General features: G+C 51.1%; 1 protein-coding gene across 1 annotated transcript; it reads left to right on the plus strand.

The window, feature by feature from the left end:
- Window positions 1-6,393: 6,393 nt before the first annotated feature.
- LOC102445239 (corticotropin-releasing factor receptor 1) lies at window positions 6,394-114,541 on the plus strand. The gene is made up of 13 exons (XM_075911382.1): window positions 6,394-6,833; window positions 29,775-29,859; window positions 54,410-54,529; window positions 76,903-76,988; window positions 78,044-78,150; window positions 81,341-81,461; window positions 83,913-84,066; window positions 85,550-85,610; window positions 87,509-87,581; window positions 95,640-95,725; window positions 100,552-100,687; window positions 101,396-101,437; window positions 106,257-114,541. The coding sequence occupies exons 1-13, from the start codon at window positions 6,798-6,800 to the stop codon at window positions 106,395-106,397; spliced, it is 1,248 nt and encodes a 415-aa protein (XP_075767497.1). The 5' UTR covers window positions 6,394-6,797; the 3' UTR covers window positions 106,398-114,541.
- Window positions 114,542-142,936: the final 28,395 nt, after the last annotated feature.

Consider the following 142,936-nt stretch of genomic DNA (forward strand, 5'->3'; position numbering starts at 1 on the left):
TAGGGATTATATCTGTACACACACACATACACACACACACACACACTAGCACACACACTAGCATAGCAAAGGGGAGGAGTTACTTATCAAGCGTAGGACCAGCGTTGAAAAGGCCAATTCAGTCAGGGAGATGTGGCTCACTCCCAGCAGTTGATGGGCAGGTGGGAATTCCGAAAGGGAGAAAGGTGGCAACTATGTAGCATTCTCAGACCTCAACCCTAAGGAAGGGGATGATGCTGAGTGGCCCGAAGGAGGCTACTGTGAAGGGAAAGGCAATGGGTGTGGTGAAGAGATATCCCTCTCCAGGAGCCTCAGCCATGAGCAGTGACAATAGATCAAGGAACTGCGCCCCAGCTTTGCACCGATGTTTTCAGCCACCCCTGCATAGACTGAACAGGCTCACCACTGCATTGACGCAAGTGATGCTCACCCAGTCACAGCCCAACCCTACTGGATGGCTTCTTCGGCCAAAACCATCATAGAGAAGGAGGTCAAGGATATATTAGAGATGGGTGTAATCTGCCCCCTAAGAGTGACTGGGCCTCTCCAGGGGTCCTAGTTCCCAAAGCGGATGGAAAAATCTGACTTTGTGACTATCATAAGTTAAATGCTGTAACGTAGCCAGAAAACTATCCAATACCACACAGATGAGCTATTGAAGAAATTGGGATGCATCCTGTTCATCTTCACTTTAGACCAAAGGATACTGGCAAGTATGGCTGGATGAATCAGCCAAGGAAAGGTCAGCCTTCATTAGACAGGTAGGGCTCTATGAATTTAATGTTCTCCCTTTGGGGCTGTGCAATGCACCCACTAGTTTCGAAAGACTTGTAGATAATCTGCTAGCTGGATCTGGAGAATTTGCACTAGGCTATATGGACACTGTGGCTGTATTCTCTGATTCATGGGCAGAACACCTCGCAGTCTTTGTGTGACCAGACGACATGAACTGAGCCAGGGAGCAAGGCATGGACTATTCAGCGACATCCATGCCTTAGGAAGGACTAAACCTGGGAACAACTGATATGTGAGTAGAACAGGCAGTGCTTTTTTTGTGATGGTATTGCCTGGTATGTAGTACCAACACCTCCAGACACAGTACCGGCATCTCTAGTCAAAGCTTACCTGGAAAGAACGGAACATACCAGCACCTCTGTACGCAAATGTCCAACAGTCAGCTGGGGTACCAGCACCTTTTTTTTTTTTTTTTTTTTTTACAAAAAGGGCTCTGAGAACAGGTAATGTTTAGTAAGTCTAGATTGGGTTATTTTCTTTATCTTTGAGTTTCTTGGACTTTTCTGTGAGGGTACGTCTACACTACAGCGTTAATTCGAGTTAACTTAATTCGAAATAGTTAATTCGAATTAAGCTAATTGAATTAACACATCTACACACAAAACTTAATTTGAAATAGTTAATTCAAATTAAGCTAATCAAATTAACACATCTACACACAAAATCTATTTCGAAATAGTGTTTTGCTATTTCGAAATAGTGCGTCCACACTGAGTGGACCCTGAACCGAAGTTAAGGCTGGCCAGAACCAGTGCCAGCAGGGCATCAGGTTAGGACTTAGTGTGTGGGGCTGATGCCTGAGATTAACTGAACTCTGTGCTTAAAAGGACCCTACCCCCACACCGGACAGACAGTTCTCAGGGTTCCTCGCTTGCTTGTCTACCTCGATGAGGGACAGCTAAGCAGTCCTGTCTCGGAGTGCCCTAAGTGCCCGCACTCAGGACACCACAGCACTCGGCCACATGGAGCCCTGGGCATGTCGGTGTGTCTTGTGGGGTCATTGCCATCAGCCCAGCTGCACTTGCTGCAGGCTGCCATCCGGGGAGTCCATCGGGGGGCTGTCAGGATCCAGGAGGCCCTGCGGGAGCCCTCAGAGCCACACTGAGGAGCCCTCAGAGCCACTCCAGTCCTCCCCACTGTGGGGCTCGTGCCCCATTCCTCCCTCACATCCTTCCATTTACCCCTTTCTAGCCCCCCTTCCTGATGTCAAACAAAAGACACGTATGTTCAAAAATAGAAACTGGGTTTATTAAACAAAACTTGGGGGGATGAACCTCTGGGGAGACTGGGAAAAGGAGGTGGGAGGGGGAAGAGAGAGGGTGGGAGAGGGGAGGAGGAAACCTGGGAGGAGGGAGCTGGAAGGGGGAAGCCAGGGGAAGAAGGGGGAGGGGAAGCTCAGGGCTCAGGGTTGGGGGATCTCGCCGGACCAACTTGATTTTTGTGCAAACCTGCTCCTGGGTTCGCATGTGGCCTTTGGAGGCCAGGCTGGCAGCTATCCTCCATCTAGTGCAGAGATCATGGACATTGGGGGCATCCCCCCCAAACCTGAATAAGGTCCATGATCTCCACCCTGGACCAGGAAGGTGCCTGCCTTCTCCAGCCCCTGGCAGGCTCCTGGGAGCTGGCAGACTGGTCCTGGGGAGCGGTGGAGGGCTGGCTGCCAGTGGCTTGCTGGCTTATATTTTGGGGCCACTGGATCAGGGGCCCCAGTCGCCACTGCTGGCTCTGGGCTGGCAGGCTTGGAGTTGGCACAGGCAGCTACCCATTTAATGGCTCCGGGGCTCGGGGAGAGGAGAGTAAGTTTTCCTGGTTGTGCCCAGAGTGGTCACCAGGGCTCCCTGGGAAGGGCTGGAGGCCCCCTATTTCGAATTAAGTGTCTACACAGCACCTAATTCGAAATAGCTATTTCGAATTTGGCGTTATTCCTCATAGAATAAGGTTTACTAAATTCGAATTAAGCGCTCCGCTATTTCGAATGAATTTCGAAATAGCAGTTTGCATGTATAGACGCTATTAAAGTTAATTCGAAATAACAGCTGTTATTTTGATTTAACTTTGCAATGTAGACATACCCTGAGAGCACATGTAACCTCCTTACACCGTTATTCTCCAAACTGAATCCCAGGGAAGCAATTCTCTGTGGGGTTTTTTCAGTTACTTTTACTGTTACTTCAGTTACTCTTACTGTTCTCTTACTTTTTCTCAGTTACGCTGTAACATCTAGCAACCAAGTAAACTGATGAAGTGGGTTGTGCCCATGAAAGCTCATGCTACAATATACTTGTTAGTCTCTAAGGTGCCATAGGACCGCTTGTTGTTTTTAGAGTTATGTACTAACACGGCTACCCCCTGAGACTTTCAACCAAGTAATGTTCACCAAGTAAAAACTTACTTGTTTTGTTGATAAAAATCACTTGAAGATTGTGATCTGATTGTGTCTAAAAGGCAAGAGGTTCTGTGTGCACATGCCTAAGACTGCATAGAAAAATCACAGGGTTGGTTGTTTTTTTTTCAAGCTCTCACCAGAGGGAAAGTTAAAGAGCTTGAGGGTACTTCACAGGAAGAAATTCCCAAATGCATCTTCCTGGGTTCTCAAATTTGTTTATTTTTTTTTTTGTATTTGGGTGGTGGCAGCGATACCCATCCAAGGCCAGGGATTCTGTGACCTTGGAGAGTTTTTAAACAGAAGTCTTTACTGGCATTTGGCGAGGTATTTTAAAGTCTCTTGCGGGGCCCACCTTCTGCATTCAAGTGCCAGAATGGGGAACAGCTTTCACAGAGCCTACGCTAAGGGACTTAGTCAAAAATCTAAACCTAGTCGGCATTTCTACCTAGTGACCAAGGATAAGGGTCACGGTCTCTTGTGGCTGTGTAATTTAATTCTGAAATCCTACATGGTTATATTGACCAATTTTCTAGTTGGCATTAGCCATGTCTTAGTCCAAAACATAAAAATATAAAAACAGCCAGACTGCATCAGACCACAGCTCCATCTAGCCCAGTGGCCTGTCTTCCTACAGTAGCCGATGCCAGGTGCCCCAAAGGCAATGAACAGAACAGGGAACCATGGAGGAATCCATGTTTGCCTTCTTATCTCCTGTACTGTTCATTAACTGTTGTTATGGGTATTTTACAAAACGCTATAAAACTAAATTCAACTCTTGAGCCCTTTTCTTTAGTTAAGCAGCTGAAATCAAAAGAGCCTTAAGAATGGGGATAGGAGGAATCAGGCAAGCAGTTGCTTTACTAAGGCTTGGTTTCTATCCTATCATTCTTGCAGTATTACATGAGAACATAAGAATGGCCGTACTGAGTCAGACCAAAGGTCCTTCTAGCCCAGTATCCTGTCTGCTGACAGTGGCCAGCACCAGGTGCCCCAGAGAGGGTGGACTGAAGACAATGATCAAGCGATTTGTCTCCTGCCATCCTTCTCCAGCCTCTGACAAACAGAGACCAAGGACACCATTTTATCCCCTGGCTAATAGCCTTTTATGGACCTAACCTCCATGAAATTATCTAGCTTCTCTTTAAACTCTATTATAGTCCTAGCCTTCACAGCCTCCTCTGGCAAGGAGTTCCACAGGTTGACTACGCGCTGTGTGAAGAAGAACTTTCTTTTATTAGTTTTAAACCTGCTACCCATTGACCTCCTGTTTATCTGTCCAGGATACCCAGGGCTACTCCTGCCACAGTAATTGGCAGGAGCAGTGTTTGACTGAGGGGGAACTGCTGTTGGAACTGACAGGGAATCTGCCCTTTCTGCTGAGGACAGGGGCGGGAACACTCAATGATTGGCTGTTTGGTTCATTCCCAAAGAAGCACTTGGCATTGGCCACTGTGGGACTAGATGTGCCGTTGGTCTTACCCAGTATGGCTGTTCTTATGGCCTCTTGCTTCTGCTGGAGGCTGACTCCTGGCACCCCAGGCTTCAGAAAAAAGCAAATCCCTTGTCTTTGGAGTATACCCCGAGAACCAGGTGGTAGTAGGACGGCAGCAGGGGGGCAGGAAGGCCTAGTGGACAGAACACTCAGGACTCAGAAACACTGAGTTCCTTGCTCTGGCCTTTTGGGTAATGTTGGGCACGTGTCTTCACTTCTCTGTACCTCACTTTCCCCACCGGTAAAATGGGAACAATAATGCTGCACTCCTTTGTAAAGCACCTGGTGCTCTATTGGCCAAAAGCAAGAGATTTGCTCAGTCCCCAGCAAACCGGGGGCGAATGTCGGCACAGACATGGCTCCCTGAGCCCCTTTTCACTGGCTCTTCACTGGCAGGTCTATTCCCAGGGAATCCCCCTGGGGCAGGCACTCCTCCAGCACCCTACCCAGCCGTGCAGCCGTCCTTCCACAAACCGGTTCAGGCAGCTAGCGCCGTTGCCCACCGAGGCCTGCAGAGTGACATGGGAAGCCGCAGTGCAGGATGCTGGGTGCTCACCGCAAGGGGACCTCAGGTCCCACTCAAAGTGATTTACTGGCAAGAAAAACACAACAGTGCAGCAGCCCTGGCACTGCCGCAACCCCCAGCAAGCTACAGGGTCTCTGAGCATCAGAGAATATCCCCTCAGTCCAGGCAGCCCAAGTCTCCTGGCCCCAGGAATTGCAGCCAGGCTATTGTATTGCAAGGAGCCACTGCTTTAGTTGATTTTATAAAGGCAATCCCTTCCTCTGCCAACCTCCTCAGTCCAGGCACCTTGGGCAGCAAGGAACAAAAGCCTCTGCCTACCAGGTCTGTTCCTCCTGGCCTGGAAACAGCTTGAAAATTATAGCCTGGGTGCTGGACCGCCAAGAAACAAACCAAGGAGCTATTTTGTCCTGGCTCTCTCCTAGGGACTCCAGGGAAAGTGAGAGGGGCCCTGGAGTGGCAGAACGGTCTAGCAGTTAGAGCAGGGGTGGTTAAGAATCAGCACTTTTAAATTGCCCCCCCCCCCCGGCAAAGTCACGACTCTTGTCGCTGCCTCTTGCCTCAGTTTCCCCAGTTGTACGATGGGAATAAAACACGCTGATTTAAATCCCGGTTGGAAGCGCACTGGAGTCTGAATTCACAGGACTCGCTGAGGCGCTCCCGTGTCCAGGGGTGCGAGATGGGCCGCGTGCCTGGCCGGAGAGCTGCGGCTTCACTCCGGTTCGCTCAGGGCTGCCCCGCACTGAGCCCGCGGGCACCTGCCGTGGGCAGCAGGAGCTGCCAATATTTGCTGGTCCTGGGGAAGGGCACAGCCGCGCTGGGGAGGGCAGACAGGGCGCACCGTCCGGAGGAGGGAAGGCGCCAGGGCGCAGTACCACCCCCGGAGCACCAGAGGCGGCGGCCGGCACCGGAGTGGGGCAGGCGGCAGAGCCTCCGCCGCGCACCCGGGACAGCTCCCCACTCCGCACCCCCGCCTTGTCCCGCCCGCTCAGCGCCCCCGCCCCAGCCGCCCGCTGCATCCTGCGCCCCAGCCCCCCGTGTGCGCCCCGGCGGGGCTCCTGCCCGTGCCCGGGGGCTGCCCATTGCAGCGCTGCAGCGGGGGAGTTAAAATACCCAGCCCGCCTCCTCCCCGGCCTCCGGCAGAGCCCCCCGCCCCGCCCCGGCTCAGCCTCTGCAGCACCAGCCTCGCTGCTGGCCGCAAAGCACCGGCCCCCTTAGGAACCGGCGAGAGCGGAGCCGCTGGCGCGGGCGGGGCTGCCCTTGGCTGGGCAGGTGAAGTGCCGAGGGCAGAGGGGGGCTGTGGAGGAGGAGGAGATACGCCGGGGGGAGGCTGGAACCCAGCCCCATCCGAGCCGGGGAGCCGGAAGGCGGCGAGCCGGGCAGCCCGAGCGCAGCAGGATTATAAAAGGACCGGCCGGGGGCTGGCGGCGAGAGCCGGGGGCCAGCTCCTGCTCCCGGAGAGCCCGCTCCGCAGGCAGGCTCCTGCCAAGCAGACCTGGCTCCCTCCCCGCTCCTCCGCGACACCAGCATCCCCGAGCAGTGCGGCAGCAGACGGGCCATGCCGGCCGGAGCCCGGCCAGGGGGGAATTAACAGCCCCAGGATGGTGCTGCGGCCAGGTCCGAGCCTCGCCCTGCAGGTAAGAGCCGGGCTTTGTCCAGGGACCCCGCTCACTCGAGCGGGCTGCATTGGCACAAGCTGCGCCGGGGGCGCCTCTGTCCCGGCCTCGGCACTTGGGGGCGAGTTGGCGATGTATCGAGCCCGCAGCAGCGCGCCATGCAAGGAGCCGCGGGCGCTCCAGCCGGGGCAGAGCGAAGAGGGAAGGCTCCCGGGGGTCGTCCTGGGGACGCGGTCTGGGGGCAGCCCTGGGAGAGGGCGAGCCCCGCTTGCTCCGGCAAATCCCCTGGCGCGCTGCTCCGCGCGGCTCCGGCTTGGTTCCCCGCGGAACCATCTGCTCCCGGCTTCCCTGAAAGTGGCCGCGAGTCGAGTCCCCCGCTGCCTTGGCTGGCTGGAGCCGGCAGGGCCCCTACCGGACATGCCCGCCCGCTTTCCCCGCTGCACCGGCCCCGGTCCGAGGGATACTTGTGGGAACACATCGAAGCTGGAGCCGCGGGCGGGACAAGCCGTTGCCTTTCCCCCGGGCGAGGTGCCGGGTTCCGCTGAGAACCCAGACCCAACCCACACGGTGCCAAGGGGGGGGGGGGGGGTTCGACGAGCACCCGAACATTTTTGGCAAACCCCGGCGCGGGGGTGGCAGAACGCGGCTCGCTCTGGGCCGGTGTAGAGGGGACCAGCTCTGTGCAGCCCGCTGAGTTCCCGGCGGGGGAAAGCCCGCAGCGGCCAGAGACAGTCCGCAAAGGCGGAGGGCTAAGTTCGACCGGCCCTCTGGGCGCAGCGGCGCTTTGCAAGCTTGTCGGTTGTGCGACAGAAGTAATTGCAGACCCTCGTGTTACCCGGAAAACCGGGGCGTCCAAAGTGCCAGCAGCGCGGAGCATTGGGAAGAATTACTCGGAAGTGCTAACGCGCGCCAAGGGTGCAGCGCGGTTCCACGCTCCTGCCTTGGATGAGCCGAGTCTCTGTTGTAGTCGCTGTGCTACCGTAATGCTGCATGAAGAGAGCTCTCGCGCAATGTTATGGTCGCACCATTCGTGGTAGGCTTTGGATTTTTGAGGTTGTTTTTTTTTTACAAAAATCATGGGAAATATTGTCTGTTTCCAGTTAGCGTTTAAATGCTCCTCTGTGTTTTCCCCGTCTTTGAGCTCAGGAAGAACTGCCCCTTTCCTGTCACTTCTGTCCACACCCTTGTCCAGAGCCCCTCTGGGGAGTTCATCCCAAACCATTTGAAGAGATCCCGAGCAATTGACCAAGTGGGGCAGAGGGATGAAAGTGGAGTAGAGGGCAGCCTTAGCTAGGTCCGGGTCTATACTGTCTAGGTAAACTGATAAATAACACACCAGATCCAGCACAATGAAATTACAAGGCAACACACTTCATAGAGTCTGGCAATGGAGGGGAAGTTCTGCACCTGTGCTGAGGCAGAACCAGGTGAACCTAGAACCTAGAATCATGGAGATTCGCCACAGGCAGGATTCCATATGGTTTGTGTCTCTGAGCGGCACAGCTGCTCGCAGTTCCCAGTGGCTGTGGTTTGCCGTTCCTGGCCAATGCGAGCTGCAGGGATGTGGTGGCCCAGCCCACAATGCTTTCTGTGGCTCCCATTGGACACTGGGAGCTGCAAGTGGCCTGGCTAACACATGCCCAGTTAAGCAACCTGCCTGGCAGCCGGATGAGCCATGTCTGGCATGTGGGCTGCAGGGTCCTGTGGCTGACCCAGAGCATCTCTAGACCATTGGGTTCTTCCTTCCCCAGACCTGAGGAAGATTCTGAGTAGCTTTGATGATGGTCCCTCCCTCCAACAGAAGTCGGTCCATCCTCTCCCCTCTTGTCTCTGTCGTAGCCTGGGGCCAACAAGTGTTTATCCAGCTTGTTCCTTAAAACCTGCAGGGATGGAGATTTCACAACACCTCTTGGAAGCCTGTGCCAGAGATTAACTATCCATATAGTTAGAAAGATTTTCCTAATATCTGACCAAAATCTCCCTTCCTAGGATCCGGTTTAGAGGGTTACCTGAACTAACACACCTCTGATGAATCACATTACACTTCCTTCCCACACTTTATTCTCAGCACCTCCCATGATTGACCTAGGAGGGAAGCCTGAAAGAATTGGGCTTGTTTAGTTTCGAAAAGAGGAGATGGAGTATAAAAGGGTGTTATAAGGAGGAGGGAGAAAAATTGTTCTCCTTGGCCTCTGAGGATAGGACAAGAAGCAAGGGGCTTAAATTGCAGCAAGGGTGGTTTAGGTTGGACATCAGGAAAAACTTTCTGCCTGTCAGGGTGATTAAATACTGGAAGAAATTGCCTAGGTGGGTTGTGGAATCTCCATCACTGGGGATATTTAAGAGCAGGTTGGACAGATATCTATCAGGGATGGTCTAGAGGGTGCTTGGTTCTGCTGTGAGGGCAGGGGACTGGAGTCAATGACCTCTCAAGGTCCCTTCCAGTTCTAGTGTTCTATGATATTCCTCCTACTTGGGGCCTCTTCGGGGAAGGGCTGCTACTATTCTCAAGGGCAAAGAAGTCATAGCCTCTGTGTCTCTCAGTCCTGGGCAGTCTTTGCAGGGCTTGGGAGACATACGAGTCCCTCCTAGACCACAACAGAGTGGAACAGAGATGCCGCTGCTCCAAGTGGCTCCAGAGTCAACCAGGGCCTCTGTGTCATTGAGCCAGCCTGAAAAAAAAAAAAGAGAAAATTAAAGCCCTCCTTCAAGCAGAGATTTTGCTCTCAAAAGAGAGAAGTGCAAGAGATGCCATGAAATCCACTAGGGATTTTTCTCATGCTGTCAGTTTTGTTCAGATACCATGGTGATGGATAGCAATAAAAATCCAGAGACAGAGAGGAGAGAGATGTGAAAATTTGCTGTGAAAAGTTCACCCTGGCGCTACAAGTGATTTTAAACCCCCCAGAATGTTCATATGACATTTTGTCAGGAAACGTTGACATTTATACGATTACAGCAATTTCCAAATTGTTTTCCCGGCCCTCAAATTGACATGTCTTGATGGGCCGGAGGGGGGGGGGAAGGGCGGAGGGGAGGGAAAGAAACCTTTTGCTGCAAGACTTTTGCCCAGCTCTAATAATAGTATTAATTAAAAACTCTGACATGATGTCTCAAGCCTGCTGAGGAAATGCTCAAGGAAATGGTGTGTGTGTGAGCACACACATATGTGTGCGCATACATGTGCGCGCGTGCATGTGTGTGTACGTGTGCATGCCTGCATGTGTGTGTGAAAAATAACCACCTGGATCATTTCATGTCTCCAGAGATAGTGGTGCCATCAGTATTGAGCGTAGTTGTTCCATTACTATCAGATGGATGTACAGAAATACAATCCGAGAAGCCAATGGGAAAATCCGGGGCAGAGTTCCTGCCTATGTGCATGCAGATCCCTTGGAAGGTTTGTAGCCCAGAAGCCTCTCTTGAGCAGAGAACAGACAGTGGTCTTATGCATCCCCAATGTTTTCTCACCAAGTCTAGGGAAAGACTTAATCTAGCAGAGCGAGGAGTAATGTGATCCAGTGGGTGGAAGCTGACACTAGACAAATCCAAACGTGAAACAAGGCCCAAATTCCTAATGGTGAGGGCAATTACTCAGGGAGACATCTTAACTAGGGATGTGGTGGATGTGAAGCCTTTACATTAAGTCTGGGTGTCCTCCTAACCCTAAAACATAAGCTCTAGTTCTTGGGTCTCCAGATCTCATGTAGGACTCATGGGGGGCAGTTCTCTGGCCCACACAATGTGCTAGGTCAGACTGGCTCAGCACAGTTGTCCATTCTGGCCTTAAAACCGAATGCATTCACGTGGCGGCGCGTTGGGGTCCCCCGTCTCCTGCACCCCCGTAGTGGCACGAACAGACTCCACCAGCCAGCAGAATAGAGGGAGTTTATTGCTTCTCCAGGATACAGCACAGCACAGATGTCATCTGGTTACAGGAACCGGGCCTAGGATGCCTCAGCCCCCGTTGAGATGAGGGAGACTGGGCCCCTAAATCTCAGCCTGTAGCTTAAGCTGCCTCCACCACGATACCCGACAGACTCTAACTAACTAACTTCCAGCCCTGCCCGCCCCAGCCAGGGCTCCACTCCGCCTTCTTCCCATTGTTCCGCTCCCTGGGAGATAACTGGTCAGACAGGTTCGGAGCCCCCTTGCATAAAGACTCATCCCCTGCCCTGCTGGGCCATGCTACAGACAGCAGACAGTGGAGGTCACCCACAGCCCACCGCCCAGCATAGCAACCAGTAAGGTACCCCCCACTATGTCACAGTTCATGACCTCCCAATCCCTGTGGGGTCAGCCTCCATCAGCTCTGAGCACGGAGCCCAGCTTGAGTCCCTCATATGAAATGAGGCAAAAGATGGGGGTAACATTTTTAAAAAGAGCTTCTCTAGCCCTTGCCTGAATGCCCCCTTGGAAGCGTATTGCTGTGCAGTGAAAGGTGGCCCAGGGTTTGGGGCTGGCTCCTTTCACAAATTAGAGTAAGAATTCTGTCTTCATTCATGTACCAAAGGGCCTTACTGATTTTTGGAAGAGGAAAAAGGCAGTGGCTGTGAAAATATCAGCAATTAGGCTACAGACAAGCTGGGAAGCAGAGCTGCTGTGGGGGCCAGAGCAGGCTTCAGATAATCCAGAGGTTCATTGGAGTGATGGTGACTGGGGAGGAGATTGAGTGATGAAGAAATTCACTCGGAAAGACCATTTTTCTTACGCTACAATATTAGGCTCCTCTCTAGGCAGTAACGTTCTGAGGAACTGACTTGAAAAGTAGCCAGAGCACACAAAGTTGAAGCGCTATTCATTTCCGGCTTGTGTCATTTTTCCTAGTCGCTCTCCCCAAATCTGGGCTATACATTACATCGCCTCTCTCTCCTGAGCAGACAGGCAACCACACCATGTCTCCTCCTAGGGGGAGGTCTGTCTTTCCTAGTCTGCTTGTACTCACAGGTAATGCTTTGGGTGAACTCTAGACTTCATGAAAGTCAATGGTAAAAATCCCATTGGCGTCAAGTGAGGCCAGAAGTCTATGGCAGAAGGGATCCAATGTGATCTTCTCCTCTGAGCTCCTGCGTGACACGAGCCAGAGACCCTCACCCCGATATGCCGGCACAGCTTCTCCCTTCACACTGCTGAGTCCAAAGGGTGAGTCAGCATCAGCCGTTTGTGTGGGTGGATAAATTGAGGTGCCCACAGTCACTGAGATGGTGGGAGAACCCAGGTCTTGTCCCTGGTCAGTATCGTAGCTCCTGGACCTCAATGGTCCCAGTGGCAAACTCTCAGCTAACTGTATTTGCAAATCCCCTGCCGTCAGGTGACTCCTGCTGTACGGTTGAGCCGGAAAGTTCCTCTTGAAGGGAACTGTTACAAGCAGAGCCGTTCGGAAAATCGAATTCCCATCCTGCGGGGTCCCTGTGTTGAGACATGCGGTTTTGTCCTGAAATGTGGCAAGCAGTGTTGTGTTGCGGCACAACAAGATCCAACCAATTCTAGATCTGCAGTGTCTGAAGGTAGAATTTGGACATGGTCACTAGAAGCAAAAGATTTCACTGGCAAACCCCATCGGCGTTCACACTTCCCAAATCGCGACGTGCCGGAATGCCAGTTTGAAAGACCAGTTAGAGTTTCCCATGGGAGAAATGTATTGAAAGGGGCATTTGCCCCCGAAAACCGTGGAGTTGGCTGCATTATGTTGGGAGGAGGCTTTTGTCAAAAAACATTGCCTGGCTTTAGCCAAAAAAGAGGTTCATAAGCACAGGACGCTTACAAAATATTGTCCCCGGGTGTGTATTATTGCAATTAGCTGTATTTGTATTGGTATTGTCATAGAGACAAGCAATCCTGGTCATGTATTAAGCTACAGGTTTAGCCAGAAACACAGGACTGGATCTATGCATTAACCCTGCACATGCGATGGTTTGGAGATGCCCAGTGAATGCAGCCGGACAACCTGACCTCTGCTCACACCATTCAAGCACAGGGATGTGGCTAAGGCAGTTTGGGGTCCCAGCTTAGGTAACATTTATTTTAAAACCTGTCAGACACAGCTGTCCTGATGCAGCCATGCGTGAGATCAAACCCCGAGCGTGGCGTGAGGTCAGGTTTGGGGAGAAGGGAGTATCGCCGAACACACTTGAGCAAAAATAAGTGATAAGACTCAGACCCATTTACAATTCCCTTTTATTTAGGGGCACTGTATCTTGGGAACCCCTTGGTCAAATGGCCTCAAATTTGTACCACTAGTGCAACCCTGGCCCCCGATGAAGCATGAGAACCTTTGAGACAATCTGAGCGTGCATGTGGATTTTAGAACCCCTAGTGTGTAAACAGCAAACTCCAGAAGTATGGCCGTGTCAATGCCCTGTGCTGCTCACTTAACCCTCCATAGATCATTCCTGAGCTTCCTGGAACATGACAGGAAGGCCACCCTGTGCTACAGCCCTGGCAGGCGCTTCCCTTGGCTTGCTCTGGAGGTCTCTCAGTGAGGGCCCCTGCTGGCTTGTGAGGCCCAGGGCAACTGTTGTCCCTCGGGAGCTGGGAAAGACGGTCGCTCATCCTTCGGCTTGGCAGCCTAGCCTCAGCTGCTGGGAGGGTCCCTGCCCTGCACTGCCGTGGGGTCTGTCTGCCTTCGACTGGCTGGTGCAAAGACAGCCCTGCGGGTCCTGGGGCTCTGGCTGGAACCATGACGGGGGTGGGGGGACCCCGAGCAAGCGAGATGGTGCTGGAGCGTGTCGCCCTCCCCCCTCAGCTTATCATAGAATCATAGGACTGGAAGGGACCTCGAGAGGTCATCGAGTCCAGCCCCCCGCCCTCAAGGCAGGTTTCTGTCAGAGAGGTTTGCCACAGGCCCCTTCAAGGGACCCACAGGCCGAGTCCTCTCCCGTAGCATCGCTGACTGTGGGCACAGGCAGGCGATGGACTCTGGGGCGGCAAAGCTCTCTGGGCCCCAGGCTCAGCTCGCAGCACCACGGGCTGGCGGCTTTTCACCCCCCTGTGGCACAAGGTGCCTCACAGCAGCAGGCGCAAAGCAGGAGAGGAGCGGGGGCTGCTTCCATTTCACCATCTTGGCAGCCTTCCTTGCAGTTGTGTCTCTGCTGCTTTCTCTGGCCCGGCGAGGTGTGTGACCCTGGGGAGCGCGGGGGGAGGGGAGTTAACCAAAGAGGTTCCACCATGGGCTTTGGGTCTCCAGCCAGGCAGCGTCTGGCTGACGGTCACGGTTTGGCCCGTTTGATTCATTCCACAGGCTGCACGAGGCCAGTGGGGGGCTAGAGAGCAGCACTGGCTCACGCTGGGTCCAGCTGGCCTCAGGACAGGAACCCGGTGACAGCAGGAAGAGAGCCTGAAACATAAGCCCTTGTGTGACACCTGGTAGAGGGCAGGACTTGCTCTCAGAATCTGGCAAGAACAGGGACGATATTGCTAGAAATCCATGTGCCTGAGCAGTGCAAGTCACGGGGCAGACACGCAAGCCCATCCCGGGACTAAGGATGGTGCGAAACCCTGCCCTGGGGAGGAGGTGCACACTGAGCTCCCCCCATGGAAAAGGCCAGGCTGGCAGCATGGCACAAAGAGGCTTTTATCTACCCACCTTAGACAAGGTGCTGGGGGATCGGTGGCGTGTCAGAAGGCAGAGGGGCAGCACAGACTTGCTTGTACCGGACATGAGGCTGTATCTTAGAGGGAATTCCCTTGTGTAGCCTTAGGCGGCATCTAGACAGCGGGGCTATTTCGGGATCCCAGGAGTATCCCGAAATAGCAATTCTGCATCTTTAAACACACCCGTTATTTCAAAATAGATTTCAAAATAACAGGCGCGCTATTCCAGCACCCCTGTTCCACGAGGGCTGAGGGACTTGTCGGAATAGCGCTTTGTTTCGCAATCTGGCGCTGCGTGGACCGCACCGAACTTCAAAATAGACTGTTTCAGAATAAGATTGAAATAAGCGACGCAATTTGTACAGTGCCAGGTGTGAGGCTTCTCTTGAGGTAAGGGTGCGGGGTAGATGCACCCCTCGGGAGGAAGGGAAAGGCTCCCCGTTCCCTGAGATGCTCCACTGTTATGAGCATACTTGTATTAATGGTCTGGTAGCGGAACAGATGGGCGGTGGGTGAAAGCCCAGCTGGGGAAGGCAAGACCCAGCCCCGCCCCTTCTGTCCAAGGCCCGCCCCTGGAACCAAGCCCCGCCCACTCCAGTGGCCATGGAGCCACGCTGCCACGCCACAGAGCCAAGCCTTCCTGTCCAAACCACAATAGTCATTCCAGCAAAGCCGGACACTACCACCTGCTTGTGACCCATTGGCTTCAAATACTGGTCATTCACCCTAAGCTGTGTGGCTCATCCCCTGACAGTAACTGGCAGCATTCTGCATCAACAGACCTCACATGGGGAAACTGAGGCACAGACAAGGGCAGTGTCTGAGACTGGAACTGCAGTCACCCAATACCCGGGCCAGCATGCTATCCACTTGCCCCTGCTGGCTTCCCAGAGGCAGACCCATCTTTCTTTCCCTGATTAGACGAACAATCGTTTATGCCTGACATTTGCTTCCACCTGAAAATGAATCGCATTGACTCCTGAGAGCTGCGTCACCATTAAACACGCCTCCACCCTCGCTGCCTGGGCGTGTCCGTGCGAGCATCTGTGAAAAGTGAGCAGCGGGGGTGAGGGGAGGGCATGAATGTAGTTGGAGCCACATCTGACAGTGAGGGGACTGAACTATTTGCAGGAACTTCCTGCTCACCCTTCCAGCCACGAAGCCTCCCTCCCTTTCCCGGTGCCCGGGCACCCTCCCCCCCCCCCGAGAGCGCCCCCCGTGCGAGGAGCCTCCGAGCACACACACTGACCCAGCTGCCCAGCGCTCCTGTGCTCTGAAACGCACGGAATGCTTTGCTCAATAAAGCTTCGCGGCTCGCTCGCCAATTTCAGCCCCGCTGTGAGCCGGAGACCCAGTTGCTAATTAGGCAGCGCCCATCCATCTTTCAGCACCGAGGCTGCCCCGGCCCTCCTGACGCACAGCTCAGATCTGCTCTGATCAGGAAAAGGCCAGAGCATGGCAGTGCAGGGGGCTGGGCCTGTAATAGGCGGTGATTAATTAGTTAATGCCTGTGGCGCACTTGGAGATGGGGCCATGCTAGGTGCTTATTATAATGGATGAGGACTTTGCTGGTAGATCCCTGGAAGGCCAGGGGTGGGTGGATACACAGCGTGTCTCGGCCTCCACTGCTCACACCTCTTAGCGGCTGTCACCGCCGGGGCTGCCCTCCGAGCTGCTGCGCGCTAACACGTGCTGAGTTTCTCTCTCTGCCGGCCGTGTCTCTCCAGCAGGGAGGAACCCGGCCTACCTGCCTCCCGACGAAGCGCGTGGTCAAGGCCAGAGTCTCCTCTGGATCTAGGGAGGAACGGGAAAGGCGACACTCCACATCAGAGACACACGCCAGCCTTGACCAGTTGGGGAAATGTCCTTGCGGGAATGGTCGGCCCGGGTGTCGAGTGGGGGTGCAGGATGGGCTGGTAGCCCGGGATATCTGGGGCATGGGACCAGGCGAGCTTTGCTCCCATTGGGCCTTAGACAACATGAGGGGGGCTGGTGCCAGAGCGTGTTACATAGGGGACTTTACAACACCCCAAAGGGACAGAAATGGGAGCCCCGGCCGCAGGGCATGATTCTGATGGTGCATGGGAGGCTTAGCCGAGGGGTGAGGATCTCCACTGCAGCAGGGAGTCACTGCGGGGAGGTGGCGGGGTGAGACCAGATAACGTGCCCAGGTGGGGCTGCGTCAGGTTTCATTTAGTCAGTCAGCGCGGGTCTGTCTACGCTGCAACGAGCTGCTCACAGCGAGCCCCGGCCAGCTCCGAAGCCCTGAAGTCCTCACTGCAATGAAACGGCCCCTTGGCCCAAGCCAGCCGCGGTATCCAGCCACTGTGCAGACTGACCCTTGGCTCACAGGGCAGCTCGCAGTCCCCCTCGACTGGGCCGCGTGGGGCTTTACATGTCTCCTGCAGCCTCTCTGCCACCAGAACTGGCCATGTTGGCCCAGGCCCCGGAGCAGGACTGATGCGGGCGGGCCAGGGGCCAGGAGCCAGGCCTTGCTCTGCATGGTGTCCCCAGGGCTCTGCGGTGTGTACGTATTCCCCTTTGCCAGCACGTTCAGTGACCGGAGAGGCTGTGAAATTCAGGCCGGCAAAGCCCAGAGCCCTGGCTGGGGGCCCTCGGTGCACAGGACATAGCGCCTGGCTGGGGGCCCTCGGTGCACAGGACATAGCGCCCTGGCTGGGGGCCCTCGGTGCCCAGGACATAGCGCCCTGGCTGGGGGCCCTCGGTGCACAGGACATAGCGCCCTGGCTGGGGGCCCTCGGTGCACAGGACATAGCGCCCTGGCTGGGGGCCCTCGGTGCCCAGGACATAGCGCCCTGGCTGGGGGCCCTCGGTGCCCAGGACATAGCGCCCTGGCTGGGGGCCCTCGGTGCCCAGGACATAGCGCCCTGGCTGGGGGCCCTCGGTGCACAGGACATAGCGCCCTGGCTGGGGGCCCTCGGTGCACAGGACATAGCGCCCTGGCTGGGGGCCCTCGGTGCACAGGACATAGCGCCCTGGCTGGGGGCCCTCGGTGCCCAGGACATAGCGCCCTGGCTGGGGGCCCTCGGTGCACAGGACATAGCGCCCTGGCTGGGGGCCCTCGGTGCACAGGACATAGCGCCCTGGCTGGGGGCCCTCGGTGCACAGGACATTGCGCCCTGGCTGGGGGTCCTCGGTGCACAGGACATTGCGCCCTGGCTGGGGGCCCTCGGTGCACAGGACATAGCGCCCTGGCTGGGGGCCCTCGGTGCCCAGGACATAGCGCCCTGGCTGGGGGCCCTCGGTGCCCAGGACATAGCGCCCTGGCTGGGGGCCCTCGGTGCCCAGGTCATAGCGCCCTGGCTGGGGGCCCTCGGTGCCCAGGACATAGCGCCCTGGCTGGGGGCCCTCGGTGCCCAGGACATAGCGCCCTGGCTGGGGGCCCTCGGTACACAGGACATAGCGCCCTGGCTGGGGGCCCTCGGTGTGACGGCGCGTTGGGGGTCCCCCATCTCCTGCACCCCGAAATGGCACAAACAGACTGCACCAGCCGGTGGAATAGAGGAAGTTTATTGCCTCTCCAGGATACAGCACAGCACAGATGGAATCTGGTCACAGAGCTGGGCTAGGATGCCTCAGGCCCCCTTGAGATGGGGGGAGACTGGGCCCCTAAACTCCAGCCCCTTTCCCTAGGCTGTCTCCTCCATGCTCCCAGACAGCAACCAACTAACCCTCTTCCAGCCCTGCCCCCCAGCCAGGGCAGCATTCCACCTTCCTTTGTTCCTCTCCATGGGGGGTGTCTGGCCATACCGGTTGAGAGGCCCCTTTGCATAGTGACTCATCCTGTTTTGCTGGGTCGTGGTACCCATGGCAGCCAGTGGGGGTTACCCCAGAGCCAGCAGCATAGAAACCAGCCAGGTACCCCCACTACGTCACACTCGATGCCCAGGACATAGCGCCCTGGCTGGGGTGTTCTCCCACTGGCTGGATGGTGTGAAATTCTCAAAACTGCGCCCCCCTCGGGTCCATTTTACCAGGGGACCGATGGGCTGGATGGCCCGGTGCAGTAGCCTTTTAAATCAGCCGCTCTCCAACTTGAGCAACCTGAGGGCTCCGCTTTTAATTTACATTATTTGTGGACCCCCAACCTCCCTCGGCCCCAGGGCCTGCCCCGACTCCACCCCTTCGCCCAAGACCCCGCCCTTGCCCCATCTCGTCCCACCCCCCTCTTCACCCTGCCTCCCTCCACCTCTTCCCTGAGCACTCCTGCCCCCAATCCACATGATGCAACAGCTGCTCAGCAGCATGCAGGAGGCCGGGGAAGGAGGGGGAGGAGTTGGTCAGTGTGGCCAGCAGACGGACCCCAGTTCGGGACACACTATTGTAAATGGTTTGTGACTCCTTGTGTGCTGCTGTGTGGGTGTCAGTTCCCAGGGAAAAGTGTGTTCCTGGCGGGTTAGATGAATTGAGGAGCCCCTGGCCTGTTTGCTGTAAAATGCAATTCGGGCACTTTCCTGAACTCTCCCTTTAGACTTCCATTTGGAGTTGCCTCTTTTGTTCTTCACGTCCAGTCCTCCTCTGTTCTGCAGTGCTATTCAACAGCAGCCGATTCCACCCCAGAGGTGGCTGCATTCCAGCTTGCCTCAAGCAGAAAGAAACCCTTGACATTGAGGTCATGTCTTCACTCCCTGCTGGATCCACAGGCAGTGATCCATCCAACATGGATTGATTTATCGTGTCTAGTATAGACACGATAAATCAACTGCCGAGCGCTCCCTCATCGACTCCTGTACTCCACCAAAACGAGAAGAGTAGGTGGAGCAGATGGGAGAGTGTCGGGGTCAACTTGCTGCTGTGAAGATACTGTATTAGCACACCTAAGTACACTGACTTAGCTATATTGTTCATGTGGTTGGAGTTGAGTAACTTAGGTTGATGGCCAATAGTGGTGTAGACAAGGCCCGAGACAACTTCCCTGTGGACCGGAACGTTGGCTCCCTTGTGGGAAGGATGCATGATCCCTGGGCTCTGGCTTTCTGCCTAAGCAGCATCCTTGGAGGCAGGATTGATGAGATGTTCCCAGACAGCTCCCCAGGTTTGAAACCAGGGCTCATTGGGCTGGTGGATTGGGCTGGCCTATCTATTACATTCGTCCAATTTGTGACCCTCTCGCCAGCCAGCCAGCCAGTCAGCCAGGCAGGGCTGTCCCTGTGAGAAATGGAGTGGGCTGTTTCTCACCTCCCACTGCCGAAGTGCCATCACTTATTTTTAGACAGGAGACAATGAGCTTTCTGATTAAATCCGGGCAGCGGCAGCAGCCATCAGATAGCGGCCAGGTGGATTCAGCCTACACAGTCGATATTAAAATCAAGCCTGTTCTCAGAGCCAATATTCAGATGATTGCGTTCAGCTCTTGGGGGGCAGGGAGACAGGGGGCTGGCACCAAGGGGCAGTGGCTTTGGTGGAAGACACAAGCTAAGCTCCCCCCAAGCCCTCTGGCTTGGAAATGAAGCCTGGAAAGAAACAGAGAAAGAAATCAATTGCTGGGGCAGGGCAGCTCAGCTCACACAGGAAAATCTCCCCATGTCCAGCCAAAATGCCAGCTCCTCTCTTCAGAACAGTCTGCTGCCCCTTCATCCAGCGGCGCCTGCCCTTTGCGCTGGAGATCTGAACTTGCCACGACAGGCTGTGCTGGAGGAAGCCCCGTGTGCGAAGGAAGTTGCCGTGCAGAATTTCCACAGGCGGTGACACCTCCATGGTCACCAGAACCCCTTCGGACAGGCGATCTGAGACTGGGGGAAAGCGCCAGAAAAGCTGAGGGGCCTACGGCCTGTTGAAAATCCAAGAGATTGTAGCTCTTACAGGCCCAAATCACTTTGGAAAATCGGGCCTGAGCATCTAAATCACTGGGCTGCTTTGCAAATTTTACCTGAGGTGACAATGTCTCAAGCCCGCTCTCGCTTCTCTGCGCCACGATGTCACATCCCGCCCAAAGGCATCGTCTGAAGGCAGCGGTTTGCCCAAGTAAACGGGTTCGTCTTCGTGGTGACACAGGACTCCTGGCCGGTGTTGCTGGAACAGACTAACACGCTGCCCCTCTGAAAATTGCCCGTGGCAGCGGTTTCATAATTTACACCCGGGAGCGACGGATAAAAGAGCATCCACGTAAAAGGAGGGGCGGGATTCAGGAAGGCAGAGACCGTAGCCCGGGGGGTGTCACACTCGTCTTGTGCCACGTGACCACAACAGGGCATTCAAACCCTTCTGGGGTTTTTCCCATTCTTACCGAGAACTGAGCAGTTTTATATTCAGCCTGGAGATGGCGGAAGCCGCTTGCGTGGGGGGGTCAGTGGCGACTAAGGCTACGTCTACACTGCAATGAAATGTTGGGATACCGGAGTATCTGGAAATAGCTATCCCGCGTCTTCACAGCAATCCTGGTGTTCCAGGCTCGCTGTTCCGACATGCCTGTAAACCTCATCCCACGAGGTGCAAGGGGCGTTTTGGAATCGCGGGTTATGGTGTAGACAGAGCCAAATTTCAAAATACGCTTTTTCGACGTTACCTCAAAATATGCTTTTTCGACCTACGGTGCAGTGTAGATGCACCCTCGGAGAGAGAAGCACCCCACCCACTTAGCACTAGACAGGGGTTTTCCTTGGTGGTCTCCCTGCTAGGCATCAGCCGGGCCAGGCTCTGCTTAGCGTGTGTGATCACACAATGCTGCTGCAGCCTCCAGATGTGAAGAGCAGCTGGCTCCGGCCTTGCACTTTCCCTAACCAGCATTCCAAGCACTTCACAGCTCCCCGCCCACCTGCGAGGCAGGGCATCGACCCTCGCCCTGCCGTGTGGATGGAGCGCAGGCACAGAGACCAGGTGAGGTGTAGCAGAGCGGGGAACTGATCCCTCCTCTCCTACCCAAGGGTCCTAACCTCTGGGCCTGCCTCTCGAGATCCACTGCGGAGGAACATGCAGCTGCCTCAGAGCCCTGTGCAGAGAGAAGTCCCCGACTCCAGGCTCCCCAGCTGGCAGGCAGACAAAGAGATGGCTGGAGTGTTCTTCATTCTCCAGCGCCAGGAACGTCCCAGCATGAGTCTGTGCCCAACAGCCGGAGGGAATTCCCTGCTGGGATGCCAGGGGCTGGGAGGGGCCGGCCTGTTGGGCAGGAAGGAGACATTCCAGGTGCAATGTATGAGCTCCAGCGAGGGTACAACAGGCCTGGAACGAGGGTGGGCGGGGGGGGCGGGGGGAGGCTGCTGCCTGCGAGCTCCCATAAGGGCTGCAGAGCAAACTTCATTCTAACGCTCTGCTCCTGACTCCCAGACTGCAACTGCCCATGGCTGGGCCTCCCTTTCCCACGGCCACTGGTGATTCTGGGGGCTTCCATTCTGACAGTATCTGAGCCCCCCCCCCCCCCCGGAGAGGGGGTAGTAAGATGAGGGCCTGACGCATGAGCTCCCACAGCACAGGCCGGGTCGGAGGCCCACGGCCCAGAGAATAACGACCCAGACGTTGCTAACATAAAGCAGCCCTGCTCACAGAACTTGGCCAGAGCAGGGCGGATATCGCAGAAACACTCCTACCCAAGAGGTATAGGCACAGGCTGTAGCATGGGCCGTCGGTGCAACTGGGGCTGAGGGATGTGGTAATAGCCCCGCCCCACCAATAGCCCCGCCCTCTCTGCTGAGGCCCCGCCCCCACCACAGGTGGGGAAGAGCGTGTGCACCTCAGGATCCCCAGAGCAGCAGGGAGGGAGGAGGCCACATGGCTCCAGCCTCCCTTGCCTGGAGCATTGGGGAGGGAGGCGGGGGCGTGGCCTGAGCTGCCCCAGAGCATGGGGAGGGAGGTGGGGGCGTGGCCTGAGCTGCCCCAGAGCATGGGGAGGGAGGTGGGGGCGTGGCCTGAGCTGCCCCAGAGAATGGGGAGGGAGGCAGGGGCGTGGCCAGAGCTGCCCCAGACCACGGGGAGGGGAGGCGGTGGCATGGCCGGCAGCGTGGCCCGAGCCATGCTCCGGGGCAACAACACTCCCCCCCAGTACACCTAGAGCAGATGTTCCGGGGCGGAGTGGGGCTGGGGCCAGGTTGGCGGTTTGGGAAGACAAAGCCTTCTCTCTCCTAAACCACCGGACGCCCATGGCTGTGAGCATGTTCCAGAGGGGGCGTAACAGAGCTCCATCGTCTCAGCACCAGCCGCCTCCCGGCAAATAACAGACATCCCGACCCAGGTCTAAACTGACAGCAGGATGGAGAGGAAGTGACCCCCCTTCTGCGAGGTAAGGGGCTAGCAGAGTGTGGCGACCTGATACGTCAGGAGTGCTGGGTAACGTGCTTGGGCCTGTGGATGAAAGCGCACCCCGAAGGGTGAGCGTCCGCTGACCATGGGAGGGGCGCTAGAATCCGTTGTCACGGCGTCCATAAGGTGTAGTGGTGCAGCAGTGAGTCTGTTCACTGACCACTATTATTGTACGTCGCTTGGCAATAAACCTGCTCGGGTGCTTTCAATCCTTTTCTGATTTGTGGTCTCTGGGGGCTCTCTCGGAGTCTGTCATGTTAACTATTTGCACACGGAGACACACACGCAGCTGGAAGTCTATCATCCTTGACAGAGTGGAGGACCTGTCAGGAACTCATCGGGACAACCCCACCTGACTGACAACAAGGGGATGTGTCTGGGCTCCTCGTGACCCCCTCCCTCCGCCGCTACATGAGAATTAGCTTACGACTATGAATATGCAGAACTCCAAGATGCTTTAGACAAAATACCTCACATAACCGATCAATTTTAATGTCACAATCTGCTGGATCTGCATATCCTAATTTTGTGCATACATCATTCTGTGTATGAAGTGAGCAATAGGAAAGGGGGATGTGAGAGAGGTCTATAAAATCATGACTGGTGTGGAAAAAGTGAATAAGGAAAAGTTATTTACTTGTTCCCAAAACATAAGAACTAGGGGTCACCAAGGGTGCAGCTACACAGCAGGACTTAACTCGAAATAAGCTCTGCAAATTGAGCTATGTCAATTGCGTAGCTTATTTCGAAATAGCTTATTTCGACTTTTGGTGCTGTCTCCACAGCACTTATTTTGAAATAAAGCACTCTTCCCCCGACTTCCCTTACTGCTCGTACAATGAGGATTACAGGAGTTGGAGTAAGAAGTCCTCCAGCTTGACTGCTGGCTGTATAGATGCGGACTATGGTATTTTGAAATAACATTACAGCCTGTCTCCGACTTACAAACCGGTTACGGACCAAGCAATTGGTCGTAACTCGGTTTGTTCGTAAGTCGGTCTCCATTGAGTTACACGCGACCGCGCTGTTCTTAAGCGCGGATCGCATTCGTAACTCGGGCTCCGCCATTTACGACATTTTTGGTCGTAACTGCGAACGGTCATAAGTCGACCGTTCGCAACTTGGGGACCGGCTGTAGTTATTTCAAAATAATGTTGCTGTATAGATATAGCCCAAATGAAATTAATAGGTAGCAGGTTTAAAATAAACAAAAAGAAATTTTTCTTCATGCAGTACAGAGTCAATCTGTGGAACTCCTTGCCAGGGGATGTTGTGAAGACTAGGACTTTAACAGGATTTAAGAAAGAACTAGATACATTCATGGAGGCTAGGTCCATCAATGGCTATTAGCCTGGATGGGTAGAAATGGCATCCCTAGCCTCTGTTTGTCAGAGACTGGAAATGGATGGTAGGAGAGAGAAGATTTGATGATTCCCTGTTCTGTTCACGCCCTCTGGAGCACCTGGCATTCGCCACTGTCGGCAGACAGACGCTGGGCTAGATGGACCTTTGGTCTGACCCAGTCTGGCTTTTCTTATGTGCTTATCTGTTTAGAGTTCTGAGTGTGCTAATGACATTGCTAATGAGTGTGCTAATGATGGTCATTAATGGTGCCCCAGAAACCTATTGGCTCAGTGATCAGCTCACTGACCTGTAAGTGGCCTTTTTGTCCTGTAAGCCCAAAGGGTGGTTAGTCTCAGGACAAGATGTGACCATGCCACCTGGTACCAGAATCCATCTTTAACCTGGTCATTTTCCATGGGAATGGAAGATGCAAAACAAAGGATTCCTGCCCAGAGGGGAAAGTCTGCTTAAGCAATGGAAAGCTGGGGCAGAAGAGAGGGGCTGAGCTAGAGAAACTCTGCTAGCAATGCAGAGACCGGGATGCAAAATAGCTCCCAGTGCTGGAGGGGGAGTGTTCCCCTCACCCTCAGAACCAGTGACCAGGCTTGGGCGGAGTCCCAGCAACATTCCTCAGCCCCGTTGTAGCAGGAGGGGTGCAGAGAGTCAGACATTCCATGGCCGGAAGGGAGCACTGTGATATCTAGTCTGAGCGCCTGACGTATCTCTAGAGCAGAGCTGCTCACGAAACAGCCCATCCTGCTTTAAAATGCCTAGGGATGGAGAGTCCACCTTTGTCCCCGCACTTGCTCCAAAGGTTAATTTCACTGGTAAAGAAGTTAGGCCTTATTTCCAGTCTGAGGGTGTGTCTACACAGCAGGGCTTAATGCGAAATAAGCTACACAAAGCGAGCTACGTCAATGGCGTAGCTTATTTCAAATGGGCTTATTTCAAAATTGGGAGCGTCTACACAGCATGCATTTCGAAACAGAGCACTCTTCCTCCGACGTCCCTTGCTCCTCGTACAATGAGGGTTGCAGGAGTCGGAGTGAAAGTCCTCCAGCTTGACAGTGTTTTGATGTTATTTCGAAATAACTGCCTGCTGAGTAGACGCAGACCAAGTAATTTCGAAATAATGTGGCTCTGTAGACGTACCCTAAATTATACTAGCTCCAGCTTCCAGTGTTGGGTTGTTTTAGATCTTTCTCTCGACTACACAGCCCATTATTAAATACTCATTGGCTGTATCTAGACTGGCCAGTTTTTCCAGAAAATCAGCCGCTTTTCCGGAAAAACTTGCGAGCTCTCTACACTGGCCGCTTGAATTTCCGCAAAAGCACTGACTTCCTACTGTAAGAAATCAGTGCTTTTTGTGGAAATACTATGCTGCTCCCATTCGGGCAAAAGTCCCTTTTGCGCAAAACTTTTGCTCAAAAGGGCCAGTGTAGACAGCTGAGATTTGTTTTGCGCAAAAAAGCCCCGATCGTGAAAATGGTGATCAGGGCTTTTTTGCGGAAAACCGCATCTAGATTGGCACGGATGCTTTTCCGCAAAAAGTGCTTTTGCGGAAAAGCATCCGTGCCAATCTAGACGCTTTTTTCTGAAAATGCTTTGAACGGAAAACTTTTCTGTTAAAGCATTTCCGGAAAATCATGCCAGTCTAGACGTAGCCATACACTATGGAAACTCTCATGGAGCACGATCAAGTCACCCTGCCCCTCAGCCTTCTTTTGGTTAATTGAGTTATCTGTGTCTAGCTCTATTCAACATCATTTCTAATGTTCATAATTCTTGCGACTCCTCTCGGAACCCTCTCCAATTGTTCGGCCTCCTGTCCAATGGTGAGCACCTGATCTGGACCCAGGATACCAGTATGGGTCACATTGGTGCCCCAGCTACAAGATTGTCCTGTTTACGCATCCTGAGACTGCATTGGCTTGTTTGGCCACAGACTCACACCAGGAGCTCCTGTCTGGCTGATGGCACACCATGACCCCTCAGGGTATGCCTACCTGCAGAGTTTTTCCGGAAAAACTACACTTACATCCACACTGCAGTAGCGTTCTTTTGATGGAAAGTTGAAAGAACGGAGGTGTTTTTCCAACAGCGGTAAACCTCTTTCTACGAGGAAGAAGCCTTTTTCCAATAAAGCTTTTTCAGAAAGGCTAGGTCTACACTATAGGTTTTTTTCGGAGAAAGCTACTCAAATTGTGCTCCGCAGTTTGCGTGGCTTTTTCCGATTGTTTTTCCGGAAGAGGTTTTTCCGCCATTTTGCCCTGTCTAGACTTATTTGGCCCCATCTAGACAGGGCCAAATGGCAGAAAAGTCTCCTCTTTCTGCGGAGCCCTTATCCCTCATAAAACAAAGCATACAGGGCTCCCCGGAAAAGCGTGTTTGCTCTTCTGCAAAAAAAAGGGGAAGAGCAAAAACATTCCTTGACACAGCAGAGTTTTTCCGGTATCCTGGAAAACCCCCGCAGTGTAGAAGTACCCAAAAGAGCATGAGGAGTAAGGGTTATTTTGAAGGAAGGGTTTTCTTGAAAGATGCTATTTCAGAAAAGCGGCGGTCCGCGATGATGCAAATGAAGCGCGGGAAATTCAAATCCATGCTTCATTTGCAATTTCACTTGTCTGCATTTGCATTCCTCTCTTGGAAGAGGAATGCAATGTATACATAGCCTGAGTGTCCTTGTCTGCTTCAATATTTACCAATCTCCATGTTTTTGAGTCGTCTGCAAACTTTATGGTTACTTCCAGGTCTCTGATAAAAATATTCAATAACCTAGGGCAAGGAACCAGCCCCGGTGGGATGCCACTAGAAACAGACCCACTTGAAGATGATTCTCCTTTGATAGCAACATTCTGCGAGCTAGCATTTAGCCTGTTTTTAGTCCATTGAACATGTTCGTTTTATATTATTCTAGTTTTTAATCAAAATATCGAGTGGTCCCATGTCAAACAACATCCAGACATCTAAGTCTATTATGCCAATGCTGTTATCTCTATCAATCAAACTTCTAATCTCATCCATAAAAGATATCAAGTTCGTTTGAGCGGCTCTAGTTTCCATAAACCCGTGCTGATTTGCATTCATTGCATTACCCGCCTTTAATTCTTCATTAATCGAGTCCCAGATCTGCCGCTGCATTCCGTTGCCCAGGATTGATGTCAGGTTTACCCAAGCCAGACGTGATAGAAAGTAGGGTCCGCCAGAACATTAGGGTTGTAACAAAAGCCTTTCCCATTCATGGCCTGGCAGAACAGCCAATGACAGGAGCCTTCGCACATGCCAGGGCATTTTTATCTGACCTGAGGGGACACTTTAACCGCCCGGGACGTTGGGTAATGGAGTTAAAAGAGACATCCTTCTGCAAAAACCAAAAAACCAAACATCAAACATCAAACAAAAAGCCCTTCAAAATCACATTACAAAGTGGCAGAGCTGCAATTCATTCGCAAAGGCAATACAACCAAATCAGGACTGAATAAGGCTAGACTGTGGGTTTTTTTGGGAGGTATCCCGAAAAAACTCTGCCACGTCCAGGGAACGTGTTTGCTCTTCTGCTTTTTTTTTGCAGAAGAGCAGACGTGCTCTTTCCGAAGCCCCTGTATCCCTCATTCCACAGGGGCTTTCAAAAGAGGGTTTTTTCTGAAATATGGCCCAGTCTAGATGGGCCCAATTTTGGAAAAGCCTCTTCTGACAAAAGTATCAGAAAAAGATACGCAAAATGTATCAGAAAAAGATATGCATTCTGCCGCTCTACTCTGCACTAGTTAGGCCTCAGCTGGAGTACTGTGTCCAGTTCTGGGCGCCACATTTCAAGAAAGATGTGGAGAAATTGGAAAGGGTACAGAGAAGAGCGACAAGAATGATTAAAGGTCTAGAGAACATGACCTATGAAGCCAGGCTTCATGAACTGGGCTTGTTTAGTTTGGAAAAAAGAAGATTAAGGGGGGACATGATAGCGGTTTTCAAATATCTAAGAGGGTGTCACAAGGAGGAAGGAGAAAATTTGTTCCTCTTGGTTTCTGAGGACAGGACAAGGAGTAATGGGCTTAAAGTGCAGCAAGGGAGGTTTAGATTGGACATTAGGAAAAAATTCCTAACTGTCAGGGTGGTCAAATATTGCAATAAATTGCCAAGGGAGGTGGTGGAATCTCCCTCTCTGGAGATATTTAAGAACAGGTTAGATAGACATCTGTCAGGGATGGTGTAGACGGAGCTTGATCCTGCCTTGAGGGCGGGGGGCTGGACTCGATGACCTCTTGAGGTCCCTTCCAGTCCTATTATTCTATGATTCTATGATTTGTGTATCTTTTTCCAATAGATCCTCACAGTCTAGCCATACCCTTAGGGTGTGTCTAGACTACAGGGTTTTGTCGTCAAAAGTGGACTTTTGTCGACAAAACTATACCTGCTGTAGCAGTCTAGACTATAGCAGTCTACACTGCTGCCAACAGAACTCAGCAGTTTTGTTGACAGCTGTAAACCTCATTCTACGAGGCATAACGCCTTTTGTAGACAGAGTTCTGTCGACAGAAGACATTATTGCATCTACACTGTCCTTTGTGTCTATTGTCATGTCGACAAAGCGGCTTGCTTTGTCAACAGAACTGGATGTAGTCTAGACGCTCTTTGTCGATAGAAGCTTTGTCGACAGTATCTGTCAGCAAAACTTCTGTCGACAAAAGCCCGTAGTCTAGACGTACACTTAGATTGGTTTTTGGGGAGGGCAGGAAGCGATGGAATAAATCTGATACATTAAAAAGAAATATGCCACCCGAGCGCCTAATCTTCATTTACACTAGGAACCCCTTATACACCTCGGAGATGGAAAGGGTGCTTCAAGTGAGTGTAACTATAATGCAGGGAGGGGATCCTTTTGGGGGTCTGGGGCCGCTGACCCAGAGAAAAATCATTTGGGGGCCGCACACAAGTGAGAAGCCCCTGACTGAGGGATGCTCCTCACATTCACCTTGCACACCAGTGCCTAGGGGGCCCGGGCTAGTAGATTTAATGTGCTTCAGCCCTGGATGGGTGGTGGGGGGGCTGGAGATCCAGTGCGGGGTCCCCAATGTGGGAGGATTCCTGAGCCTCGGGGGCCGGATCCAGGCAAGCTGGGGGCTGCATCTGGCCCCTGGGCCTAAGATTCCCCACCCCTGCTATAAGGTATGTTCACTGAAGGCTCTTTAGGCAAATATGATTCCCTGCTTGGTGCCTCAGTTTCCCCGTCTATAAAACAAGGAGAACTACTGAATAAAAGTGCCAAATATTCCTTAATTATTAGTATCTATGAGGATCAGCCCCATAGAGGAGCAAAAGAAGTTTATTGCACATTTGCACAGAAAATACTACTACTACTAATTCATAATAAATAACACTCTCTGATAGCCCAGGCCCTGCGTCTCCCAGAGTGAGTCTTCTCTAACAGCATCACAAGAGCAGAATTTGCAGGAAGCAGAATTAGCCTGAGCGTCACAACCCGCACAGCGACTGGAGGTGGGAATGGCTCCATGCTGAAGCAGGCAGGGAGTTAGGAATTAGATGTACTGGGCCACATTCATCCAGGGAGCAATTCCTTTGGCTCTGGGGCGTTCTACCAGGGATGGCTTTGGCTCGGGCACCGGCTGTGATGAGGTGTCTGTGCACAGGGCTCAGCCAGAGAGAGCTGACACAAGGGACGGTCCCTGAGGTCCCTCACGAGCGGGGACTGAGTTCTGCATGCGAGGTCGGTATCGCCCTAACAGTGTTTGCTTCCCCCTTCTCTCTCCACAGGTATTTATCCTCTGGATCGGCCCCATCTCGGCTTCTATCCAGGATCAATACTGTGAAAATTTATCTCCAATCAGTAACACCACCGGTAAGCACGTTCCCCGCACCCCCAATCCTACCCCCGCCCCCACCCCACACCTGCCCGGCTTTACTTCTGGGCTACGTCTAGACTGGCATGATTTTCTGGAAATGATTTTAACGGAAAAGTTTTCCGTTAAAAGCATTTTCGGAACAGAGCGTCTAGATTGGCACGGACACTTTTCCGCAAAAGCATTTTTTGCGGAAAAGCTTCTGTGCCAATCTAGATGCGCTTTTCCGCAAAAAAGCCCCGATCACCATTTTTGCGATTGGGGCTTTTTTGCCGAAAACAAAGCTGAGCTGTCTACACTGGCCCTTTGCGCAAAAGGACTTTTGCCCGAACGGGAGCAGCATAGTATTTCCGCAAGAACACTGACAATCTTACATGAGATCGTCAGTGCTTTTGCGGCAATTCAAGCGGCCAGTGTAGACAGCTGGCAAGTTTTTCCGGAAAAGCGGCTGATTTGCCGGAAAAACTGGCCAGTCTAGACACAGCCCTGGAGTTGCTGAGTGCACATTAACTGCATGGTTCTGAAGAGGATGGAGAGAGGCTGTTCTCAGTGGTGGCAAATGGCAGAACAAGCAGCAATGGGCTCAAGTTGCTGTGGGGGAGGTCTAGGTTGGAGATTAGGAAAAACTATTTCCTAGGGGGGTGGGGAAGCGCTGGGATGGGTTCCCTCGGGAGGTGGTGGAATCTCCATCCCCAAGAGGTTTTTAAGTCCCGGCTTGATTTAAAGCCCTGGCTGGGATGATGGAGTTGGGGTTGGCCCTACTTTGGGCAGGGGGCTGCACTCGATGATTCCTGAGGTCTCTTCCAGCGCTGGGATTCTGTGATTCTATGAAGTCTGCAGCTGCTTCAAGCGCAGGAGAGTTGTTGCCAAATGAAACAAGCCTGGTGGGTCTCGTTCGAGCGCCACCATCACAGCTGAACACCAGTTCTTGCTGGAAATCTACCCAGAGGCCAGAGGTGAAACCGGCTCTGGGGAATGAAGCCCCATCTCCGTTCTGTGACTATTCAGTGCATGGCAGGGTTGTCCAGCACCTCTCGCCACACCGGGTTCCCATCCACACCTCAGGTCTCTTTCTTTCCCCCACCAGCCATTAAAAGTTGCGGATATTTGCCCATGAGACAAGAGCATCCCTGGCCATGCCGCCCGTGGGGCTGAGGGGGGGTGCAAGGGAAGGTACTAGCCTCTCTGGTCTCTTGCATGAAGATGCTGGTTTATTTTCCAAACCATGGCCTCTGAGAAATCACTGGGTCTGACCCAGCGCCCTGCCTATCGGCAGCTTGTCAGGGTGACTGATGGACTCACGGGAGCCATGTTGATGGATGCTGCCTGCCATGTGGCACCAATTAGCTCACCTTGCAGCTACTTTTTTTAAGAATTGACACCAGCGCAGGGTGACTCCCTTCCTCTCTGGCTGGCGGCAGCTGGAGCGTGTGCAGCGAGCTGGCAAAATAGCCACTCTGCACGCATCATGGGGACGGCGTCTTCACACAGCAGGGGGCCAGGGAACCCGGCAACTGTGCCAGCCTTGGCAGAGAGCTGGCTGCAGAAAACCCCGTAGGATTGCTGCTCACAGTGCAGCTGTCGGAAAAGGGCGAGTGGCACAGCTGCACTGGACGGGGTCTGGCTGTCACTTCGGTGAAACACCCTGGGCCTGCAGCGAATCAGCCAGGCCTCCGACCCCTTTGTGAGGCTGAGTTCAGGCCACACGTGTCTGGGCCCGTGATGCTGTGGAAGCTGGGAGAAACACAACAGGTACAGCTACACTTCGAGCTCCAGGAGACATAGGCTATGTCTACACTGCGGAGTATCCCTCTGGCATCCCGAAATAGCTATTCTGTGTCTTAAGAGCAAGCCCATTATATTAAAATATAACGGGTTCGCTATTCTGATGTCCCTGTAGACCTCATTGCACGAGGGTTAAGGGACGTTTTGGAATAGTGCCTTATTTCAAAATTTGGCACGTGTAGACAGCGCCAAATTTCAAAATAAGCTATTTCAAGGTAAGGGTGCTGTGTAGATGCATCCAGACCCAGGCTAGCCCCGATCAGTTCTGGGCACCGCATTTCAAGAAGGATGAGGAGAAATTGGAGAGGAGAAGAGCAACAAGAATGATTAAAGGTCTAGAGAACATGACCTATGAAGGAAGGCTGAAAGAACTGGGTTTGTTTAGTTTAGAAAAGAGAAGATTGAGGGGAGACATGAGAGCAGTTTTCAGGTACAGGCAGTCCCCAGATTATATACAAGATAGGGACTGTAGGTTTGTTCTTAAGTTGAATTTGTATGTAAGTCGGAACTGGTACATATTGTAGGGGAAACTCTAGCCAAACATTTCTCCAGAGCTCAGTTTTATTCTCCCACACCTCACTTCCCTCGGGGTATGTCTACACTACCCCGCTAGTTCGAACTAGCGTTGGTAATGTAGTCATCCGCAATTGCAAATGAAGCCCGGGATTTGAATTGCCCGGGCTTCATTTGCATGAAGCCGGCCGGCGCCATTTTTAAATGCCGGCTAGTTCGAACCCCGTGCTGCGCGGCTACACGCGGCACGGAGTAGCTAGTTCGGATTAGGCTTCCTAATCTGAACTAGCTGTACTCCTCATTCCACGAGGAGCTGGGGGGGTTCCTAATCCAAACTAGCTACTCCGTGCCGTGTGTAGCCGCGCGGCACGGGGTTCGAACTAACCGGCATTTAAAAATGGCGCCGCCCGGCTTCATGCAAATGAAGCCCGGGAAATTCAAATCCCAGGCTTCATTTGCAATTGCGGATGACTACATTACCCCGCTAGTTCGAACTAGCGGGGTAGTGTAGACATACCCTCAGTCCTTTATTCTCAAACTGAGGTGTCTGCTGAGAAAAGCCGCTCCACGTCTCCCTGGTCTGCTGGGGGGGAGGGTGCTAGCTTCACCTAATACAGGGACTGCCTGTAATTAAAAGGATGTCATAAGGTGGACGGAGAAAACTTGTTCATCTTGGCCTCTGAGGATAGAACAAGAAGCGATGGGCTTAAACCGCAGCAAGGGAGGTTTAGGTTGGACATTAGAAAAATAGTTCTTAACTGCCAGGATATTCAAACACTGGAACAAAGTGCCGAGGGAGGTTGTGGAACCTCCATTTCTGGAGATATTTAAGAGTAGGTTAGATAAATGTCTATCAGGGATGGTCCAGTATTTGGTCCTGCCATGAGGGCAGGAGACTGGACTCGATGACCTCTCGAGGTCCCTTCCAGTCCTAGTATTCTATGATTCTATGATTCTGTCAGGAGAGTGCACTAACATTAGTGTAAGTGGTGGAAGGTTAGGTGCCCCAAGTGGATACCTCTCCGAGACCCAAGGCATGGCCACTTCCCACCACTTGCTGTGCCAAGGCTACCCTCTATTTCAGTATGTTGGCTCAATCAGAGTTAGCTTGGATACATCAGGTGGAGCCAGGACCCTGCTCCCTCAGAGCCCCATGTCAGCAACTTTCTCCCTCTGAAACCCAGGCCTCATCTCCTCTATTTTATCCAGCCCTGAGTTAAGGCTCTGACTCCCCTCCCTGCACCCCAGGGATCCTGCATTGGCACTCCCCGTGTGCTGTGCTGCTGTAACTAAGCAGAGTCAGGCCTTTCACAGTTACGAAAGTCTGAATAATAATAATTAATATTTAATCATATAATAGCAATAATGAGTCATTAATAATATTCATTGCTAGGACTAGGGTTTTCAGCCCTCAGGGACTAGAGTCTCCTGGAATCAACATCAATCTCCTGGTGACAATTGAATCAATTCTGGAGATTTTAACAGGGTATTTTAAGAAACGGACGTTGCGTCATGGGAGGGGGGAATCTCCTGGAATAGCTTCTTCAGTCAGCATTGGCAAGCCTAGCTAGGACTCTCATATTAGCAGCTAGAGACCTTGCACAGGAACCTGGACCACACTGTGTCAGGTGCTGTGTCAGGACCAGCATTCGAGCCGGTATTCAGACATAAACTCTAGTGAATGAAGCTATGTCTACACTACAGAGTTTTCCCAAAGAAACTCACGAGCGTCCACACCTCAAGCGCGTTTTTGCGCAAAAAAATTGAAAGAACAGAGGGGTTTTTCCAACGTAGGTATTCCTCATTCTACGAGGAAGAACGCATTTTTGCGAAAGAGCTCTTTTGCAAAAAGGTGTGTGGGGACGGGGAAGGGTTTTTTTTGTGCGGAAAGAGGAAAAAGCACAGGTGACCTTGTGGCCATTCTGTGCATAGCAATCAGAGCTTACTTTAGAGAGCGCGTCCATGCAGCCTGCCGCTTTTTCAATGTGCTTTTGCAGTGTGGACACGCTCTTGCGCAAGACGTTTTTGTGGAAGATCTCTTCCGATGAAAGCTTCTTGTGCAAGAAGCCTGCAGTCTAGAAGTAGCCTGAAGGTCAACCACTCCAGCTACTGGAGGTGAGGACAACATTTCTCTAGTGATTGGTTATCTCTGAGCAGCCTGCTTTAGACTTCCTTGGGCCTTGTTTAGAAACAGCCAGTAAGAGTGTCATGTTGACTCTCAGCCTTAGTCCAGACTGTCAAAAAACAAGGGTAGACTTCCCAGAATGGCGGTGTTGGATTTCAGCAAGGCAGTACCGGTTGTGAACTCCTGAAGCACTGTCGTCGTCTTACCATGGAGGCCCAGACAATTCCCTCCAGCAGTCTGTCTCGCACCCAGGCTAGCTGGACTTAGTGATAAAGGGTCGTTTGTACCAAATATCACAACATATTCAGGTCCCTTTCAGTCCCAAGAGACCAGCCGTTTGTCTGGGTGAATTTGTACCTTTGGCTACAGCACTGTCTTGCTGTGAGATCTAACTTGGCATAAGCCAACTAAAGGTATATTAACTAGGAAAAAGCAACGAGCGAGCTATTTACAGGGTAAAGCAAGCAACATATCTTACAAATGAGTTAGACTGTGTCTCTAAAGCTGACACAGATGCAATAATCGGTCAACACTGAATATTTTTCAGGGCTAACCCAGGCTGACCAGAGGGATCTCTGCTTTTGTTCCAGAGCCTCAGGTCTGTGAGACTCCAAAGCAGTGGTCCCCAACCTTTTGGGGCTGCCGGGCACCCGGAGGTGGGGCCGCTCACACACCGGGCACCCAGGGGCAGGGCCATCCATACGTTGTGTGCCCAGAGCTGGCGCCACCCATGCGCTGCACTCCCGGGGCTGGTGCCGCAACTGTGCTGCACGCCCAAGGGTGGGACTGCCCATACGCCACGCACCCAGGGCCAGAACAGCCCATGGCCCGCACACCCGGGGGCGGGACCACCACCATCCATGCGCTGCGTGCCCGGAGCTGGCGCCTGTGCCATGCACCCAGAAGCTGGCAGTGCCCATGCGCCGCATGCCCGGTGGGGAGGCTGCCCTGTGCTGCACGCCCGGGACCGGCACCGCCCATATGCCACACGCCCAGAGCTGGGGCTAGCACAGACCTCGCACCGCGCACCCAGGGGTGGAGCCGCCTAACCGCCACACACCCAGGGCCGGCACTGACCATGTGCTGTGCACCCGGGGTGCCGCCAATGCGCCCAGGGGCTAGCACCGCCCATGCGCCGCACGCCTGGGGGCGGGGCCGGCCCTGATCACTCAGCGGGCGCACAGAAATGGCCCAGCAGGCGCCATGGCACCTGCAGGCACCACGTTGGGGACCACTGCTCCAAAGAGATGGAAAACATTCTTATCAGCTGTTTTTATTTCACTGCTCCAAAGGGATGGGAGAAGCCTTTGTAGGGACAATTAGCAAAGTCTTTCTATTGTGATGTGTCACAATAGCCCTGTTAGTCCTCCTGGATGGGTGAGGAAACCACTCCTCCCACCTGAATTCACAAGTTCAGAGCAGGTGTTAGTACAGTTATAAAGCAAAGCTTGCATGTTACTTTAGAACACTGTGTATAGACATTACGGCTACATCTACACTGGCATGGATTTCCGGAAATGCTTTTAACGGAAAAGTTTTCCGTTAAAAGCATTTTCAGAAAAAAGCGTCTAGGTTGGCAGGATGCTTTTCCACAAAAGCACTTTTTGTGGAAAAGCATCCGTGGCCAATGTAGACGCACTTTTCCTCAAAAAAGCCCCGATTGCCATTTTCGCTATCGGGGCTTTTTTGTGGAAAAGACTACTGTGCTGTCTACACTGGCCCTTTTGCGCAAAAGTCTTTCAGAAAAAGACTTTTGCCCGAATGGGAGCAGCAAAGTATTTCCGCAAAAAGCATTGATTTCTTAAAATAGGAAGTCAGTGCTTTTGCGGAAATTCAAGTGGACAGTGTAGACAGCTGGCAAGTTTTTCCGGAAAAGCGGCTGATTTTCCGGAAAAACTGGCCAGTCTAGACATAGCCTACAAGTAAGAATGCTAGTTAGAAGGACAATCATTCTAACCTGGCCTGGAAAGTCCTCTGTTCCCAATGAAACCAGCGACAGTCAGAGTCCAGGGGTATGATACGGTGAAAGACATAAAAGGAGGGAGAAACGGAACAAGGTCTGAGGCAGGCAAAGTGTAAATGAGGGCTCCTGGTAGTCACAGGAAGAGCGGGGCAAGATTTTTCATACTCAACTTTTTTCCGCAATAATAATGCTGCTTTGTTTGGTGCCATCAAAACATTTCTCAAAGACATGTTGATTTTTCCATAATTTTCATTTAGGATTTTTTTTTTTTTTTTCAAAAAAAATGGTTGATGTTTTCAAAACAAAACATTTTGACTTTTCTCTTTCAAACCACATTTCATTTCACAGTTCCTTTAATTTGATTGTTATGCAGACTCAAAAATGTTTAAAAATGCTTGGAATCTAAATGAAATAATTCGTTCAACCTAAACCACATTTTTTCAAATTTTTAATTTGCTGGAAATTTCAAAGAGGTTTTTTTTTCCTCAGTCCAACACAAAATGAATTTTCCGTGGCTTTTTGAAATCGACAGTGAGCCCCCAAAAAGCTGCATTTCACCTAGCTTCAGTCCCTGGGAGTTGCCAGCTTAGCCGAAGGCAGAGGGTAGTGGGCTGTTGGCATCACCATAGAAAGTTCTCCAGTATTGCCAGTACTTTGTACTGTAAGATGGCCTAGCAGCCCCAGTGATGGGCTATGGCGTGAGCATCATATAACCGCAGAACTAAAGACTAGCCCTGTCCCAAAAAGCGTCCAATCAAAGGGCACATCTACACTTACAATGCTGCATCGGTATGCTGTAGCACTCCAGAGAAGACAAGCAAAGGCGCTCCTGTCAGTACTTAATCCACTTCCATAAAGGTGGTTACTATGTGGGCGACTCTCCACCCCCAGGGTGTGTCTAAACTCCATGGTTCCATCGATGGAGCCATATAGATTAGGCTGATCGGCAAAGGGAAATGAAGCCGCGATTTAAATAATCGCGGCTTCATTTACATTTAAATGGCTGCCGCACTGAGCCGACAAACAGCTGGTCAGCTGTTTGTCGGCTCAGCACGCTAGTCTGGATGCTCCCGCGCCGACCTGAAAACCCTTTATCGACCTCCCCGTTATGCCTCGTAGGATGAGGTTTACCTTTCCAATGTAGACGTAGTCTATGTTCCCCCAAATCCTACGGCAGATGAGGAGCTGAGCGAGGGGGCAAACAAATACTATAATGAAGTGGCTAGGATGTAAGAATATCATGGCCCTCTCCTTAGTAAAGGTTGGTCTGTTCAGCTGTGTGTCATAAGCCATATACTGCTAATAGCTAATGGAGATTATCCTTTAGCTCTAGTGGCAAAGGGCTTGGGCTTGCAGAGCAGGAGGATTTGAGTTTTCTCTCTGCTGCCTCCCTGACAATCTGAATGGCCACAGGGGCAACACAGAGACAGCAAACTCCCAGATCTGTAACATGGTAATAAGAAAAGTTTATTGTCTTTTTTCATCCAAGACTCCTTTAAACCCCACTGTCTTTTTATAAATCCAATGTAGAGAACCTCGCAGGGCGGCTGCTGTGATGTTAACAGCTGAGCTCCGTTCTGGCCTCAGGTCCACGTACACAATTCCAGCTGGGGTCAGCAGGAGTGACACTTATCTAAGGCCTTGTCTATATGACGCTGCAGTCCAGACTGAAGGGGTGAGAACTGCAACGCACTGAACATGTGGCACGCTAAGTGCACCAGGGAGAATAAACAAAAAGGTGCCAGCATGCATTAGCATAGCCCTGTTTAAATGGGATTACATCAGCATGAACTGCTTACCTTTTCTATACTCAGTGCACAGTCAACCTGTGGAACTCCTTGCCAGAGGATGTGGTAAAGGCTAGGACTTTAACAGGGTTCAAAAAAGAGCTAGATAGATTAATGGAGGTTAGGTCCATCAATGGCTATTAGCCAGAATAGTTAGGAATGGTGTCCCTCGCCTCTGTTTCTCTGGAGGTGGGTGACAGGGGAGGGATCACATGAGGATTACCTGTTGTGTTTCCTCCCTCTGGGGCATGTGGCATTGGCCACTGTCCACAGACAGGACACTGGACTGGATGGACCGTTGGTCTGATCTAGTCTGGCCGTTCTTATGTTCTTAGGCATCTCTGGATAGACAAGCCCCAAGACACAGCCAAATCAGCTCCCCTGTAGGACGGTTCCCTTGATTTCGGGATTTCTCCTGCTATAACCAGGAGCAGAATCCAGGGTCTGGGTGGTTTCGATCAGGATAAGTGGATTCATCCCCTCTCATCCCTAACTAGCTAAATAGATTTCCACTGAGACCGTTTTTCTCTGTGTGCGTTTCAATGTCACGTGAGTCAGCAGAGCTCCCTTGGGCCGGATTTTTACACAGCTGCAGGGGAATTTATGAAACCTTTTGGTTCAGGGTAATTTTAACTGAGGAGTTTTATAACGAAGCTAATGTGCGGCACAGTAAGGCTGTGAGACACAATTAACGGATGTCTGTGCAATGCTCGGGCAATGGCATGTGCTAATAACACGAGGCTGATTAGCCTCTAGAGCCACACGCCATTTAGCACCGTGTCCACTGGGCTGCCTGGCATTTCACAGCAAAATCGCTTTTCTCATCAAAAAACATTTTGGAGAGAGGTTTTCTCTCTCAGGTTCTTACCCATTATTACAGCACTCGATGCATTTATGCTCCCAAGCCTGCAGCGAGGCAGGTCTGTTCTCCTGGGTTTCGAGTGTGTCTATACATGAGTGTGATTCCCAGCTGGAGGAGACATACCCATGCTAGCCCTGATCAAAAGGCAGCACTAAAAATAAAGGGTAGCCCAGCATTTGCCTGTCAAGGGACTAGGTCTGTAGCTTACAGCAGTGGGAGTGGCTAGCTGCACCGTGTATAAAATTCACATCTCAGATGGGTACCGATGTGGCTACATTCTGTTTTTAGCGCATCAGATTGACCAGACCTAGCATGGGAATGTCTCCTCCAACTGGGATTCCATGCCCAGCTCAAAGCACAGAGATGAGACACACCGAAGTTAAGTGACTTGCCCTAGGTCATAGGAAAAGTCTGTAGCGGAGCAATGTCCTGACTCCACACGGTTCCCAAGTCCTACGCTCATGGCATAATCACTGGATCATCCCGCCTCTGAAAGCAGCGTTCCAGCAAAGCAGCAGCAATGGGGAATTTGCTTTCCTAGGCGTATGATGCCAACTCCAAGTATTCACAGCTCAGGCTGTCGAAATCCCTAGATTCTCTTAAAATCATAAGATGGTTTTCAAATAATAACGGTGAAGTTTGTTGCATTTGCCTTCTGGGTTTACAGCTCTCCGGTCTCCCGTTTTCAAGCTTTTGCCCCCTAGGAAGAGGAGAGCAGATTGTGTCCCCTAATCCTATGACTCTCGGGGCTGGGGCCGTGAGTCAGACCCCAAGATGGCAGTAAAAGGGTGAGCAAGGGCAGCACGTAATGTCAGGGAGAGCAGGCTGAATGTAGCTGGAGGGACCGATCAGGGTTAATCCCAGGGGTGGATTTGTAAAGGTGGCCGTACACATTTAGTGACCTACACGCATCTGCAGTACTGGTCCCCCTGCGATTCCTGCTCCTCCATGGGGAGCGTGTGTGAAAATGATTGTGAAACACAAACGCCAGCGTGTAAGGCAAACACACCAACAAGCCGTTTCTGGGTGTCCTGGATCTGGCTCAGCAGAGATAAGAGTCCCAGTTCCAGAGCAATTGAATTCTGAGTCCTTGCCCATCCAGCTAAGACTGGCCAGGTCCCTGCAGTGTCTGATCAGGGGGCGCATCCCCTGAGCGAAGCCGTGAGATGCTGCAGTTCTGCCTTGTGTCTGTGGGAAGAGCCAGAGAGTGGAGTTTGGCTTCAGGTCTCAAGCCGCCGCTTCAGGCCCTCTTGCTGGGAGTGGTTCAAAGAGAATTACCGAGCGGGCCATGGGTGCTGCCCAGAGAGGGGGGCCCAGGCCAGAGCTCTGCACCCAGACAAGCTGAAGCGTGGGGCAAGCCCTGAGGGTCGGGTGCATTTTAATATTCATTCTGCAGGGGCACTGCAAGGGTGGGAGTCGCGCTCCCTCCAGAGAGGCACACAAGGGAAGGCAGGCGGGCCCAAGAAACCTTGCTGATGAGGTGAGGTGGCAAACGCCCCTTGAGGTAGTGCCAGTGGGACCCACATTGATGGTGGCGCCTCCTCTCAGATGAGGTGTGAAACCTCCACTGCAGAGCCCGTAGGAGCTGAGGGGTGAATGTTGGTGTCCCAGCCAATGTGGTGATTCCTCTGCGCCTCCCCCACTAGCTTCGCTTAGATTTGTGATTCTCCTGCCCTACACGCCGGCTCTTCCCATCACTTACCCCGGAGCTACTCGGGAGGGGCTCGCTGGCACCAGTGCCCTGGCACCACCAGAACATAAGAACATAAGAACGGCCGTACTGGGTCAGACCTAACATCCATCAAGCCCACTATCCTGTCTGCCGACAGTGGCCAGTACCACGTGCCCCAGAGAGGGTGGACCGAAGACAATGATCAAGCGATTTGTCTCCTGCCATCCCTCTCCAGCCTCTGACAAACAGAGGCCAAGGACACCATTTTATCCCCTGGCTAATAGCCTTTTATGGACCTAACCTCCAGGAAATTATCTAGCTTCTCTTTAAACTCTATTATAGTCCTAGCCTGCACAGCCTCCTCTGGCAAGGAGTTCCACAGGTTGACTACACGCTGTGTGAAGAAGAACTTTCTTTTATTAGTTTTAAACCTGCTACCCATTAAATTACCAGACACATGGAAGCTTGGTCTCCCCTCCTCTTTGTGGAGCTTTGCTGCATGAGGCTGAACAGCTGCCACCTTTCACTCCAGCGGGGTTCGGAGAGCCACTCTCTAGCCCCTCTCTGCTACAGGGAACAGGGATGGTGGCCCTACACTTCCACTCCATACTCCACAGGAGTGCGGGAATTAGTGCTAAGTAATTACTGGTGCTAATTAGTATTTGTAAAGTCATTACAGTCATACACTTAAGGGGTTGAATTAAGGTGGCACAGCCTATCGATATTCTATTCTATTTGCACATTTGCTGGGTGGGCTCAGAGCAGGGAATGGTGTGTGTGTGTGTGTGTGTGTGTGTGTGTGTGTATAGGGTGGTAAATGCGGGGGGACAAAACCCCCGTTCCCCAGATTTGTACCTGGGCTGCTTGCTCTTCCGCTTCCTCTCTGGCTACGTCTAGACTGCAGGGTTTTTGTGCAAGAAGCTTTTGTCGGAAGAGATCTTCCGCAAAAACTTCTTGTGCAAGAGCACGTCCACACTGCAAAAGCGCATCAAAAAAACGATGCACTTTTGTGAAAGAGAGCGTCCAGACTGCATGGAGACTCGTGAAAGTAAGCTCTGATTGCTATGCACTGAACGGCCACCGGAGCACCTGTGCTTTTTCCTCTTTCCTCTTTTTGCGCAAACAACCCCCTTCCCCGTCCACACACACCTTTTTGTGAAAGAACACTCGCAAAAAGGTGTTTTTCCTCATGAAAGAGGAATAGCAATTGCGTAAAAGCCCTTCTGTTCTTTCGATTCTCTTGCGCAAAAATGCACTTGAGGTGTGGACACTGCACGTTTTTGCGGAAAACCAGCCGTTTTTCCACCAAAACTCTGTAGTGTAGACATAGCCTCCCTGTCAGGGAGCGGGAGCAAAGTGCACAGCTTGTCTGCCCCTGCGCTCCCCAGCCAGGGTGAGGAATGCCCAGCCCTGCGATTCAGTGAGGAGCTCTCTGGGATATTTGTCTGGTCTGGGAAAATGAATTGTGTCTGAAAACCCATTAGTGAATGTGCTTTAATTAGTTGGGTTTAAGGCCGATCTTGCACCTGGTCTAGGCAGGCAAGTTGTGTCCAATCTAGTGTCATGTGAGCACGGCCAGCTGTAGGGGGAAGGCTGGGGTTGACGATTCTTAGCTAAAGTGTCTTATTCTGTGTTTAAACATGGCTGGTTTTCCCATGCTGTGTGAGCTCTGCCCGACTAGGAATATAAACTGGCATCCTCCGGGTGATCTGAACCTGAACTGCTGTGTGTAGCTCAGATTGCCAGCTCCGCAGGGCTGGGTCCATCTCTCCTATGCAGGTTCAGGCACTCGGCACTCTGGGGTGCTCAATGAATGAGCATAAAAGAATCCCAGTTGTCTGGCTTCAGCAGCAATAGAAGAGACAAGGGCCCTCTGAAAACATCTCTGCAGACCCAACGCGCGCGCACACACACACACACACACATATATTGTGGAGGCTTAGTGGTCGTTAACATAAACAACAATCAAATAAAATGTCAGCGGGTTGGGAAAGCGTCTGCCTTCGAATGCACGGCCACCCGCCTGGAAACCTCGAATGACGCTGGGCTGGATGTGATGGAAGGGGGCTTGATCCCCCATTTATAGACTCATAGACTTTAAGGTCAGAAGGGACCATTATGATCATCTAGTCTGACCCCCTGCACAGTGCAGGCCACAGAATCTCACCCACCCCTCTTAGAATAATCCTCTCACCTATATCTCCGATATTGAAGCCTTCAAATACTTTGAAGGCCCCAAGATGCAGAGAATCCTCCAGCTGTGATCTGCGCCCCATGCTACAGAGGAAGGCGAAAAACCTCCAGGGCCTCTGCCAATCTACCCTGGAGGAAAATTCCTTCCTGACCCCAAATATGGCGATTAGCTAAACCCTGAGCATGTGGGCAAGACTCACCAGCCAGACACCCAGAAAGTTCTCTATAGTAACTCCTGGGATTTGCTCTCCCTGGGGAAGCACCCCGCAGCTGGGTTCTTAGAGGTGAGCGATTTGCAATGAGACAAGTCAGGCGCTGTGCTCAGAACAGAGCCTGGCTCCAGAGCATTCTCATCCCTGGCGCCACCCCCTGGTCTGAATGCGCCGGTGGAACCTCTTCAGCCTAGACTTTATTGGGGGAAAGCGCTGCCCTTTGAAAAGCCTCTTTCCAATGACGGGGCGCTGCTTTTCCAGCAGCCACTCGAGTGGAACCGTGCGTAGAGCTCTCCACGGCTTCTTGTAGCAATTGCACCGAGAGGGGTCGTTTGGACGGACCCTCTTCGCAGGGCGGACGCCACTTGTGCCTTGATGCTGGGCACTGCCGAGATGCTAAACGCAGGGCTGCCCCCTGGACAGCCACAGGGCAGAGGTGCCGCTTGCTGTGCGCCTTCCGCCCCAAAACCTCAGACTCCACTCCCCCGGCACACACACGCACTTTGCAAAGTCACATTCCAGTGCATGTCATTATTGTTCTCGGCTGACACCTGCCCCGGTTTTCTGAAATGATGCCTCTGCCACGGAGTCACCTTTATGGGCAGTTGGTTGGCATGGGGCAAAGAGGGTTGGCAGGAGGCCCTCAAGAGCCCATTGCCACATGCAATGGAAAGGGGGAAAGTCAGAAATGGGAGACGCCAAGGCTGTGTCTAGACTGCACGGTTTTTTCGAAAAAAGTAGCCTTTTTTCGAGAAAACTTCACCTGCGTCTAGACTACAGCCGCGTTCTTTTGAAATTAAATCGAAAGAACGCAGCTTTTCTTTCGACAGTGGTACTCCTCATTTCACGAGGAAGAACGCCTTTTTTTGAAAGTGCTCTTTCGAAAAAAGGCGTTCTTGAATGCAAACAGGGCGTTTTCAAAAGAGAGCATCCAGACTGCCTGGGTACTCTCTTTCGAAAAAGCGGCTCACTTTTTCAAAAGAAGAGGTTGCAGTCTAGACACTCTCTTTCGAAAGAGGCTTGTAGTCTAGACGTACCCCAAGGGAGAACAGAGACTGGACCTCCAGGGATGTGTGGTTGTCTGGCATCGCTGGTGTGGTGTCCTTTTAGGTTTCTTGTTCCGTCAGTGATGATACCCGTTTGGCTACATGCATGTGCTTCTCCATGTCCTGCTGGTTTGTGCAAATACCCACCACAGCATGTCTACGCTGCAGGGCTGAAGTCGAATTAAGCTACACAATGTCAGTCCCGCCAATTGTGTAGCTGCAGTCAAAAAAGTCGGATTTTGGCACGGTCTGCACAGCAGAAAGTCAGAGGAAGAGCGCTCTTCCTTCGGCTCCCTTACTCCAAGTGAAATGAGGGTTCAGGAGTCGGAGTAAGACGTCCTCTAGCTCAACATTATTTGCTTGCTTTGTAGACACGCATTTTGTTATTCCGAAATAACGCTGCTGGGTAGACATAGTCTTAGAGAGCCCCCCAAAGACCACAAACTCAGACAAGGACAGACGGCACCAGGGCAGGTTTGTTGTGAAAGAAGCACAGTAATAGCTTCACAGGATCAGATGTCTTCATGTCGTCTAACAATAGACTTGAGTCAGTCAGTAGCATGGGCTCACCACAGCCGCTGAGGTCAGATGAAGACAACTCCCTTGAGGTATGTTTTTATACACAGGTACAAGTAAGTTACACATCACTCACTCCCGGCATATCTGGTGGCTGCCCTCTGACATACCTAGTATCTTGTACATGGGAATTCGATCACTATCTATCAGTTTAGACCATCCTGAGCCTGCAGCGGTATGTTCCTGTTATCTGTGTGTGAGTGGAGGCGGGGGGGGGGGGGAGGGGGAGAGAGGAGGGTGTTGGTACCAAGATGTTTCCCTCTGGAATCTGTTTGTAGCCTGTGCCTGGCACCATTAGCCCTCTTTGTGACAGATTCTGTTAGCAAAGCCTGCTTCTTACTAACAGCTTAACTTTGCTTTTATATTAGCATCTTGATCATTGATCCTAGGCCTTAGGCCTCATACTAGACCTGGGATCCCTGGGCTTATGTTGCAGGCATTTATCTTACCACAGGGGCTACGTCTAGACCAGTGGTCCCCAACCATTTAAGGTTGCCGTGTGCCGGGGGCGTGGCCGTTTGTCCGGCGAGCGCCAGAGGGCGGGCCCCCCCTCCATAGCCGTGGGCGGGACCCCCCCCCCATAGCCGCGTGCCCGGGGCCGGTGCCCCCTCCAAGGGCTGCGTGCCCGGGGCTGGAGCCGTGCGCCCCCCCCCCTCCAAGTGCCATGTGCCCGGGCCTGGTGCCCCCCCCCAAAGCTCTGCGCACCCGGGGCCGGCGCTCCCCACATGCACCGCGTGCCCAGAGTGCGGGCGGTCAATCCGCGGTGCTCCCGGGGCCTGCGCTCACTGTGCGCCATGTGCCCCGGGCCAGGCCAGCCCCGAGCACTTGGCGGGCGCACACAAATGCCCCGTGTTGGGGACCCCTGGGCACCGTGTTGGGGACCACTGGTCTAGACTGGCATGATTTTCCGCAAATGCTTTTAATGGAAACGTTTTTCCGTTAAAGGCATTTGCAGAAAAGAGCGTCTAGATTGGCACAGACGCTTTTGCACAAAAGCACTTTTTGCAGAAAAGCGTCCGTGCCAATCTAGATGCGGTTTTGCACAAGAAAGCCCCGATCGCCATTTTCGCCATTGGGGCTTTTTTTGCACAAAACAGTTTTAAGCTGTCTACACTGGCCCTCTTGTGCAAAAGCATTTGTGCAAGAGGGCTTTTTCCTGAGCAGGAGCAGCATAGTATTTGCGCAAGAACACTGACAATCTTACATTAGATCGTCAATGTTCTTGTGCAAATTCAAGTGGCCAGTGTAGACAACTGGCAAGTTTTTCCGCAAAAGCACCTGCTTTTGCAGAAAAACTTGCCAGTCTAGACGCAGCCAGGAAGTATATCTACAGGCCTAATCTGGCCCCTGTCATGTTAGCATGTGAGCGTCACACAATCCTCGGGGTATGTGTCCTCACTGGAAATACTGTTTGTAGAGCTTACTGCAGAAAAATATGGTTTTTAACCAGGAAACTTGACAGGTAACTTTCTCAGTGAACATTTTTTGACAGACTCTAATAATAGTCTGTCTAGTTCCTCTTAGAACAGGGCTACCCAACACATGGCCCGTGGGCCGCCTGCGGTGCAGTTTGGGTTTGCAGTGTGGTTTGGGTTGATATATGTTTTAGTAGTTACATTCCTGGAGTGTTGTGAAGCCAAAACAAAAAAGGAGTCAATATAATGGTCTTCTGTTGATATGCATTTTAGTGGTTAAATTCCTGGACTGTCATTGCTCATTAAAAGTGCTGTCATATGGGTGGAAATTGGGTAAATGTTGCATTTTATTAATATCAGGAGAACTGACATAAATGGGGCCTGCATATTGTGTAGTCTCGCCTTAATCTTTGTATTCATGCCCATCAGTGTGAAAGAAGCTATTTGCATATATTTGCATGTGTATGCAACCACACTTACGTTGCAGCCTCAGCACGTGCTGTGAATATCAGTGTGGCCCCTGGGGCTTTCAAAGTTGAGTAGCCCTGTCTTAGAATGTAAACGCTTCAGGCTTGGTTGCTCCATATTTGTACAGTGCCTAGCACAACGTGACCCTGGCTGATAATTGGGCTCCAAGGTGGTACAGCATCCTGGAGGGTAATAATAATAAATCTGTAGAACTGGAAGCCGTTTGAAATGTCCGCAATATTCTCCATCGGCGGGGCCGACAGCCACCGTGGGCCCGAGGGAAATTGTCTCCTTTGCCCTGACCCTTCCCTTCCCCCTCCCCTCTTCTGTCGGCGGGCCTGTTCTCCATCGGGGATGGACATGGAGGCCGGAGAAGGCTTTCGCTACTAAGGGCTGCCCTGCACAGAAATATTGGATAGACCCCTCTGCATTTTTCAGGGCTATAAAATGCGACACTTCTGAGCAACATAGTTAAGCCAATTTATGGCCCCATATAGGCATCTGTCAGGGTTCCCTCTAAGTGGTGCAGCAGCCCAGCTTCACAGGTGATTAATCAGCCCCACCCTGTGCAGGGAGCCCTGAGCCTCTGACTGGGTGGGGCTAATTAATCACCTGTGAAGTTGGGCTGCCCCGCAGCTTAGGATGCATCCACACTGCACCGTTTTTCCGGAATAACGGCCATTATTCCTGAAAAACAATACTAGTGTCCCCACAGCGATTGCGTTATTTCAAAAGAAAATCGAAATAACAGAGGGCTTTTTCCGACATTGGTAAATCTCATTCCACAAGGAATATGGCCTCTTCCGAAAAAACTCTTTCGGAAGAGGGTGTGAGTGGACACTCCTCTGCTGCTATGTCAAAATAGCTCCTCCCCAGGGTTATTCCTCCCCAGTGCCTCGTGGGGCTCTAAATTGAGATAGCACGTCCACATTAGGGGAGCCTGCCTCAGACTCATTTTTAGGCTTCCGTGTTGTATGGACGCTCTATTTCGAAATAAGCTCTTCCGGAAGCTATCTTCCATAAGAGCTTTTTCCGAAATAAGCTTTCAGTGTAGATGTACCCTTAGAGGGAACACTGGCAGCTACACCCTTGTAATGTGTCCGGGGGGAGGAGGAGGTGGATCTCCTAGGAGCATACGTAATCCGCCTCTCCAAGAGGCTGTAGCTACATTAAGAATTCTTCCATCAGCCTAGTGCTCTCAATTCCAGGGGTTAGGTGGGGTTAAGTATGCCTCTCCCCTGTGTGTGTTTTTTCACACCCCAGAACAACATGGCTGGGTTGACTGAGCTGTTTAGAGTCCAGTAAAGCCTAAAATGTTTCTGTGGCCACTCAGTATAAGACTTTAATCTTACATGCTCACCCTGAGGTTTATGCAGAGGAATGGAAGCTGCCTGACAGAGCATGGACCTGGGATGCTCTTTAAACACAAGTTACCCCCCTCTGATTCATAGCAGCTATATAGAGAATTCCACACATCACGTGAAAAAGCCTGTGAGTGGAGCTGTTTAAATATGGATATAAACATCGTGGCTACGTCTAGACTGGCATGATTTTCCGGAAATGCTTTTAACAGAAAAGTTTTCTGTTAAAAGCATTTGCGGAAAAGAGCGTCTAGATTGGCGGAAAAGCATCCGCTTTTTTGCGGAAAAGCGTCCGTGGCCAATCTAGACGCACTTTTGCGCAAAAAAGTCCCGATTACCATTTTCGTGATCGGGGCTTTTTTGCGCAAAACAAATCTGAGCTGTCTACACTGGCCCTTTTGCGCAAAAGTTTTGCACAAAAGGGATTTTTGCCCGAACCGGAGCAGCATAGTATTTCCGCAAGAAGCACTGATTTCTTACAGTAGGAAGTCAGTGCTTTTGCGGAAATTCAAGCGGCCAGTGTAGACAGCTGGCAAGTTTTTCCGGAAAAGTGGCTGATTTTCTGGAAAAACTGGCCAGTCTAGACACAGCCTGTGTGTTTTGAGCTGAACCCAAAGTGAATTTGTTTGAATTTTTTGGCAAATGGAAATGTCGGAAAGTAAATTCATTTTGGGCTAAACAAAACATTTCATTTTAGCAAAGTCAAAACATTCTGTTCGTTGTGACTGTTTTAAAACTTTCCAAATGAAATTGAAGGAAATTTTGAAACAAAAAGGCTCGTGGAACTGAAACACTGAAAAATTCTGATTTTTTTCAGAACGCTTTGGTTGTGGTTTTCTATTGAAACGATTCAGCAAAACCAGCCCAAACCTGCAAAATGTTTCTGTGTTGCTGATTCTGCCTTTTTTGCTTCCAGAAAAGTTTTGCATGAAAATGTTTGCCCAGCTCCAGGTGCAAGGTGCTGCCATCAAAACCATCTTCTTGCATTTCCTCGGAGGCCCACAACCCATGACCTCACAATCCCAATTCTACCTGCTGTTACCCACGTGAAAATTAGGGCTAAGACAAGAATCAAACCTCCCAGCTCCTTCACTTAGTAAATCAAACAGCATAGGCTCAACAGAGTTACTCCCCAGCCTCAGCTGTCAGTGCAGGGGACCAGTATGCACGCACATTAGGGAGATGGGGCATGTACCACTCTCAGCCAGCCTGCATGGTCCTTGGGCTTCAGGGACCACATTTTCAGAACTGCTCAGCGCAAGATTTCAAAGGACTCAGCACCATGGCTGGTGCTAGAGTTCCCACTGCAGCTTTCGTGCCAGGGATGGCCAGGATTTCAGCAAGCTTTGCAAATAGATTTTTTTTTTAAACCCAAAAATCTGTTTTGATTTGAATCCAATAGAAATTAGAACAAACATTGCAGAAAAAAAACCACACATCGCACATGTTTTACCTTGCTGTTTGTATAAAAGTAACAAAGCCAAAAACCAACAAAAAGTTTCCTTTAAACCCAAACAAAATTTGTGTTTCGTCAAAAACTTGGACCAGTTGAGATAATATGGATTTTTTTACAGACACTTTCATATTATTCGAAAAGCATTTCATTAAAAAACCATTTCGATCAAAAATGTTGGCCTAGCCATCACTTAGCCCCTGATCATGTTACATTAAGGCAATCTCTTTCCATGCACTTGCTTTCTCAGTCATGCATGATTCCCTGGGGGTGCTGCTAGAATTTCAATTCATAAAGGTCAAATTAACAACATCAGCATTTCTTTCCCTTTCAGTCTCGCACATCTTTCACGCGGAGATAGACATTCCAAGCCAAGGAACTAAATTGGGATTTCAGAGACGGGTGATGAAAACGATTAGAAGTCTGGAAAAAATTCTAGCCAAGAGAGAGTGAACCATTTAGTGTAGAAAGCAGATGAATAAGAACTTTCCTGAACACAAAAATTGTGCCTCTTTCACAGGCTTATTTAGCGCAGTTCAACTCCCCTACTGTGAAGTGCTTATACTGGCATTGCTTTTTCCCTATAAGGGGAGAACCTGTTGGAGATACACAAAGTAATGACTGGGCTTGAGAAAATCAATCCAGCATTTCCCATTCACCCTGTCTCACAATAAGAGCACCACCACAATCTCCTTTTCAAGGCATTCCAGCCTCTTAAATGTATTTAGCCTCCAGAGCCCCCTGGGAGGCAAGGCAGGGCTGTTACCCCCAGGCTGTGTCTACACTGGGCCACTTATTCCGGAAAATCAGCCGCTTTTCCGGAATAAGCTGCGAGCTGTCTACACTGGCCCTTGAATTTCCGGAAAAGCAACGACGCTCTACTGTACAAAATCAGCCGCTATTCCGGAAAAACTATTCTGCTCCCGCTCGGGCATAAGTCCTTATTCCAGAACACTGTTCCGGAAAAGGGCCAGTGTAGACAGCCCAGTAGTCTTTTCCGGAAAAAAGCCCCGATCGCGAAAATGGCGATCGGGGCTCTTTTCCGGAAAAGCGCGTCTACATTGGCCACAGACGCTTTTCCGGAAAAAGGGCTTTTCCGGAAAAGCAGCCTGCCAATGTAGATGCTCCTTTTCCAAAAAAACTGAAAACGGAATAGTATTCCGTTTTAAGCAGTTCCGGAAATTCATGCCAGTGTAGACACAGCCCCAGTGTTCAGATGGGGAATAGAGTTTCAGAGAGGATGTATCAGGCCCAAAGTCACAGAGAAACCAGGTGGAGCAGGGCTTAGAACCCAGGTCTCCCAAGTCTTTGAGTGGCACCTGCATTATGAAACTATAAACTGGTGCGCTTCTCCGCCTCTGAACACTTCTTCCACAGCACCTTTTGGTGGGCGTGTGTGTGCGGCACACACCCCCTGCTGGGCTCCCTGCAGTTGGGAGAGGGGTATAGCAATCTGGGAGTAGCAGCCTCCCACAGGCTCCCCGCCCATAAGTCACAGCAGGGTGGTCACTTGTGACAGCCCCTGGCCATGCTAAGCGAGTGGCTGCTGGGTATACCAGGCCCTGGAGGGGGGACGGTTTGGGGCAGGGTGGGGTGGTTGTAATAGGAGCATGTTTGGCCTCTCCCTGGCAGCCGGACTGGGTGGGGAGCAGGACAAAGCTATATCCCACGTGGCGGATGCTGGGTCACACCTGGTGGCTGACTCAGGAGGAACCCAGCTGGAGAGGTGGCAGAGGGGACCACTCTGCCCCCGCCCAGGCCCTGAGGCAGGGACCAAGCATGCTGGAGGCAAGTGCAGAAGGAGAAAGACAGATCTCCTCTCCCACCTACCCCCAACCCTGGCAGGCCAAGTGAAATCAGGGTGGGTCCCTTGACCCCTCATGCCTCCCACATATTGCCTATGGCAAGGAGCCATATAAATACCTATGCTCCATATAGAGAAGGTGGGGAGATGTTAAATGGTAGGAAAGAGAGGGGAGATGGTCTGAGCTTACACGGTCTGGCCCAGTCTGGCAGAGCCAGCCGGAACTCCTGCTCGTTGATAATCCTCCGCTGAGATCTGTCAGTTTTTAATTCATTTCATCTGGGCCCACATTCATTTTGTGTAGTGCTAATTCCTGAATCAGAAAGTCGTGAGGTACCTTGTCAAACGCCTTCTGGAAATGTAAGTGTATTATATCAACACAGCTGCCTTTATCAACCACGCTTGGAACCTTCTCACAGAACAATAGCAAGTCTGTCTGACAAGATCTAAATTCCATGAAAACTATGTTGGCTGATATTAATTATATTTCCATCCTCCTTTCACTCTTTATTGGTAGAGCACCATATCAGCCATTCCATTATAATGCCGGGAATCAATGTCAAGCAGTATAAACCTTTAGTTATTCAGGTCAGCCTGTTTACCCTCCACAGATATTCTGCATTGTTCAGTGGCCAGTGATTTCTCATTTTTCTGTGCTGCATCATGCAAATCTCACACCTCCTAGCTCAGTCATGCAGGCAAGTTTCCTGTTTTACTATCGGGAAACTGAGGCACAGTGTGGTTACATGGGATCTACTCAAGATCACATGGCAACTCAAAATTACCACCATGATTATTTCCTAAGGAATGAGTATCCTATGGTTGCTATAGCAATGTAAACATTCACAAAAGCAGAGTAACAATTAAAAACATCTTACCACTGAAAAATATGGAATTGTTCCCAAAACACTGAACACTTTTACAATTCCTATGTAGCACAACTGGGGGATTATTTTTGTCTGCAATAATTTTTTTGTAAAATCAACATTTTTGCTGATTTTTTAGCTTTCTGGATTTTCAGCAACAAATGGAAAACCAGCAAAGAGTCCATTTTTTTAGGTTTTCAATTAAAACCGATTTTTTTTTCTCACAAAAATTTGTATTTTGTCAAAAATTTAAGTTTGGGTCAATTTTTTCGGGGGGGGGGGCAGCTTTATTTACATATAGTGTGAGAGAAGTGTAGGTACATGAGTATGAGTGGTAAAATCTCCAGTTGCATCCATGGCTCACCCACAATGCACTTCAGCTACCAAGATACACTTGAGTCTCTTCTGATCTTACATCAGCAAAAGTATGTCCTGTTCTGTTCATTCCCTCTGGGGCACCGGGCATTGGCCACTGTCAGCAGAAAGGATGCTGGGCTAGAGGGACCACTGGCTGTTCTTAAATCCTATACAGAATTGAGATAACTGAGCTCAGATTCATGCTCATAGTACTTGAGATGTGGCGCTACTGAAAGCAAGTTAGAAAAGAATGGAACCACTCATGTCAGCCCAGTGTCTCTTCAATATCCATAAGTGCTTTGCCCTAAACTACGCAAACACCTTTCAAGGTCTATTGCAAAGTCTGCTGCAGGATGTTAATTACTGAATTATGTTGACATGACACAGAGAAATCGGTTTTGCATCTAATCCTCAGATGTAACAAAGACATATTTTGCAACAGAACATCCTGTACTATGTTAAAAAATATATATAAATAACTCCGCAATCTGGCCTCAATAAAGCTAACTTAACACACTCTGCCTTCATTAGCCGTATTAGCCATGGCCCTGACAGAACTGATTTCCTGTATAATCCCACAGTTACTGAGCATTAAACTCACACCCAGAAAAAGAGGTCAGACTTGAAGCCACCCTTAAAATTTGATGTTGAATTATTCCATCTGCCTTGCACCGAAAATCTTTTAACGCAGGAAGTGTTATGCACATAGCACGATGGGGGCAGGATTATTTTGAGCAACAAAAGACACATGATTGATCCTGGATGCTTTGAATGGACTCCAGCCAATGAATGTGCCCAAACCATCAGGAGCCAAATTGTGCCTCTCTTGCTCTACCGGTTGTGCTCGATGATGCAGTGCTTGCAAAAACTGAATAGGACCCCGTGGGGGGACTGGAGAGGCGGGTCCAAGAGAAGCCAGACCTGCTGATTCTTTCCATGTGTGCCATGAGCTGGTGGGCTGGGTTATAGAACAACTACTGGCATCAAATGAATTAATATAACTGTATAACTGCCTGTTAACCATGCAGCTGCCCGCTTGCCCTACCTGAACTTGAACACTAAATCACCTGGAACAAAACTATTAATACAATCGAGGTGGCAAGGGAGGCTGTGAACATGGTAACCCCACAACAGAAAGGATCCTCCATGCCATAGGATGGACACCTTGTTATTCTTTCAATGTATAAATGATTTTCTTTTTGCTTATTCTATGGACCTGGAGGCTGTAGAGCACAGAGACCTTCCACCAGGGCTCAGCTTCAAGTTCCTTGGCCCATTCTGTTCTTGGCCACATTTTCAGAATGGGTTTTATAACAGGAGCAGCAACCACAGCTGGTCAAAAAAAATGATCAAAACTCCTTTTCAACAAAAAAAATGGCTTTTTCAACTAAACAAAATTTGTCATGAAAATTATCTGCCTTCCTTGAAAATTTTGTGGGGATTAAAAAAACCCAAAAGATCTTTATTTGAGTATGTTTCCACAGTGCCTTGTGGGAGTTTGTAATTCAGATACCTTATGTATTCATTATCTTTCAAGAGCCAGGTTTCATGCCTGGACTACATCTCCCATGATGCACCACAGCCAGAGACTCCCAAGACACCACTGTCTCCTTTCATGAGTGGGTTGACCATGTTGCATCATAGGAAACGTAGTCTGAGCAAGGCATGTGCCTTATAGAGGAGAATGGGAACATGAAGAAAGTGAACTACAACTCCCATGAGGCAATTGCAGCACACTTGCCTAATTGAAATATTTTGGTATTTGTGTGCATGCACACACACTGTTTTCCAGACAGCTCCAAACATAACCAACGACTGCTCCAGAGGAAGAAATCCTCCTGTGTGCTGTGAGGGCCTAATAGGACACAAGGCCTCTGGGCATGGGGTGCAGCAAGCAGCTGGAATGGGAAGTGGTATGCAGCCGGGGATGGGGATGGGAATAGGATACTGTGAGTAGTTCACATGTCCCACCAGCAACAAATCCCCAGGCCCACTATAGCCCCTTGCTCTGTTCACCAAGGGTGCTGCTGGTGGGAGCTCCATGCAGTTAACTTTGGGGGCTCTGTTAATCCTCTCCCCCCTCTCTCCCAGGTCTCCAGTGCAACGCATCAATAGACTTGATCGGTACATGCTGGCCCCGGAGCGCCGCGGGGCAGCTGGTGGCCCGCCCTTGCCCCGAATACTTCTACGGCGTCCGATACAACACCACAAGTAAGGCACGTGGGTCTGACGGGGCAAAGGGCGGGGGGACAGGAAGGGAGCAGCAGCACCAGCAGCCCTGATCCTGGAGGGAGGGACAGGGGGAGTCAGTTGCAAACACACCTGGGTACGACAGGGCAGCAGGGCAAATGGAAAACCCCATTCATGGGCACCAAGCAACTTCAGTTTCGTATGCGGTGGGCAAAGGCACTTGCGTGTGAACCCGGGAATAGTGGGGCTGCTCCCTGTTCTCACAGTGCCGAAGGCAGGGACAGCAGAGGCTTCAGGTCGCCTGCTGGCTGCTGCAGGGGTCTGAAGGGAACCCAGCCACTCCATGCAGGGTACCCTATGGGAACAGTGCCCAACTGGCTCAGGCCTGCAGAGTCTAGTACCCTGCCTCTGGCAGATACTTCAGGGGAAGATGCAAAAAAGCCTACAATGGGTAGATGTGCCCCAGCATTAGGGTATCTAATAGTCAGTGATTGGTTTTAACCTTGGACCATGAGGTCTAATATCAGTTCCCTGCTACTGCTAGCATTAAAGGGGATAATGTGGGTAACTGTGTTATCATGTAAATGCCGAGGCCTCTTTTGGATTATGCTAAGATTTTGGCCTCAAGAGCGTCCTGTGGGAGTGAGTTCCACAGGCTAATCCCCTTATACGAAAAAATATTTCCTTTGGCCTGTTTTGAATTTGCCACCTTTTGATTACATCAACGGTTTCCTTGTTCTTGAGGAGACAGTGAGAACAGAAACACCAGATCTACATTCACTAGCACATCCATCCCCATTGTGAAAACCATGGGCCTCCATGCTCTGACACGTGGCTAGCGCTAGCCACAGCCTGTCACAGATGCAGAGTCTGAGACTTTAAAGCTAGAAGGGAGCAGCAGATCATCTAGTCAGAGCTCCTGCGTTGTGCAGGCCACCAGCACCCGCACACTAAGCCCAATACCCAAAATGAGACCAAAATATTGCAGCTCAGCAGAATGGCGCGTGGGGACCAGGAGGCCACGGCAGTGCTTCCAGTAGTTCCAAGCATCATGGCAACTCCTGTCACATGTGATGAACATCATTGTCCCTTGCTGCTATATAGTCCTTTCCTTTCATAGGTCTCACAGCACTTGACAAAGGAGTTCAGCAGCAATCTCTCCATTTTACAGATGGGGAACACTTGAGTCTTGCCCCCTAATCTGTCCCCTTTCTGGAGTGCCATTCACTCTGAGTGCTTCCACAGGCATGGCTCCCCAGAAAAGGATGGTTTAGAAAAAAGACTCAGTTTCCCTGTCTGTAAAATGGGGTTAATGCTGCTGAATGCCTTTGGAGGCTGGCATTGATGCCCTCCAGTGCTGCACTTAGAGAGAGGAAGGATGGCACTGGGGTTACAACACTCACCGAGGCCTCTAAAGAACTGGGGTTGAGTTCCTGCTTTACTACAGCTTGGTTTTACACAGAGGCTGTGTCTAGACTGGCAAGTTTTTCCACAAAAGCAGCTGCTTTAGTGGAAAAACTTGCCAGCTGTCTACACTGGCCGCTTGAATTTCCACAAGAACACTGATGATCTCATGTAAGAAATCAGTGCTTCTTGCGGAAATACTATGCTGCTCCCGTTCGGGTAAAAGTCCTTTTGTGCAAAAGCTTTTGCACAAAAGGGCCAGTGTAGACAGCTCAGATTTGTTTTGCACAAAAAAGCCCCAATTGCGAAAATGGCGATCGGGGCTTTTTTGCGCAAAAGCGCGTCTAGATTGGCACGGACGCTTTTCCACAAAAAGTGCTTTTGCGGAAAAGCATCCGTGCCAATCTAGACGCTCTTTTCCGCAAATGCAAAAAAACGTTTCCGTTAAAAGCATTTGCGGAAAATCATGCCAGTGTAGACGTAGCCAGAGAGGTTCAGGTTTGTGTGATATTCAGATAGCATGGTGACAGAGCCAGATAAGCATGGTAGGTGCTTGAGAGACAGAGTAGTAGGCTATTATCTGAAGTACCTGGGCCAGCCTAGGGTGAAGTATATAAACATGTGGGTAGAAAGCTGGTCTGCCCCCTGTTTTTAGGAATTCTCACATCTTTCCACAGAGAAAAGGAAAGTGCAAATGCTCCAAGCTCTCTCAGCCATAAGGGCCTCTCGTTCTCAGCAGCACACTACTGATTGCAGGCACCACGGGCGGTTGGTGAAGCTTCTACTTCGGGAGTCAATAGCTTCCCAGCCCAGGCCCCACCCCTTCCCAGCCAGGCCCCTCCCCTTCCCAGCCCAGGCTCCTCCCCCTTTCCACCGTCTCCCTCCGGATCCTGTGTCCCTGCTCACTGCATGCTAGTCCCCTTCCAGCCAAATCCCTGAACCCCAGCAAGTTATTTTTGGGAAGAAAAACCTCCACTTGTCTGCAATTTCTTTCTCAACAAAATGGAGCATGTGCCAGACATGCAGAAGGTACCTAATTAACACCACTACATTTGGGCAAATTGCTCCAGCATCACACAAGGGGAGGAGGAGTCATCCCATAAAGTCCCAATCGGAAGTCCCCTGTAATCCACGAATAATGTAGAAAGATTTTCAGATTGTAAAAAACGCTTTGCAAAATTGCACTTCTTAGCACTTTCCATCTGATGACGTCAAAACACCCAACTAAAACCAATGAATTTACACAGGCACCTGTGAGGCAGACAAGTGTTATTATTATCCCTTTTTTCAGATGGAGAAACTGAGGCACGGGATAATTAAGTTCCTTATCCACTGGTGGGTTTTTTTAATCTGTGGAAAAACTCCTCTCGAGACCAAGCCTTAAATGATGGGTTCACTGTCACACTGGAAGTCTGTGACAGGAAGGCCATTAAGAAAACCCCTCATCTTCACATTGCTAGCAAAGGGGAGCACAGGCTGCATTACGGTGGGGAGATCACCTGAAACCCCAGCTTCCCCCAGTACAGGAACTTGGCAGTGAGCCTTCACCTGACAGTAATGCAGTGTAAGGGCTGGCCCTGGCCCTGCTCCTGCTCCTGCTCCTCTCTACTAGGCCTACCAGGAGTAGCAGGGCAGGCTCAGCCCAGCATGAGACAAGTGTGAAGGGGTTATTGTAGGGGGGATCCGGGTGTAGGACCGTCTGGGTGTGGGGGGCTCAGTGAGAGATCTGAGTGCACGGGGCCCAGAGGGGGGGGTTCGGGTGTAGGGGCAATGGCGAGGAGTCGAGGGGAGGTGGGGTGTGGTCTGGGGTCCAGGTGCTGAGGAAGTGGGAAGGGGGTCCAGGTGCAACTTTCTGGGGCTCAGTGGGCTGGGAGTGTGGGGAGTTTGTTGGATGAGTCCAGGTTTAGGGGAGCAGGGCTTGTGGGGGGGAGGGTTAGATGGGCCTGCTGAACCGGGGAGCCCCAGCTGCTGCTGAGCAGACACAGCCTGTCATACTCCTGTCCCCCCCGCCAACCCAGCGATGCCTCATCCCCTTTTCTTCTCACCCTCCTCTCCTCATTCCTCATTCCTTCCCCATGGCCTCTTCCCCCACCTCCTTATCGCCCCTCCTTCATTCCCCTCACTCCCCATTCCTTCCCCATGTCCCCTTCCCCCCACCTCCTCACCCCCCTTCCCTCATTCCCTCAACTCCACTGCAGAGCACAGAAAACAGGAAGCCTGTGGGGACAAGACAAGAAGGTGGGGGAGGAGGGTTGGATCAGGCAGGTATCTCTGCAGGGCTCGTTGAGCGAGGCAATCCCACCACCACTCCACCTACTAGCAAGGGGAGAGGGACTATGGGGAGCCCGTGTGGGGAGGGGGCCAGGGGAGAAGAGTTCCCAGCAGCAGGCTCAGTAGCAGCTAGGCTGGGGAAGTGAAACCAAATCCACCCCCACTCCACACAGGGAAACTGCAAAGGAGGAGAAGGAGGAAGCCCACTTTGCCCCCCTGGGCTCAGGTGCGGGGAGGATGGGCACTGGATGGGGAAGGGTCCTGAGCAGGAGCAGAACCCAGCAGCACAGGGCCAGAAATCCTCCTGCAGGCTGCAAACAGCAGGGAGAGCCCTGTGCCCAGAACTTCTCAGGTGATTATTCAGCCCCACCTGGTCAGTCAGCCCCAGGCAAGCCCTGAACCTCTGAGTGGGTGGGGCTGATTAATCACCTGTGAAGTCAGGGTGCAGTTTCCAGAGGGTGGGGTAGGGGCAGCAGCCCTGGGCTCCTGGACACAGCAACTGTGTCTAGACTGGCAAGTTTTTCCGCAAAATCAGCTGATTTTGCGGAAAAACTTGCCAGCTGTCTAGACTGGCCGCTTGAATTTCCACAAGAACACTTTTGCTTTTGCAAATGCAGATGATTTTGCGGAAAAGCATCCTGCCAATCTAGACGCGCTTTTCCGCAAATGCTTTTAAGGGAAAACGTTTCCATTAAAAGCATTTCCGGAAAATCATGCCAGTGTAGATGTAGCCAGCTAGTTTTTCATTCCCTGCCTCAATGCTAAGGGAGTGAGGGAAAAGTGCTTGCAATCCGTGCATGCCTCTTGCACCTGGGCTGGTGAAGGGAGCTCATTCCCCTCATGCCCTTCGCATCCAGGAAATGGGATGAAAAACTAGCCGTGTCCCGAAGCTCACGCCCCCCCCCCCACACACACACCCTCCCAAAACGACACCTTTGCTGTGAAACTGGGCTGTCCAGCAGCTTAGAGGGACACTGCTTGTGACTAATTGGAGCCTTGTGTCTGTGCCAGGCAGGTTATGGGGTGGGCTGCTGAGGAGGCTCCCTGCTGCTCTGCCTTCCCAGCTGCCCTGGAACCTACTTGAACCCCAGTAAACATCCCACTGCAGCCCCATGTGGCAGCTGCAGGCAGGGAGAGGAAGGGCAGGGAAGCTTTGGGTAGGCTGTGCCTTGTTTTGCCTTTCAGACCAGACACCCATGGCCAGTGAAGCAGGACAGGTGCCAAAGGGAATTGTTTTCTGCTTATTCTTGTTCGCAACGTTTTAATGAAAATCACTTGAAAATGGCTGGTGATATTTGCTGGGCTCCAGAGCTTGGGAGAGGGGAAGAAAACCCTCAAGTCTGGTTAATAGCTCCAGGATGGAGAAGGGGATCCTTTCTCCCCTTAAAAATGGTGATAATTGTCACCTCTGGCTCTCCCAGGGAAGGGAACACTGGGTTTATATTTTGCTAATGATCTTAAGCGGTGTGATTATCGTGATTGTACACAAGGTGTTATGTTTAATGATTTAATGATGAGGCCACCTTTGTGATGTCAGCTAGTTGTCATGGGGACTTTCCCCGCAAGGCTTCTTCTCAAGGCCGCCTCGATTTGTTTGTTTGATCTCTGGGGTGACTTCACTGCTGGGAAGGAAGCATGGCTCAGGGAAATTGAGCTGGTTTCTTTCCTCCTGCCTCCTCTGCTTTGATGTCTTCCTCGTTCGGTAAAGATTATAACAGCCCCTCACTCATGGCCTTGCAGCCCGGCCCCACTAGCGATCGTCTCCAGTGTCAGAGCGGGACAGGCTCCCAGACAAAGGGCTGTGCAGAGATGTGAGGGATACTGCTCACATTTTCCTATTGCTTTCATGTCCATTGGGTCCTCATTTCCTTCAAGAGCTAAATTTACTCCAGGTGAGCAATAGGGTGAGCCTTGGTAATGTCAGAGCTCTCTATTTATGGGAGATCTCCATTACCTTAGGATCAGAGCCCCTCATCATCTTCATCCCGACCACCCCTCTGGCAGGTCGGGCAGTGCTGTGGTCTCCAGTTTACAGATGGAAAAGAGAGGCCACAGGGTGACCCTGATGACAGTGGAAAGTACAGATGTGGTCTCCTCACCTCAAAAAAGATATTTTGGCCTTGGAAAGGGTTCAGAAAAGGGCAACTAAAATGATTAGGGGTTTGGAACAGGTCCCATATCAGGAGAGGTTAAAGTGACTGGGACTTTTCAGTTTAGAAAAGAGGAGACTGAGGGGGATATGATAGAGGTCTATAAAATCATGAGTGGTGTGGAGAGGGCCGATAAAGAAAAGTTATTTATTAGTTCCCTAAATAGAAGAACTAGAGGACACCAAATGAAATTAATGGGTAGCAGGTTTAAAACTAATAAAAGAAAGTTCTTCTTCACACAGCGTGTAGTCAACCTGTGGAACTCCTTGCCAGAGGAGGCTGTGAAGGCTAGGACTATAATAGAGTTTAAAGAGAAGCTAGATAATTTCATGGAGGTTAGGTCCATAAAAGGCTATTAGCCAGGGGATAAAATGGTGTCCTTGGCCTCTGTTTGTCAGAGGCTGGAGAGGGATGGCAGGAGACAAATCGCTTGATCATTGTCTTCAGTCCACCCTCTCTGGGGCACCTGGTGCTGGCCACTGTCGGCAGACAGGATACTGGGCTAGATGGACCTTTGGTCTGACCCAGTACGGCCGTTCTTATATTCTTATGTTCTTATGAAAGCAGAAGTTAGGAACCCGGGTGTAGGCAAGTCTGAGGCTGGAACCTGGACCCGTGCACCAGCCTTCCACATCCCCAGCAGCTGGACATTTCTCCCCGGCGCTGAGCATCTTGGGTCTGCGGAGCAGGGCTGGGCGTCTTCCATGAGGTTTGCGACCTCCACTCGGGCGTGGAGGCCATGGGGACTCCCAGCAACAGCGCCGCTTGTGTGAGGCCTTTGAAGAAGCCAGTGTAGCAAGAGGCCCAACGTGAAGAAGTGACTGCTGTGAGCCTGGTTGGCATGTTGTGTGACTGCCCAAGTTACACTCCAGCAGGGCCAGCCTTAAGATTGATTGGGCCCTACGCAGTACAATCAAACTGGTGGCCTTATGCCGAATGGCAGCCGGCAGGGGGAGCTTGATGATTTTTTAGAGATGTGATTTTAGAATCTTCAGCAACACACCAATAAAATATTTTAAAGCAAATTATGAACTGAGCTCCTGTCGAGTAACCCAGTAAATTCAGAAGCTGGCAGCATATACCTGGGATTGGCGATGCCTGTTCAATGACTTCATTCCCAGTTGAATGGCTCTTTCACAGCTTCAGTGTCCTGCTGATCGCTCTGGCAGGCTTGTCACTTGTAAGTTAACTAGCTTCTCTCTGGAGGAAGCAGAGCCACAGAGCAGGGAGAGTGGGTAGGTAGGCATTAAGACCCAGTGGTGCCCTGGATTTTCAGGTGCCCTACGCAGCCACACATTCTGCGTGTGAGTAAGGACGGCCAGGACCCCGATCCAGCAAATGCAAGTTGCTCCTATTTGACCATATAGTTCTATGAACATGGATTTTATGGCAAGACGAGACCAGTCTGATGAGCCAATCTGACCCCCTGCGTAACACAGGCCAGGAAACTGCCCCAAAATAATTCCTAGTGCTCCTCTCACATCACTGGCTCCCCTGGCCTTGTGGCAGGGCTTCCAGGTGGTGCCCATGGAATGCCACCAGGGTTGGTGGGAAACGTTTTATCGATGGAGCTTCAGGGGTGTGACTAAATGACAAAGTTTCACTACAAGCAAGTGCTTTCCATTCAAAAATCTCATCACAAACATTCTGGGCTGAAAACTGATGTTTTGGGGTCAGCTAAACATTTTCTTCTGTTTGATTTTTGGATGGAAACGTCCGCATTTTCCATGGGGGAAAAAAAAAAGCCCAGTCCTTCACCAGCTCTAAATGTGAGCTGAGAGAGAGTGCCTCAATCCTATTTGAAAATTAGGCTTAGGCACCCAAATCAGTAAGGCCTTGCAGTGCTGACACAGCAACAGCGACATAACTTTCCAAATCTGGGTCCGAAGGCTGACTCACACAGCTCCTGGCAGCAACCCCTCCCTCTCAGATCGACAGTGTCCAGTTTGCACTGGAAATAACTGTGTCAACATTGCCACTGGGGCTCTGAAGCCGAGGTAGGGGGTGAGCTTCAGAGCCTTAATTCAGCAGCTACACAGCCATTTTTACAGCACTAACACAAGCCCTGTAAGGCCCATTCTACAGCCCACCAGTGGTATAGACTTACCCTAAGTGACTTATAGAATCCTAGGGCTGGAAGAAACCTCAGGAGTCATCAAGTCCAGCCCCCTGCCCAAAGCAGGACCAATCCCAACTCCATCATCCCAGCCAGGGCTTTGTCAAGCCAGGACTTAAACACCTCTAGGGATGGAGATTCCACCCCCTCCCCAGGGAACCCATCCCAGTGCTTCCCACTCTCCTAGGGAAACAGTTTTTCCTAATATCGAACCTAGACCTCACCGACTGCAACTTGAGCCCATTGCTTCTCATTCCATCATCTGTCACCACTGAGAACAGCCTCTTTGGAACCCCCTTCAGCTAGCTGAAAGTTGCTATCAAATCCCTCCTCACTCTTCTGTAGACAAAACAAGCCCAGATCCCTCAGCCCTTCCTCATAAGTCATGTGCTCCAGACCCCTAGTAATGTTTGTCGCCTCCACTGGACCTTCTCCCAGGAAAGACAATTAAGGAATTCATCTGCAAACACCTGGAAGATAACAAGGTGATAGGTAACAGCCATTATGGATTTGTAAAGAACAAATCACGTCAAACCAATCTGATAGCTTTCTTTGATAGGATAAGAAGTTTTCTGGATAAGGGAGAAGCGGTGGATGTGGTGTACCTAGACTTTAGTAAGGCATTTGATTTGATCACGCATGATCTTCTTATCAATAAACTAGGCAAATACAACTTAGATGGAGCTACTATAAGATGGATGCATAACTGGCTGGATAACCGTACTCAGAGAGGGTATGTCTACACTACCCCACTAGTTCGAACTAGCGGGGTAATGTAGGCATACCGCACTTGCAAATGAAGCCCAGGATTTGAATTTCCCGGGCTTCATTTGCATAAGCCGGCCGGCGCCATTTTTAAATCCCAGCTAGTTCGAACCCCGTGCCGCGCGGCTACACGTGGCACGGAGTAGCTAGTTCGGATTAGGTTTCCTAATCCGAACTAGCTGTACTCCTCATTCCAGCTGTACTCCTCATTCCAAGCCTAATCCGAACTAGCTACTCCGTGCCGCGTGTAGCCGCGCGGCACGGGGTTCGAACTAACCGGGATTTAAAAATGGCGGCGCCCGGCTTATGCAAATGAAGCCCGGGAAATTCAAATCCCGGGCTTCATTTGCAAGTGCGGTATGCCTACATTACCCTCCTAGTTTGAATTAGGAGGGTAGTGTAGACATACCCAGAGTAGTTATTAACAGTTCACAATACTGCTGGAAGGAACAAGTGGGGTTCCGCAGGGGTCTGTTTTGGGACCGGTTCTGTTCAATATCTTCATCAACAATTTAGATATTGGCATAGAGAGTACGGTTATTAAGTTTGCAGATGATACCAAGCTAGGAGGGGTTGCAACTGCTTTGGAGAATAGAGTCATAATTCAAAATGATCTGGACAAACTGAAGAAATGGTCTGAGGTAAACAGGATGAAGTGTAATAAGGACAAATGGAAAGTGCTCCACTTAGGAAGGAGCAACCAGCTTCACACATACAGAATGGGAAGTGTCTGTCTAGGAAGGAATACTGCAGAAAGGGATCCAGGGGTCATAGTGGACCACAAGCTAAATATGAGTCAACAGTGTGATGCTGTTGCAAAAAAAGCAAACACAATTCTGGGATGCATTAACAGGAGTGTTGTGAGTAAGACACAAGAAGTCATTCTTCTGCTCTACTCTGCACTCATTAGGCCTCAATTGGAGTATTGTGTCCAGTTCTGGGTACCGCATTTCAAGAAAGATGTGAAGAAATTGGAGAAAGTCCAGAGAAAAGCAACTAGAATGATTAAAGGTCTAGAGAACATGACCTGTGAAGGAAGACTGAAAGAATTGGGCTTGTTTAGTTTGGAAAGGAGAAGACTGAGAGAGGACATGAGAGCGGTTTTCAGGTATCTAAAAATAATTTTCTTTGGCCTCTGAGGATGGGACAAGAAGCAATGGGCTTAAACTGTAGCAAGGGAGGTTGAGCTTGGATATTAGGAAAAACTTCCTAACTGTCAGGGTGGTTAAACACTGGAATAAAGTGCCTGGGGGGGGGCGGGATGGAATTTCCATCTCTGAAGATATTTAAGAGCAGGTTAGATACACTTCTATCAGGGATGGTCTAGATGGTCCTGGGTCCTGTTGTGAGGGCAGGGGACTGGATCTGATAACCTCTCAAAGTCCCTTCCAGTTCTAGTGTTCTATGGTTCTCCAGTGTATCCACATCTATTCTGTAATGGGGGGCCCAGAACTGGACGAGGTATTCAAGATGTGGCCTCACCTGTGCCGAATAAAGGGGAATAACACTTCTCTAGATCTGCTGGCAATGCTCCTCCTAATGCACCCTAATATGCTATTCGCCTTCTTGGCTACAAGGGCACACTGTTGTCTCAAATCCAGCTTCTCATCCACTGTAATCCCCATGGTCCTTTTCTGCCCAACTGCTGCTTAGCTGTTACAGGTCCCAAGCCTGTAACAATGCCTGGGATTCTTCCATCCCAAGTGCAGGACTCTACACTTGTCCTTGTTGAACCTGAACAGATTTCTTTTGACTCAATATTCCAATTTGTCTGTGTCACTCTGGCCCCTATCCCTGCCCTCCAACGTATCTACCTCTCCCCCTAGTTTAGTGTCATCTGCAAACTTGCTGAGGGTACAATCCATCCCTTCATCCAGGTCGTTACTAAAGATGTCAAACAAAACTGGCCCCAGAACTGAGCCCTGGGGCACTCTGCTTGAAACCAACCAGACATCGGGCCGTTGATCACTACCGATTGAGCCCGACAATCTAGGCAGCTTTCCAGCCACCGTACAGTCCATTTCTCCAATCCATGCTTCCTTTACTTGCTGGCAAGAATATTGTGGGAGACCATTGTGACGTAGTGGGGGTGCTGTCTGCTTTTGTGATCCTATGCCTCTCTGCAGGGCTCTGGGAGTCTGTCTGTGCAGGGCCCAGCGGGGGATGGGAGTACTCTGAGCCAAGACAAATAGACAACGGCCCAGCTGCTTCACACCTGGCCAGGGGAAGGAGTCTGGAGAAAGGGAGGGGTATGTCTGCCTGGGGGGAGGGAGTGACCCGTGGCTGGGAGAAGGGGCAGTCTGAGGGAGGAAGATGAGCAAGGTGGTCTAAAGCCAGGACCCCTCCCCCCCAGGAGGGATAAGACTTTCCGCTCTCAGTGTAACCTGCTACCATCGCCTGTGTCCCTGAGAACCCATAAAGCCTTCTACTCTACTGAAACAAAAACCAGGACTATGTAGCACTAAAGGGTACATCTAGACTACAGGCTTTTGTCGACAGAAGTTTTGTCGACAGATACTGTCGACAAAACTTCTGTCGACAAAGAGCGTCTACACTACTTTCAGTTCTGTCGACAAAGCAAGCTGCTTTGTCGACATGGTAGTGTAGACGCAAAGGACAGTTTACATGCAATAACGCCTTCTGTCGACAGAAACTCTGTTGACAAAAGGGGTACGTCTACACTACATGCCTCTGTCGGCAGAGGCATGTAGATTTGTTTGTTCAGCAAAGGTAAATGAAGCCGCGATTTAAATGATCGCGGCTTCATTTACATTTACATGGCTGCCGCGCTGAGCCGACAAACAGCTGATCAGCTGTTTGTTGGCTCGCCGCTAGTCTGGACGTTCCCCCTGTTGACATCAAAGCCCTTTGTCGGCAGCCCCGGTAAACCTCATTCCACGAGGAATAACGGGGCTTCCGACAAAGGGCTTTGATGTCGACAGGGGGAACGTCCAGACTAGCGGCGAGCCGACAAACAGCTGATCAGCTGTTTGTCGGCTCAGCGCGGCAGCCATGTAAATGTAAATGAAGCCGCGATCATTTAAATCACAGCTTCATTTACCTTTGCCTACAACCCTAATCTACATGCCTCTGCTGACAGAGGCATGTAGTCTAGACACAGCCAAGGAGTTATGCCTCGTAAAATGAGGTTTACCAGCGTCGACAAAACTGCTGGGTTCTGTCGACGTTATGTCAACAGAACTCAGTGGTAGTGTAGACGCAGATATAGTTTTGTCGACAAAACTCTGTAGTCTAGACACACCCTTAAAGACTAACAAGATGGTTTATTAGGTGATGAGCTTTCGTGGGCCAGACCCACTTCCTCAGATCAAATAGTGGAAGAAAATTGTCACAACCATATATACCAAAGGATACAATTTAAAAAATGAACACATATGAAAAGGACAAATCACATTTCAGAACAGAAGGGGGATGGGGTAGGGGGAGGTAAATGTCTGTGAGCTAATGATATTAGAGGTGATAATTGGGGAAGCTATCTTCTTCTTGGTCTGGCCCACGAAAGCTCATCACCTAATAAACCATCTTGTTAGTCTTTAAAGTGCTACACAGTCCTGTATTTTGTTTCAGCTACACCAGACTAACACGGCTACATTTCTATCACTATTCCACTCTACTGGCTGACTGAGAGTCACATCTGGCTGCGGATGGGCGTGTAGGGTTGGGGGCTTTCCGATGTATCGTCACAACCATATAAAAAACTTAGCTAAAGTCAAGATATATCACGTCCACTGACTTCCCCGTGTCCACAGAGTTACCTAGTCGCAGAAGGCAATAAGTTTGGTCATGCATAACTTGCCCTTGATGAATCCATGTTGACTTTTCCTGATCACTTTCCCCTCTTCCAAGTGCTTCAAAATGGATTCCTTGAGGATCCCCTCCATGATTTTTCCGGGGACTGAGGTGAGGCTGAGCAGTCTATAGTTCCCTGGATCGTCCTTCCCTTTTTTAAAGATGAGCATCACATTTGCCTTTTTCCAATCGTCTGGGACCTCCCCCAATCACCATGAGTTTTCCAAGATAATGGCCAGAGGTTCTGCAATCACATCCGCCAACTCCCTCAGCACCCTTGGGTGCATTATAACTGGACCCATGGATTTGTGTATGTCCAGCTTTTCCAAATAGTTCTTGTCTGTGAAAAACTTAACAACAAATGGTCTAGTAGCAGTTTAAAGACTAACAAAACACGTAGATGGTATCATGAGCTTTCGTGGGCAAAACCCACTTCGTCAGATGACCAAGTACAAGCGATCCTGAACTCAACCGTTTTTTGTTTTAAGTTTTTCCTGTTACAGACTAACTCAGCTACCCTTCTGAGGCTACTTCTAGACTGCATCCCTCTATTGACAGAGGGATGCAAATCAAGCACATAGAAATTGCTAATGACGCAGGGATTTAAATATTCCACGCTTCATTAGCATAAACATGTCTGCTGCTTTTTTCGAAACGGAGTTTTTTCGAAAAAAAATGGCAGTCTGAATGCGGATCTGTCGAAAATAAACCCTTTTTCAACAGATCCTGTATTCCTCAAACAAAAATCTCCATTTTGAAAAAAAGCAGCAGCCATGTTTATGCTAATGAAGGCTCTTTAAATCCCTGCTTCATTAGCAGTTTAGATGTGCCTAATCTACTTTTCTCTGTCGACAGAGAGGTGTAGTCTAGACATACCCTGGAGCTCTTGTCTGTGAAGACAGAGAAAAAAAAAACATTGAGTACTTCGGCTTTTCCCACATCACCTGTCACTAGGTTACCTCCCTCATCCAGTAAGGGTCCCACACCCTTTCTGATCACCCTCTTATTGCTAACATGCCTGTAGAAACTTCTCTTGTTACCCTTCATACCCTTGTTAGCTTCAATTCCAATTGCACTTTGGCCTTCAGGATTACACCCCTGCATTCTCCAGCAATAGATTTATACTCCTCCCTAGTCATCTGTCCAAGTTTCCACTTCTTGTAAGCTTCCTTTTTGTGTTTAAGCTCACCAAGGATTTCCCCGGTAAGCCAAGCTGATCACCTACCATATTTGCTTTTCTTTTCTTACTGCGCATTGGGATGGTTTGTTCCTGTGCCTTCAATGAGGCTTCTTTAAATACAGCCAGTTCTCCTGGACTCCTTTCCCCTTCATGTTAGCATCCCAGGGGATCCTGTCCATCAGTTCCCTGAGGGACTCAAAGGCTGCTTTTCTGAAGTCCAGGATGTGTATTTTGCTGCTCTCCTTTCTTCCTTTGGTCAGGATCCTGATTTCAACCTCACTGATCCCGGGCTCCAGGTGGCACTGCCACTTTGAAACGCCACATGGAGCCCGGGCTCTGGGGGGAAGTCCCTAGCTGACCTTGGGCTCCATGCAGCGCTTTTGCCCTAGGGCTGTTGCTACACTTCAAAGGCAGAGGCGCCCTATCGACTAATTGAATAGTCGATGCAAAATGCTTTGACTATTCAATTAGTCAATTACTCGCAATTAACATTCCTGTTAAGTTCCTCGACGGGTGCATATAGCTGAGGGTGCTGGTTCTGGCAGCTGGTGCTTGCATTCCTGGACTTGCTTACTCTCTCTCCCCCACTCCATGGCCTGCCCACACAATAGCTTCTCCACCACTTCGTCCTTCAGCACCTCCTGGCATCTGGCACTCTTAGCATTCATGTGCCCATCTGTCAGCACTTTGCAATCGAATGCTAGTGACCTGCTGCAGTTAGCGGTTGTCAGGAAACCTGTGTTTAGCTCCCAGCCATGTGAATCTGTGTGTGTGTGTGTGTGTGTGTGTGTGTGTGTGTGTGTGTGTGTGTGTGTGTGTGGCAGGGTGGGAGCAGAGCAGGCATGGGATTTGGGGAAGAGCTGGAGTGAGGGCACAGGGGAGGGAAGTCTTGGGCCCTGCACCCTCCTAAGGGCAGCAGTGTCTGTCAATGCATCTCGAATATACAGTACCTGGTTATTACAGTCCTGGGTCTCTCCTGGACTGATCTGAGTTCCCGTGTTGAATTATGCTGTGAAGAAACCTGCTACCATTGCTCATTAGCACTGGCGGCCTTTGAGGAGAAATGTGGCCATTAGGGCTGTCAATTAATTGCACTTAATACATGTGATTAAGGTAAAACAAATTAGCTGGATTTTTTACAAACTATGGCAAGTAATTGCTGTTTTAACTGCACTGCTAAGCGATAATAGGATCAATGTCCCGCTAAGCTTTTGTGTCCTTGTGCAAAAAAAATGTTGTTACCTGCAGGTGATGTGCGACATACCGCCTCCATGAAGGTGCATGTAACCAAATCCATCCTGCACGTGGACAGTCCATCGGTGGAGGGGTGGAGCCAAAGGTTTCAGGGAGTTAGAGGAGGCTCCGAGTTGGGGGATGAGGGCTCTGGCTGGGGGTGCAGGCATGAGATGTTTGGGGTGCAGACGAGGGCTCCTGGCTGGGGCAGGGAGCGATTACCAGGGGCACCTCCCATTTGGTGCAGGAGGGAACAGGTGGCTCCATGCTGTCCTATGCAGCTCTCATTGGCTGCAATTCCCAGCCTATGGGAGCTGCAGGGACAGAGCTTCCTGGTGCTTGTGGTGATGTGGTTCCAGCCAGGGGGAGAGGAGGGAACGGTAACATGTGAAGCCACTTCTCCCTCCCCCCATCAAGAAGGGCTGGCCCAGAACACAGGGGCTTTATGGGGCCTGGGCTAAGGGTGCCCCTTAACCCAGTATGCTGAGCTACAGCACCTAAAGCCCCTTTCTTACTGCTGCTGAGGCCAGCGGAGCATATCTCTGGGGGCGCCATTTCAGATTTTCGTAGGGGGTGACCTGTGCATGCCATGATGCTGAGGGCCAGAGTGAAGGCATGGGGGGAGGGCAAGACTGAGGATGAGGGCAAGCTGCAAATGGGGGGGGTGGTCCACCCCATCCACCCTCCCCAACACACACAAGGACTACTAGGGCACTTGAAAACACTGGTTTGTTTGCAGATAACTTAGCAGTTAGCTGACAGGAGCACTGTATCTAATTCCTATGTCAAAGAAAAAATTAAATACATATTAGATCCATTCAGCTCTAATACTAACATAATCTGACATCTTGTAGCAAGTCACTTAACGGATACTGGTTAGGCATAAAATATGAATGTATAGTCTTGCTTTGTTACTAAGTCTCTGGAGGGTGGGGGCGGGAGAGAGACTGTCAGGATTTCTGGGCCCTATCTCAGCTCTGGTTGTGGAATGAGGTCTAGGGGGTTACCGCAGGGGGCAGATATATCTGGAGACTATATAAGATCAGACTAGTCATGCTGGGTCAGATCAATGGTCCATCTAGCCCAGGATCCTGTCTTCCCACAGTGGTCAATGCCAGGTGCTTCAGAAGGCATGAACTGAACGTAATAATCAAGTTTTCCATCCCTTGTGGCCTGTTCCCAGCTTCTGGCACACAGATGCTAGACACCATCCCTGCCCATTCTGGCTACTTGCCACTGATGGGCCTCTCCTCTTTTTTATTGGAACCCTGTTAGGGTTTGGGCCTTTTCACCATCTCCTGGCAAAGAATTCCACAGATGGAGTGTGAAAAAACATTTCTTTTGTTTGTTTAAAATCTGCTGCCTGTAAATTGAATTGGGAGACCGTCTTGTGTTATGTTAGTGAAGAAATAAATAACATTTCCTTATTCTATATTTCCACATCATTCATGATTTTCTAAAGCTCGAACACATCCCCTCACCCTTTAGTCATTTCTTTACCAAGCTGAAAAGTCCCCGTTTTTGTAATCTCTCTTCATAGGGTGGGGAAGCACTGGGATGGGTTCCCTAGGGATGTAGTGGAGTCTCCATCCCTAGAGGTGTTTAAGTCTCAGCTTGACACAGCCCTGGCTGGGTTGATTTAGTTGGGATTGGTCCTGCCTAGAGCAGGGGGCTGGACTTGATGACCTCCTGAGGTCTCTTCCAGTTCTATGGTTCTATGATTCTGTGATATGGAAGCTGTTCCTTACCCCAATCATTTCTGTTGCCCTTCTCTGGACCTTTACCAAATCTAATATATCTTTTTTTTTTTTTTTTTTAGATGAGGCAACCAGGTATGCATGCAGTATTCAAGATGTGGGCATGCAATGACTTTATTATTGGCTATGTCTAGACTACGGGGTTTTTCTGAGATACTAGGGGTACCCTGGAAAAACTCTGCTGTGTCCAGGGTATGTGTCTGCTCTTCCGCTTTTTTTTGCAGAAGAGTAGACACGCTCTTTCGGAAGCCCTGTCTTCCTCCTTCCACAAGGAAGAAGGGCTCTTCCAAAAGAGGAGGATTTTCTGAAATTTGGCCCAGTGTAGATGGGCCAAATTTCGGAAAAGCCTTTTCCAAAAAAACAATTTGCGTACTCTTTTTCGATAGATCATTGTAGTCTAGACGTAGCCATAGAAGTAATGTGGTATTTTCTGTCTTACTATCTATTCCTTTCCTAGGGTACGTCTACACTAGCCCCCTAGTTCGAATTAGGGAGGCTAATGAGGGCAACCGAAATTGCTAATGAAGCGCGGGATTTAAATATCCCGTGCTTGATTAGCATATTCCTGGCCGTTCGCCATTTTGGAAACTGACTAGCCCGAAGTAACTGCCCGCGTCTACACGCGGCAGAGAAGAGCGATTCCGAGATAAACCTTTTAGTTCAAATTAACAGTTAAACGTCATTCCATGAGGAGTAACAGTTAATTTGAACTAAGGGGTTTATCTCGGAATCCCGCTTCTCTGCCACGTGTAGACGCGGGCAGTTACTTCAGGCTAGTCAGTTTCCAAAATGGTGACCGGCGGGAATATGCTAATCAAGCGCAGGATGTTTAAATTCCGTGCTTCATTAGCAATTTCAGTCGCCCTCATTAGCCTCCCTAGTTCGAACTAGGGGGCTAGTGTAGACGTACCCCTAGTGGTTCGAATATTCTGTTCGCTTGTTACTTTTTAGACTGGCCCTGCACATTGAGTGGATTTTTTCAGGGAACTATCCACGAGGATTCCCAGAACTCTTTCTTGAGTGGTAACAGCTAATTTAGACCCTCTCATCTGGGATGTATAGTTGGGATTATATTTTTCTGTGTGTATTACTTTGTGCTTATCAACACTGAATTCCATCTGCCCTTGTGTTGCCCAATCACCCAGTTTGGGGAGATCCCTTTGTAACTCTTCCTGGATGGCAGAACAAGGAGCAATGGTCTCAAGTTGTGGTGGGAGAGGTCCAGGTTGGATATTAGGAAAAACTATTTCCCTAGGAGAGTGGTGAAGCACTGGGACGGGTTCCCTAGGGAAGTAGTGGAGTCTCCATCCCTAGAGGTGTTTAAGTCTCGGCTTGACAAAGCCCTGGCCAGGTTGATTTAGTTGGGATTGGTCCTGTCTTGGGCAGGGGGCTGGACTTGATGGCCTTCTAAGGTCTCTTCCAGCTCTATGATTCTATGATTGTATGAACTCTTTGCAATTGGTTTGACTTAACTACTTTAATTCGCTATCATCTGTAAATGTTTCCCGCCTCACTGTTTTTTCAAGATCATTTATGATCAAGTTGCCCAGAACTGCTCTAAATGCAGATGACTCTTTTTTCCTATCTTTTACCTGGCATGATCATCTAAGGACCCTCCAAGTACTGGAGTGCCCAGCTTTTTGTGGTCTCCCTCGGTTTATAAACAAACTCCCTGCCCCAAAGCAAAGCTGGAACAGCACAAGCCCTGGGTCTAAGGAATGGGATTTAAGCAGCCCTCAAGTATGAAATAAAGAGGTTCAAATCTCAGGGCATAGCTACAGATCTTCCTAACGCCCCCTTAAATGCCAGCCCTGTGTGTCTCCGCCCCTGCCATGGCAGCTCCCTGAATAGCAGGCCTAAGCCCCAATGCCGGGCTTATTAGACAGCTGTGCGGCCAGACAGCTTAGAAGGAATCTTGAGAATACCAATTTAAATGTATTATAAATGAATCTAACACTTTTCTACATTGTCAGATATAGTGATTTCAGTTATAACACAGAACACCCATTTTATAGTGCTCCCTTTACAGTATTATTTTAGATTACAACTACAAAAAAGATAAATCGTATTTTTCAGTACAAGTACTGTAGTGCCATCTCTTTATCGTGAAACTGACCAATGTAGATTTTCTTTTTGCGACGTAACTGCACTCAAAAGCAAAACATTTACAACTTTAGGGCCTATGTGTCCTACTGCTTGTTCAGACAATATCTAAGACCAAAAAAATTGTTTACATTTATGGAAGATGATGCTGCCCACTTCTTTTTTACAATATCACTGGAAAGTGAGAATAGGAGTTTTCCTGATACTATTTGTGGCCAGCATAGCAAAGTGTTCATGTGCCAAATATACTAAATATCGGTATGCTCCTTTATTCTTCAACATTTGTGAAACAATTTGTTTTTAAAGTTACAAACTAACACGGCTACCCCACTAAGATTTTTCCACATTTGTTAAGTTGCATTTTCACTTTCACTATATTTAAAAATTTAGAAAAACATTCACAAATATTTATAATAATTTAAATTGGTGTCTTATTATTCTTTAACACTGTGATTAAAACTGCAATTAAGCACGACTATATTTTTAACCTTGCTATTAATTGTGATTTTTTTGTAATCGTTTGCCAGCCTTAGTTGCCATATATTGGACTGGAGGGACAGCAAGAGAAGCAAAGATAATATATTAACCTCAGGGTTGAGGTTTGGATCAACAGTGTCTGGCGTAACTCTGTGTCATTGAAGGGCATGCATTGATCCAAGGGGAGGGGATGTGCAAAAAGATGCTGTGAAATCATTACAACCATTAATAATCCAAGAGTTGGTCTATTAGTTTGTTTTATTTAACAAACAACCTAAGGGCTATCTATGTGCCTGTGAATTCTCCACTGTAATGTCTAGTGTCTAATTCACATTCCCAGAACTCTAGTCTCTAACCTAGCCCTCCCATTTGATGCTGTGCATGCTCACATCGGGTGGCCAGGGGCCTTCAGAGGGGGGGATGACAGGACAATTGTCTATGCAATTTAGCTATGTCACATTGATTCCAGGGCACCATTTGTGGGGGATACTAGCTCCCCTCCTGAGTTTGAACCCCTGGATTTCATACTTGAGGTCTGCTTAAAGCCCATGCCCAGACTCCAGAGGCAGCTCTTCAAGGCAACAGAGTTTGAGCTGCTTGCAGCTTTGCCTTTGGTTATAAAGAGGGAGGCAGGTGATTAAGAATAACAAAAGGCTGGGTGTTCCAGTCATTGAAGGATTGATAGATCAGCCTGAAAACATGGCCAGGTACTCCACTTAAAAGATGCGGGGGAAGGAGTAGGAATGAGTGTTGCGCTACAGGGATCTGCATTTGGAGCACTGCCATTAAACTTCTCGTAAATGTTCTTGAAAAGGGGGTGAACACGGACTAATCCAAAGCTGACTGCAAAGAGTTACAAGAGGATCTCCCCAAACTGGGTGACTGGGCAACACAAGGGCAGATGGAATTCAGTGTTGATAAGCGCAGAGTAATGGGCATGGGAAAATATAATCCTAACTGTAGATATAAAAAGGAAGGGGTCTAAAAGAGTTGTTACCACTGAAGAAGCTGATTCCACTCCAGTGCATCCAATTCTGGGGGGCCCCACTACAGAAAGGATGTGGACACATTGGAGATGGGCCAGAGGAGGGAAACAAAAATGAGGAGGAGGCTGGAGCACATGACCTACAAAGAGATGCTGAGGGATTTGGGATCATTTAGTCTGCAGAAGAGAAGAGTGAGGGGGGATTTGACAGAAGCCTTCAACTACCTGAAGAGGATGGAGAGAGGCTGTTCACAGTAGTGACGGATGGCAGAACAAAGAGCAATGGTCTTAAGTTGCAGTGGGGGAGGTCTAGGTTGGATATTAGGAAAAACTATTTGCCTAGGAGGGTGGTGAAGCACTGGGATGGGTTCCCTAGGGAGGTGGTGGGATCTCCATCCCTAGAGGTTTTTTAAGTCTCGGCTTGACAAAGCCCTGGCTGGGATTTTTTAGTTGGGATTGGTCCTGCTTTGAGCAGGGGGTAGACTCCATGACTCCTGAGGTCTCTTCCAGCCAGAGGATTCTATGATTCTATAAAGAAAGATCTTTTTGGATAGTTCCCTGAAAACATCTGCTCAATATTCAGCGGCAGTGTAAAAACTAAAACGCTAAGAGAATATTGGCAATCGTTAGGGAAGAAATAGATAATAAGACAAAATACCATATTGCCTCAATATAAAGTCATTGTATGCCCACATCTTGAGCACTGTACACAGATCTGGTCACTCCATCTAAAAAAAAGATATGTTGGATTTGGGAAAGGTATAGAGAGGGGCAACAGAAATGATTAGCGGTAAGGAACGATTTCCATAAGAGAAGAGGTTTAAAAAAGTGGGACTTTTCTTCTTGGAAAAGAAATGACTAAAAGGTGGGGGGATGTGTTCGAGGTCTAGAAAAGAGACTGGCCCTAGAATTGGGGGTGTGCGGAGCAACTGAGTTGGGGGGAAGAGAAGCTACTGACAATGTACTGATGAGAGGCAGAAAGAAGAAGAAGGTGACTCCAGTAAGGAGGAAACTGAAACCTGTGAATATTTTTTATTGGCTATTGAGGACCAAAGTCCACCTTGAACAGGGGTTTGTATGTAAAGTCTGACTCGAGATTGGTTTATATAGCCAAAGGGGAAACTGAGGCACAGCTCAGGACTTTGGCCTATGGCACCACCTTTGTGGCCTTGCAATCTCTGAATCTGATTTCTCTGATAGGGCACAGCAGCCCGTTTGCTAATAACAGACCTGCAGTGCTCCCACCCCTCTAGCCTTCCTCTTGTGCTAACACGGGCAGGATGCTGCCTTCTCGGCTCCTGGGCTGTGTCCAGACTCAGGGTTTTTTTCGGGAAAAGTAGCCTTTTCCCGAAAAAACTTCCCCTGCGTCCAGACTCAAGCCGCGTTCTTTCGAAATAATTTCGAAAGAACGCGGCTTTTCTTTCGATGGCGGTAAACCTCGTTTCACGAGGAAGAACGCCTTCTTTCGAAAGTTCCTCTTTCGAAAGAAGGCGTTCTTCAATGTAAATAGGGCTTCCTCGAAAGAGAGCATCCAGACTCGCTGGGTGCTCTCTTTCGAAAAAGCGGATTGCTCTTTCGAAAGATCCGCCTGCAGTCTAGACGCGATCTTTCGAAAGAGGCTCTTTCGAAAGATGCTTTCGAAAGAGCCTCTTTCGAAAGAAGCCTGCAGTCTAGACATAGCCCTGGTGCCTGGAGTCATCCTGGGAAAGTGACCTTTGCCGCTGTGCTAAGGAGGTTCTAGTGCAGACAGTAAGGTGCTGACTTCACAGCGTTACACCAGACAGCGAGTGATCACAGGGAGAACAGCTAGTACAGAGGGGAAATTACCACAAGCACTTTGCTCTCAATGTGCTTTTATTTTTCTTTCCTTCTTGGCTCCCGCTTTCATCCATGTTTTCAAAGTACGTTTTTGAAAGAACAAACATGGCGTTTACTGAGGGGCAACTGGGCGTCCATGATGAAAAAATAATAATCAAGCAAATGAGTCAGGATTACAGAAAAAAAGATCCACTTGGCCCAGTGTCATGGCAACCTAAAAGTCTCACCATAGCAACTTGCAAATCTCTTCTTTTAAAAGGTTTGCGTCCAGCTCCCTGCATCCTGTGCTATTAATGGTTCCATGTGTTTGTGCCCCTGATTGCAGACAACGGGTACAGAGAATGCCTCATGAATGGGAGCTGGGCAGCCCGCGTCAATTACTCCCAGTGCCAGGAGATCCTCAGCGAGGAGGTATGTGCCCCACACTGCTGGCCCCAGGCCCTGTTTGTTCCAGGCAGTTGGAAGGAGGTGGCCGGAAGGAGGAAGAGGAAATCGAGTGGTTGGGTGTCTGGTAGGCAAAGAGGAGCCTGTGTAAGGGTCCGGAGCCATCTTGAACTTCTCACATCTTTGATGGGTTGTCAGCAGCAGGGGTTGTTAGCCCAACCAGTGACCGAGGGCCACAGGGAGCGAATGTTATGCACCACCTGCATCATGAGCCCTCCATGCACGCAGGCCCCTGTGTCGCTGCACCGTGGGCTACCAGGCGTGGCCGCCTCGGAGGAGGACAAGCTGCGTGACCACCCTAGAACATGTACCCCACCCACGGGTGGTAGGAAACAAGCCACGTGCAGCTCCAGGCACAATGTCCAGCCCCATTATCAGTGACAAGGGCACGTCCTCTCTTGACTTGACAGCAGGACACTACCTGCCGGTCTGGGGCCTCCCTTCCAATAAAGCCCCCTAGGAATGATTGTCTAGTGCTCCCGCCGCAAGTGGCTCTTTAATGTGTCTGCTGCAGCTCTGGGCAGCACGCAACAGAAAGCGGGTGTGATTCAATTGTTAACCACTCAATGCGACTGTAAGTCGGGAGGCCTTTATTATCTGATTAACCTCGCGTAGTTGATACATCGCAGGGAGAATTATAGCTCTAGGAAACGAAACAATGAATTCACCCTGCTGAGGGGACCCCGAATGGTAAATATGGTGCAATCTAACATACCCAGGGGAACAATCCAACCCCCAATGGGGCTGAGCCGACTGCTAGACTGGGTCAGATCCAGCCATGGGCCACATGCTAACCAGGCATCAGACCTCGCTGGGTTCCTGATCTCTTCTCAAGGGACTCCAGCTCCTTGTCAGGTCTCAGCTCCCAAGTGCCCAGCCTCTTTGGAAAACGGGATTTATGCTCCTAAGGCACCAAGCTCTTCCATCAGAGAGCTGGAAGCATTTTACAAAGCAGTGACCAGTGGTGGCTACTACCTGCCAGCTACTGCTGATCCACCTTTCTTGTGTCTTTTCTCCCCCAGAGGAAGAGCAAGCTGCATTACCACATTGCCGTCATCATCAACTACCTGGGACACTGCGTCTCGCTAGGGGCCTTGCTCCTGGCCTTTGTCCTCTTCATGCGCCTGAGGTGAGAGACCCAAGAAGCCCATGGCTGGTGTCCAAGTGGTATCCAGATCCTGCTCTCCTGTTTTCCTCTGCCAGTGAGCAGTCAGAGATAGGCCATGTTGCCTGGCTTGCTGGGGTTGAGAGGGAAGAACTAGGCCTGGTCAGAAAACAGGGAAGCAACCATTTTTGTCCATGGAAAAGTTCAGTATTTCAGCAGAAATTTGAATAACAAAAAATGTTGAGACCAAATCCTTGATATTTTGATTTGGAAATGCATCATGGCATTGGTGCTCAGGTGCCATTCTCTTCTACAGGCCAGGCTCTAGTTGGGCTACATCTCCCACAGCCTTGTGGAGGAAGGGTGGTGCATTATGGGAGTCCCTTATGCTTCTATGTATAATTTACACAGGAGATAGGTAAGCAGCTGCAGCTTTCTCTCCCCTTGCTGGGGCACAGACTACTGAGATAGATGGGATCTTGAGAGGTTATGGAGTCCAGTCCCCTGCCCTCACAGCAGGACCAAGTACCATCCCTGACAGATTTGCCCCAGACGGCCCCCTCAAGGCCTGAACTCACAACTCTGAGCTTAGCAGGGCAGTGCTCAAACCACTGAGCTGTCCCTCACCCCAGACTATGGCGCTTACTATCAGTGAGCAGCCATTATTCCTTGTGTAGTGTTAACGCAGCCCTTGTGCGAGGGATGGCACCATCACCAGGGTGTCGCTGGCTTTCGTACAACGGAACCACTCACGCCATACGCAGTGCCGTTGTATCCAACCTGCCGGACCTGCGGCTTATCACTTGCCGTTCAGCCCCCTTGTCCTGGCTCTTTGCACCGCATTCTTTGGGAAGTAAAACCCAAACCGAGTGTCTCTCTCTTGCTGGGACGGAGGCATTCTGCTGTCTCCTTCCTTTGTTGACCTGATATTTAAATGGACCTTCGTGGTCTCTGCCTGGGGACCCATCCCAAGCAAACACATTCCTTTGTCTGGGGCTTGTCTACCCTGGCAAGTTACTGGGCTGTTATTTTCAGGCTCAGGGGTGTGAGAAAACACCCTTGGGACAGCGCTGTGAAGCGCCCGTGTAAACAGGCTCCCACTGCTGTTAGCCACTCCCCTCGGGAGAGCTCTCTCTCTGAGCTCTCGCTGGGACCACACTGCTGCCTCAGAGTGTTGCCATGTCAACACTTTAAACTTGAACGTGTTGACTAGGGGTGGGGAACCTCAGGCCCGGGGCATGGATGTGGCCCCTGGCTTGCCTGGATCTGGCCTCTGAGGCTTAGGGCTCCCTGCCCCCGAGCATTGGGGAGCCCGCTCTGCATCCTAGCCCCTCCACGGCCGGGCTGGAGCACACAAAATCTACTCGCCTGGGTCTCCTAGGCTCCGGTGCACAAGGGGGGAATGTGGGGAGTGTCTTTGTGCTTCTCAGTCAGGGGCCACGTCAGTGGAGGGTTTGGGGGGGGGGGGGTTGCTTCTCACTTGTATGCGGCCCTGACTGATTTTTCTGTGAGTCAGCAGCCCCCAACCCAAAATAAGGTTCCCCACCCCTAATGTAGACAAAGCCTAGGACAAACCGATTTATCAGGCCCCGCCCTCTCCCCGTGGCGACACTGTTACCAAAAAGCAAACATTCGCAGGAGTGCCGTAAGCAAGATACGAGAAGCGATTCTTCCGCTTTACTCAGCCTTAACTGGGGTGCTGTGACCAGTTCTGGGCACCACATTTCAGGAGAGAAGTGAACAAATTGGAGAAAGAGCAGAGAAGAGCAACCAAAATGATGAAAGGAAACAGGAGCTGTGAGGGAAGATTGAACAAATTAGGTTTGTTTAGTCCGGAAAGGAGGAGACTGGGAGGGCACATGATAACAGTTTTCAAGTACAAAAAAACATTGCAAGAAGGAGGAGGGAGACGAATTGTTCTCTTTAACTTCCGAGAACAGGACAAGAAGCAATGGGCTTAAATTGCAGCAAGGGAGGTTTAGGCTGGACATTAGGAAAAACTTCCTGTCGGGGTAGTTAAGCACTGGAATAACTTGCCCAGGGGGTTGTAAATTCTCCATCCCTGGAGATTTTTAAGAGCATGTTAGACAAACACATGTCAAGGATGGTCTAGATCGGGGCAGATAACATATGCCCTGCCACTATCCCAGGGCCCAGTTTTCAGCCAATAGGAGCTGAGAGATCCTGCTGAAGGCAGGGCAGTGCATGAATCCCCCCACCCCAGGGGCGTGCAGTGTGTAGAGAGGCACATGGCCCCTGCAGCTGGCTGCCCTGAGCAGTGTGCAGGGGTGTGGAAGGCAGGGAGCCTGGCTGAGGGTCCTGCTGGGCTGCTGGCCGGGAGCCACCTAGGTACGTGCCTCCTAGCAAGACTCTGCATTTGGCATCCCAGCCCCTTCCTCCCCACAACCTGCTGCCCCCCCTCTTGCACCCTTGCCCCATGTAATCCAAACCCTCTGCACCCCCCACTTCTGACCCCATTCCCCCCCAATCGCCTGCCCCAGGTCACAACCCAATCCCCCCGCATCCGCTCCTGCACCCCTGCCCCAGGTCACAACCCCCTCCCAGATCCTGCAGCTGCCTCTGTACCCCTCCTCCAGGTCAGAATCCTCTCCTGTACCAGTACCCATACCCCCTCCCAGACCCTGCTCCCCCTCCTGCACCCAGTCTCCTACCCTGGGCTCCCTTCTGCACCCAACCTCCATCCCAGACCCCTTGATATCATGGAAGAGTGTGATCCTTGTCCGCTCACCAAATTCTGGGGGTGTCCTCCCCCCAGTGCTTGGTCCTGCCATGAGTGCAGGGGTCTGGACTCTCAGGGTCCCATCCAGTCTATGCCCATTCCAGGATCAAGCCCAGACTCGGGATGCTCTCTGCAGGCACATGGCACAGCAGGGGATGATCTGTGAGTTACTAGTTTTATGACATGGCACCTTTCAGACGCGCACACCAAGCCATGGCGAGCTGTGGGACACACGTCCGTCCAGCTGAAAGTCATCTCGTACCGGGGACCCCTTGTCCTCAGGATGCTCGTAGGGTCCCGATGAGTTAGGTCCAGCTCCCACACCACAATCTCACCCCCGGGTGTTGCACCGACTGGCCGGCTCCGCAGGAGGAAATCCGGGAGGCGGGGGAGACTGGAAGGGGCACAGGATGCACGACTCCAAAGGGCAATGGTGACCTCGCAGCCTCTTCCCGTCCCCTCTTGTGTCCACAGGAGCATCAGGTGCCTTCGAAACATCATCCACTGGAACCTGATCACAGCCTTCATCTTGCGCAACGCCACCTGGTTTGTGGTGCAGCTCACCATGAACCCGGCCGTGCATGAGAGCAACGTGGTAAGTGCAGCGCTGGGCGGCAGAAACAGGCAGGGGCGGCGGGGGTGGGTCAGTGGCTCTGTGCTCCGCATGGCCACCGCTCTATCCAGCTAGAGCAAAGGCAGCGCAAGTAACAACAGCGGGAGCCCAGCCTGCAGCCCAAGCTAGTCACAGCGCCCCATGTGGCTGGGGCAGCCGGCGCTGACACCCCCGTTTCTGGCTACCATGTGTAGACATAGTCACTGGATTATAGCTAGCTCTGGTGTGCCAGCCCGGGCTGCGGGCACGCCCCGAGGGGCAAACGTTTCCCGACTGCGCCGGGCACTGCCCATGGTGCTGAAGCTCACTTGGCGCAGCAAGCACTGCCCAGGGCACCATGTTGCACATCTGGCATGCCAGGCGCTGCCCAGGGCACCATCTTGCACATCTGGCATGCCAGGCACTGCCCAGGGCACCATCTTGCACATCTGGCATGCCAGGCGCTGCCCAGGGCACCATCTTGCACATCTGGCATGCCAGGCACTGCCCAGGGCACCATGTTGCACATCTGGCGTGTCAGGCACTGCCCAGGGCACCATGTTGCACATCTGGCGTGTCAGGCACAGCCCAGGGCACCATGTTGCACATCTGGCGTGTCAGGCACAGCCCAGGACACCATGTTGCACATCTGGCGTGTCAGGCACAGCCCAGGACACCATGTTGCACATCTGGCGTGCTGGGCACTGCCACAGGTGATATGCAAGACCCAGTGTGCTAAGTTTAGCCATGCGGGGTGATGCTGCCCCATCTGGCTAGTGCTGCATGGCCCTGTGAGCAGGGTGCTGCCCAGCCCGGTGGGTGCTGGCGCTGAGCGGGTGCAGCTGTGCTGAGAGCTGCACTAGCCAATGAGAAAGGTGATGCCATGTGGGCCTCTCCCCATGCCCGTGGCCGTGACGGGCGCTGTGGGTGGCTCCCCGCAGGGCAGGCAGCTCAGGCCAGGGCAGGCTGGTTCCCGGTGACGTAGGCGGGGGAAGGGGCACTGAGGCTGTCACCCAGCGCTGCGGGCCATGCACATGGCACCGACCAGCTGCAATCAGCAGAGGGAAGCCGGCGGCGCCTGCCAAGAGAAGCTGGCCAGGGTGGCCTGTGGCCGGGAGGCAGGTACACTGTGCCAGCGTTTCCTGCTGATCCCGTCCCTGGGCAGGGCTGCCCCAGCGCTGGCTCCTGGCCCAGCCCTGCTGGCTGGACCCTCGCCCCAGGCTCCGTGCAGCGGCTCTGTAGGCTCCAGAGGGCTGGCTCTCCTGACTAGCCAGTGCCAGTCGGGATGCTTGCAGGCCAGGAGGAAGCAGATCAGAGCAGCGTTTTGGGATGTGACCGAGGGTCGGAGAGGATTGGGGTGCCAGCTCTGGGAGGGGGTATGAGTGCATGTGAAATAGTGGGGCAGAAGGTTGGGGAAGGGAGGGGCTGAGGTGCCAGAGGCAGGTTCTTGCCAGGAGACTTGCCAACCTGCCTGCCTGCAGAGCTAAAGGCTTACAGAGCTTACAATGTTACTGCTTGGTGGGCCGGATGTGGCCCACGGGTCATATTTTGCCCAGGTCTGCCTTAGTTATTAGATGAGGGAGGCCATGGAGCTAGCCAAAGAGACTAAGGGATGGTGCATGTGTGAGTCTTGGGTGACCTTTGTTCAACTCTATTTTCTGCCACCGAGAGCCTGGGTTAGTTTGTGCCTCAGTTTCCCAGCTGCCGTAGAGGGATGATAGTAGCGTCCTGCCTCATGGGATAAATATTTAGTCTGAAATAGCCTGACCCCCACTCCCCCCAAATTCGATTTTGCAAGTGAAGTGTCCACACTAACAAGCCCATTATTCCGGAATAAGGGGGCGTGGAATTCGACCTCTGTACTTTCCAGGAGGAGTAACGCTCTTCCTGAACTTGTGAGTCCCAACTAACATTCGTGTGGATGCTCTGGTGCCACCAATTCGAACTAACTGGCCTCCCACAGCTCCCCAGATAGCTTCTTGGGGCTCAGAGTCTGAGGTGGCACGTCCACATTAATGGAGCCTGCCTCGGACTCATTTCGATGGTTCCCTGTAGTGAGGACACGGAACTTCAAATTTGTAAAATTGGGAGTCTGTAAGTCGAATTTAGTACATTCCAAATAAACTCCTAGAGCAGACATGGCCTGAATGATTGTGAGGTACTTTGATGGGGGCTAGAGAAGAGTGGAAGCAGATTCTAGAGACTTGAGCACTCTGCAACTGACCCATTGGGTCTCCTTGGGCAACTCACTTTCTCTTGGTGCCTCAGTTTACCCTCTGTAATATGGAGCTGCTGGGTCTCCCTGCCTGTGAGATCCTGTGGGAGTAGTGCTGTCAGTTTTCATCACCAGATGGATCAAGCAGCCAGGCAGGGATAAGGAGCTCTGGCTGTTTGTTTTATTACCAAATGCACATCCTCACCTGCTTCCTTTGTATCCCTCCCCCGCCATGGCAGGCCTGGTGCCGTCTGGTCACAGCCGCCTACAATTACTTCCACGTCACCAACTTCTTCTGGATGTTCGGCGAGGGCTGCTACCTCCACACGGCCATTGTGCTCACCTACTCCACTGACAAGCTGCGCAAGTGGATGTTCATCTGCATCGGCTGGTGTAAGTGCCAGGGGGCGGGGCCAAGACTGGGCCTAGGCCCTGCCCCTGCCTTGCCTGGGATGTGGGGTGCCACTCCCCGTGTGGCCCAGAGCAGCATGCAGGGGGTCTGTGCAGACACCATCACTGCCTGCGGAGCTCCATGCCCAGCGGACATGCTGCTGGCATTCCCCCCTCGGCTACATGCTGGGACCACCCCTCCCATGTTACATTGGCCTGGGCTTGCTCAGCTGAGGCTGGATAGAGCCACTCATGGTCTGAGGCCCGGCTCTGTTCGGCCCATACCATACCGTTGAACCACACGTACTCGTGGCTCCTGGCGCAGCAGAAACATGGAAGCATTTGGAGACTGCACCCAATGGGGGATCAACCCCACCCCGACCCAAGTTCCCTGCAGCCTGGGCACGACCCTCAAACAAATTCACTTGCATCCCCTTGCAACCTTGCGCTCAGCCACATAACACCCAGTGGGAGTGTAACCACCTGCAGGCAGATTCAAACCTGGGACCTCAGCAGAGGAGCCTATGCAGCTTGGCTGCGCCTAGACTGACATGATTTTGCAGAAATACTTTTAACGGAAAAGTTTTTCCGTTAAAAGTATTTCCGCAAAAAAGCGTTTCGATTGGCACGGACGCTTTTGCGCAAAAGCATCCCTGCCCAGTATAGACGCACTTTTGTGCAAGAAAGCTCCGATGGCCATTTTAGCCATTGGGCTTTCTTGCACAAAAACTTAAGGTGCCTGTCTACACTGGCCCTCTTGCACAAGGATTCTTGTGCAAGCGGGCTTATCCCTGAGCGGGAGCGTCAAAGTATTTGTGCAAGAAGCACTGAATTCTTACATTAGAACGTCAGTGCTCTTGCGCAAATTCAAGCGGCCAGTGTAGACAGCTGGCAAGTTTTTGCCAGTCTAGACGCACCCCTGGAGCTATCAAGCCAGCTGAGGCTGGGGTTACAGGGAGCACAGGGGAGGTATTTCTTCCTGCCTAGCACCTGAGCCTGGAGTCCGGTGGAACGGAGCCCTCCCTGCCTCAGAGCTCTGGGACTCGCTGGCGAGACTGCGGAGAATCATTTCCATTCACGCAGCTGCATGGTGCCGGCAGGCAGAGCCCGGTGGGAGCTTGTGCCGAGCTCAATGCCAAATCCAGGGCTAGTGAAATCGTCCCCCAACGGCATTTTATTTGCTTCAAAACTTTCACCTGATTTTTTTCCATTCCAACTTGCAACGCATGCGAGCCAGCCTGTGTGACCGCAAAAGAAGGGAGACGGGGAAAGTTCATGAAACCCTCCCCAGCAGTTTCCCCAATTTCAGGCTCTTGAATTTTCAAATTTCATCAGGAACCAACCTTCCAATCAGCTCCACTAGAGCCGGCGCTTCGGGGGCGGCGTCTCACGAGTGCCCCCAAGTCCTGGTCAGGAATCGGGGGTAAATCTTCCAGGACCTTCGTCTGTACTTCTGCTGCTGAGATCGATGTTTTTTTCCTCACAGGTATCCCCTTCCCGATCATTGTTGCCTGGGCCCTTGGAAAGCTGTATTATGACAATGAGAAGTAAGCCTGAATTCTACCACCCTACTGAAGCGCTGTCCAGGTCTCTGCTCAGGACGGCTGCTGTGCTAGGTGCTGTACAAAGGGGTGGCTATGGGTTCCCCTAAAGCACGTACAGAAGGCGGCCGCATGCAAACAGTGGGGCATGCCAGACAGGATTCTTCCTTTCTTCCTAAGCACTAGTTCCGCACAGCGACTGGCTTTCCCCTTGATGCGAGGAGTGAGGATTTACGGGGAGATGTTAGCCTGAGCCAGGGGTCCCTACTAAGTGTTTGCTGAATGGAGGTGGGATTTAATCAGCCAGCTGATTTATAAACTGCCTCCACCTGAGCCATTTTCACAGAGCCCTGCTAATGGAGGACTTAGCAGGAACGTGATGTGTTCTTCCCGTGAACTGTGGAGTTAAAATTAGCCTGTTTTGGCGCCTGGCAGCTTGCCTTGTTTTGCAGCCGCGGTTTTGCCTTGTTGTGACTCTGAGACCTTTTCCACAGGAGATGCATCCGGCATGGCAAAGCTGGATGGACACTCTTAAGCCTTGTCTACATGGGATGTTAGTCTGGTACGATTATCTCGCTGCAGTTCCACCCTTACAGCTGCCTGAGGGAGGCGATAATTCCAGGATAACAGCCTCTCTCCGGTTTAGATGAAACTACTTCCAAAGCAATGGAAACTAACCCAGAATAAGGGCTTCTTAAACTTGCCTGTTCTTGCCATCGAATTCAGATTAGGGAAAGGTGTGAATATAAAGTGCCATTGCTCTTCCTAATTCTATCTGGACGCATCCTTCTTGCAGAATAATGGAGTCTTGTTCCCACTTAGAGTGCGTCTACACAGCACGCTAAACTTGAAAGCAGATATGCAAATTGCGCATCTTATTTCAAATCTATTTCAAAATAGCTTATTCTGAAATTTGGCGCATCTACACCATGCCAAATTTCGAAATAACGCGCTATTTCGAGCCATCCCTTAACCCTCGGGCAACAAGCTTTACCGGGATGGCGAAATAGCGTGCCGGTTATTTTGAAAAATATTTTGAAATAACGGGCAGCTTGTGTAGACACAGGGTAGCTATTTCGGGATACCAGAGGATTCCCGAAATAGCCGCACAGTGTAGACGTACCCTTAGTCAGATTATACTACGTCTGTTATCCAGAAGGAGAGGGTCCACACATAGGGCTGCTCAGTGTTAGCTATTCCGGAATAAATCCAAGTGCAAATAAACCTCAATTCCAGATTGAGAGTCACCTTATTCCTGACTAGTTAGAATCATAGAATCATAGAGCTGGAGGAGACCTCAGAAGTCATCAAGTCCAGCCCCCTGCTCTAGGCAGGACCAATCCCAACTAAATCAACCTGGCCAGGGCTTTGTCAAGCCGAGACTTAAACACCTCTAGGGATGGAGATTCCACCACTTCCCTAGGTAACCCATCCCAGTGTTTCATCACTCTCCTAAGGAAATAGTTTTTCCTAATATCCACCCTAGACCTCCCCCACTGTAACTTGAGACCATTGTTCCTTGTTCTGCCATCCGTCACTACTGAGAACAGCCTCTCTCCATCCTCTCTGGAACCTCCCTTCAGGAAGTTGAAGGCTGCTCTCAAATCCCCCCTCACTCTTCTCTTCCACAGACTAAACAAACCCAAATCCCTCAGCCTCTCCTCATAGGTCATGTGCTCCAGCCCCCTCATCATTTTGGTTGCCCTCCGCTGGACCCTCTCCAATGCGTCCGCATCCTTTCTATAGTGGGGGGCCCAGAACTGGACACAATACTCCAGATGTGTTTAAATTCATGTCCTACCTCAACTTCCCATGTAGACATGGCCTTGGGATGGGCTCTTCCCAGGAAGTTGTGCCAAGCCCCACAGCCCCCATGCTGACTGCCCCATTCGCTTGACTTGCAGATGCTGGTTCGGGAAGCGAGCAGGTGTCTATACCGATTACATCTACCAAGGCCCCATGATCCTGGTGCTCCTGGTAAGAGCAGACATGCTTGCTCCTGTGATGACACCTTCACTCTTGTCTTGATTGTGGAGGGGACATTGTCCTAAACTGCTCAGGTCTTTTCAGCCAGGGAGAGCGGCTCTGCCCATGGGGCTGGGGAAGGGGGGTGTTTTTAGGAGAGCGTCTGTCCGAGTATGTCGGGTCAACTTGGAAATAACTAGTCACTAAAATGCCCATCAGCGTTTTGCCCCACACAGCCCAGTGCTGGAGCCAGCCCATTGGGGTGTCTTGTGTGGTGTCCTGGGGGAAGCAGGCAAGTCCCGCGGCAGCCGTGGGAGCGAGGGATAATGGAAGAGCAGGGCAGGAATGGAGACAGCTGGCAGCATTGCTTTGAGCAGGAAGAACAGTTAGGAGGTGACATATTTGCTGGGAGCAGCGCTGGACATCCCATCTCTGCTGCAGCTGAGTGGCGAATTAGACCGGCCCTCATCCAAACTTATGTTCCTGACCCAGCTGCTGAACCCCACCCTAATAGCTGAGTCCCTTGGCGCTCAGCTGATAAATGCTGATAAAGCACATTGGGGCTGTTCTCTATTTGTACAGCACCTTGCACCCTGGTCCTCCTGGGTTGTTGGCCCTTGTGCTCACGATACAAATAATAACTGGAAATCGTATTGAAAATTGCACCCCTTTCTGTGACCCCTTTGGCACTCTGGCCCCAGCTACCCAATCCCCACCTTTGCATCCTGCTAGATTCCTCTCCCAGATGGAAACCACCCTCCCCCTTGTAACTCTGGGCCTGTCCCTCCCATTCCTGCACCCCACATTCCAAAACTTCCCCCCAAGGTTATCCCTTCTCCCCTCTTCTGAAAACTGCCAAACTTCTTGTGTCCGAACCACATAAGCGGTACAGTACAGATAGACCACTATTCAGGGATGGACCAGCCATCCCAGATGGGAATTGTCCAGATTAGCAACATCCCATAACATAAGAACTAGGGGTCACCAAATGAAATTAATAGGTAGCAGATTTAAAACAAACAAAAGGAAGTTTTTCTTCAAGCAGCGCACAGTCAACCTGTGGAACTCCTTGCCAGAGGATGTTGTGAAGATCAGGACTTTTACAGGGTTCAAAAAAGAACTCGATAAATTCATGGAGGTTAGGTCCATCAATACTTATTAGTCATAATGGGTAGGAATGGTGCCCTTAGCCTCTGTTTGTCAGAGGTTGTTAATGGATGACAGGGGAGCTGGGGTGGCCAACCCGTGGCTCACGAGCCACTTTGGCTCTTTCCCCCCTTAAAGTGAGGCTCGCGAAGCCTCCCCCTCAACTCGTGAAGCCGCCCCTGCAAATGGCCCCCGGTTCCCTGTGCTCACCGGGTGCAGGGGAGCCATCCGGCATGGCGAAGCAAAATGGCGCTGGCATGATGGCGCCGGCCGACAGGAGCCTGATGTGGCCAAAAAGCCAAACTGGAGGTTTTTTTAAAGGGGCAACGTCCTTTTTTTTTTTTTTTTTCAACAACAACTTTTTTCCCTTGGCTCTAGGCTCTTTGCGTTATATCCCACGCTATTTTGGCTGTTTGCCTGTAACGGGTTGGCCACCCCTGTGGGAGGAATCACTTGATGATTCACTGTTCTGTTCACTCCCTCTGGGATATCTGACATTGGCCACTGTTGGAAGACAGGACACTGAGCTAGATGGATCTTTGGTCTGACCCAGTCTGGCTGTTCTCGTGTTCTTATATTCTTATTCTTAGTTCAGGCCCAAGGCATGGATGAGGGTGGTAGGTACTATCCATACCCACATGTCTGGGTCTGCCCCGAAGAGCTATAATCTAAGGCTAAGGGTGAGAGACAGCAGGTGGCTGTGACAGACAGGGGAATACAACAAACTTTAAAACCAGCAAATAGTCCTGTAGCACCTTAGGGTATGTCTACACTAGCTCGTTAATTCAAGGTAGGTAGGCAAACGAGGCGACTGGAGTTGCAAATGAAGCCCAGGATTTAAATATCCCGGGCTTTATTTGCATGTTCCCGTCCGGTCGCCGTTTTGAAATTTCACTAGCCCGAACTCACTGCCGTGTGGCTACACGCATCAGTAAAACGTTAATTCGAACTAAGTCCTTAGTTTGAATGAACTGTTACTCCTTGTGGAATGAGGAGTAATAAATAGCAGAGAAAGAGAAGGGATGGGGAGGGAAAGAGAAGGGAAAAATGGGGGGGGGGTTGTCAATTAGAGTGTCCATGCTAAATGAGGCTACTAGAGTGGGCTCTAAGTATTCTAAGTACCCAGTGCTTGGCTTTTTACCTCCTTAGGATGTGGAATGGAGCAGCCCGTCCAGTTAAGGTCTTTTGTAAATGAAACCAAGTTCTGCAGCTTCTCTCTCCAGCTGGCTGTTGAAATTGCTTTGAAATAATATAGTCACTTAGAGCCATCAGTGAGGGCCCAGGCAAGTTGCATTTTCCCCAACCGGTTTCTGTGTTACCATTTCGAATATCTGATTTGTGTCCATTCATCCTTTGTCTTGGAGACTGTCCAGTTTGGCCATTACACAAGGCCGAGGGGCATTGCTGGCACTTGATGGCACAGATCACATTGGTGGTTGTGTCTCTGATGTGGTGGTTTATGTGGTTAGGTCCTGTGATGATGTCGCTTGTATAGATGTGTGGATGGAGTTGGCACCGGGGTTGATTGCAGGGGTGGGTTTCTGGTGAGTACGGTGGAGGTGTGCTGTGTGGTTATGGGACAGAATTTGTTTGAGGTTAGGGGGTTGTCTGTAGACGAGGACTGGCCTGTCCCCCAAAGCCTGTGAGAGTGAGGGGTCATTTGCCAGGATAGGTTGTAGATCGTTAATGATGTGCTGGAGGGGTTTAAACTGGGGGCTGCAAGGAATGACCAGTGATGTTCTGTTGTTTCCTTTCTTGGGCCTGTCTTGAAGACGCTGATGCCTGGGTACCGTAATTTAGCGAATATAACCCGTGGGTTATATTAGTTTTTACAAACCCCGCACCCCCCCCCCCCTCCCACGGGGTATACTCGGGTGCAGGGTATACAGAATTTTTTTTAACTCACCAGGTGGTGAGCTCTCCATCGCCTCTTCCTGTGGCTGTGCAGCCGCCAGACTCCAGCCTCCGGGTGGGGGAGTGCTCATCCCCCTGCCCCTTCCTGCGGCTGTGGAGGAACCTGTGGGATGAGCGCTCCCCCGCCCGGAGGCTGGCGGCTGCGCTGGAACCTGAGGCGGTGAGTAGCTAACCCCCCCCCCCCCTCCCGCACTGTAAATATACCCCCAGCAAATATACCCCCGGCACAGAAAAGTCTTGTATACCCCGCGGGTTATATTCATGCGTGGGGTACACAAGATTTTTTTTTTACTCAAATAGAAAAAAACGTGGGGTATATTCGGGTGCGGGTTATATTCGTGAAATTACGGTACTCATCTGGCTCTGTTGATCTGTTTTTTCACTTCTCTGGGTGGGTATTAAAGTTTTAAGAATGCCTGATAGAGATCCTGTAGGTGTTTGTCTCTGGCTGTGGGATTGGAGCAAATCCGGTTGTATCTTAGCGACTGGCTGTAACAATTGACTGTGAAATGTGTCTTGGATGGAAGCTACAGCCATAAGGGTAAGTATAACGGTCAGTAGGATATAAGGTGGTGGAAATGTGACCTTCATGGAATTGCATTGTAGTGTCAAGGAAGTGGATCTCTCGTGTGGACTGGTCCAGGCTGAGGTTGATGGTGGAATTCTTCAAGGGTCTCTTTCCTGTGGGTCCATATGATGAAAATGTCATCAAAGAGTAAGGGTGCTGGGGGACAAGAGCTGAGGAAACGTTGTTCAAGGTCAGCCATAAAGACCTTGGCATATTGTGGGGCCATGCGGGTGCCCATGGCTGTGCCGCTGATTTGAAGATACAAATTGTCTCCGAATGGGAAGTAGTTGTGGGTGAGGACAAAGTCACAGAGCTCTGTAACCAGGGATGGTGTTCCTGATGGCCAGCAAGCCATCATTGTGTGGAATGTTGGTGTAAAGAGCTTCTACGTCCATGGTGGCCAGGATGGTGTTTTCGGGAAGATCACTGATGTTCTCTGGTTTCCTCAGGAAGTCGGTGGTGTCTCAAAGACAGCTAGGTGTGCCGGCAGCATAGGGTCTGAGGAGAGAGTCAATATAGCCAGATAATCCTGCCGAGAGTGTGCCAATGCTTGAGTGATGGGTCGTCCGGGATTTCCAGGTTTGTGGATCTTGAGTAGCAGATAGAAAACTCCTAGTCGGGGATTTTGCAGGTGGGGGGGGGGGGGTTGTTTGTGTACATTTGGTCCTGAGCTGTAGAAGTAAGTTTCCCGAGCAGATGGTTTTGGGGGGTTTGGGTATTTAGTGGGATCCGAGGAGAGAAGGCTGGCATTGCTGACCGAGTGGAGTGGGGCTTTGGCGTCTGGTAGCAAGCTGAGACCTGAGGGCTGAGAGGCAGGAGGAGGCCGGGGAGGGCTGTGAGAGCAAAGGGTTGTATTTGATGCAGCGGAAAAGGACGTATGAGCCCCTTACCCAGATGACTGGATGGAAGAGCACAGAGAGGGCGTGCCAAGGGGAAGAAGCAGAAGAGAGAGAGGCTAGTAGGGCTGACAAAAGGGAGTTCTCTGGGAGAAGACACCTCTTCTCCCCACTTTCACAGTGTGGGGAGTAAAAGTGAAGGGGGCCTTGAAAGTCCAGGGACTTCACTAATATGTAGAAAGTGGTGGAGTGAAACACTGCACACGGGTGCCCCATCTCAGCTTCACAGGGGCTGTCGTGACAAGCCTGGGAGAAGTTGTTTGAATGAACGAAGCCTCACAAAGATGCCAAAATATTTGCCTGGGAAGCTCCTTAAAAAGGTCATGAAAGGAGCATCTGTTCCACTGGGGCTTTGCTAAAGCAGGTCAAACAGCACGGGTCTGGTCAGCCCTGGCTTTCGTCCGTCAGTAGCTGAGCTCACCTGGCGAGGAAATGAACCAGGACTCACCAGCTGGGGGCTTTCGCAGGGTATGTGAGATGCCAGCCTGGTGCCTCAGTCACACGGCGTTTCTGAGCCTTGCTCGGACGACCCGGCCTTGGAAACAGGAGACGTGAAGGAGCAGGACACGCTGGGGCTTAGCTGTGCCCTAAGGATGTAAAAGGGTAACCGGTTAATCAGGAAGCATTGCCGGCTTCCTCGCATGCCTACCAGTTAACCTCTTAACCAGCAGGGCAAAGGGGCAGTCCCCTACCCTCTGCGGCCCAGCTGGCTGGGGCTATCCGCTCACGAAAGGCTGGATTGGAGGAGCACCCTGCCCGGTGGGCCGGCCAGACTCCAGCCCGTTAGCCAGTTAAACTGCATGTTTTGTTAGTCTGTAAAGTGCTACCAGACCAGCTTTTGTTTTTTAAGTTTATCACAATTAAGTCATTTAACCAGTTCGCTTTCTTCCTGCTTCACTCCGGGGCAGGTGGGACTTGTGATGCATTGGCAGGAGGGGGGACACCATGTGGAAGGTCCCTGTGGCTGCTCCCCCCTTCCTGCCAATCAGTAATAATACCCAGGACTTTTAATCACCGGTATCAACTGGCCTCCCCTCTGGTTCTCTGGGTAATTGGGCCTGGCTCCTCATTTCCCAGCCCTTTAGGTAGCCAGACCATTTTTAATCTGTGTCAATTTTGCTTGGACCTGTCTGCAGCTCTCCCCATGACCTCATTAATGGAGCAGCAGTCAGGCAATGGATTGATTGCCTCCAGGAGCCACCGAATCTGTCTTATGTTTCTTGGTCTCTTCCCTCCCCTTTTGCCTCCCCCTCTTTCCTTCCTTTGTTTCCTTCCACGGCTTTCTCCACCCCTCTGACCCTAACCCTCCCCCTCCGTCGCTGCATCTCACGCCTCCCCTGGCACAAGGGCCAGATCTGACACTGAAGTTGGCCCCAAATGTCTTGTTCATAAAGCACTTGGGAGTGATAAATGAAGCTGCCCTGTCCCTGCAGCCGTGCGTCCTGGGTGTTGAATGGGGGTCCTGGCTAAAAATTGGGGTGTTTATGTCACTGAAGACTTAGAGCCGGATTGACATTTTGGTGGGGTTTTATGAAAAACAGAACCCGGCCCCCTCCCCACATTTCATCACATTGAGACGATTCCATGAATTTCCCAAGAAATGAAGGGAAACGTGTTTTTAAGCAGACGTGTTACCGTCCTTGTGCAACGCACGATTGTGGCAACTCGGGCTCCAGGTCAATTGGCCCCGTTTACGGTCAGAAAAGTCATTTTCGTATCGACGCCCACTGGGATCTGAGAGTCAAGCGGGGTCTTTTCCTTCACTTGCAGCATCCCCAGGATAAAGGGTTGGCAGGGCACGTGCTGGGTATTATGGTGAATGTTTTGCTGGCTAAGTTCCAGGCTAAAACACTTGACCAAGCCCGTAGGCTCCAGTGAGTTTGCACAAGAGGGGCTGGCGGGAACCTAGTTCTGTTGCCGATGCCCTGGCAGGAATAGACTTTAGCTCTCCCCGAGCCCTGTTGTCTCTCCAGGTAGTGACAGGCTAATGATTCCTCCAGTGCAAAGGGAATCGCTACCCGACACCATCACCAGAGGGCAGGCTGCCCAGCCCAGAACCCAGAAGCCACCAGCCAGCACATGACAGAGCAGCTCGGAGGATGCTCTTCTGTTGCACCAGAAACTAAACCAACCCTGGCAGCCCCAGGATGAGGAGAGGCTCCAGGGTGCACAGCGTTTCCACCCCCCCCCCCCCCCCCCCGGAGCGCTGCCCTCACTGCCGCTCGGCTAGACCCAATCACTGCGCTCCTGCTGCTTGTTACGCTTTTGAGCGTGTCAGTCGCTGGGTGGGGTGGGGTGGGGTGAGTGGCCTCGCTCTCTGAAGCGCTGCTCTCTCTTAGGGTCTGCTCTGGTGTGTCTGGATTTGTGCCTGCCTTGTGCCAGGGTAATCGCCCACACCCCGTGCAGAGCAGAGGGCAAGTCGGATGGCTGGGCAGCAGCACCTGCCGTAGCGAGGCCCATTCCATCGCAGGCAGCCGTAAGGACACTGCGGGATGTGAACTGCGGCTCTGCCGGTCCCCCACGCGGCCTCTAGCGCTTGAGCACCATGGCTGGAGGCAGGGATGTGAGTGACTAGTCGACTAGTGACTCGCTTTGCTTTTGAAATGTACAAGAGCTCTTCCGAGGCCCTTGTACATTTCAAAAGCAGGGAGTGCAGGGCCAGCGGGGGCCGGCTCCAGTCCCGTGCTCCCCGCCATCACCATGCTTCCGCTTTTGAAATGTAGCAAGATCCAGCAGCTCTTGCTACATTTGAAAGAGCCGGCAGGGCGCTTGCTACATTGCACAGGTGGACGCACCCGATGCAAATGACATTGACTATTCAATTAGTTGATTCATCTCAATGTAACCTCCTTAGCTGGAGGGGAGCGGCGCAGAAAGGGACCAGCCAGGGACTCCAGCCTTGTTCGGAGCAGAAGTAGCCAAAACAGAAACTTTGGCACCTTCATCACCTCTGCTCTGGCCCCTTCCCTTTTCTTTCTGTTTAGCTGATCCCCTCCAACGAACCCCCATTGCTGCCATCACTTTGCTAGTGTGTTTCTACCCCTTCCCCATCCTGGGCCTGGCTGGTCTATTTGAATTGTTAGCTCTTTGGGGCAGAGACCAGACCCTACCCTAAGCCTGTACAGCACGTTGCACAGCAGGGTCCCATTTCTGGTGGGTCCTTAGGCGTTACTGGACTAAACACAGTAAATAATATATGATGTGCAGACCAGCCTCTAGAGGAGAGCGTGAAGCGCTCAGCCAGTGGGTGTGAATTTCATCTAGCCTGCAGGAGGACAGTGGAGAGCACAAGTCCAGACTCTGGGAGGGAGAATGGCCTAGTGGTGGGAGCCGAGGTTAGTGACAGACTAACCAAAGTGCATGCGTATTGAGCCCGTCGGTTCTGAAAGCCTCGTGGCTAAGTGGCTTAGTGGCCGAGCCATCACGCTAGAGGCCTGGGTGCTACAGCTGTGGCCATAACCCTCCGTCCTGGCTGGTGGGACTGCCTGCTAGTCGATACAGAGGGACCAACTGTGCTGACGAGTTCCTGTCTCCCGTCTCTTTCAGATCAACTTCATCTTTTTGTTCAACATCGTCAGAATCCTCATGACCAAGCTCCGCGCCTCGACCACCTCGGAGACCATCCAGTACAGGTGAGCGGCAGGCCAGCCGGCCGGGGCAGCGCTGCAGAGGGCAAGCACCCCCTGTCTGAGGGGGGCCCCGATTCACCTCTCGCACGGGCAGGGGAAGGCTGTGCCGCCCCAAACAGCCCGGCATGGGTGGGGCCCACCCACGCTCCTCCCGGAGCCCCCTCCTGCTTGCTCTCCCCCTTGGCCCCAGCCTAGGCAGCGTGCCGCTGGGGTAGAGCACTGGGACTTGGGGAGGCTGGGCCCCTCGGCACTGGAGGGCCCCTGGCCACTGGGGCTGCACTGTCTGGTGCTCGGGGGTAGTGTCAGGATTTGGGGACCTCGGGGTGTCCCAGTGCTTGTGGGCTTGGAGGTCACTGTGGTTGGGGGGTGTCATCCTCCTGCCTACCCTCCCTACTCTCTGGGGCCAGGGGTTCCCCCTCACTCTCCCTCCCTGCTGCTCTGCATGCCCCCCCGCCCGCACTCCCTCCCCCACAGGCACCTATGCCACCCACCCTGCACTCAGGGCTGGAGGCAAAGCTGGGCTGCTGGCATTCAGGGCTGGGGTGGAGGGGTGCTCTGGGTTCCAGCAGGAAAAGGGGGTGGGGGGGGCAGGGCCAGCCATCAGCTCCCCTGCTTCCTAGCACAAAAACAGAGCAGAGGAATCCCAGGGCATGGGCCTTGGCTCCCCGGTCTCCCCGCAGCACTGGGGCCAGGGGCACCGGCTCTCCTGTTTGCAGGAGCTATCTCTGCCCGACTGCAGACGGCTGTGTCTGTGCTTCTCGCCTGGGAGGGAGCTGGCAGACCCTCAGCCCGCCAGCCCCAGACGCTTTCCCCAAAGACATCTCTGACAGTCTGCTTCCCCCAGGGGCCTGAGGCCCCCCGTGCCTCCCAGGGAGCTCTGGGGAGGAGCACCCGCCAGCAGCGTCCAGCCAGCCCCACCGCCTTCACAGGGAGAACCCAGCACTGGGCTCCATGGTGCTCCCTCAGGCTGTGTGCGCTCCTGTCTGTGAGGGCGCTCAGGTTTGGCCCTGCTGCTCCTGGCCAAACATTCCCCCTTCCTCTCACGTGGTCTGCCACGCTCCACCCCAGAGGTGGCTGCATTTCAGCAGCGCCGTCTCTCAAACCGGCCGGAGTCCTCATTAGTGAACGAGCACCTCCAGTTCCTGCAGGGGCATTGGGTTCCCCGTCACCCTGGAGGGGACTTGGACGCCAGGCCCTGCCAGCCAAGGGAGAGGGGTCATGGATAGGGGTCCACGTCTGTCGTGGAAGTCACAGATGCCCTGTCTTCCTGAGACCTCCGTGACTTCTGCAGTGGCCCAGGTGATGGACCCCGAAGCTGGCCAAGCATCTGCAACTGGCCCCACTCCCTCCAGCGAGCAATTGGTAGCTGAGTCACCGCCTATGCAACCCCCACCCGCCCCCAGTGCAAGCTAACCTAGCGCCCAAAGCCGGCCTTGCCAGTCCTGGCACAGAGGTGAGAATTAAATCACCGCTTGGGATGAAGCAAAGGGCTGAGGAGGAGGGATTACTCAATGCAGCTCCAACACCTGCCTGCCAGAGCTTTTGTCCAGGCATGGCAAAGGCAATTTAACCCTTCTTCTGCTGGGCAGCACTTCCCCAAAAGAGACCATCATCAAGTCAGAGAGTTCCAGGGTCCGGATGCTGATCCAGATTCTCAGTAAATGTAAGGGAACTTATTCCCGTAGCACTGCCTCTCTCACAAGAGCTCAGTATTATTCAGTGAACCTTCCCCTGGGGGGGTTGGACTCAATGACCTCCTGAAGTCTCTTCCAACCCCAGGATTCTAGGATCCTGTGAGGAACCCGCTTTAGGGACACCCAGAGTACAAGGTTGCATCCCTGCCCATCTTAGCTAATAGCCATTGATGGACCTTCCCTCCACAAACTCACCTAGTTCTTTTTTTAACCCTGGTAAAGTTTTGGCCTTCACAACACCCTCTGGCAAGGAGTTCCACAGGTTGTCTGTGTGTTATGTGAAGAAGTATTTCCTTATGTTTGTTTTAAACCTGCTGCTTATTATTTTCATCAGAGTTACACCGATTTCTTGTGCTAGGGAAGGAAAGTTTATTTTTTCACTTTCTCCACACCAGTCATGGTTTTATAGACCTCTATCATGTCCCTTCTTAGTGATGTCTTTTCCAAGCTGAACCACCCCATCCATTTAATCTCTCCCCATATGGAAGCTGTAAATTCAAAATGATCTGGACAAACTGGAGAAATGGTCTGAGGAAAATTGGATGAAGTTCAATAAGGACAAATGCAAAGCATACATATACATAGAAGTAACAATCGGTTGCACACATACAAAATAGGAATTGACTGTCTAGGAAGGCGTACTGAGGGAAGGCACATAGGGCTCATAGTGGACCAGAAGCTAAATAAGAGTCCACTGTGTGACACTGTTGCAAAAGAAGCAAACTTCATTCTGGGATGCGTTAACAGGAGAGTTGTGAGCAAGACATGAGAAGTCATTCTTCTGCTCTGCTCTGCACTGATTAGGTCTCAACTGGAGTATTGTGTCCAGGTCTAGGCACCACATTTCAGGAAAGATGTGGAGAAATTGGAGAGCAACAAAAATGGGGAAGGCTGAAAAAATTGGGTTTGATTAGTTTGGAGAAGACTGAGAGGGGACATGACAGCAGCTTTCAAGTACCTAAAAGGCATTTACAAGGAGGAGGGAGAAAAATTGTTCTCCTTGGCCTCTCAGGATAGGACACGAAGCGATGGGCTTAAATTGCAACAAGGGAGGTTTAGGTTGGACATTAGGAAAAGCTTCCTCACTGTCAGGGTGGTTAAACACTGGAATAAATTGTCTTGTGGGGTTGTGGAATCTCCATCACTGGAGATATTTAAGAGCAGGTTGGACAGACACCTGTCAGGGATGATCTAGATGGCGCTTTGTCCTGCTGTGAGGGCAGGGGACTGGACTTGATGCCCTCTCGAGGTCCCTTCCAGTCCTAGTGTTCCATGACTCTAGGTCCAAGTCCAGGTACACTATGTTGATTGCAACACCCATGTCCACATAGTTGCCGAGTTCTCCACACGCACCCTCCTCCCCCGAATTGCAATAGATTGGTGACGCATGGCATTTCCTTTTGCTAAAGCTGTGTTGACTCTTCCCCAGGATACTGTGTTTATCTGGGTGTCCAGGAATTCTGTTCTTTACTCTAGTTTCAACTGCGGTGCCTGGAACAGAAGCGAAGCCTATCAGGATCGCCTCTGGAGCCTTTTTAGTAACTCAGCTTTCAATTAGCCATCCTCCAGCCATCTGGAGCCAAAGCTGACTTAGGTGATAGGTTACACACCTGGTAACAGTTCTCCAATTTTATACTGGACCTCCTTCAGTGCTCTGGGGTGAGCCCCATGAGGTCTTGGGGATTGATCACTATTTAATTAGCCCATTTGCTCCAAAACCTCCTCCACTGACCTCAATCTGGGACAGTTCCTCCAGTTTGTCACCTGAAAATAATGGCTCAGGTCTGTGGGAATCTCCCTGGCACCCTCTGCAGTGGAGAATTCATTTGCTTCTTGCAACCTATTTTCTTCCTTGAATTCTCCTGCCGCACCTCTCTCGTGCAGTGACCCCCCTGGCTGTTTGCCAGGCTGCCTGCTTCTGAGGGACCTTTTTTTGTGATAATTTTTGGGTCTTTTGCTAGTTGCTCTTCAAATTCTTTTTCGCCTGATTATCCTTGGTCTGCCTAGTTATAATTTTGCTCTTGATGTTTCAGTGTTTATGCGCTTTTCTGTTTTCCTCTGTAGGATCTGACTTCCAGTTTTTAAAGGATGTTTTTGCCTCTAGTCACCTCTTTTACTCTCTTCTTGGTCCTTTTTTAAATTTGGGATATACATTTAATGTAAGCCACTGTTACAAGGGTTTCTAAAAGTTCCCATGCAATTTTCAGGCCTGTCTTTCTTGTGAATGTTTCTTTTAATTTCTTCCTCATTTTTAGGTAGTTCCCCTTTCAAAGTTAAGTGCTATTGTGGTGAGCATTTTTGGTATTTTCCTCCCCAAAAGGGTGTTAAATTGCATTACAGTTTGGCTGCTATTACCAGCAGTTCAGCTCTATTGAGTTCCTGGACCAGATCCTGTGCACCACTTAGGACTAAATCAAGAACTGCCTCCCTCTCCTTACGGGCTCAGGAACTAGATGCTCCAAGAAGCAATCTAGAAAGTCTGGTGTCTAGAAAGCTGATCTTTGCATCCCCTTCTGAGGTGACACAGTCACTGCAGGGCTAGCTGAAATCCTCCATTATTGCAGGGTTTTCTGTTTGTGTAGCTTCTCTAATCTTCCAGAGCTTTTCCCGGGCACTATCCTGGTCAGGTGGTCAACACAGGTTGCACCTCCCTGGTCCGGCACCCTCGGGACCGGAGTGGTCCCCCAAAAGGGATTTTTCCAGACCAGTGAAGGTCATTTCTGCCTCCCCACCCTGGGCTTCCACGGAAATTGCTGGACCAGAGAGTTCTGGTGTATAGAGCTGCAACCTGTAGTATATTCCTGCTGCTAGGCTCGTAACATGACATTTCTATCCAGAGAGATTCAGTGGCACAGTTTGATTTGTTTAAGATTTTTCCCCAATATTAGGCTCTGTGCTTTCTTTCACAAGCAGTCCCCTGCCCCGCCGCATGCCCTACTCTGCCGTGCCCAGATATTTCACACCTTGGTATCACCACATCCCACTGACTGTCATCATTCCACCAGCTTCTGCGCACCCTCCTGCCCAACCGCTGTGCCCTTGTCCGGTCAGAGGACTCGATCCCAGCCTCCCGGCTCAGCTCTGCCCAGGGGAGCGGCTGTGCTGGTGTGGCTGAGCCCTGTGTTCCTTTCTCAGAAAAGCCGTGAAGGCCACGCTGGTCCTGCTGCCGTTGCTGGGCATCACCTACATGCTGTTCTTCGTGAACCCAGGGGAAGACGAGATCTCCCGGGTCGTCTTCATCTACTTCAACTCCTTCCTGGAATCTTTCCAGGTATGTGCCTCAGGAGGGGGGGCAGCATCGCCCCCTCCTGGCCAGCCCTGCTTTATAGCCCACGTCCCCAGGAGTTATGTGCCTGAAGTTGCATCCTGGGGCAGTGGTGCAGATGGGGTGGCTGCGCCCCAGGCTGTACCCAGCCCTGGTGTGATCAGTGACCCCATCACTGCTGGGTCCTACATAAAACCCTGTGAAATGGCAAGATTGGGCCCAGGCTGGCCCCGTACCGCAACAAACCAGAGCCTGGCGTAAAACTCATGAGATTAAAGAAACGAATGGAAGCAGGGGCCTGTTTCTTTGCCTTCTGAGCCTCCAGGTCCCAGCTCCAGGTTCTCTCGGCAGCCACAAGGGCTAGAACCTTCCTGTTGTTTAATGACAGCCTCGATTCTCGCTCGTCCCTTGACTCCAGGCGTCGGGGCTGAAGGAAAGGGTGTGTTGCAAGAAAGGACGTGTCTGATCAATGCAACCAAGCCTGGCCTTGGGGCAAGGCACCTTCAGGGCCCCGTGCTGTCCAGCGCCCGCCCGCCTGGCTGGGAGCCCGGCCATGTGGACCGTGCGACACGGTGCAGCCAACCACAACACGCCGCCTTAGGCCCTGCAAACTCTTTCGCCGAGCCCGAATACAACTCAGGTGACTGTCAGCCCCCGAGCAGCCCAGAGCGCCTGCTCCCTACAGCTCCTAGTAATGGTGTTTCTTTCTTCTAGGGCTTCTTTGTCTCTGTCTTCTACTGCTTCCTGAACAGCGAGGTGAGTTCCCTCTGTGCCTTGCCAATGAGACACCCCTGCGTGCTCAAGTGAGTGCCAGAGATGAGGCCAGGACTAGTCCTTCTGGGAGACCTGGTGTCTCCTGAGACGTGGGGCAATAAGGAAATGGGTGGGGTGGGTTTAACCTGGTAGGAAGTGATGTTCTGGGCCCAAGTCTGTGAGCAGGCTAGTAACAGCCCGGCACTGAAGTGTGTCTGGAAGGGCAGGGGTCAGCTCATCAAAGGGAACCGTTTCTCCCAGCAGTGCCAGGTCTTATAATCGGTGCTATTCACCAATATGCTGGCTCCCTGCCCGCTCAACACTGCAACCTGAACAGCTGAGACATGGTCACAGCTGTAGGCAGTAGCTAAGTTCCCTGTGTGTGCTGAACAGATTCTGGGATTGGCGCCCACTTTGGGACTTCCAAGGTACCAAACTGCATAAGCAGCAGACACACACACGCCTCCTAATGTCACTTCTGGACAGAGCAAGCCCCAAAAGGGCAAGCACCCATCATAGGAAAATCTCAGGTTTAAAAAGTTTTCATCAAAGTTTCCCATTAAAGCGTGTTCGGTGTGGGGATTATTTTACAATAAAAAACAAAACAAATCCGGAAACAGAAACACTTTCAGTGTCTTGAAAACTTTTCCAAGGGGCAAATAGCTGGGGGGTGTTGGATTAAAAGGGTCACATTTTGCAAATCAGAAGCCAAACAATTTCCTGGAAACAGAACGTTTTTCATCAAAGGCTTTTCCTGAAAAACAATTAGGTCTTAGGAACTTTCAGCCAGAACAAAACTTTCCATACAAATGTTCAATTTTGCCCCATTTTGCACTCAACTTTCTTTTCACTGAGAACATCCCAGCTGGCTCTGTGCCCGGGGCTGGAGAAAGGTCGCTGCTGGTTTGGGCTGGCGGAAGGCACGTGAGGCTGTGTTGACGCAGTACATGGCAAAACAGTGCCAACGTCACCACAGACCAATCTGTCCATGAGGTGGTGTCCCTGTCAACCCTTTGCTAAGATGAGCAGCGTGTGGCAGGGACACGCACCAAGGTCAGGTGCATCTGTCTGAGCTCAGGGATCATTTCACCAAACTTAGCCCCCTGTGACCCGAGAGAAGGAACATGTATAGTCAAACCAAAACCCCTCTCTGAGCTGATCTGATGTATCTCCATGTTCCTCTGCCTCCCTGCTATCGCCTTTGCTAGCAGTAAGGACGGCTGGCTGGGTACACGATAGAAACAGCAGAGCCCAGGGGACAAGGAACATAAAAAGCCTTTTCAGACGCCGAAGGAAAACACAGCCTCTCTTTGCAATATTTGTCCAGGGCATCCTCTCCGGGAGAGACAGCTCCCAAGGCAGCCGCTCTCTGATCCAACAGATTGGTGCTTGCTAAAGAATTCACCCCTGGGGCTGCTTTCTGGCCTGGGATCTTTGAGGGTGGGTTTTTATTCTTATTCTTTGCAAAATCTTTCTCTTTAAAACTGGTTCCCACCTTCTGTGAAGCAGCAAAACAGTCTGGTTAATAATCCGGGGACGAGGTTGGCTCTGCCTGCCCCATCACCACGGCGTGAGACTTTGTTTGATTGATGCTCTGGGCTTCTTCGCAGCTCATGGTTCAAGAGCAGGTGGTTTGTTGTGGTCAGTCAGCCCAAAGCTGAGCAAGGAGCAGTCAGGGGAGCAAAGAGAGCCAGACCTTCAAAGGTATTTAGGCTCCAGTTTCCAGTGGAAGTACTGGGCACTCACACAGAGAGCGCTCAGCCACTTACCAATTTATCCTCACAACACGCCAGTGGAGAATTACCATGGGCCCTGTTTACAGAGAGGGAAACCCACACAGAAGAAGTGACTTGGCCAAGGTCATGCAGTGAGTCCGTGGCGGAGCTGACTGGAGTCCTGACACCCACTTCCCTGCTCTCACACTAGCCAGCTCTTCCTCCCAGAGCCAGGCAAAGGACCCATGGCACGTCCCTTCCTTTAATCACATGACAGCATTCTCACCCCTACTGCCAGTCCCAGCAGGGAAGGAAAGTTAGCCAGAAAGGGGCTGAAAAGCTAAATGTGCTGGAATGTCTCCTAGGGAGCTTAAAACCCTCAATGGGGAGGGATGGGATGGACTAGGGATCCCAGAGGTTTTGCACTGCAGGCTAAGGTCAGCGGGGAGGGGTGGGATAGATGCATTGCTGCGAGTTAACCAGGGCAGCCGAGGAACTGCTAGCAGGACGTCCAAGAGAGCTTGTTGAGAAGCAGCTAGAAATCCTTCCTGACCACACCGGAGGGCGGCAAGCTGGGGGGAAGGAAAGCCAGTGCTGGTTTTTCCAGGTTGCCCAGGCAGGATTTTAATGCAGCGTGCTGGCGACCCTGCAGTCTGGCTTGTAAATACACTGAGGCCGGGCCATGACCCTTCTGTGTGCCCTGAGCGCATGGTAAATAACAACAGCATCCCTCTGTGGAGAGTAGCAGCTGTTGGGACCGTGCAGGTCTGCTTCCTGCTAGAGGAGAATTCGGTAGTGTGTAGGTTGGGCTGTTGCGGTAGTTTGTTTATTTTCTGCATATTTACCAGTCCTGGAACAGAGGTGGGCACAGAGCACACAGGCAATACCCTTGTCCTGCTCCCAGCCCTATCCCCAGCACTGGCTTTGGTTGCAGAGCTGAAGGCTGAGAGCAAACGGTCCAGCTACTTGCAACAGCTCCCCCAAGGACACTGCGCATGAAGACCAACAGCACAACATTTCTTCCAAGACTAAAAACTTGCTCACATGATCTCGCCGGTGCGCTAGTTCAAATCACAGCTGATTCGAACCAGGAAGTGCGCGCCAGGACGCGTTAGTTCGGACTAAAGCCCTTAGTCTGAACTAACGTTACTCCTCCTAGCGCGCCGGTGAGATCATGTTAATGAAGCGCGGGATATTTAAATCCCCGCTTCATTAACTACTTCGGTCGTCTCCATTTGCATCCCTAGCCCGAACTAGGGATGCAGTGTAGACGTACCCTTAAAGGGGCACCAGGATCTCCTGGGATATCATTTCTTATGGCTGGCAGCTTACCCTGGGAGCATCCAAGCAGACATGAGATAAAAAGGATCAGGACCCAAGGGTCTTTACATATTTCCAGCAGCCCCTTGGCCTATGAGAACACAACAGTCTTTTGATATAACCACATGGTAATTTATTAAACACCAGATAATGAACATAAAGTAGTGTATCCCTTAAGCAGTTTATCACAGACTTTAAAGAGACATCTTTCTCTCACCCAAGATTCATCTAAATGTTAATAATCCCTTTTGATCTTGGAATCAACCATTACAGAGATAGACAGGACATGGTAGAAGTAACCATCTAACTAGAATTAGACTCTGCTTTCTAAGGAGACAGGTTTGCATATCAAAGTTCTAGCACTGATTGGCCTTAATTGGCCTTTACATATTTTTCTCACATGCCTCTGTGGTTGGCTCTAGGTCATTTGGCCTGGGAGCCTTTAACCCTTTGTAGCCATGTGTCCTACTTGGCACAAGTTTTGTTGCAGCATGATCTGTATGGCCACGGTTTAATCAGATAACGTCACCACGTTCCCGAATGATATTTCCTTTTTTTGGAACACTGTCACGCTGTTGATTCTTATTTACCTTGTGATGCTACAGTGCCCAGGGCACAGGCAGACAGTGCCAAGGCACAGTGAGGTGAGACCTGCTTGACTGCTGAGGAGGCTTGGTGGGAAACAATTTCCCCCTGCACTAACTCAAGTCACGGGGCTGCAGCTCCGAGCCACGGGAATGGAGGGGTCAGTGCCAGCTACTCAGTAGCCCCAGCTGCTGGGGGGTTAAATATGGGGAAGGCTCAACACGAGCACTAAAAATCCATCTCCACAGTGCGGCTCCATCCGCCTCACGGCCTCTGTCAGCCGGTGGAATTCCCGCCCCACAGTCACTGACACGCCCGGCTGCAGCGACTCCAGGAAGCATTCTTGGGTCGTACGGGAGGGCAGATGGATTAGCCCAAGGAGCTCTTGTGGCCTTAGAATATGTGCCTCATAATTCACCCTCATAATTCACCGGCCATGCAAGGCCTGCTCCGGGCTGGAACTCTCACAGAGGACCTGCCGCTAGTGTGGACCAGACAAGTCATAAAGAAACTCTGAGCCCATCACTTACGTCCCGTCCGACACACGCGGCAGCATCAGACGTGGTTTATGAGCCGCTGGCCCTTTTTTTACAGCTGAAGTCCAGATTTATCTCCCGCTTGCTCTGTCATGGTCCTGGGCAGGATTCATTTCTCTTCCCTGTCAGACCTTTAAGGGCAGGATTGATGGAAGTCAGTGTCCAACAGTGGATTACAAGGGGGCTGGGAGCCGGGAGGCCTGGGGGCTGTGTCTGGCTCCGGGAAGGAGGCTGCCTTATCCCTTGGTTAGAGCAAAGGGTTGGGAGTGAGACCGGCTGCGCTCAAATCTCCCATTGCAATGACTTTTGCAAATGCCATCTGCCACCCTCCCCTCCCTCTCCCTACCCCGCAGTGAGATAAGAAGGGAGACTTTTTCCCAGCTCCATAGGCTCAGGGGGTCTGAACTCTCTTTTGCTCTCCAGCGTAAGGCAACCCCCAGAACTCCGGGGTGGCCTTGAGCAAATCACGTCGCTGTTCTGTGCCTCAGTTTCCCCATCTGCAAAAATGGGATAATGCCATCAACTGTCCCCTCCTCCTGGGGAATTTGAGGGCTTAGTTCATTGATGTCTGTAACAAGCTTTGAGCCCCCTAGCTCTTGCAATGGGAGAGGGAAATCTTGCCCAGCCTGGGGAGTAAACACTCTGTGCTCTGCAATGTGTTGGCAGGTCCGTTCCGCTGTACGGAAAAGATGGCACCGGTGGCAGGACAAGCACTCCATCCGCACCCGCGTGGCCAGAGCCATGTCCATCCCCACGTCGCCGACGCGCGTCAGCTTCCACAGCATCAAGCAGTCCACGGCGGTCTGAGACGGGACACCCTTGCGGAGGAGGGGAGCCACGTTTGCGGCAGATCCTCGGCTGCTTGCACAGCAGACTGAGCATGGCGTGGCGGCTGTGTACTTCCTGGATGGGCTCTCTGCCCCAGGAGCCCAGAGAAAGGCAGCTGAGCCCTGGCGGGGACTGGCGGACACCAAAGAAACCCCTCGCCAATGTCTGCCCGGGGAGACCAGCTCTCAGAGCAGCTGTTTTTACTCACTGAACCCTTGTGAAGCCAGCACCCCCCGTGCCCAGGACTGTGGGGCTGGGCAGTGTCTGGTGGCCTGGGAAAGGCCTACAGCAGCTGAGGGTGTCACATTCTCGGGGGTACGCTGGGGGGCCAAGCAATGCCCCAACTGAGGCCAGGTTTGCTGGAAATGCGGCTCCAACATCTGCCCAATCCTGACCCAGCAGCAGGTCTGACGGGAGCGCTTGCCAGGCCAGTGAGAGTCCGGCTAGTGCCGGTCACATGGACGGAGGCGACCAGCGTGTGTCCTGGCCTCTCTCCACATTCCCATGCATGTCCCGGCTCCTCTGGGATATCAGTTCCTCTCTCTGGCTCAGGCCGGCGTGGCACGAAAGGCCCGTGTGCGGCACTGGCATGACCCAGGCAGCAGCCACGGCCACACATGGTGGGCAGCTCCCCGTACTGCTGGGCAAGCCTGGTGCAAGCTGCTTCCAGGATCCCACTGCCAGCACTGCTGCCCTACAAGCTGCAGCGAGGGGACTGCCTGATCTGTGTTCAGCCAGAATACAGACCCGAGCCTCGGGTCATGACCGGCGTTTGCCTGGCACCGTGTCTGTGCTTTGTCTCCATTTTATCACAGCCCTGAGACTGTTGGTTCCCCACGCCCACCCTGCCCCAGCCCACCCGGTGGGACCCCTGGCAAGGCCTCAGGGCAGCCCCTGCAATGCAGCCTGCCGCAGCGCTGGGGTTTCCAACCTGCCCCCCAAGCCCAGTGTGTGATGCCTGGCAAAGGCCCGTGGCAGCCACGCCCACATGGGGACTTCGCTCCAGGGCTTCCAGGTATCTGCGTGGTTTGAGCATTTGTCAGAGGAGTCAGAGCCTGGGTCTTCACTGGAGGGTTTGCCCCTGTTCCTGGCACTCACTCCCCTGGCATCCCGGCTCGAGGGCGGGTGCGCGAGCTGTGGACAAGCTGTGCTAATGTCCTGCACCCCGCCAGGCCAGCCAACACCAGCGGAAAGCTCCCCCGGGGCTGACCAGGATGGAGGATCGCTGGAGCCTGGAGTCAAGTTCACTCTGCAGGAAAGATGAGCCCCAGGAAAGCATCGCAGACGGCCATGGCATCACTACAAGCCCCTGGAGCTGGAAAGAGCCACAGAGAGACACACACACACAGCCACAGCCCACAGGGAGACACCCCCCCCCCACCAGCGGAGGGAGGAGTCGCTGCCACTCACCAGCTGAGGCATGAGAGGGCTGGAGGGGTGAGATTGTTCCTCCCCGAGCAGAGACTTGTCAGGAGAGGGCCATGGGGAGGGCACGAAGAGGAGGAAGGCAGCTACCATTGAAACAGCAGGAGAAATTGAATTGGGATGTGCTGGCGTCTGCCCATGGCAGGACGGGGACTTGGAGGACACCTGGGTTCACACCCTTCTCCGTGGGACGAGAGGGTCAAAAGCACCACAGAATTCTTTAATTACTCCCAAATATATCCATGTGCACACACACACATACACACACACTCACACACACTCAAATAGATAAACACATTTCATTCACATGCACTTTCACACACAAACACAAAGCTCCTTGGTTTTATGCCTCATCCCACAATGCAGCCGTGATGTATTTTTTTTCTAACATAAGCAAAATTGGGTCCAACTCTGCTGCATTTTCTACAGGCTGTGATTCCCGCAGGAGAGCTGGCTAGGCAAGGAAGGGGACCTGGAGCTTAGCTGCCCCCCAGGGCTTTGGTCCAGAAGGGTCTATAGAGGTGGAGTACTACAGTGAGCACTGAGGAGACAGCAGTAAGCTGTGGGGTGGCATGTTCTGTAGTTTTACAATCCAGCTACTTCCACATGTTTATGCATATTCATCTGGTATGCAAATCAGGACTTTGCATCATTTGCATAAACCTGCCGGATTTCTGGACCTTCCACCTTGTCTGGCTACACTCTCCGGCGGGTAGAACCGGATGGCATACATTCCTGGCTGCCCTGAGCTCCTAGCTGGGAGCCTGGGAACAGCTCGTCTGTGGGCAGGGATTGCATGTGCCTTCACCTCTACAGAAAAATTGCAGCCTGTGAACTCCCGGTAGCAGTGACAGTAGAGCTAGGCAGGAAATCCTTCATGAAACATTTTTTTCTTCCAGTAATGTCCATTTGTGGAAACGTCAAGTTTTCTCAGGAACGGCTCAGTTATGACAAACTCCTCAGCTGTGGAAAAACACGTGTCTCGGTTCCAAAAAGGTCCCGTTTTGACAATTCCTAAATGGGTCTCCAAGTCCAAAGGACTTTCTGTTCAGAAATTAAAGGTAATTAGAGTAATGACTTTTTTTTAAAAAACATGGTTGAAATTGAAATAAATGTTTCAATTGGCCTGAGGGGGGAGAGGGAGGTCATGAAAATGTCCAAGGTTTCCACCTTTCATCCCAACTTGGGATGGGAAAAATATTCAGAATCTGAGAAATGGTCACAGGATGGAAAACCATTTCCTACCCAGCTCTGTGTGAGAGCCCACAGCCATCTCCTTGCATTGACCTTTCTAGAAGTCCTTGCTCAGCATTACTGAGTTCTACCAAGCGTGCCAGAGTCTCCTCAGATACATCCCCCACCTCCATGCACGGCCTTGGAGAGGCTGTCTCCAGACTGGGTGTCCGCACTTCAAAAAGGATAATCAACCATTGGTGAGGATTTAGAATCATAAGAATCATAGAACCATAGAGCTGGAAGAGACCTCCGAAGGTCATCAAGTCCAGCCCCTGCTCTAGGCAGGACCAATCCCAACTAAATCAACCCGGCCAGGGCTTTGTCAAGCCGAGACTTAAACACCTCTAGGGATGGAGACTCCACTACTTCCCTAGGGAACCCATCCCAGTGCTTCACCACCCTCCTAGTGAAATAGTTTTTCCTAATATCCAACCTGGACCTCTCCCACCACAACTTGAGCCCATTGCTCCTTGTTCTGCCATCTGTCACTACTGAGAACAGCCTCTCTCCATCCTCTTTGGAACCTCCCTTCAGGAAGGCCTCAGAAGATCCTTATAAGGTTGATTTGAGGTCTGCAAAACTTGCCTGCCAGTGAGGTCTAATGGAACTCCACTGGCTTAGTTTATCCAAGATGGCTAAGAGGCAATTTCTTTATGATGTGTAAGCAAGGTATATTTTCCAGGGTTTATTGATTGCCTTGGGAGTGAAGGTATTTGCAGCAGGGTTTGAGTTCTGTGTGGATGTCCAAACGCTGGGTTATTTTCATGGCTTTCCCTTTGGAGATGCACCTCGCACTGTTTCAAGCTACACTATGTTCAAGCGCATTAGGGAAACTAGTGCCTGCCAGCAGCATTGGCATGGACCAGTTAGAAATCCACACTGGGACTCCATGTAGGCAAGCTCAGTTACCAGCCACTGAGCAGGGACGTGGCCTCAGTAAACAGCCAGGCCTAGGAAATGGTTGAAATCCATATGAACTGAGAAAGCACGTCAGTGTGGGCTGGAAAAACACTGGCTTGTTTGAGGGTTCTGCTTCCAGGGTGTTTTATCAGTGTTTCTTATCAGTTCATACCTGGATTCAGAAACCTAATCCCTCGGTGTCTACGTCAAGAGACTATATCAGCCTTACAGAGCTCTCTTAGGGTATGTCTAGACTACAGGCTTTTGTCGACAGAAGTTTTGTCGACAGATAAAGACAAAGACAAAAAGCGTCTAGACTACATTCAATTCTGTCGACAAAGCAAGCTGCTTTGTCGACAAAACCCTGTAGTCTAGACACAACCCTAGATGCAATAACACCTTCTGTCGACAGAACTCTGTCGACAAAAGTCGTTATGCCTCGTAAAATGAGGTTTACCAGCGTCGACAAAACTGTTGAGTTCTGTCAACATTATATCGGTAGTGTAGACGCAGGTATAGTTTTGTCGACAAAAGTCCACTTTTGTCGACAAAACCCTGTAGTCTAGACACACCCTTAGGGTATGTCTACATTTGCATCCCTAGTTCGTACTAGGGTGCAAATGTAGGCATTCGAAATAGTCAATGAAGTGGGGATCTCGCTGGTGCGTTACTCTTAACTCCTCATTTTTTGAGGAGTAACGTTAGTTCGAACCAAGGGCTTTGGTTTGAACTAATGCATCCCAGCGCACACTTTCTGCTAATGAAGTGCGGGATATTTAAATCCCCACTTCATTGACTATTTTGGATGCCTACATTTGCATCCCTAGTGTGAACTAGGGTGCAAGTATAGACATACCCTTAGGTAGCTGGCAGGGAAAGAACATAATCCAACAGCTGGAATCCACAGGCAGGACAGTTACAATCCTAGGGCTGGAAGAGCCCTCAGGAGCTGTCAAGTCCAGCCCCCTGCTCAAAGCAGTTCAAAAGGGAAATAAACCCAGTGGAGTAAACCTTTGGAACAGATCAGCAAGGGGTGTGGCAAATACATCATCACCAGTAACATTTCCAGCTGTAGCATTGCTGGAATCACAGCTCAGACTGGCTGACCACTGTAGTCCTTCTAGCCTTAAAAGTGATAACTCTGCAAAGCCCTGCCAGTCAGAGGACAGCCCAAGGGCAGTAGCCCAAAGCTAGTCAGACAGTATATCTAATTCTAGGAAGGCAGGGGACAGAGTGACTCTGTGCCAGGCCTGGGTCTTCTGGGGCCCTGCCAGATTTCCCTGGTGCTTGTTTGAACAGTCCCAAGCTCCATACACACATCACATTGGTGTCTGACAGTTCCACATGGCTGATTAGCCAACAGTTCTCCCAGCAGACGATTTCCTGGATGGATGGGGTACAGGAAGGATCATCTGTCTGGCAAAGAGTCTACAGCAAGGTGAGGTCTCCGAGTCCCCTTTCACCTCAATCCTCCCCAAACATGGGCTAATTATCTCTCAGTGGCAGGTGGGTCCTATGCAGAAAAAGCTAACACAATGCTGAGAGGCTGAGAGTCATTAGGAAAGGGATAGATAATAAGACAGAAAATTCATATTGTCTATATAAATCCTGGGTACACCCACATGTCAAATACTGTGTGCAGACCTGGTCACCCCATCTCTAAAAGTTATATTGGCATTGGAAAAGGTTCAGAAAAGGGCAACAATATTGATTAGGGATATGGAACAGCTTGTCTATGAGGAGAGATTAATAAGCTTGGAAAAGAGATGACTAAGGTTGGGAGACATGATACAAATCTATAAATATATACATCTATAAAATCATGACTGGTGTGGAGAAACTAAACAAGGAAGTGTTAGTTACACCTCACGACACAAAAACTAAGGGTCACCAAATGAAATGAATGGGCATCAGGTTTAAAACAAACAAAAGGAAGTATTTCTTTACACAACACACAGTCCACCTGTGGAACTCCTTGCCAGAGGATGTTGTGAAGACCAGAAGAATAACAGAGTTCAAAAAAGAACCAGATACATTCATGGAGGGTAGATGCATCAATGGCCAGGGCTTTGTCAAGCCGGGACTTAAAAATCTCTAGGGATGGAGATTCCTCCACCTCCCTAGGTAACCCATCCCAGTGCTTCCCCACCCTTCTAGTGAAATCGTTTTTCCTCATATCCAACCTAGACCTCCCCCACTGCAACTTGAGCCCATTGCTCCTTGTTCTATCATCTGTCACCACTGAGAACAGCCTCGCTCCATCCTCTTTGATAACAGCTGGAGGCTGCTATCAAATCCCCCCTCACTCTTCTGTATATTTATTAAGCCCAAATCTCACAGCCTCTCCTTGTAAATAATGTGTCCCAACCCCCTAATCGTTTGTGTTGTCCTTTGCTGGACTCTCACCAATGCATCCTTTCTGTAGTGGGGGGCCCAGAATTGGACACAATACTCCAGAATCGAATAAAAGGGAAATAATCACGTCCCTTGATCTGCTGGCAATATTCCAATGTACCCTCAAATTATGTTAGCCTTCTTGGCTACAAGGGCACACTGCTGATTCAGATCCAGCTTCTCATCCACTGGAATTTTCTGTTGAACTGGTGCTTAGCCAGTTGGTCCCCAGCCTGTAACAATGCTTGGGATCCTTCCATCCCAAGTGCAGGACTCTACACTTCTTGTTGAACCTCCTCAAGATTTCATTTGGCCCAATCTTCCAATTTGTCTAGTTCACTCTGGCCCCTATCCCTGCCCTCCAACATATCTACCTCCCCCTCTAGCTTATTGTCTTCTGTGAACTTGCTGAGGGTGCAATCCATCCCCTCATGCAGGTCATTAATAAAGATGTTGAACCAAACCAGTCCTGTGGATACCTGCCGCAAATTTGACACAAAGCTGTTGATCACTATTCCTAGGTGCAGCAGCATTGCAGAGAGCTGGGCAGGACCTGGACTTCCCATTTCAAAAGGAATTTTACAATTTCTAAATTTGTTCCATTCCGAACCCGGAACAAAAACAAAATCTAATTTTCTTGGCAAAGGAAATCCTGGGGAAAACCACTTTGGGTCCGTGGAAATATTTCATGTTGATAAAAATCAAAATATTTCTTTGAATTTTAACCTTTGGAAGCTCTTTCACTTTTTAATATAAAAACATTTAAAAAATCATTTCAAACCGAACAATCACATGGTCTATGCCGAAAGACTTCGAGCTGGGTTGTTCTGGTAACACTGATCTGAATCACTTCCCTGGGGGAGGTTTTGCAAAACATACTGTTGTCAGACTGACACATTTGTCTCCGAATTTTGATATTGGCAAAAAACATTTAGACAAAAACGTGCCGCCCAGCACCAGGAACAAGGCAGCGGTTCGGTGCTTTGCTAGTGGCATGTCAGAGCCAGGAATGGGACTTCTTGTTTTCCGGCCAGGGGGGATTCACTGCTGCCATGTAGAACGCCCGATTCAAATGATGAACCCCTTTACATTTAATAGAGTCAAACAATGCTCATGTGCGCCAGGAAGTGCAGGGATCTGATACAGAAAGCAAACCCCAAAGAGAACAAAACAAATGCAAACCAGAAACCGTCATGGTATCCATCCTACTGCAGGGAAACTGAAGCCAGCTTGTGATACCAACCTCCTGTCAACCTTATGTCCTGCCCGCTTCCTGCCAGCACAGGGTCAGGCTCTGTGATTTCGCAGCCTCTTAGTCATATTTTTTGCCCTGCAGCCTAACATCTTGTCAAATAAACTAAACAAAAGTTGCCACCTACTGCCTTTAAAAAGTCCACCTTTGGGTCATACCCACCCACTAGAACCCACTCTACCATGGAAATCCATCAGCCCCGAGGGATCAATGCCTTCCCTCCTTGGCATCCCCTTGTCTGGGCCAATGCCCATGGACTTTCTTCCTCTCCCTCTAGCCTGCTCCCAGGTGGTCCATGGAGGAGCCTCACCAGGGCCAGTCATGCACATGTGGATTTGGAACCCTCCCCCCTACGAGCTACAAAATAAAACACGGCTGCTTCCTTGTGCTTCTCTGCGGGGCCTCACTTTGTCCGGCGAATGGAGCAGGATTTCCCAGCGCTACAACTAGCACACAGCTTGCATCCCGCCAGGAAGGCAGTCCCGTCATTGGCCCAGCATTGCCAGCTGCCGGATGCACCGTGTGCGGATTTCACGGCAGCCCTCTCTCAGCACAGGGCAGCATTTCAAACAGGGCGCTGCATGGTGGCACTGGACTCCCAATCAGCGTCCTGCGAGGTCGGTTTGATGTGGCCACTGTGGGGGATACAAGAGGAGCTTCAGCCTCAGACGGGAAATGGCCTTGGGGTGTTTTCATCATCACATGAGAGGAGAATGGAAGAAACCATCCCAGAGTCTGGATCCACGGGTGTTTTTAAAGGGATGCAAAGCAATTGGGGTTTTTTTCTGAACAATGACACCGAAAAGCAGCTGCGTGTGTGTGCGTGTGTGTGACTCTTTATTTCATCTCCTGTGATACGATTTACACAATTTGCTTTACAAATCTGTGTGTTGCCATGTGTACTCAACTCTGTTTGATTAAAACTGCTTTTAACAATTTCCTGGGGCCTTTGCGGGTGTGCTTGTCTCACAGAGAAGGCAGGGCTGGTTCCATCATGGATCATCACACCTGTTGGCTGGGACCCAAGAGTCCTGTCTTTTCTCCCCACATCTAGGACATCTCAGCAGGGTTTGCTTCCAAGGCACCAGAGTCAGGAAGGGGCTGAAGATTCAGATCCATGGTCTTCTTGGTTCCAGCCCCTGCTGGCCTTCAGAAAGCCCCAGAGGTTGACACCAAAGCACAAAATACAGAGCCAAGCCTGTTCCTGCTATTTATTTGTAGGTGCCAAATAAGCTAAAATGGGATGGTGATCTGACCTAACATTACTACTTGGAGGAAGTGTGGACTAGTGGACAGAGCTCAGACAAGCTGGGTTCTATTCCCAGCTCCGGCCCAGAACAAGATATTTTCCTGGCGGCAGAGTCTGGATAAGGAGATTGACATCAACTGCTGACAAGCCTTCTCTGGGTATTACTGTTCTTGGCTCTTTCATGTGTGAGGGGCCAAGCCCCTGCAACCTCTGTGCTGCTGTTCCCCACGTGTTACAGGGATCATGACATAGGAGGGCAGTTGGGGGCAGGATCAACGGTGTGGTGTGCAGAGAGGAAGTGCTCATTATTACTGTTGTATCTTTCGTTCACATATTATTACTCATCTCCAGCTGTCAGTTTCTACGCATAGGGGAGAGTGGCCCCTACTGAATCCACCCTCCACAGACCACTGCACTGAGCTCAGCACTGACTCAGAGGCCAGAGCGCCCCCTAGTGAGCCACCGACTCTGTTCCCCGCAGAACAGTACCCCTCTACTACCGCTTGAGGGCACTGTAGTCATTACCGACTCAGAGAGGAGAGCGCCTCCTTCTGCATGCCCTGCACACTCCCTGCAGAACAGTGCCCCCTAGTGAGTGTAATCTCATGGGGTGATTTGGTTCAGGACTAACTGGAGACTGAGCACTAGCTACAACGCCATTTCGGGCAGAAATCAGGTTGACCATTGGCCTCCCTTTCTCTCCCTCCTTTGGACAGTGAGCAAGTTCTCAGGCTGAGGCAGTCAGGCTGAAAAACCGCAGTATTTTCTGAACTTCTGCGCAAGATCACTGAGGCTGCTCTTCACTAGCCCGGCCAAGAGATAATAATGGGGGCAGTGTTGGTCTTTGGAGCAAGGCCAATTGAAACTGAATGTCAGGGCACCATTCTGTGTCCTGCTGAAATTCAAACACAAGCATCTTTTTCTGGTCAGGCACTCTCGTGCGGAATTAATTCACATATTGGGCCGCGCTGGAGGGCACCTAAGAATTATTGGTTCCTGCTGATCACATGATAATTATACTCAAGAGACACATGAGTGAGGTAACATTTTGCATTGGGCCAACTGCTATTGGTGAGAGAGACAAGCCTGCCCATTACAGAGCTCTTCTTCAGGTGCCTCAAAAGCTCATGTCTCTCCCCTGCAGAAGTTGGTCCAATACAAGACATCACCTCGCCCTCCTTGTCTGTCTAATATCCTGGGACCAACGCAGCTACAACAACCCTGCAAACAATCATAGCTGCAGTTATCAATGCCCAGATGAATGGCCTGTCACTTGCTGTCTTTGGAGAGCATCTAGCCGGTCGCAATGATCCAATGCTAAGTTGCTAGTAATGTCCTGCTATGTCTCAGGAATGAGAGATGCGCTGTGAGAACACAGGGCGCGCACACATCCTGGGTAGCTGAGACTCCCCCGTCCTATCACCCCGCTTATAAGTTTATCAGATTCCATCTTCAGAGATTTTAAAGCCCGATGGAACCATGTTGGGCATCTAGTCCGACTTCGTTGGGCCGTCTGACCCCACTGCTCTTTCTGCCAGGCTGTTCCAGAACCTCCCTCCGCTGCTTAGAAACCTTCTTCCCATCTCAAGCCTACATTTATTCATGGCCATTTGCTCTTGGGCCAGTCTTGTCCGTTAGCTTCACTCATGCGCTCACACACACGCACACGGACACACACATGAGCACGCACACACACACACACACAAACACACAGCATTCTCTCCAGGGCTCTCTGCACAAAGTAAGAAGGCTTAGAAGTATCGCTATGATGGGGTTTTGTACTGGGCCCGGGACGTGGTTTAGTGAAACCTGCAGCAAGGGGGGGGGGGGGGTCACATTCATGCAGAGACATGGGACAGGCCACCCTGGGCTTTTATATTCCCAAAGGAAGGAAAAAACTACAGGGGAAGAGAAAATGTCTGTATCCAGTCTGGGGTGTGTAGGCGGGTGGGTGACTAGCAAACCTCTCCCCACCCGGCAGAGAGGGATCTTCCCACACACAGCCTGCACTGATAGGCACCCGTTCAGATCCACGTGGACTAAGGAGCAATGCCTGTGTCACTCACACACGCATCCTTGCCATCTTCCTGCGCCTCCCCTTCCTGCCACAGGCTTCGGCCCAGCTGCTAGTGATACGTGGTATTAGCACGCTGGCCTAACAAGTGTGCACGCCCCATTCTGGCAGGCGGCTCGTGCAACTGGACACACTCACCAGGCCATGCACCGTACTGGGTGGAGGCACAAGGGACAAGCTTTCTCCCTGGGGCAAGTGACCCCTCCCTCCCACCCCCGCAATGGAAATGCCTGCAGGAATCGCTGTGAAACAGCCTCAGTTGGACGTCACAGAGGGTGCAATTCTGGCTGGCTTCCTTTATACCGAAAAGGGGAAGCTCCAAATGTGCCCAAATCCCACCGAAAGTCAATGGGATGCAGGTGCCTAAATCACTCGGGTGCTTTTGCAAATGTTCCTCTGAGCAGGTACTATCCCCTCCCACCAACATGCCTCAACCTTGCCACTCAGAGGGGTCAGCTGGTAGGCGAGTTGCCATGGCAACCCTATCCTCTCTGATGGATGCTGCCAAGGAAGGCCAGATTGTCACACCCCCAGATCCCCAGCGGCTCCCCATTGATCTCAGACACTCGGGAAGATTTGGCCACTCCATTTATTTAAAACAGTGGCCTAGCGGGAAAGGCTCGGCCCCCCCCATGGCCAGCCATAAGCCCCTCCTGTTACTGTAAGTGCTGGCTTGGGGGCGTTTTACAGAGGGACGGGGTTTAGGGATTTCCCAGCACTGTACAATGCCAGAGAATGACTTGGGAGTGTCCTGGGATCCGTCTTTGGCTGGCGGCTGAGGCCGATTAAAACCAACGGCCCCCGTGAGTTGCTTCAATGGGACGACAGCACAAAGCCCGGGAAGGGAGACACAGATGGCTGGCGGCATTCCATTTGGCTGCCGTGACTTGATTAACAAATGAGGCCCTCTCCAGAGACGGCCTCCCGCCCCACCAATCGTCTTGGTTCCGCCTCCTCCATCTGGGGTGACATTTATCCCCCTGCTCTCAGTCTCCTGAAGACCAAAATCTGGAGACGACGGCCCTGACCTTACAGCAGCCAGACGAGCAGGAGGGAAAGGGAAAGGAACGAATTCCAGAGCTTTTTGTCCATGGCTGGAATTTACCGTTTGCTGACGATGCCTCTCTACAACAGATCCGTGGCTGCAGATGACAGATGCAATTCCCAATCCTGGATAAACCCTGGGGAGCCAAAACTAGAGTGCAGGTCTTTGGTTCCAGACACCCGCCTCATAGCTAACGGGCACTCGTCTAACTGAGTCAAACGATACATCTCTTATTCCATTTGCCCAGCCACCAGATGGGGACAAAATAAACACCTCCTGCTTCATTATCATCACATAGGAGAAGATTTACCTGGTCCTTAACGCCAATCATTTTTGGGGAGGGGAGGTTTCCATTTAACTCATTGCTCTGGGGTGGGGCTGGTAATGAGGGGGTCAGTATGCAGGCAGCCTTGGGAAGAGAGGACTATCGCAGTGGTGTCCAGTAGCAGTGAGTTCCACAGGCTACATATGAAAACTTGTTTCTTTTTAAGAGTGTGGCTTCCTGGGTGCAGGGGGGAAGGACTTTGTCAAAGGGCTTTTTCAAACCCCCGTGATATGATGCCAACCAGTTCTGCTGGCTCCGCTCTCCCTTTGATGCTCTCTAGGCAAGCAGAGAAGTGTAGAAGACACACCAGGTAGATTCTACCATAGTCCATTCAGCTCCAGCATTTCTCAAACTGCATTGCGCTGGGACCCCCTGGTCCCTTCTGACATGAGTTACTGCCTGACCCCAGAGCCTGAGCCCTGCAGCCGCAGGTGGAGGTCTGGGGGCCATAGCCTGAGCTCCACCCAGATTTCAGCTTCAGCCTTGGGTCCCAATATGTCTAAGGCTGGCCTTAGTGAGCCCATTAAAATGAGGCCCTGACCCCGCTGGGCTCCCAACCTACAGTTTGCGAACCACGGAGCTAGCGGCTGGATTGTTCTCTATGGAGCAGGTTAGGGGTCACTGCGCTGCCATTCCCAGGAGAATGCCCTTTTGCACCCCTGCCGTCCTCTGCTTTTCTGCCCACTGCAGGGCCCAGGGAACTGGCACACCCTGGTCTCTGCTGGTGGCATGCAACAGTGTCGTCTCCCACAGACTGCAACCCTCTGGCCTGTCTGGTTGCAGGGAATTAAATCCTAAAATCCTAGGGCTAGAAGAGACCTCAGGAGCCTTCGAGTACAACACCCTGCGAAAGGCAGGACTAAGCCCTAAAGCATCCCAGCCAGGGCTTGGTCAAGCTGGGACTTAAAAACCTCTAGGGATGGAGATTCCACTCCTTCCCCTAGGGAACCCAGCCCAGTGCTTCACCCTCCCCCCCCCCCCAAGGAAAGAGTTTTTCCTAATCTCCAACCTAGACCTTCCCCGTCTGCAACTTGAGCCCATTGCTCCTCGCTCTGCCATCTGCCACCACTGAGAACAGCCTCTCTCCATCCTCTTTGGAACCCCCCTTCAGGAAGTTGAAGGCTGCTCTCAAATCCCCCCTCACTCTTCGCTTCTGCAGACTAAACAAGCCAAGATCCCTCAGCCTCTCCTCATAGGTCATGTGCTCCAGCCCCCTAATCGTTATGGTTGCCCTCCGCTGGCCCCTTTCCAATGCGTCCACGTCCTTTCTATAATGGGGGGCCCAGAACTGGACGCAACACTCCAGCTGTGGCCTCATCAGAATCGAATCGAGGGGAATAATCACTTCTCTAGACCTGCTGGCAATGCTCTACTTAATGTACCACAATATTACGTTAGCCATATTGGCTACAAGGGCACACTGCTGACTCATCTCCAGCTTCTCATACACTTTGGTCCCCACGTCTTTTTATGTGGAACTGCTGCTTAGCCAGTCGGTCCCCAGCCTGTAACTGTATTTTGGATTCTTCTGTCCTGAGAGAAGGACTCTGCACTGGTCCTTGCTGAACCTAATCAAATTTCTTTTGGCCCAATCCCCTTATTGCTAACATGCCTGTAGAAACCTCTCTTGTTACCCTTCACATCCCTTGGTAGCTGCAATTCCAATTGTGCTTTGGCCTTCCTGCGTGCTTGAGCAATAGATTTATCCTCTTCCCTGGTCAGCTGTTCAAGTTTCCTCTTCTTGTCAGCTTCCTTTCTGTGTTTAAGCATGGTGGGTAGCTGCCTGTGCTACACTGCAGGTTGGTGTGGATGACCCCTTGCTGACCCCTTCTGGCTTTAAACTCTGACTCTCATGCCATGTCTAGTTCTGTGCCCACCCTCCCCTGCACCTTCTCCATTCGCCCGTTCTAACCTGGCTGTGTTTTAACACCCGCTTGCATGGGCGTAAGTGCTGACATAAGGCAGGGAAGAAGTAGGCCCCTGCTATGCAACTTGCAGCCGGGTAAACTGAGGAACTGCATTTTTCCTAAGGTCACAGGGCAGAGCCAGGAATGGAACCCAAATGTCCTGATACTCAGACAGCAGCTTGACGACATTCCCTGCTGTTCCACACTGGGTCTCTATAGTCCCCTGCTTCATTAAAACCCAAGACGTAAATGGCATTGGGACGCAGCAGCCGCCCACAGGGCAGGCGGCGGTTACATTCATGCCTACGGATGAAACCTCATTTCCTTTTACAGCTGGAAATGTCTGATTTGATCTGTTTTATTGCCGTTTGCCCAGAGACGTCTCTCTCCCTCCCCCATGTATTATTATTCCAACCTCATGAACGTCTTACATTAATATTTAATCCTTTAATTCTCACACTCATCTTCCCCATGCCCCAGCGTGAGCCCGGCTCCCATTTGTCAGTGCGCTCCCAGCAAAATGGTTGACAGTGACAGCGCTTTCCTGCGCTCATGAAATTTTCAAAGGGTCGTATGGCTCCCGTTTGGAGGACTGTGAAGGGCAGACTCTGCCCTGGGAGCTTAGGGAGGCTGGAGAGACGTGTTAAAGGGCTGGTAAAACACCCCAGGTCGACCATTGGCGCTGGAGGCTGATGTCCTCCGAGCCACAAAGCCAGGAGGCTGTTCCAAAGCACTCCCCCCGACCACGTGTGACCCCTTCCGGCAAGGCTAGAGCTCGGCAGCTGCGGCTCAGCACCACCAAGTCCTATTTGCGGAGGTTGCTGAGAAAGGGGCCTACTACGCTGGTGGAGTTGGGTCCCCTGTTCTCTGGGCATTAGAGACACCTTGGAGAGGTCTTAGCCACTTCCCACCCAGCACCGTGCTCCAATCCTGTCTGAGGCAGCAGTGACCCCCTCCAGCCCTTTTCTCTGGGTACAGCGACACAGAGAGCAGTGCTCAGGCCTGCAGGGCCTGGCTCGGGCCTGTTCCCCACCGGGCAGTTCTGCTCTGACGCTCTAGGGACTAGCGGGAATGAAACCTATTCCCAAGGCAGCGAGTCTCCTGTGCATGGCAGGTGGGGGAACAGACACCCGCTGTGTTTTCCCTGCCTCCTCCCCTCAGGCCTCTGGGCCGATGCCTGCCAGCATGGGGATTGGCCTCAGCCTCTGACTGAATGTTTCTGGACAGTCTCACCCAGAAGGGTTCAGCTGTTTGCCAGGGGCTGGGAACAGGGGACAGGATGGGTTGCTTGGTGGTTGCCTGTGCTGGGCACACAGACATTTGGTGCAGCTGTTCTTATGTCTTTCCGAGCCACCCAAGCAGCTAGGAACCCAACACTCTCACAGCACAGTTCGATGAAGGGGTGGGATCATTATCACCATTATACAGCTGGGGAAACTGAGGCACGATGACTTGCTTGAGGTCATGCAACAAGGCAGGGGCAGAGCTGACCTTAGGACCCAGGGCTCATGGCTATCAGCCTTGGGCTTTAACCAGTACACCCTCCGAGTACAGCACCTCTTGTCAGAGCCCTGCAACCTCAGCAAATTTAGGAGCTGGCTAGGAGAAGAGGCCGAAGCCACGAGCCAAACACAGCTTGGAATCCACAGGGCGCCATCGCCTTGGTCCTACACACAGAGGTGCGGCTCACTGGGGCAATTGGCTCCAGAATGCGGCGCCCCAACTGGATCCAAATTGAGGCTCCTTTGGATAACAGGACTATGTAATTCTCTAGCACCTTCCGTCTGCAGCCCACTGCCTGGATATTGGCCGCTCAGTCTTCACTGTGCACTTCCAGCCCCTCTGGAACAGCTTAGCCCTTATGCGGATCACATCAGAAGGGGGCGGGGCACAGAGCCGCCATCCAATTGGCCCCAAGGCTAGTAGGAGGAAATGTCATTGTCCACATTGGAACGGGCCAAGTTTCAGGGTTAACCGGTGAAGAGGGGTCAGCACCTGGGAGCACAAGTGTCCACAACCTCAGCGTTGGGCATCAAAGAAGAGACCCCAAGAGCTAGCAGCCTGGCATTTAAATAAGGGAAATGCCTGGTCCCGGAGGGTACGTCTAAACTACATGGCTCCATCGCCGGAGCCATGTCGATTAGTGTACTCGAGAAAGGGAAATGAAGCGGCGATTTAAATAATCGCCGCTTCATTTACATCAAAATGGCTGCCGTGCTGTGCCGATCAGCTGTTTGGCGGCCCAGCGCAGTAGTCTCGGAAGCCCTTGTCAACCGCTCTGTTATGCCTCGTGGAATGAGGTTTACCGGGGCAGTTGACAAGGGCTTCCCTTGTTGACCGCGGAGCGTCCAGACTACTGCGCTGTGCTGCCAAACAGCTGATCGGCACAGCGCGGCAGCCATTTTGATGTAAATGAAGCGGCGATTATTTAAATCGCCGCTTCATTTCCCTTTCTCGAGTACACTAATCGACATGGCTCCGGCGATGGAGCCATGTAGTTTAGACGTACCCTCCGGGACCAGGCATTTCCCTTATTTAAATGCCAGGCTGCTAGCTCTTGGGGTCTCTCCCATTGCTTTGCCCATGTAAAATAATTCAGGCTACGTCTAGACTGCAGGCTTCCTTGTCCTTAGGAACAGCTGGACCAACAATATTCAGCCAGAGGCAGACACCTGGCATGGAAAATTTCAACCAAACTGATAGGCTACGTCTAGACTGGCATGATTTTCCGGAAATGCTGTTAACGGAAAAGTTTTCCCTTAAAAGTATTTTCGGAACAGAGCATCTAGATTGGCATGGATGCTTTTCTGCAAAAGCACTTTTTACGGAAAAGCATCCGTGCCAATCTAGACGCGCTTTTCTGCAAAAAAGTCCCGATGGCCATTTTCGCGATCGGGGCTTTTTTGCGGAAAACAAATCTCAGCTGTCTACACTGGCCCTTTTGCTCAAAAGTTTTGCGCAAAAGGACTTTTGCCCGAACGGGAGCAGCATAGTATTTCCGCAAAAAGCACTGATTTCTTACAGTAGGAAGTCAGTGCTTTTGCGGAAATTCAAGCGGCCAGTGTAGACAGCTGGCAAGTTTTTCCGGAAAAGCGGCTGATTTTCCGGAAAAACTGGCCAGTCTAGACACAGCCATAAAGTTCAGCAAAGTTCTAAGTAACCAAAAACAGGGTCTTGTAATGGGAAGTATCAAGCAACCTTAACAGGCAGCACTATTAGCCCTGCCTATAATAGACATGACACTGCTCTAGCCTCACTTTTGAAGATGGCACTTACCACAACACATTGTCCCCCTACAGCCATGATGGGGCACTAGCCTCAGCATCAGATGGGATAATGAAGTAGAACCAGGGTTTCCCTTGGAGGTGTCATCTCCAAGGTCTGAGCAGGCCTAGCCCTGTTTAAGAGCCTCCAGAGAACACACACATACAGGTCAGTAAAAACCAGAAGACGGGCCAGATTCGTCCACCTCAGGCCTTCAACGTCTTGCCAGCGACATTCGAGAAGAGCCAAGCACGGGCGGCAGGAAAAGCTCGTGCCCGACAGCTCTAGCAAACATGTGCGGGCCCATTAGGCCATCAAAGTTTCTTGGCAACTACCTGAAGAAAATTGCCCTGGGAGAAGGACAGCGCAACACATCACCGGCGCTATCACCCTAATTGCATTTAGAAATATCAGTCCCGGAACGCAATCAGAACTATTTATTTTCTTGACAAGGGAACAGAACAAGAAGTTGATCATCACATCAGACACTCAGCATTGACAATCTACTGCTTCCCGCCAGCAGAGATAACAGCGGCTGTACAAAAGCACCCAGAGAGCAAGGGGAACTGCTGGTCCTCTCATTTGATCTTTGTGCTTTTGAAATGCTTTGTAATCAAAGCGGGAGAGCAATTTCTTTTTTAAAAAATTGCTTCCATGCAAGTAACTGGTGCTGGCTTGGCAGCTCTGGGAACAGAATCCCTTTGATATTCATGCACCGGGGGCAGAGATTCAGCAGTTGTGTGGCCGGTCCAAAAACCATTAGCACTCACCACAGGGGACTTTCAGGCAAGAAAAGGATCTTGATGATCTTGTAGGCCACACCACAGGCCAGAGAACCTCACCCACCCACTCCTCTTAACTCCGTAATAGGCCCAAAACCTCCAGCTGAGCTGCAGAACTTCTCAAATTATGAATTGAAGACTCTGAGTTACAGAGAATCCACCGTTGATTGCCGTTTATCTAGCTTAAACCTGCAACCGACCCATGCCTCATTCTGCGAGGGAAGGCAAAGAAACACTCCAGGGTGAGGGCTGCCAGGGGTTCTGTGTTTTCGACTGGAAAGTCTGGTCAAAAAGGGATAGAAATGTAGCCGTGTTCGTCTGGTGTAGCTGAAACACAAAACAGGACTATGTAGCACTTTAAAGACTAACAAGATGGTTTAATAGGTGATGAGCTTTCGTGGGCCAGACCCACTTCCTCAGATCAAATGTGGGTCTGGCCCACGAAAGCTCATCACCTATTAAACCATCTTGTTAGTCTTTAAAGTGCTACATAGTCCTGTCTTTTGGTCAAAAAGGGACCTGGCAGTGTCCGGACACTGAAAGTTTGGTTACTGCAGGTCACCAGGTCTATGTCAAGACTGCAGGCTTTTTGCACAAGAAGCTTTTGTCGGAAGAGATCTTCTGCAAAAACTTCTTGCACAAGAGCTCATCCATATTGCAAAAGCGCATCAAAATAGCCATGCTCTTTTGCAAAAGAGAGCATCCACCTTGCATGGACGCTCTCCCGAAAGTAAATATTGATTGCTGTGCACAGAATGGCCACCAGGGCACCTGTGCTTTTTCCTCTTCCCTCTTTTTGTGCAAAAACCCTTCTCTTCCCCGTCCACACACACCTTTTTGTGACAGAGCTCTTTTGCAAAAAGGCTTCTTCCTCGTAGAAAGAGGAATAGCAATTGTGAAAACACCCTCTGTTCTTTCAATCCTCTTGTGCAAAAATGCACTTGAGGTATGAACACTCTGTGAGTTTTTGTGGGAAAATGGCTGTTTTTCCTCAAAAACTCTGTACTGTAGACATAGCCCAGGTCATTAACCTTCACCAGCAGGGGCCCACCTCCTCCCTGCAGGCTGGGTCCTGTCCCAGCGACTGAGCAGAGAGCACCCAGCTGGGCTGGAAGGGTGATGGGACAATCGAGTGAGCGATGGAGGCAGGATGTTCAGGGGGCAGAGGCAGAGAAGAGACAGGGCCTGGGAGAAGGGATGGGACTTGGAGGAAGAGGTGAGGCCAGGAAGAGATCTCAGAGGTCCAGCAATTAGAAAGGCGGCAACCCCACCCAGGGCCTCTACCCATCTCCCTGGGATATGATGATCAGTGAGACCCTGAGCATGTGGGAGACTCACCAGCCAGATAGCTGGGAAATAGGAGCCCTCCGGACGTAGTGTCCAATCTCCGGCCATTGGCGATACCAGCAGAGGGATGGAGACAGCAGCTCAGTCCACGCTGTCCATTCAGTCCTCAGCCTCTTGACATTGCATAGAAGACATAGTCTGGTTAGAGAGCCTGGCCCATTGGCAAGTACCTGAACCACAGCCATGGGTGGTGGGTATCCTAGGCAGGGAAAGGCACTACCTTCCCAAACTGCCTCATTTGGCCTGCCCATGCCCAGCCTTGTGCCAGGCCTGCTCTCCAGAGCTCCAGGGCCAGGGAAGACAATGCCACTCGCCAGCTCTCCGGAGTTCCAGGGCCTCGGGAGGCTGCAGCCATGTCACTCTCAGGCCCTCTGGAGCTCCAAGGCCGGGGGAGGCTCACCCTTGGGCTCTCCATGTCACCCTCGGGTTCTCCAGAGCTCCAAGGCCACCCACCGTCTCTCTGCAGCTCTGGAGCCAGGGGAAGCGGGGGGGGGGGGGAGGGGTGCTACCCTGGGGCAGGGAGGGCCAGGGACCAGCAGGGGTAGGAGATCTGGGGAGACACAGTGTGGGGGAGGAATCATAGCCATAGGGTCCCTCCCCACTCATGACTACAACTCCCAACAGGCACTGCAGCAGCTGAGGGGAGCACAGATTAACAGTGAACTGACCCGAAAAGAGCAGTTTTGGTCTGGGCGCCCCACATATTTCTTTTCTGGTTTCCGCCCAGTGGAATCTTGAAAAGTTCTGGCAAATATCCAGCTCAGGGAAACCTCTCTTTAAAAAAAAAAAACCCTACATCCTCTGCCAAAAATAAATGTTTTAACGGAAGATTCCCAGCCAGACCCAGCTTGCTCCAGCATCACGACAGATTTTGCAAAAATATAATAAACTCATTTCTGTTCTGTGTTGTCACATTGCAGAAAGCTGGCCTCCAAGATCCCTGCCTTCAGAAAGTGCATTTCTACCCTGGTACTAGTTAATCAGAAGGGAATATTGATTCGACGGCAATGAACTGGCTCCAGCCAAGCCTAAACAGGGCCTGCTTGAATGACTGAGGCGAGGAGACCATGCCGTAGCAACACAGGGCAAGCTGCAAAACGAGCTAGCAATTAAATCAGAATTAACTGGGTTGCAGGAGGGGAAAATTGCTTCTTTCAACCCTCTTGATTCTTAAGCTGCATCGGCCCGGTGCTTCCACCGCATTTCCCTGCACCAAACAGCTCAAGAGGCTGTTAATCAGGATTGTCAGATGCTGTCCCCAAGCTGAACACCCTTGTACAGACTATGGTTCAGTGGTCCCATTTTCGCTCTCTGCCTCAGCTTCATCTGTTCTGATATTAGTCACAGAAACGCGCCCGCAGAGGGGGAATCTTTCAATTTACGGAGAGGAGGGATGAATATTTCTTGCTCAGGTTTGGGAATTCATTTTCCTGGCTAGATATAATGAAGACAGATACTGTAGAAAAATCTCTCCCCCGGCTCTGCTCATTGACTTCCCTCCCGCCTTGCGGAAAGGCCCCATTTTTGCCACTGCACCTCAGTTCTAGCTGGTAGCTCTTCTGATACTTTAAGTTGTGGGACACTCCCCGGCTTTTGCTCCCCCTGGGCAAACACAATCCTCGGAAGCAACTCTGGGCTGAAGGGTCAGTTTCTACAGTTCGGCTCTGTCTGTGATCCATGGACACAGTTGGTCTGGATGTATTATGGATGCCAAGTAGATGCTGGGGGGGGGGAGGGTCTGACACAGGGAGTCAGAGCTTCTGTTGTGCTCAGATTAAGGTCCAGAGAAGAGCAACAAAAATGATGAAAGGTCCAGAGAACATGAGCTATGAGGGAAGACTGAAGGAACTGGGCTTGTTTAGTTTAGAAAAGAGAAGACTGAGGGGGGACATGACAGCGGTTTTCAAGTATCTAAGGGTATGTCTACACTTGCAGCCTATTTCAGAACAGGGCTGCTAATGTAGGCATTCGGAATTGCAAATCAAGCCCGGGAATTAAATATCCCGCACTTGATTTGCATCTTCCCATCCGGGTGCCATTTTTTGAAATTTACAAGCCCAGAATAACTTCCCGTGTCCACACGCGGCAGTGAAACAGGCGTTTGAAATAAAGCCCTATTTCAAACTACCTGTTATTCCTACTGCAATGAGGCTCTCCCCAGGGCAAAGCAGGGACTTATCCCCTTCCACACACACAGGCACCTAAGTCCCATTGGTTTCCATGGGAACACGGTACCTACACACCTTTAAAACGCTGGCCCTTCCTTCCCGCCCAGGAGTGCTAGGGGGTATTGCACCCCGGGCTTGCCTGCTGGAGTAGGGCGGCTTGGTACCACCCCAGTGCATGGCTGGGTTGAGGGCTATGAGGTGCTGAGGTAGAAACCACAAAGCCAGGATCCAACAGCAAAATTCCCTCCACAGTTGGGGGGGGGGGGGGTGTTTGGCCTGAGAGAGCTGGGGGGAGTCACAGGTGAGGCACCCGGCTTCAGCGGACTGACTGCACTTCCCCCGGCAGCCAGAATGTGGTCCAGTGAGTCAGCTACCCAGCAGATGGTAAGTGACCAAGTATCCCCTCTGCTAGGATAGGAATAGAATGGAGATTGCCTATCTCCTAGAACTGGAAGGGACCTTGAAAGGCCATTGAGTCCTGTCCCCTGCCTTCACAGCAGGACAAATTTTTGCCCCAAATCCTTAAATGGCCCCCACAAGCATTGAATTCACAACCCTGGGTTTAGCAGGCCAATGCTCAAACCACAGAGCTATCCTTCCTAGAAAAAAAAGGGGGTGAATCCAATGATCCCTCTCCCTTCTCCTCGCCAGTCAGGCCCCCTCTATGCCCAAGAGACCCACCTGCTCTTCCAGCGCCGCCTGCCTGCCTGGAGCTGCTGCTTCCTCATCAGCCAATTAAATACTTGAGCTGATGCTACAGCATGAATTGCATTAATAGGAAACTGATCTCCCACCTGGGCGATGTAATCAGGCGCTAATTACCCCACCTGACACTCAGCTCTACAGCTCCTCTAGCCGAGCTGTTAGACTTGTCTAAGTGCTTTTGCACCAATTAGTGTCTTTACGAGGAGCCAGGGGTTGTCTCGTTATACCCCACACGAATGCAGCTCCAGCCCAGGGAGCCTTTCAAGGTTGCCCGGCTCATTGCGTGTGCAGTAGTAGATCTGTAAACGGCAGCCCCAGGAGCCTGTTGCAGACTTTGCCTCCCCTATCAAGTTGCTACCTGGGGCCTGGATGGTTTTTTTACTGCCTTGCTGATCAGAAGATGTAATGTGCTGGGCGGCAGGGGGGAGCTGTGCAGAGGCACGAGATTCCTACGTGAACGGCTGTAACTAAGAGGTCACAAGGCTGGGAACACAGACAGCCTGTGTGCTGGGCCCTGACCCACACAACCACGTCAGATCCTCCGTGGCAGAGCCCAGGAAGCGACATGGGCCAGAGGGACAAGCAGTGGGATGGGGCTCTTGGGAAGTGAAAAATGTAGGGCCTCCTCAGGGATTCTGCAAGCGGGACAGACCTGAGATACAGCAGCTGCTCCACCTCAGGACCCTTTTAACTGGTGAGGGGCAACCAGAGGCCAGTTTTGCTGCATCTCAGGGGCAACAGCCCTATTCTCATTGTCTCTGTCTGGGGCAGACACCAACCACTACGGGCCGGATCCTCAAAGATATTTAGACACATGTAAACTCATGAGGTTTAACTGGTAATGAAAAGTAAGAGGTTTATTTCGGAATCGCCCTTCTCTGCTGCATGTAGACGGGGGCAGTTCTTCCGGGCTAGTCAATTTCCAAAATGGCAACTGCCCAGAAACATGCTAATGAAGCACAGAATAATTAAATCCCGCGCTTCATTTGCAATTTCAGTCACGCTCATTAGCCTCCGTAGTTCGCACTAGGGGGCTAGTGTAGACATACCCCAAGTGATCAGAGAGGGTGTGGGGCCCCTACTGGATGAGGGCGGTAACCTAGTGACAGATGATATGGGGAAAGCTGAAGTACTTAATGCTTTCTTTGCCTCTGTCTTCACGGACAAGGTCAGCTCCCAGACTAATGTGCTAAGTGACGCAATATGGGAAGGAGGTGGGCAGCCCTTGGTGGGGAAAGAACAGGTTAGGAACTATTTAGAAAAGCTAAACGTACATAAATCCATGGGTCCGGACTTAATACATCCAAGGTTACTGTGGGAGTTGGCAGATGTCATTGCCAGAATCTTTGGCCATTATCTTTGAAAAGTAGTGGGGATCGGGAGAGATCCCTGATGACTGGAAAAAGGCAAATGTTGTGCCCATCTTCAAAAAGGGGAAGACGGACGATCCAGGGAACTAGAGGCCGGTCAGTCTTACCTCAGTCCCTGGAAAAATCATGGAGGGGATCCTCAAGGAATCCATTCTGAAGCACTTGGAAGAGGGGAAGGTGATCAGGAATAGTCAGCATGGATTCAAGTCGTGCCTGACCAATCTGATTAGCTTCTATGATGAAGTAACTGGCTCTGCGGACATGGGGAAGTCAGTGGATGTGATATACCTTGACTTTAGCAAAGCTTTTGATACGGTCTCCCACAATATTCTTGCCAGCGAGTTAAGGGAATGTGGATTAGATATAAGGATGGTGAGATGGATAGAAAGCTGGCTGGAAGGCCAGGCCCGGCGGGTAGTGATCAACAGCTCGATGTCAGAATGGCAGTCGGTTTCTAGCAGAGTGCTCCAAGGTTCAGTTCTGGGACCGGTTTTGTTCAAAATCTTTATTAATGACCTGGATGAGGGGATGGATTGCACCCTCAGCAAATTTGCAGATGACACTAAGCTAGGGGGAGAGGTAGATACGCTGGAGGGCAGGGATAGAGTCCAGAGTGACTTAGACAAATTGGAGGATTGGGCCACAAGAAATCTGATGAGGTTCAACAAGGACAAGTGTAGAGTTCTGCACAGAGGAATTTAACCAAACTACAAAACAAAGAAAATAACCTGCACTTGGGACAGAAGGATCCCAAGCATTGTTACAGGATGGGGACCAACTGGCTAAGTAGCAGTTCTGTGGAAAAAGACCTGGGGGTTACAGTAGATGAGAAGCTGGACATGAGTCAGCAGTGTGACCTTGTAGCCAAGAAGGCTAATGGCATATTAGGTTGCATTAAGAGGAGCATTGCCAGTCGATCCAGAGATGTCATTATTCCTCTTTACTCATCTCTGGTGAGGCCATATCTGGAATATTGTATCCAGTTCTGGGCCCCCAATTACAGGAAGGATGTGGATGCATTGGAGAGGGTCCAGCGGAGGGCAACCAAAATGATTAAGGGGCTGGAGCTTATGACCTCTGAGGAGAAGCTGAGGGAGTTGGGTCTATTTAGTCTGCAGAAGACAAGAGTGAGGGGGGATTTGATAGCAGCCTTCAACTTCCTGAAGGGAGGTTCCAAAGAGGATGGAGAGAGGCTGTTCTCAGTGGTGACAGATGGCAGAACAAGGAGCAATGGGCTCAAGTTGTGGTGGGAGAGGTCCAGGTTGGATATTAGGAAAAACTATTTCACTAGGTGGGTGGTGAAGCACTGGAATGGGTTACTTAGGGAAGTAGTGGAGTCTCCATCCCTAGAGGTGTTTAAGTCTTGGCTTGACAAAGCCCTGGCCGGGTTGATTTAATTGGGATTGGTCCTGCCTAGAGCAGGGGGCTGGACTTGATGGCCTTCTGAGGTCTCTTCCAGCTCTATGGTTCTATGAAACACTGGAATAACTTGCCTGGGGTTGGGGGGATAAGTGCAGGTGAGACAAACACCTGTCAGGAATGTCTAGATGATTCTGGGTCCTGCCGGGAGGGCAGCTGCTGGATCTGACGACCTCTCAAGTTCCCTTCCAGTTCTAGGACTCTACGGCCCGGTTCCTAGTGGAGATCTGTCCATGTTGCAAAAAATCACTGTCCCTTTGATGCTGATGGGCACCCTCCATAATCCAGGAGTCAAGAACTGAACAGGCCTGGAGGCAGGGCCCTGGACAATGCTACCAGGGTAGGGGGTACATATGGGACACGTGCCACATGCTGGCTTAGTTCAGGGGGGGCCTGCTAATGACCATCACAGCCTCTTGCAGACAGCTGCTGGGCTGGCAGTTTAGCTGAAGTGACAGAGCCCATCTTTGGGGGGCTGTAGGTGTGATCCCCACTACACCGGGGGTCTCTTTGTATGCAGCTGTGGTGCAGTGCACCTCCCCCACTTGTACAGAGGTTGGACCCCCAGCACCCTAACCCATGCCACTCCCAGTGGATACAAGCCATACCCACAGGGGGGCATGCCTACCCAGGACTGTCCACTCAGTAATTGTCCTGAGTCCCTAAGCCTTGAAATGGAGAGGCAGCAAGTGTGGGGGGGAGGGGAGGGTAAGCATGGTGTACAAAGGGCTTTGCAGGATGATTTTGTTGAGGCGCAGAAGAGAGATGGTGGGAGAGAGAGAGAGGCAAATCAAGGGTGATATGGTGGAGACAGGGCACTTGGACTTCCAGAAAGCCTCAGACAAAGTCCATCACCAAAGGTTCTAGAGCACACTAAGCTGTCGTGGGACAAGAGAGAAGGTCATAACGGAAGGAATAAATGGTTTGTTTTCAGAATGGAGTGGGATAAATAGTGGTGTCCCCAAAGGCTCTGTACTGGGACCAGTGTTGTTCAACATATTCCTAAACGATTTGGAAAAATTAAACAGTGAGTTGGAAAAGTTTGCAGATTATATCTATCCATACAAAATGATGGTATCTAAATTAGGTGTTAACACTCCAGGAGTTCTTGGAACCATTGTAAATACGTCTCTGGAAAACATCCACTCAGGGTATGTCTACACTACAGAGTTTTGTTGGAAAAAAACTGCCATTTTTCCGAAAAAAACCTGAGTTCATCTACATTGCAAGTGCATCCTTCTGAAAGTAAATCAAAAGTACTGAGGGGTTTTTCCGGCATTGGTAATCCTCTTTCTACAAGGAAGAAGCCTTTTTCCAAAACAGCTCTTTCGGAAAAAGACGTGTGTGGACGGGGAAGAGGGAGTTCTTTCGGAAGAAGAGGAAAGAAGATAAAGCGCAGGTGGCCTGGTGGCCATTCCGTCCATAGTAATCGCAGCTTACATGTGAGATCGCATCCATTCATTGTGGACGCTATCTTTCAAATAAGCAGATCACTTTTTCGATGCGCTTTTGTGTAGGCGCTCTCTTTTGGAAGAAGTTTTTTTGGAAGATCTCCGAAAAATGGTTCTTCCAAAAGAAGCCTGCAGTGTAGACATAGCCTCAGTGTGCACAGCAGTCACAAAAGCTAACAAAACATTAGGAAATGGAAGGAAAATTCCACTCACCCAGCCCCACAAGCTCACATATGCAGATGACCAACCAGAGTCATTCCCAGAACTTAAAGACACCATCAGGGCAGACTAGATGAAGGTTGCCAAATACTGGAGCCTGTGGTAATCGCAACCAAGTGCGATCAAGACAATTCTGAGTGTTTTCCATCGTTACAGTGCCAGAGCAGATCAAGAACTGAAATTGTCTTTCAATGGTCATCACTAGAAACTTGAATCCCACCCAGTCGACCCCGGAGTAACCCTAGCTAGGTCTGTCTCAGAGCTTAACCTGTTGAGGAAAGCCGAGGCTGAGCTGAGGATGCGTAACAACCTCTAAGCAAACTTCATGAGGGGCAAGCCCTCAAACTCTCTGCTCATCGGGCTCAGCCGTCTGTTACTGTGCAGAGACGATTGCTCTGGTTTGGTTCCATTCGTCCCACATCAAGCGAGCTAACACACAACCCTCCCCCTCCCCCCCGACATGCATTGAAATGACGATGGTGTTTGACGCACACCAGTACTGTGGCGCCTGTGTAAAGCACCATCCCTCCTCCACATAGCCCTCGTGTGGACGCCACAGCCGGACTGGTCAAGATCAGGGCAAATCTGAGCCAGTTGCGGTACACAGGCCCTGCGACCACCTATGAGCAGTCGTGCTGTCTGGCCCCTGTCGCAGGCCCCGTTGCGTCTCGCCGGCCCCAGGGCTCTGCGCTTCACTGACGAGGCAGGCACAGATTGACCGAGCAAGCTCCAACCCCGCTACGAAGGCTGCAGGTGGTTGCCAGCCCATTATGTCGTGACTCCCCGCTGGTCACAGCATCCGTAGCCCGGGTCACAGGAGGCTGCCAACGCTCCTGCCTTAACTCCAGAGATAGGCAGGTGCAGCTCACTTACCCATTCTTCTCAGGGACTCGCTAATACCGGCCCCGAGCGCCCCACGCTCAAAGGGCCATGAAAGCTGAGCCGGCTGCTCACGCTCGCCTCTTTTCTTCCCAAGAGGGTGTCACAGCCTGGTGCTAAACACGCCACAGGGGTGGGAAGGTCAAGACAAGCTGCTCCCTTGGCACCCACTTTCCTGTGGCTGAACAGGCCATCAAAGCCCCTTCTCAGCACGGCTTCGCCCTGGGAGCTTTGCTGGTGACAGGATCTGGCAGACATAGCCTTGTCCCGGCCGGCTGGCTGCTGCACAGCTCTGTGCAGGGGCTGCGGTTCAAGCGAGCCGCTGCATGGCAGGACTCCCGAGATCGAAGCTGTCTCAGTCAACGTTCGAATGAGCGGGTCTAGTGAAGACAGCTAATTCGAATGGAGGGGGGGCTCCGGTCGATGCCGACAGTCCTGCTTCCACGAGGAGTGTGGGGAGCCGAAGGGAGAGCCTTCGCCCTTCGACTTCCCGCAGCACGGACAGCGCCAAATGTTGGCTTAAGTTGCTTCGACTCCAGCGAGACAATTCACGTAGCTGAAGTTGCATAGCTTAATTCGACCTTTTCCTGTAGTGTAGACGTGCCCTGAGGGTCTATTCCAACTCTCTTGTTAACCGTGGGCAAGCCTCTTACCTTCCCGGGGCCTCGGGTCAACCGGCTGTAACACTAGCATAATAAAACAGATAGTGAAGCAGCCCACGTCCCTGGTGCATTTCATGAATATTTGTAACATGCTGCGACATCTGTGGCTCATGACTGATGCACGAATGGGCGGTGGCTGGATAACTGTTAGAGAACCAGGCAGAACGGGGTGTTTGGCAGCTCTGCTTTGTCTGAATGCAGAGGTAAGATGCCTGGTTATGATCCCCCTTCAAGTGCAGAACAGGCCTTCAAACCCACACCCCAGGCGGCTTGCAATGCATCCGGGCGTGGAGATCAGAGCCCCTCGAGTCTCAGAGGGGTGATTACAAATCCCTTGGGCACTTCCTTTTTGAAAGACAGAGACAATGAGAATAGGGCTGTTGCCCCTGTATGTATGGCCCAGCATTGCTGAAACGGAACTGCACATGTCCATGGTATTGAGCTGACTGAGTTTACTGAGGCTGCTTTTTAGCTCCTGTTCCTGGTGGCCCTCTGTGCAGTTACAAACATTTCAAATATATGCAGGCAAATATTCAGAAAGACAGGGACCTGCCTGGCATTGTTGGATTGGAAAATCCCACCCCACTAGCTTGGAAAGGTCACAGGGGTTCTGCTTGCTCCTGGAGGTAGGTGGCTCCATTTTAGAGTTGGCCAAACCATATTACGTATTGCCCATGGGAAAAGCAAAACCAAGCATTTTTCCCATTTCCATTCCTTTTGTTGAGCTCTCAGAAATACCAAAGGAAACCAGATTATCCATGCACGTTTTGCTTCTTTGAAAAACAGTTGAGTAAAATGGCCTGGAAAAGTTTTCAATCATCTCTGCCCATAATAAGGAGATGGGACTAGGTCTCTAGGAACAGAGGCGCTAGGGTGTGGGCTGAGCAACCCGGAAGGAGGATCCGTAGGGAGGACTAAAAATGGTAATTTGCTACTTTCTCTAATGATGAATCCGAGCCCGGAGGAAAGGTTGAGTTGGATTCTACATGCGCATGGATTGCCTATGCAAGCAGAGGCTATTCCTGGCTCGGCTGCTCCTGCTAGAAAAATAATACTTTCCTCCATAATATTTCATTACATCTCATCAGTCTTCAACCCACCTCTTGGATGGAAGCCAAAGAAACAGATAAGCCTCAATGTGTGCATTAAAGCTCAGCCAATCCAGGCTGTCTGTGACCCACGGGGGAGCGTGTATCAGACTCAAAGGCCCAGTCCTGAAAAGCCCTGACATGAGCCTAAACTCTGGCTATGTCTACACTGGCGGGTTCTTGTGCAACGATGGCTGTTCTTGTGCAAGAATCCGCAGTGAATCCACACTGCCTGCCCGCTCTTGCGCAAGAAGATTTACAGTTCGATGTGATAAGAGAGGGCTTCTTGCGCAAGAGCGACACTCTTTTCTGACAGCTGTAAGCTCTCTTGCGCAAGAGGGCAGTGTGGACGTGCGACAGGGGTTTCTTGCACAAGAAAGCCCTATGGCTAAAATGGCCATCAGAGCTTACTTGCACAAGAGTTTATAGGACTAAAGCAGCACTTTAGATTGTACTCAGGCCGGTGACAGGTCTGTGCAGACTACAGCGTGGGACAGGGAAGTTCACTCCCATGAAAAATGTCCAAGCTTTTGGGAAAGCATTTCATCTCGAATAGGGACCCCATAAATACCAGGGGAGGAAAAAGTCTGTCAGGGGTGCCCAGCACGCCTGGTGTGCTTTGAAAATTTCAGCCCGTGTCTGTGGAATGCTCCAACTCCATCAAACCAGCATTCTGCGACAGTGCCGTGTTTGTCATCAGATGCTCCATCAGCGGCATTGCAGGGCAACAGGCAGGGAGCTGTGGGGACTTGTTCACACTGCTGAGGTCCAGCTCTCACGAGCAACATGGTTCATGATTCAGCCATTGAAATAACCAATGTGCGCTTTGCTCCGTTTGCAGGCTTTTCTCATCTTTTTGAAATGGAGGAGGAAGAGGTGGCCTTCGGGTCCTGGTCATAAGACTGAGCTTGAAGGCTTTAAAGATTGGGAGGCAGTGAGAAGGGTGGGGTGTATAGAAGCTGTAGAAACCATTTTCATATTTAGCTAGAAGCCATCTTGTATATCAGAAACCATGTCAGCTTTTCTCTCAAGCACGTAGACCAGAGTGAACTTTCTGTCACCCCGTGAGAAGAGGCCTACAGGATGGGCTATTGGTATGTGTTAATTGGGCTGGTTGGGACAGGAGATGTACTCCCTCGTACCTGTCCACCATCTTGTTGATAAGGGTTTGTTTTTCCAAATTTAATTGAGGATTTCTGTAATTGGATGCCCTGACGTCAGACTGTTTGGCTAAGGGTATAAAGATACTAGGATTGATTGTATTAGCAGCCTTACTGGGCCCGGCTCTGCTGTGACCACGTTTGGCTCATGCTGTGCTTTATTAATTAATAAAGCTGTTTGTTAGCTGCCTAAACACAGCGGAGCGTGTTTTTGCTTTGACAGGTGTCATTGTGTTACTCCATTCCAAGGCAACACCACCACAACATTACAATGTGCTTAAAATCTGAGTAAAATACGTTACAGGGATATGACAGCAATTCCAAAAGCAAATATTGCAAATGGATGAATTTCAGAGTTAAGGTTAGGGGCTTGCTTTTCAGGAGGCAGATGACTGGCCTGTTCATGTTTTATTCCATTCTAAGACGACAACAACAACAACAACAAAACATTTAAATGTACTTAAGGTTAGAGTATCTGACAGGGATTTTGCAGCTATTCAAAAAAAATTGCAAACTGATGATATTCAGAGTTAAGGTTATAATTAAAAAGAAATCTAAGCACATAGAACTATAAACATGCACAGTTAAATGCACCCCCATAACAACCTTAACTCTGCCCTGCAATAACACCGCAATCAGCAAAACTGAACCATCATGATTAAGTAAAACCACTTCCCCCCAAAACTAAACTTTTGGGTACAATTTTTGAAGTCCCATTTTCAAAGTGATTTAAGCAGGTAGGGTCCTAAGTCACTTTTGAAAATAGGGATTTAGGCCAATCTTCAAAAGGTATTTAAATGCCTAATTCCCACTCAGGTTCCTAGCTATAGCTGGGAAAAGAAGAGATTCTTTGATGTGCTGGCAATTCTGAAAAATCAAGACAGAATTGTGTAATGTCAATTTTGACGTGGGAAAGACATTTTTCAAAATCTTCAGCACCCCAAAAAGACCCCCCCCCAAAAAAGATTCACTTTGGGCTGAATGAAACATGTTTCAATTGAGAATATTTAACATTTTTAAACTGATCTTTTAATAAAACTGAAAAACGTTTCAAAAGGAAAACTTTCAAACTGAAAAATCAAAACATTTTGTTTCCAAAATATCAACATTATGTTTCGACATTTAAAAAAAAATTGTCATGGGTTTTTAAACCATTTGACAAAACTGAATATTGGTGTTTCTGAATCTGCATTTTTCACTGTAAAAATGTTTTGGCTGGAAAAAAGCCCCACTTCATCTCACTTTCCTCCTAAGTCGTGTAAGTGCTTTGGAAAATTTTACCCTGAACCTTTTGTGGCTGTCTAGACTGAGGCACGAGATGCAAATCTTAAATTCCCTTCGGACATTGGCAGCTCCCAGTCCAATCTGTGGTTTATTAGCTATTTGGCCACAGGAACCTCCTGCGAAGGATTCCGCCCAGGCATCAATCAGTATTATGAGCCACACTGCATCCAGTCACCGGGGAATCGAAGATGTCCCCACAATCCAATGAGGCTGTGTGTATTCAATGGCAAAGCGGCAGACTAATGCAGATGCTATGGAATCTCAGTGTTAGTCACAACCTTATTGGATTCAATCCCGGGCATTGTCCCTAGAGGGAAGCCAGTATTTGCATCCACTATGTATTTGAGAGAGTCTGTCTGTGCATCGTGAGTCTGTCCGTGTGTCTGTCTGTTCAAGAGTTCCTCCTAAACGGTAAGAGCTAGGACCACCACATTCGGTAGGCGGCTTCCTCTTCCCATAGCTTAAAGCAGGGTCAGGGTTTGGTTGTGTCCGGAAAATGGGACGTACTCAGAATGGGATTGTTTCTCATCTCCCAGAAAAGAGGAAGGCTGAGGGTGTCCCCGCTCCAGGACTGTCCCACCCTGAGGCTCCCTTTAGGGAGGATGGGGGAGCCTGAAGCTCCCCCCCCCCCGATTCCTATGGGGACATTGCTGGCTGTTCCCCTTCCATAGGGCACCAGGGGAGAGTGCACAGCTTGCTGCATTCCTCACTCTGGCAGGGGAGTGCATGGGGCAGATGAACCTGGACCTGCCCCGGCCAGAGGGCATGCACCCCTCCCCGGCTGTGCCCACTGGGGCTGCAGCAGCCATGGAGAGGCGCTTCTCACCTAGCCCCACGCTGCTGTGATGAGAGAGGGCTGGGGTAGTTCTCTTCCAACGGCAGCCTGCATCCTGAACCCCTCCTCCCCAGCCCCACCCCAGAGCAGTGATTTGAATGATGTCTGGATATTTTCATATTTTTTTTTCGAAAAAAGAAAAATGAATTGAGCCAAGGACTTGCGCAACACCAGGTAAATCTTCTAGTCAAATTATAAAAGCTTCTGCTGCTGAGTTGGGGAGAACTGATCTGCTTCTCTCTAGCTCCTGTGAGGTTTCATGTAATCCGCAATAGCCCACAGAACGACTCACAGCAACTGCTCTGTGGTTTGGAAGCTATTGCCGAGAAAACTCCTTGCGGGCTCTTAAAACATTCCGTGATGGCCAGGAGTGCCGTCCCTAGGAGCAGGGATCTGATTGCTTGGTGTGACCAGAATTACAATCCCCGTATCTGCCATTTCTGCAGCAGCTTCCAACGCGCAGCCTCTTCCAGGGTGCATCTATAAAAGCCGCTCGCCGGCCGCGGAAGTGCAGCTACTTCTACTGGGGTAGAGCAGCCTCCAGTAATAATATTCCGAGGGGTGGCCGTGTTAGTCTGATTCAGCAAAAACAACGAGGAGTCCTGTGACTAATGCATTTATTTGGGCATAAACTTCTGTTGACCGGGACCCACTTGTCAGATAGATGAAAGCCCAGGAAAGCTTATGCCCAAATTAATGTGTTAGTCTCTAAGGGTACGTCTACACTAGCCCCCTAGATCGATCGAGGGAGGCTAATGAGGGTGACCGGAATTACAAATCAAGCCCGGGATTTAAATATCCTGCGCTTGATTTGCATGTTCCCAGCCGTTCGCCATTTTAGAAATTGACTAGTCCAAAGTAACTGCCCACGTCTACATGCGGCAGTGAAACGGGATTCCGATTTAAAGCCCTAACTCGAATTCGCTGGTATTCCTCCTGCAATGAGGAATACCAACTAATTCGAATTAGGGGCTTTAAATCGGAATTCCATTTCAGTGCCGTGTGTAGACGCGGGCAGTTATTTCGGGCTAGTGAATTTCTAAAATGGCGACCGGCTGGGAACATGCAAATCAAGCGAGGGACATTTAAATCTCGGGCTTGATTTGCAATTCTGGTCGCCCTCATTAGCCTCCCTCGATCGATCTAGGGGGCTAGTGTAGACGTACCCTTAGGATGTGTCTAGACTGCAGACTTTTTTCAAAAAAAGTGGCCTTTTTTTAAAAAAACTTCCCCTGCGTCTAGACTGCTGCCGCATTCTTTCGAAAGTAAATCGAAAGAACGTGGCAGTTTTTTCGACATAGTAAACCTCGTTTTACAAGGAATAACGCCTTTTTTCGAGAGCAATGTTTCAAAAAAAGGCGCTATGTAATGCAAACTGTGCTTTTTCGAAAGAGAGCATCCAGACTGCCTGGGTGCTCTCTTTCGAAAAAGCTGCTCGCTTTTTCGAAAGTACTGGTTGTATTCTAGATGCTCGTTTTCAAGAGAGGCTTTTTCAAAAGTATCTTTCAATAAAGCCTCTTTTGAAAGGGTCTTGCAGTCTAGACGTAGCCTTAGGTGCCACAGGACTCCTCGTTTTGTAGTAACAATATGCAGCTGCTTGGGTCAGGACATGAAGGAGAACACAATGAACGGGGAAATTGTACGTGAGCGGAACGTAACCCCAGCTCACTAGGAGCCTGGGGCGAGTGGAACGTGTCTTTGTAAAAGTGACTGTGCTTTTATATCTCATCTCAGTGTTATTAGGCCAGTGTGGACTATTTACCTTGTCAGCTGGGGAAATGGAGCCCCGTCTGCTATCCAAAGAGCAGGTAGGCCCCAAACAGCTTAGCACACACTGCCCCGTAGAACAAGGCTGCTTGGCAGTCAGCAGGAAGCTGCTGTCAGTCCAGGTTGAACGCAACCCGACTGGTGCATCAAATTACTGATGTTGCCGGCTGCAAGACAGATGCTTCCGATGGGAAGAGGCATTGGGGCTGGCGCTGGCAGGGTGAGCACCAGCACAGAAACAGCAGCGACAGGACAAGCCCTGAAAGATGGAAAGCCCCTTTGGGCACAGACCCAGATGCAGAGTCCAGCGCGACCGTCTAGTCTGAGCTGCATGTGGCAGGCCACGCAACTGCACCTACCGCCTCCTGCTCCACCCCCCAGCCGCTAGCCGCACTATGAAATCCTCAGAGCATGGTTCCAAGACGTCAGGTTACCGAGAATCCACCATTTATGCTCGTTTACACCTGCGAGGGCCCCGTGCCCCAAGCTGCAGAAAGTGGCACCAAAAAAAAATCCCAGAATCTTTGCCAAGCTGAGGCAGGGAAAAGTCCTTCCCAGCCCCACGTACAGGGATCAGTTCGACCCAGAGATTGGGGTGAGACCCGCCAGCCAGACGCCTGGGAAAAGAATTCTCTGCGGTAACTCAGAGCCCTCCCCATCTCCTCCCCGTCACCAGCTGCTGCAGGGATTGGTGACTAGAGGGCCACAGGCCAGTGCAGGCAGCCCTGTGACACTAGCCCCTCTCTAAATGGAGCAGGCTCAGTCCTCACACCGTTGGATTTTCTCCTCACCCGGGTGCTGGAACTAGGGGAGTTGCTCCCCCACCCCCCGCCTTGACGCGGTTTCCGTTCCATGCAGCGTTTACTGGTTGGTTCACTGGCTCCCAGCAACCCCATTGCACAAATAGTTCCAGTGCCCTGCCCTTTGGGAGGCTGCTCCAGAAACTCCCCCCTCTGATGGTTAGAAGCCTCCCTCTAATTCAACTCTAACCGTGCTAAATGGCCAACCCAGTGTCGCTCTTGCGCCAACACTGCCCCTCCCTGACATGGATCCATCCCTCTGACGTATGCACAGAGGGATCCCCTCCCCACTTTGTCCTGTTAGGCTAAGCAAGCCGAGCCCGCTCTCCTAAGGCAGGTTTTCCATTCCTTGCACCCTTTCTCTGCACCAGTTTGAATTCATCCACCAAAAACATGGGAGACCAGCACCGTGCAGACTATTCCAGATGCGCCTGGAGCCGTCCATGAGCGCTCAGCCGGATTTGTACATTTTCACATATTAATTTTATTCACAGTTGTACTGAAGTAGCAGTCCCAAGTGCTAGGAGCTGTACAAACACAGGACAAAGAGGCCCCCTCTGCACCAAACCCTCTACTATCTATGTAAACGCTGTGTTCCGTCGTCTCTCTGCAGCGGCGCAGGAGCAATTTGTATAGTGGGGGTGCCGAGAGCCATCCAACAGAACCATAAACCTTGAATACAATGGAATCCGCTTCAACCCAGGGGGTGCAGTTGCCCCCCCGCACCCTAGTTCCAGCACCTGTGTCTTTCTGACCCCCTCCACCTTCTCTGTGACCCCCTCCACATGCCCTTCAGCAAGTTTTAACGTCACCTTTGAACTTCCCACCCAGAGAATACAAACTTCAGAGAAGTGAGTCGTGATTGGCTCCCCAGGCCAGACCGGGCTGTGGACACACCCCAGGCCGGGCTAGGCACTGTGCTAGGGCAAACTTGTTTGTGGCGGGGCAGCATTTGGATTAGAGACTGAAGCAGGAGCCGTTTCCATCCCCATCTGAAGTGTTTACAGCCTCTCTATTTAGTCCAAGCCAGCCCACTTCCCTGGGGGACAATAACAGCAGCAACACAATCATGCACTTTGGGGGCGTTTCACTCAGAGAGTCACTCCAGGACAGCTATTCCGGAACAGCATTTTGGAGCAGCGCCTGGGCTGGGAGCACATTCTAGGGGTATGTCTACACTACCCCGCTAGTTCGAACTAGGAGGGTAGTGTAGACATACCCTAGGAGGTGCGTGCTAAGCAACCCAGAGTGAGGGTGTCCCCCCGTGGAGCTCTACAGGGACAGCTATTGCACCCCAAAGTCGCAACCTCCCTTAGTCTCAATTACTGGCCATGTGCAGATGAGTTTTGGTTGCTACTGAGGTTTCCCTGCCAAGGCTGTCATGTCCTCTGCCCTGAAGAGCTCCCCATGATATCTGGCATGGAGGTAAGTAGCTGCCCTGGGCACCACAGGTCACGATCTCCCTGCCAAGCCTCCACCCTGGCTAACACTATGGGCGGTTAAAACTCAGC

This window comes from Pelodiscus sinensis, chromosome 29 (genome assembly GCF_049634645.1).
Source record: "Pelodiscus sinensis isolate JC-2024 chromosome 29, ASM4963464v1, whole genome shotgun sequence".
NCBI classification, from domain to species: domain Eukaryota; kingdom Metazoa; phylum Chordata; order Testudines; family Trionychidae; genus Pelodiscus; species Pelodiscus sinensis.

Bases quoted from the DNA above. Each gene is read 5' to 3' on its own strand.
- LOC102445239 (XM_075911382.1), top strand. From the start codon at position 6,798: ATGGTGCTGCGGCCAGGTCCGAGCCTCGCCCTGCAG. The intron at 87,582-95,639 runs GTAAGAGCAGAC...CGTCTCTTTCAG, and splicing joins CCATGATCCTGGTGCTCCTG to ATCAACTTCATCTTTTTGTT. The intron at 95,726-100,551 runs GTGAGCGGCAGG...TTCCTTTCTCAG, and splicing joins TCGGAGACCATCCAGTACAG to AAAAGCCGTGAAGGCCACGC.